The 118,727-nt window shown below is 37.5% G+C and overlaps 6 protein-coding genes across 6 annotated transcripts; 2 read left to right on the forward strand and 4 right to left on the reverse strand.

Annotated features, from left to right (window-relative positions):
* Nucleotides 1-20,827: 20,827 nt before the first annotated feature.
* txnl4a (thioredoxin-like 4A) lies at nt 20,828-26,076 on the reverse strand. Its single transcript, XM_028461395.1, has 4 exons — nt 25,936-26,076; nt 25,572-25,763; nt 23,479-23,582; nt 20,828-21,261 (listed from the first exon to the last, which is right to left on the reverse strand). Exons 2-4 carry the CDS (start codon nt 25,722-25,724, stop codon nt 21,090-21,092), a joined length of 429 nt encoding a protein of 142 aa, XP_028317196.1. The 5' UTR covers nt 25,725-25,763; nt 25,936-26,076; the 3' UTR covers nt 20,828-21,089.
* A 2,003-nt stretch (nt 26,077-28,079) lies between these two features.
* On the reverse strand, nt 28,080-34,048 carry LOC114472623 (E3 ubiquitin-protein ligase ZNRF2-like). Its single transcript, XM_028461937.1, has 4 exons — nt 33,286-34,048; nt 31,848-31,943; nt 31,508-31,613; nt 28,080-29,175 (listed from the first exon to the last, which is right to left on the reverse strand). The coding sequence occupies exons 1-4, from the start codon at nt 33,602-33,604 to the stop codon at nt 29,118-29,120; spliced, it is 579 nt and encodes a 192-aa protein (XP_028317738.1). The 5' UTR covers nt 33,605-34,048; the 3' UTR covers nt 28,080-29,117.
* Nucleotides 34,049-38,383: 4,335 nt separating this feature from the next.
* On the reverse strand, nt 38,384-48,096 carry mturn (maturin, neural progenitor differentiation regulator homolog (Xenopus)). Its single transcript, XM_028461991.1, has 3 exons — nt 47,578-48,096; nt 40,689-40,811; nt 38,384-39,715 (listed from the first exon to the last, which is right to left on the reverse strand). Exons 1-3 carry the CDS (start codon nt 47,734-47,736, stop codon nt 39,608-39,610), a joined length of 390 nt encoding a protein of 129 aa, XP_028317792.1. The 5' UTR covers nt 47,737-48,096; the 3' UTR covers nt 38,384-39,607.
* Nucleotides 48,097-51,961: 3,865 nt separating this feature from the next.
* Nucleotides 51,962-73,126, forward strand: sh3bp5a (SH3-domain binding protein 5a (BTK-associated)). Its single transcript, XM_028461997.1, has 9 exons — nt 51,962-52,272; nt 52,576-52,638; nt 58,037-58,165; nt 67,860-68,024; nt 68,169-68,299; nt 68,555-68,597; nt 69,468-69,684; nt 71,690-71,998; nt 72,858-73,126. Exons 1-9 carry the CDS (start codon nt 52,198-52,200, stop codon nt 73,028-73,030), a joined length of 1,305 nt encoding a protein of 434 aa, XP_028317798.1. The 5' UTR covers nt 51,962-52,197; the 3' UTR covers nt 73,031-73,126.
* Nucleotides 73,127-76,208: 3,082 nt separating this feature from the next.
* LOC114472350 (digestive cysteine proteinase 2) lies at nt 76,209-98,556 on the forward strand. The gene is made up of 11 exons (XM_028461577.1): nt 76,209-76,395; nt 78,448-78,507; nt 78,593-78,685; nt 83,478-83,650; nt 85,538-85,799; nt 85,895-86,090; nt 87,354-87,547; nt 87,621-87,712; nt 90,494-90,655; nt 96,673-96,862; nt 97,107-98,556. Exons 1-11 carry the CDS (start codon nt 76,350-76,352, stop codon nt 97,292-97,294), a joined length of 1,656 nt encoding a protein of 551 aa, XP_028317378.1. The 5' UTR covers nt 76,209-76,349; the 3' UTR covers nt 97,295-98,556.
* Nucleotides 98,557-99,971: 1,415 nt separating this feature from the next.
* On the reverse strand, nt 99,972-113,433 carry LOC114472411 (solute carrier family 22 member 13). The gene is made up of 10 exons (XM_028461663.1): nt 112,680-113,433; nt 110,193-110,296; nt 108,507-108,661; nt 106,434-106,602; nt 106,133-106,247; nt 102,879-102,985; nt 102,606-102,817; nt 102,395-102,503; nt 102,101-102,313; nt 99,972-100,551 (listed from the first exon to the last, which is right to left on the reverse strand). The coding sequence occupies exons 1-10, from the start codon at nt 113,022-113,024 to the stop codon at nt 100,449-100,451; spliced, it is 1,632 nt and encodes a 543-aa protein (XP_028317464.1). The 5' UTR covers nt 113,025-113,433; the 3' UTR covers nt 99,972-100,448.
* Nucleotides 113,434-118,727: the final 5,294 nt, after the last annotated feature.

A 118,727-nucleotide genomic window follows, 5' to 3' on the forward strand; every position in this document is an offset into this window, starting at 1 on the left:
TATGATATTCAGCTTCTGGATGATCCCAGTAGGGAGTCTTATACTGCAGGGTCACAGCCTGGACGAAAGGGCACAGTTCAATGAACCATGGCGAAACTGTGTGTGTGTGTGTGTGTGTGTGTGTGTGTGTGTGTGTGTGTGTGTGTGTGTGTGTGTGTGTGTGTGTGTGTGTGTGTGTGTGTGTGTGTGTGTGTGTGTGTGTGTGTGTGTGTGTGTGTGTGTTTGAATACAATGTCTATTGTCTGAGGTTGTGGGTCCAGACTAGTGTTTGTGATAGCATTTGGGTTGACGGGCGGAAAAAGTGACAAATATCTATACTTAGCAAAATGCTATGTTAGATTCACTCTAATAATGAAAATAGTTTTGGATTTATATAGCGCTTTTTTAAATTCAATTCAACTTTATTACTTTTGAAAGCGAAAACGGTTTTCGGAAGTATGTTGGTCAGTTTGTGTGTGTTTGTTTGTGTGTTTGTCTGTTTGTGTACACGATACCTTGAAAAGTTATGAACGGATGTTGATGAAATTTTCAGGAAATGTTGATAATGGGTCAAGGAACAGCTGATTACATTTTGTTTGATGTTTTGGCTCCCAAAACAAATTAAACAAATTTTTTTTCCCATCCACACTGTGGAACTCCTGTTGTTTTAGAACACTGATGATGTCATCAACAGTGATGTCATCAGTGTACGATGGTGTACATACTGTAAACAGACACACACACACACACAGACTGACCAACATTCTTCGGAAAACCATTTTCGTTTTGGAACCGTGTCTCCGTGGAGACGTACGGAACAGATTGTGCCATTTTCGAAAGTCTACGCTAAACGAGCGCGGGTTCATTTATATAGCGGCAATTACAACAATAGTCATCATGTAGCGCTTATCAAAATATTGAATTCCTTAGAAAAAAAAACAAAATTCTACATGAACATGCAATGTTCAATGAGTAGCTTTAGTTAGTATAGCAAGCTAGCTAGCTAACATTTGACCACAAGGTATTTTTACTTTATTTTTTATTACCTCCACCAAGGAGGTCATATTTTCATCTGCATTTTTTTTGTTCTGTTAACAGGATTATGTCAAATGTACCAAACAGATTTTTGACAAACTTTAAACCAAAGACAGTCTTTACACCATGGAAGATTCCATTACATTTTGGATCAATATACTAATTCTGGTTGAGTTCCCAAAATCAAACAATCCCTATCTCTCAATATTGGCGAAATTCCAACTATTCATATCTCAGTTCGTAATTGTCTAATCTTGATGAAATTTGACGTAGTTATGTCAGATTGTGTCCTCAATTATCCCACCGAGTATCATCCGGATAAAAAATTTTTAAAAATGCCCATACATTTGGACATACTGTATTGTTATTAATGGAGATAGACATTTGTTCCAAGCCTTTAAAGTGTGAATAATCATGGTACCATGATAAGGATCACTGATCTAATATCTGGCAAAGACGGTATTTGGCTATTAGGTGTGTACTCTCTGAGTGCTCTTGTTTATTTATTTTTTTGTGTCGAAACAAGCAAGAAAATCCCACTTTCTTTGAGGGAATCATTAGTTAAACAATCAAAAGTTTAGGACTGAATTAGAAAAGCGAGCGAAACAAAGTTGTTTTTTGGACTTCTGTGTATTTTCCTGCTAGAGTCATTTTCTGTTCATCATATTTCTCTACATAGGCTACTCTGTTTTTCTAAGAATCCAAACATTGGCCAGAGGTATAATCATGATACCTTGTATTAGTACGTAGCATCTAGCTATCCAGCTATTGAAATAAGTGACACTCCCTTAAAAAAAAAAAAAAAACATGTTGACGCTTCTTATTAAAAAACTGATAAAGTAAATATTTAATGCAGTTTCCACAAACAAATACATGTGTTACCAAAACAAGCTTTTTTGAGTTCAAACTACTAAGCTTGTGATTTATGTAAATAGATGCTGAATGCTGTTTTCTTATCGCTTAATAGTGTCAAGACAGGTTTCTTCTAATTAAAGAAACAAGAACAGTTCTGTTCTGACTCTCTTAGCTTCATGCGTAAGTATAAACATGTAAAGTTCAATTGTTTTTTGTTTTTTTTAAGCAAGTTTAAATATAGATTTGAATCAATTGTGTGTGTATTATGTGTATATGTATAGTAACATATAGAAGCTTGGCTGTACAGAGGACAGCTTTGAACTGGTTTACAGCAACATAATGACTAAGTTGTTAGTAAAAGGTTGATGTACACTGAGAGGAAAACTCAAATCAGAGCTTCATTATGACTAATAAAAGCACTCAGTGCATCACAGATCATTCTGCTGCTGAATCTCGTGGAGAGATCCAAAATATCCTTTGAACCTGTTTATCCTCATCAAAGGCGACAGCCTCTGGAGCATGTCCCCCTCCACAAAAGTCCATTTCAAGACTCTAACTTAGTTATCATACATTTTTAGACTGGAAAAATTCCAAGAAAACCAATGGGAGATTTAAAAACTCCCAGATAAGGGCTTGGCCAGATTTCAGTTCAGGTCTGGAGACTCTTAAATGCTGTCAAGCTCCAGTTTTACAGCTATAACAGCAGGACTCCAGCTACCTCCCAACAATGAGTCCAGACCCTAAAGGACCAGATGCTATCCTCTAAAGGAGTGAGGGCGTGAGTGAACTTTGCCTGTTGTCTGTTACTTAACAATGTCTTTGATGGGAGGCCGTCCATTGGACTCTCGTGACCATCTGAACTTTGACAATAGGAGAGGTTCATCATTGCTCACCACACTGTGAAATTCAGTTGTGTTGTATTTTGTGTGTGTGTGTGTGTGTGTGTGTGTGTGTGTGTGTGTGTGTGTGTGTGTGTGTGTGTGTGTGTGTGTGTGTGTGTGTGTGTGTGTGTGTGTGTGTGTGTGTGTGTGTGTGAGCGGGTGTGTGTGGACATCACCTGATCTCAAAAACCATGCTGGTACATTTGCACCAGCAAAGCCAGACCTCAGCTTTTAAAATGTTAATTTCAGAAGAATTCTATGTGTGATGATCACAACCATCCATTAACCCTAGAACACTATCGCTATCGCCTAATCATCGACTAATTATACCCGATCAAAAGTAATTGTAATCAAAATGTGACAATACATGACAAACCACAGTTGTGGTTTTTTTTTTTATTTTCAATTATTCTATGCCAAGCAAAATGAAATAAAAACGACCATAAAAATATTCAAATTAAAATTAAGAATGTATGAACAAAACATTCTTAGAAAATAAAAAACTAAACTCAAAACTTGGTCTATGGTCTACCCATTTCTGGGGCATTTGACGCTTTCATGGTGAAGACATAGTTTCCTTGACACATGAACCGTTGCAGGAGAGTGGAACAAAAAATTTTATTTTTTGATTGGGTAAAAATGATCACCTGACTAAAATATGAATGGATTTCCTTTGAAATCATAATATTTATTTAGAACTACTGGATTAAATAGAGATATCATGGAAATTTCAGGACAACTTTTACTTACCTGTGCATGTAGGAAAATGTGGTCTTTGGAGTAGGACCTAGGTTCCCAAAGTGGGGTACGGGTACCCCCGGGGGTACGCAAATTGTCATAGGGGGTACATGAATAGAAAATAAAAATTTGAAATTATAAAATAAATCAACCATAAGAACAATATGCACAACTATAACATCACATTTCACTCTCACCCTAAAGGGCCTATATCATGCTAAATCAACTTTTTGAGCTTATAACCTTGTTACAATGTTAATTCCTTATCAAAAACACCTCCAACATATTATTGGGCTTCATTCCTGCATCTCTGAAAAATCCTCGCTAATCCTGCTCTCTGAGCTGCTGCTCTGCCCTCTTCTGAAAAACGCTTAAATCTGAACCACAACCTCCAGCAGGAAGTGCCTGCTGCCCGTGTAAGCACAGACATAACATACGTAGACGCTGCATCGAATGTGGAGGGACGTACTTACAGCGCCTCCATCTGGTAACGGTGCTGGTGGAGGCAGCGGTACATGGACATCTACCACGACTGTCGGTACGTCCCTCCACAGTTGATGCGGTGTCTACGTATATTATGTCTATGGGTGTAAGCAGAGTAGACAGTTTGTGATGCACTTTTGAATGGTTAAACCTGTAAATAATCATATTGGATATTATTATTATTATTATTATTATTATTATTATTATTATTATTATTATTATTATTTTCAGCGTAAACCCATTAATGTGTGCATTAAAGCATGTTAGATTATTATATTATATATATATTATTATTATATACACATACATATGACGTGTACTGTATAAATATTGTAAATCAATGCAGTTATTGATGATAAATTACCAAAAATCCCAATTATGTCTCTCAGAATCAATGGATTTGTATCATCCGAGGAACTGTTGAATGAATCACATGACGGTCAAGCATTTCCAACTTCCGTTGTCGCAACTCTCTCTCTAAACAGCTCTGGGTCTAAGTACCAAATGCAAGTATATCCAGCTGCAGCCTTGGGTACAGTACAAGCGACGTCTCCTACAAACCACGCCCACGCAAGCAGTTCTTCAATGTGAGCAGTTCCATTTTTAGTATCCGTTATAATGCCTCGTATCGCCTCTGACTTGATCTGACGCGTTTGTGACACAATGCGACGCAGCGGTTGTACAAAATAAATGATTATCACCTTAAATGCACTATTGCTGTAGTTAATAGAGTTGAGGAGGAGAAGAAAGTGACTTAGCAGCTTAACACTCTGTTTGAAGCAGCAGCAGCAGCAACTGAAGCACACACACAGCCTGAAGTGCTGAGACGGACTCACAATCACAATAGCTGCTTAAATAGCTATGTGTTTTACTGTAATGTGCAGTTTTCTTTGGCTGAAAACAACAATAACAGTGTGTGGATAGCAAAAAGAAAACTGCTTTCATGACACAGTTCTCCCTCGCTAGAACAAGCCTGCGAGGCATGAAGTCAGCTTCTACAGACACGCCTACTCATGAATATGCATAAGTAGGCCCCAAAACATCCCGTTTTTGGAAAAAAAACCCTCAAATACTATGTTGTTGGGGTTCTTAGAACAAATAACGATGGGTGAAAAATAGCATAATATAGGACCTTTTAAAACAGTCAACTCTTCCCCACCCCTTTTCATTTTCAACTCTTCCCCAACACGTCTATTTTCCTACCCTGACTCCCTTTTCCCTGTTCCCTTCCCCCTCACCTAGGTGTAGCACTGCCCTCTCTTATTATTATTCTCCCTTTAATAAGATTAATGTACTGTTTTTCATTATACATCATTCCTCAACAGGATAGGACAAATTTCACACTCGGGCTGCATTTTATTTGAATCAGATTTATATTATGAAAGTGAAAGTATAGAAGACATTTGTTAAGATTGCTTTGTGTGTAGTGTTATAATTTAAAAATAAGAATAATAATGAAAAAAAAATTAAATAGATTTTTAATCAGTATTTTTTTCATTATTATAAATTGCTAGACATTTCGGGTGACCTCATTTGCATTCTAGGCGACCCCACGTGGGGCAATGATCCCATGGTTGAAAAACACGACATTACATTATTGTGTTTTTTAAGTGTGCAGCGGTAGGGGGTACATAGGGGGTACGTGGCTTCAGGTTAAATGTCTAAAGGGATATAGGGACTGTGAGAAGTTTGGGAACCACTGGAGGGGAACATCTACACCTTCTAAAACATCAGAAAAGATGCTGAAGCTACCCCCGGAACCCAAAACACTCTGACAAACACAACTTCATGAAATAATGTAAATACGTTTGCCCAGGTGAAAATCACCCACCGATAGTGTTCTAAAGTTAAATCCACATCAGCTGTAAAGAACAGAAGTTTGTTGATCCATTGCATGAGGGCGAGCCTGAAATGCAAGAAAGTGACAGGCTTGTATTTAGTTGAAATATTCATACCTCAGCTTTAATGCCAACCAGTCCTTTGGATTATTCATACAGCATCAGTTATTTTTTAGGTCATTTTTTCCCTCTTGCCAGGAAGAAAGAGCCTAAAGTTTAGCCTTTAAAAAAGGACTGATTTATGACATTTAGTGAATCACTGAAAAAATGACCAACAGCTTTTAATGTGGGCTACACTGTCACACTGTGCACTGATATAGCTCAAAGCACATGCGTTAATGCTAAAAATACAGTACGTGTGTGTGAGTGAAAAGGAATAACATTTGAAACATTCCTTAGTGAAAGGACTAATGACTATGAAGCATGAGTGGTCCTTTAGATTTACATTTACATGAGGTTCCATTACTCATCTGAGTCATATTGAGTTCATATTTTCATGGGAGGAAAATAATTATTTAAATAAAATCATACTGATTTTTAATGAGTGAAACTAGAGCAGATCAGATCATCCTGGTGCCAAAATTAGGACATGGAATAAATAAAAGTGACCCAAAATGCAAAAGAAAATGTTTGCTGTTTAAAATGAATCGTCCCATGGTTACTACGCAGTCTGTCTTCTACAGCCAAGTCCATACAGGAGCCATATGCTACACCCTTTTATTGACACTAACATTTAAATCACAGTACACGTGTTCTGAGGAAGGCCCCCCTTCCTCTTTTAGACAATAAATATGTGTGATAGTAATCCCAGGTGTGAAGCAGTATAAAGAATATGTGACGATTGTTGGTTATTGATTTCTCTGAGAGTAGACAGTCAGAGGTAAACATTGGATTAATGAGGCAAATTCAAACACAAGTGAGTCCTCAAAAAATTCCCGTTCTGTTCCTTTTTTAATTCAAATAATAAATGTGAAAAATATCTAACGTGTGCCACTGAGCACTCAGGTTTTTTTGCCCTGCGTGCACTTTTGGTCAATACATAATTTCCAATGATTATTTTCTCTTTTGGTTCATTAATTACTTGGTGCATTACAAAAATGTTTCTGTTTGACTAATTTTGTTTTTTCTTTTTACTAATACAGTTCTAAATAACTTATAGCAGAAATGCCACAGGTTATAATTATTATTATTATTATTATTTTAATCTTTTTTATGACCGTTCTGAACAGGATTCAAAACTATAGCTTTAAATCATAGACCAGTGATGTCTCCTGACTCATTTACTTTAAAATATATATGTACATTTAAACATTTGTGTTTAAACACAATTTCTCTGTATTTTTCACATTTCAATGGAAGTTGTTTTTATGAACTAAGTGAACACACTTAAAGAGTAACTAGACCCCAAACCCACTTCTTTCTGCTGAATACATACTGTATGTGTTTGGTTATTTAGTTGTGTTGTCTGACTTTTCCGAATTTATTTGTAAAATATCAGAGTGACTGCCCTCTAATGGTTGAACACCAGCTATTACAACTGAATTTTGCTATTGGCTGAGAAAGATTATTTGGACCATCGTGTATCACCGACTTTCACTGTTGGCCCCGCCCATCCTATAAAAGCTGGGGGGAGGGACTAGTTTTCCTCCTATCACAGCCCTCAGTGAGCATTGATTGCGGAACTCCGTGCGAATCTATGTTACGCTGCAGAATGTTTTTGACTCTCTGCTTCTAAAAAGAGCAGATTCTGTTCTGATCAGAGGCTATGTGTGTATGTACAGACACATTGTGTGTGTATCCCCGTCTGTCTCTGCGTGTGAACGAACGTGCATGTACTTCTCACTGCTGTGATGGAATGTGTTCTGAGGCTCATCGAGAGAGTAGAGCAGTAACTGTGAGTGATAGAGTGTCTGTGGGGCAGTGTGCTGTGTATTGTACGTAGTAGTTGAGAAGACAGCGCTCTGTCAGTGCAGCGCTGTGTACTGCCTGACTGGGCGTGTCTTACTGCTTTAGGAGTAATGCCCAGAATCAAGGCAGTTTTTTTTTTATTTCCCCCCCTAGTGGCAGGTCAGCAGAAAGCAGGAGTTTAGTTACTCTTTAAAGAAAATAAAATAATCATACCTATAGCAACTGCAATTCCATCAAAACTCTGACCAATCCCTGCCATTTGGTCCAGCTGGAAAGAACCAATCAGATTCCTTCATGTCACGTGAGCACAAATGATTCATTCGAAGGGCCTGAAAACTGATGCAGATGTTTCTGTCTTTCTGTTGGAAAGCTCACTATTGGTTTTCCTTTGGGGGATATTTGTTATTTTTATATCAGATGCATTCAAGCTTCTAGAGGTGTGGCTTTGATGGACCAAACAGGAGGGGGAGGAGCTTAAAGGAGGGCTTGCTTGCTCAAATCATGCTAGCTTTTTAAGATTGCAGACTGCACCTTTAAATCCTGTATCTTTATGTTCACATTGAGCTACATTGTTTTGTGTTTTAGACTTACTCCTTACCATTAGGAGGACTGGACTGATAAACAGTGAATGCACTGATGCTCCTCTTGTCCACGGTCATGATGTGAAGGACAGTCCTCTGCATGTGAGCTGGCTCTCACTCTCTATTGACCCACTGTAAATGCATGGAATCGGAGCGGACTAAGTTTGGCTATTGACGTGAGAGGTAAATGTTTGCGGGAAGCGTTTTGTCTTTTTATAACATCACTTCACTCCGACACACAAGCATCCTTTACTCCCTCCTCCTCCTCCTCCTCCTCCTCCACGTTCCTATTTCTGTCATCTTATTTGAGTCATTGACAGAAGTGAGGTAGCTCCACCTAGCCCCCTTTCATGCACTCTCCCTCATCCTCCACCCATCACCCTGGTCCCCCTGACATTCTCAACACCCCCGCCAAGCTCACGCGTTAGTACAGTCTGCCTGTGCTCTCGCCTTATAAGGGCAAAATACATTGACATAGGCAGGGAGAGGGAGGCTGTACCAGTACAAGCAGGCAGGTAGGGGGACACGCAGGGAAAGGATGCAGAGCAGTGATGAAACGCTGAGGGCAGAAATAGTTGCTGATATGAGACAGAAGAGGAAACGATTAAAAGCTCAATTGTTTTGTATTTGTGGCTGAGCACATTTTTTTTTTGTTTTTGGCATTTGGTAGAAATCAATGATGGTGATGATGGGAAAAAGCATTTTCAAATGTCAATTGCCTTCTGGTATTTCCTGATGCAAAGGGAATCCTATAAAGACACAGTACGAGTGACTGGATCACAATGTAATAATTCCACTAAGTTCATTTTGTCTTCTTTTTTTAAATACTGTATATGTTAAGGTTTTATTTATTCAGGTATATCACCTCTGAGGAAGACTGACAGTCAAAACATGTCACGAGATAACATTTCACGAAAAACCTAAATGAAACTTTAACATATGGAACATATTTGGCTTTGTAACAGCCTCTCTTGTAATATTTTTTCACCATAAAACCTAATTTTATCCTTTTAATCCTGCAATAAGGTTTACGTTACCAAAAAAAAAAAGAATCAGTCAACTAATCTATGTTACTTAGATTATCGATATCTATTCCTACTGTGAGGAATTGTTTCATTACCTACCTTTAAAAAACAAACTGCACCATAAAGTAAAACCAGTCACTGACGTTGGTCAGGTCGATACGCTTAGCAAAGCTTTACTTTATGTCACTGTTTTATCTTCTTTTTTTTTACCACTTCTACTGATCTATTGTTTACATGAACTCAGTCCTTTTTCTTACCATTAGACATCAGTGGTTCCCTTCCAAGGTTATCAGGGGGTGCAGCCTTAAAGGGTTTTCATCTGATCACTTGAATCACTTTTTAACTTGATGTTCTTGTTCTTACCTATAAAGGTTTTATTTTGGTATTGCCTTTCTTTCCCCTGTAATTGTTTGATGGTTTCTGGTCCCTGTATTGACATCTTTATGTTACTTTTCTCCTTCTTATTGATTTTCTTAAGCTCACAGGGTTTCATTTTTCTTTGAAATAGTATTGAAGACTATAGTCACGCTGACTGACTCCAGGGTAAAGCAGATCTACCAACAGGATCCAGGGTGCTGGATTTAGTTTTAATCCCTCCTACTTCATTTGCATTAGATCTGCTAGTACTTCTAATGAAAGTTTTGGCTTTACTGAGACTACTGCTACAAGACTAAAAACAGTTTACCAGTACTACCAGGGAGGTTTTGAGTGTATTAGTAAACCAATATTTTGTTTTACTATATGGGTTTTTGCTCACTAGTGCACGAGTACACTTACTAGTAATGCAAAATTGTCCATGAGTTGATCATTTTGTGTTCCTATTGGTACTAGTAAAGCTTTGAGCTTTTACTTTAAAGAGTAACTAAACCTGACCTGCCCACGAGGAGGAAAAATAAGAAAATGCCTTGATTATGGGCGCGGCTCCAGGAACAGTTAAGACACGCCCCGTCTATACTATAAAATCTCCAATGAACAATCTATGCTATGCTAACTAGCTACTCATTACTCAATATACCTCTCTATTCACTCTTCTCTCAATCATACCTATTCACCACAGATTGTCAAGCCCACAGGTGCTAGTTTTAATAAAAGGGGCGGGGCTAATAGTGATTGTTTGTGATGTAAGATGGTCCCAAAACGTCACACGATTTTGTTCTCAGCCAAAAGCAAAAATCAATTGTAATAGGCGGGTTTCAACCCATAGAGGGTTGACTAAAATGTTGAGAGTTGGACCAGGATCAATCAACAGGACTGATTCATACCCAAATGTTGGGGTTTAGTACCTCTGTAAAGCCCTATTCGCACGGGATTAGTTTTACCTAGGGACCACATGCGGTTTGTAATAATTGCGGAGAATGTCTGTGACGTTAATCTCGTGCGAATTGTCAGTAATTTGTAAAGTAAGAATTCCCTCACAAATTACCTACTATATTTTGCTGAACTCCGAGGTGTGGTGATAATACTAATCCAATGCCAATAGGCATCTCTGGGATTTGGTCAGAAATGGGCGGGAGCTGATACGTGATTACGTGGTGTTTTGTTTCTGGCGTCACGGCCTGTGTGTACCTCGTACTGACATCGATTGTGAGCATATGTGCGCGCATGCAACCTTTACCCTAACCTAATCCAATAAACTAATAAAACACGTGTCCGTTGACTTTGAAAACAAAAATAAACAAAACTGAATTATTATTTTACGAGGTAAACACAGACTGTGACACCGGGACGCATGTTTATTTAATGTTGGCGAAGAATGGAGAATGCATTGGAGAGTTTAGAAAACCTTTTGGGTCCCGAGCCAGCAAAACCTTATCTGCTCGTAACGTACAGCAACAAAAAGAGAAGGAGCAATATCAGAAGCAAATGGTTGATGACGTTGTGCTTTGCATTATGCAGTAAGAATCTTTTTTTAATTCTGTTTGTAGCTTTCTATTTAATACACTGTTTCACGTTTTCAGATGTCCGTAAATTTCAGCAAAATCTAAGGCTTCGGTTATCCCGAGTGAATGCGCCACATAAAAAGCAGACGTTGGGGGGGCATTTATTCGTTACATGTGGTCCCTAGGTAAAGCTAATCCCGTGCGAATAGGGCTTAAGTCTACTGGTACTACTAGTTAAATGTTTTTCTTCACTAATAAAGTGTACTAGCGCACTAGATAACCAAAAAAAATGTCTTTCTACTGTGCCTACATTACCCAAAATGCACTTTGTGAATCATGAGGCAGCAGGAGTTTCCCTCGCCCTGCGACTGGAGGCCCATGCAGGTGTCTGTGCAGACTGAACAGGTGATAATTGCACACAGATTCTTGTGAATGGAGGTCCCTGACATCATGAATGTGAAGGCCTCCTGCGATCTGGCACTTCATCATCATCATCATCACTACCACCACTACACACTGCATAAACACACGTCCACTCTGTGCACGAGTCTGTCTCCGATGAGTTAAACAGAACTCCCATTTCATCGCAGAAGAACGAGGGATGACACTCCTTGGGGGGATAGTACAGGAAGAAAGATCCAAATCATTTTAGTCACAAGTCCCTGAGCGCTGTCAACGACAGGCACTGAAGGAGGGTGGGAGTTGGAAATGAAACCAACAACACGCCCGGGTGCTAAGTGTGTCAACGTCTATAAACACACACACGAGAAGGGAGCCGATTGATGGCAGAGTGTGTGTATTTGCCTCTTTGGGTTTATTATCAGCACCAAACATCCATACCAGCAAATCTCTTGGTACCTGTGGGCAATGGTTGAGTTACTAAGAATAATCCTTCCCTGGCATCACAAACTCAAACCTAACCTAAAGCTCACACAGCTTAGAAACACTCGAAGAAAAAAAAAAAAACAGGTTCAAAGACAGTTTGTAGATAAGCTGGTGTAAAGTGTAGAATATCTGACTCTGAACTGTCCCCTCCAAACCTCTATCAAGCCTTTGGATCAACATTCCCCCACAGGAATGATCAGCTGAGAGGGAGATGAGCTCTGATAAGAGTTGGTGATATAACCCATGAAGTCAAAGTCTAATGGATGACAGTGTGACAGACTGTACACAAGGTCACAGATTCACATCCAGTCAGATTTAGTCAAAGAATGACTGAGTAAGATACGGCAAAATCCAATATCATCCGGCCAGCAGCAAAAAGGAGCGTTTTTAGATTGTAACCCCCTTCAAAAACAGAAACGCACCCTTCTTCTTATTCGCTTCTGAATTGCAACTTAACGTTCGGTCTTGATCGGTATTTCATCCGACCAGCAGCAAAAAGGGTTAAGATTCAAATTTGCAAAATAAAAATTGTTTTTATTTACAAATTCGATAAATCGATTAAATCGATTTTTTTGTCCAACCCTACCTACAAGTTAAAAGAACAGGTACAATGAAATTATTGTGCATGTCCCAGAGTTAGATTGAAAAAAATTACAAACAACAAATCAGCAAAATAATCCAAATATACAAATATAACACAGATATATATGAGTATAGTATAGTGAGCACTTTGGTTTGATCTGCTACCAGTAAAATTTGGTCTTTGCATCTTACAGCACATGAGTAAAATGTGAAGAAATATAAAGAGAGAGAGTGTGTATGTGTGTGTGTGCGTGCGTGCGTGTGTGTGCGTGTTTCTTTGGTTGTATCGGTGCCAAAAGGGGAAGCAGTGTCGGTGGGGGTTGGGTGCCCCAGAAAGTGCCGCCTTTCTCCCCTTCCCCCCATGCTGGGCATCCTCATGGATGGTGAGAAACCTGTGTGTGCGTGTCTGTGCGTGTGCGTGTGCGTGTGTGTGTGTGTGTGTGTGTGTCAATATGTCCTCCCTCTGGCACACTTGGATGATCCTAGAGCTTCTTCTACAGTCCTCATCTCACTGATCCATTCAAACACTATCAGAGTCAAACAGATCATGGTTTATTGCAGCTTTAACAGGCAGAAGTAGTCAGGGTTGGGGTCAATTACATTTTTCAATTACAATTACATTTTCAATTACCCATGTTCAATTGCAATTAAATTATGATTGCGGTGACCAGCATTATTTTTCCAATTACAATTAAATAACAATTGATTTGTGACCTCAGAAAGTCAGTTACAATTACGTTCTCAATTATTAAAATTCAACTACAATTAATCACAATCACTGAGCCTGAAATACATAACCTGATAAAAGCGAACCTTCCTCTTGTGTTAGCTTTCTGTTAGCATCTCTTATGATAACCTAAATCAGCTGTAAAATACACTAATAACAAATATTTATCATCTAATTTCTTTCTCGTCTAATGGTAACAAGTTGTAAAATAAATAAATACTCACTTTGTTCTTCTTCTTCCTGTGTACAATAGTTAATATCGCTACTCCTCTGTTATTCGTGAACGGATCGGGCTGAAATTTGGTAGCTATAATCTATGGATGTGTACGCATCGACGCTCGGAGCCAAATTTTTTGATTTGGGGCACAGGGGGGCCCTCATAAAAAAAAAAGACGGAAGTCGATTTCTCATCATTTGTGAGTCAAATATTACGATGGTTGGTGGTATTGAATCATTGGCATGTACCAATATATAAATGGGGCCCATTACCCCGTACGTCTCATGGAGGCGCCAGGGGGGACCCCGGGGGCCCCATTTTTCAAATGACTACTATTCCGTTATGTTATATACGTTCTCGTTAGATCGGAATGCAGTTTGCTCGGAGCACTTTTTATGAAATAGGGTAGGGTAGGGTTTCTGGTCATTTCCAAATTTATGGAAACATAGTCGTGTTTATTTATTGTTTCAAAGATAATTGAACGTAGATTATGATTATGCCTTGAGCAATTTGATTAGGGCCCACCCCCCTTTTTTAGACAATTTTCATTAAAGGAATTTTCTCATTTATTTGTGAGTCAAAAATTGCGACAGTTGGTGGTACCGAATCATTGACAAATACCAATATATGAATGGGGTTCATTAGTCCGTATGTGCCATGGGGGTGCCAGCGTGCTCACGGGGGCCCCATTCTTCAAATGACTACTCCTCTATTAAGTCTCGTTGAATTGGGCTGTAATTTGACATGGACATTCTATGAGCGGATGTCAAGAGCCTCTCTGAGACATTTTTGAAAAGGTTGGGGGGGACATTCTACATTTATCGGAACATCGTTGTGTGATATATCATTTCAAAGGCAACTCAACATAGATTACGATTTTACGTTGCACAATTCAATTTGTTTACCGACTCATTTCACTGAATTCTTTGAAAGGTTCCGCGGGCCCGCCCGTAGTTAATCAAAACTTGTTTCTGTCTGTATAGCGCTAGATTTAAATTTTTTTACATGGTAAAATGTAGCATATGAAATATATTTTAATAAATAAAACTGTATGTGTGTAGAACTGTACATAGAACTGTAACATAGTTCCCCCATTTTGTGCTAAATTATAATTGACAATTTTTAAAGAATTTTTATGGCAATTATAATTACGGAGTCAATTATCTGAACTTAATTACAATTTCATTACAATAACGACAGCAACAGATTTTAAAAATTCCAATTACATCATAATTGTAATTCATTATGAATTACGTGATTACAATTATATTTGAACCCTACCCTGGTAGTAGATGTTGCTTAATGGACTTATGTACAATACAACTCTACATAGACTGGAGTTTCCCATGTAACCCTTTGGTTTCCCAGACTGCTTCTTTCCCTGGAGGCTGAACTGATTAATGGTAATCGAGACCAACAATGCATGATAATGTGAATTACATATGCAGCGATGGAGGCGCCCTTTGGCCCTGTGCTCCATATGAGGACAGTAGCACAATAGTAGTGTACACACACTACAGGCCCTGCAGGGACAGGCCAGACAAAGGGCGAAGCATGCCAAAAACTGGAGGTTATTGTAATGGAACAGGACACGAGGAGGACCACTATAGTTTGTGTATCAGTTCTCAGCATGGACTGCATGTGGCCATAGTTGAGAAAATTCATTTATTTTGAACTGCAGATATTCTTCTGCTGCTACACACACACACACACACACACATTGGGGAAATGAGGTCACTGCGTAGTTGTGGCTTTTAAAAAATGAAGAGCACTCAGCCTAAAAACACATCAGCCACATTTCTGAAGCCTGAAAAGAGCATTTTTTAATTTTTATTTTTAGAAAATGATGTTTTTTTGTTAAGTGCAGTTTCAGGTTTTATGAGTAACTCTGCATCATCAGGTCCAGCAGGAGGAGTGAGGTCAAAATAGTTGATTTACCTGTAGTTTCTAACAGTTGCCACAGCGTTGGGGTCAATTCCATTTTTAAATTACAATTACGCAATCAATTATTCATGTTCAATTACAATGAATCACAATTACTGAGCCTTTAATAAATAATCCTATAAAACTTAACCTTCTTCTTGGGTCAGTTCTAACCCATGTCTTAAATTGTATTTTGATCGCGCTTTGAGATGACTATTGTTCTAATTATTGCTATATTTATAAATATAGTGGAGTTTAACTTAAATTGAATTAAATCAGCTGTAAAATACACTAAAAGATATGATCTATCATCCAATTTTTTCTCAAATCTCAAAATTTTCAGTTGGGGCGTCTGAGCCTTTTTTCCTGTGAGTATACCCCTAGATTTGTTTATTTTTTATTTTGTTTTAAAGGAGACATATCATGCTTTTAAATCCTTCCTTTTTACATATAAATCATACAGTTGTGGTCTATGTAAAGCAGAACTGCACTGCTTGGGTGTGAATTCCTCATTATTATAGCTCCACAGGCCCCTTTTCTGATGTGCTTCTGAGAGCAACTCGTTTTGGTGCTGTCTCTTTAAATGCAAATGAGACACTTCATACCCCGCCCCCTCTCCAGGTTGCAGAGGTGACACTCGGTTCAACTCCACCCTGTTCGGCCATTTTTGTAGTTTGATAGAAGAGATACGATTATTTAGCGGCGCAAAAAATGTTTATTCACACATTATTTACAAAATGTCAGCAACAGAAGACTTGTCCATCCAGCCTTACATGTTGGAGCCAGAGTCGGACCCGGTGGAGCGAGATGAAAATGATGATGAACCTGCAGAACAACGTCTTCATATGGATGCTAACAAGTGAGCTAACACAAGCGCCGAGCTAACGCTAGCGCCAAGCTAACGTCACGAAATGCATTTTAATACTGTCTTTTCGGAGACAAAAACGGCAAAATGAAATGACTAATGAAAACATTAGACTTAAATTAAATCACGTAGGCCATATCATCAAGGATCAAAAACGAGCACACAGCGCTAACATATGAAGACGGTGCAACTGCTAATGCTAACAAAACAATGACAGGGACGTCTTATCGTCACACTTTTTAGCGTTATTTACAGCTGACCGAAGTGCTCTGTTCGTCGTCTCCAAAGATAGAAGGAATTGAACCCTCAATCAGACAAAGTCTTTCAGCAAATCCTTCTTTATACTGGTGGAGGTTGCTGAAGCAGACATCCTTGAAGTGCTTCGCCCACACAAAAATGACCTTACCCACTGATGTGGGTACATTTCCGTGAAAAATAAAACTCAACCAGGCACTTTGAAAAGGTTCTGATGCTGGGAGACAGTGTAATGAAGCGTGTGGGTTACTACATCCAACAACCAAACATTTTGACTTATCCTCTCGTAACTTCGGTATCCTTGAGCTTGGACTACAAAATAAAAGCGAGAAATAAAAATGGCGGATTGCTCGAAGTGTTGGGCCTGTAGTCGATGTCCTAATTTGGCAGTTCCACTGCAAATAAAGTGACGTTATTGTTTAAAAAACATAATAGAGAATAGAAAAATCGAAACAGATTGAAAAATATGACCAAAACAGAATATAAAGATAGGAACGGAGCACCTGAAGAGACTCATTTGAACTTTTCTGTACTTCTAAACACTCTAAATATACAACAAAATGCATTTAGGGGCTAAAAAAGTGGATTTAGCAGGATATGTCCCCTTTTTCGGTAAAATGATCCTCAAAAGAACTGACAGGTAAAATGTATATGAAACATAAGTGTATGGCATAGAACTGGAACACGGTTCCCCAGTTTTTTTGTTTAATTAAATTGAAAATAACAGTTTTTATACAAAACGTTCATGCCAAATACACTTCCAAAGTCAATAATTGACCCCAACTCTGGTTGCCTTTTAACTGTGGATTAATGTATCTCATCTGATCCTTGATTGAGACGGTTTTGAAAGGAAAAATAAATTAATTCCTACAAGTTTAAAGATCTACAATGAAAACATGTAGAAGGTAAAAGGCCATGGTTGAATCAGTAGCTGTACCTCTGGCTCCCTCTTGTGGAGACTCTGGAGAAAGCTTGAGAAGCTAAAGCAATGACTTTTTGTTGAATCGTGACTTTTTTTTTTTTTTTTTTCTTTCTAGAATTAGTTTTTGACCATGTTTGTTACAAGTTACAAGTTGCACCAACTCAGATATTTTTATATTGTATTTTATTTGAACTAGATTTATATAATTAATAAAATTAAAAAGAGAAAAAGTGAAGTAAGTTTTTTAACATTGTGCGCTGTGTTGTTTTAATTTGAAAAAAGAATAATTTAAAAAAAAATGTCAAATATATTTTTAATTAGTATTTATTGATTTTTTTTTATTTTTTTTTTAATCCATTACTAGACATTTCAGTTGACCCCATATGGGGTCACGAACCCAAGGTTGAAAAACACTGTGCTAAAGTGAGGAAAACCTCTGTTCAGGACATAGAGAGTGTAATAACTTTGCATTTACTGAAGAAAAAAAAACACGTTTCTAAACAAAGTGATGGTTTATTTAAATACATGTTGGTTTGATTTTCTATATCCATTGATTGTTGGGTTTTTTCTTTCTTATTATTAATTTTATATTTTGATCAGCGCATTGAGATGACTTTGTTGTAAGTTGTGCAATACAAATAAAGTTGAATTGAATAAGATCATTTTACACAACTTTTGGGAACCTTTAATTAAAAAAAAAAAAAAAAACTATTAAATGAAGTTGGAATGTTTAGATTTTTTCTCTTTTCATTTTTGTGTTAGATTAGAATTGTTCAAATATGTTGGTAATGTGATGCCATCTGTCATAAAACTCTTGTTGAAGTTTCCCTGGAATTCCTCTAGTGTATCAATTTATGTTCATGTCAGTCAACTGTTGATATTATGTTTCATTGTATTTTAAACTGTGACAGAGTTTAAAAAAAAAAAAAGTAGTTAAAAATAAGACTGACAGGAACTCAACAGATGTCCAAACTTCCTGCTTTTCAGAGTATCTTAAGGAAAGCACACAAACAGCTTCTTTAGTTTGACTTTCTTTAGCTGAGAAGCTCCATCCAAGCAGACAACTATTCATATTTCAACATACCAAGAGATTCTGGACAATTTGATGTGTCCACATTTGTAGGATCAGTTTGGAGCCTGAACGGTGCACCAGAGCACTTCTGTAAAGACGTGACTGAGTGAGTTTAGATACTATATGTCTATGATCCTTTGGGATGAATGAGGCTTCACAAAGAACATTCCTTTAAACACAGTCCTAAAGCTTCTCAGCAGAGAAGAAGCTGTTGTAGCTCCATGGGTGGGGCTGTCATCATACAAACCTCCATAGATTAGGAATGGAACGTGACTCAAGTTCATGTGAAAACACGCAAGTGAATTCTTTTGGGAACGCAGTTTATATTACAACAGTTCAAGACTGGGAAAATGTCAGGAAACAAATGTGTTTGGACCTGGTGAGAACTTTGATTTAACTCAGTGGTTCTCAAACAGGGGTGTGTGTATCCCTAGTGGTACCGGAGCACATTGAAGGGAGTACTTGGAAAGATTTGAAAATAATTGGGAAATGTTCCTTGTTCAGGCAAATTTTTAGACAGATTCACTGTAAACAGTGCTATTGCTTAATTAGGGCCATATGAAATCCATTTTCTTTTTTTCCACTTTAATTTCTTTAAATTCCTTATTTATTTATTTTTTTTAAATATTAGTTTTTAACTCCTGTGAGGAAACAAAATAAATACTCAAAAAAAAAAAAAAATGTATGTCAAAAATAAAGTAAGAATTAAAAGGTAGATTTAAGTTGTAGTGACATGGATTATTCTGACTGCTCCTTTTTTAATTATTTATGTCATATAAAAATGTATAAGAACAGCACTAATGTAAGTGGTCCATGGTCCTCTTTTCTGATGAAAGTAAAGAGGTCCAGTGTGAAATATCCACAGCGTGCAATGTTCTGTTCTGTTCCTCACCCGTCTTCCTCCAAACCCTTGGACCTTGATTCCTGAATGAAAGACACTTTACTTTCATCAGAAAAGAGGACCATGGACCACTGGTCAACAGTCCACTCCTTCTTCTCCTCTTTTTTTCTGCAAAAACTGACAAGTAAATGGTGATTTCTTCACAGTATTCTAATTTTTCAAATTCCTGTTTTCGTGGGTTTTATGAGCTGGAAGCCCAAATGATGTAAAAATAAACAAATAAATACTTGAAATTGTTTAAATTGTGGGCCCTGAATACAATAATCTATGAAAATTTAACTTTTTTGAATGGAATTATGGAAATTAAACAACTTTTCTATGATATTCTATTTTTTTTGGAAAGGGTCTATATATGAAATTATGGAGATGGTACTAAAGATATGGAGAGGGGGTGCACATGATTTGACAAAAATGCAAAGGTTTGTCAAATAAAAGGAATCCATGGTCCGTCAAGTAACATCCAAGATTATCTTATCGTGGTTTCTCTCCTCAGGGACAGAGGTGAAAGTAATAGATTACAAGTACTCAAGTTACTGTAATTGAGTAGCTTTTATATGGGTACTTTTGAGTATATTTCTAAATCAGTCATTTTACTTGTAAGTTTTAAAAGAAATCATTTGTTACATTTCTACACCCAACCGTTACTGAGTAAATTATAAATAAAAAATAATTGGTACCTTAATCCACAGCACTGTACTGACTTTAAGTCATCAGTTTATGTAAACACATTGAACATAGTCTCGTTCTTAGTCGTGTCATTTCTGATCAAAGCACAGCCACTTTCTAAGGTTGGAGTTTATAACTTTTATGTTGTTATTCACATGGTACATTTGGTTTGACACTGTTTTAGAGTTCATAAATGTAGATATAATTAGGGCCTGAGATTTTGTATTCTTTGGTGTTATTTTTTTTAATTAAATTGTACATTTTGATAAACCTTTTATTTTATACAGATGCCTTTGTGGAAAGTAAATTAAATTCCAATTGTGCAAGATTCGGTCTCTTCCTTTTTAAGTTTATACATAAGATGTTTACTGTAACCATTGGAACCGTGGCAACATGTATTACCAAAAACAAACATGGGGGGTGAAAGTAACTAGTAACTTTTACTTTGAGTACTTTTTAATTGAGCTACTTTTTACTTGTGTTTGAATATTTTATGTATGACTTACTTGTACTTAAATACAATTGTAATCCAGTAACAGTACTTCTACTTGAGTAGAATATATCAGTACTCTCAGGGCAGATACCAACCATTGCATGATCCACAAAATGTTTTTAAAACTGCAAAAATCCTTTGATTTATTGTATTCTGGTTTGCGCATCAGATGATTCACAGAATCTCAAAAACAAAAACAAAAAAAAGACGGTTTGTAAAATTGATCCAAAAAAATAAAAATAACACAACAAAGCAAAAGAATGACCCACAATGCTGTCCTCCTCCTGAAACAATCCTCCTCAGTTTCTGATGTTAGTTTGTGAGTCTGTGTTGCGATACAAAAAAAAAAAAACACTCCAAAAATAGAAAGAAGAAAAATCAGTATCTGTATTTTGTGGAATAATCTTTGGGAGAAACCACCAGACCGCGTCCTTTCCTCGCTCCTCGATAAACCGTCTCAACAATGTCTATCATCTCCTGCTTGTCCTCCATCGTCCAGTTGATCTTGTTGTTGTTGCCGGTGCCCAAATCAATCATGATGTGTTTGTTCCTGCAAAACAGCACAATCATCATCACCATCATCAGTTGTTTTCCTTTTGTTTTGTTCGTTTGGAAACGTGTTTATTACCAACATTTGCATCATAAAAGCACAAAGTATTTCATCATATCATGGTGTGTGTTTGTTTTTATTCACTTCATTCTCAGCCTCAGCGTTTATGATCTGCATTTACAGTGTCTCGTTACCACAGAAACAGAAAAGGACGAAGTCAATTGTGTTTTTTGGCTGGGGTTGCTAGGAGACAGTGTGACGAAGCTCTCCGGTGAATATCAAACTTGGACAATGATGTAGTGACCAACTGATGACATGTAGGCGGCAGCAGCGCACCTTTGGATGCCGTGATGAGCAGAGCTCAGAGGGAGAGGAAAGGAGTTTACGAGACAGAAAATGGCGCTACGAGAGTTGATGATGAAGTTGCCATCAGCTAACAGCAGCTCACACTCGACCAGAGCATGTGTAGAACTAAGTGGAATATTGAGAGTGTGGCGATGGTGAGATAAAATGATCAAAAAAACGGGACATGCGGTGACACTCTACAAGTCCGGGAGGAAGAGGAAGTTGCGTGTGTGGAGAATGATGGGGAGAGACTTGGAGGAACGCCAAAATACAGTAAGAAATCCATTCAACTCTGACATAGATAACAAAATATTAACATTGCCATCAAAACCCCGGTCTCAGTGTTGTTTTTGTAGTTTTATGGAAGGAAACTAATGTTGAGGTGTTCCTAAAGCAAAAAATCGCTTCAAAGCCACTAATAGGTTATTTCATACAAAGCCGGTTTTCTCAGCTTTTTGTCACAAACTGGTGATTTGGGTGAAACTTGCCTCTATTCAACTGTTGATTACAGATTCAGATCGTCATAGTACAAAATATTCTGTGGGTCTTTAAAAATGAGTCAAAATGCTCTAAAACAGCTGGCACTGATTGAGTTAATCTAATTTATTCAAGGTTGGGGTAAATTATAATTGAAATGGCAAAATTTATAATTAATTACAATTATGGAGTAATTATAATTGTAATTTAAAAATCTATTGCTGTAATTATAATTGAGTTCAGATAATTGACCTTGTAATTGTAAGTGCCATGAAAATTCTACAAAAATTATGACTAATCAATTATAATTCAACGCTAAACTGAAGAACCATGTTCTATGTACAGTTCTACACATAAGTAGTTAACAATTATTAAAATATGTTTCATATCAAGCTTTCCCACATTTTACCATTTAAAAATATATAAATCTAGGGCAATACTGACACAAAAAAGGCTCAGACGCACCACACTATGAATATTAAGACCTATATTTTCATTGATTAAGAAGCCTAACATGGTAACCATTAGATAGGAAACAAATAAGACTATAGATATTCATTTTTATTGTATTTTACAGCTGATTTGGGACCAGTTATCATAAGAGATGCTAACAGAAAGCAAACACAAGAGGAGGATTAACTTTTATTAGGCTATTTATTTCAGGCTCAGTAATTGTGATTATTTGTAAGTAATTGAACTTTAGTAATTGAGAACGTAATTGGAATTGACTTTGAGGATAAAAAATAACTATAAATTACTTGTAAATGGAAAAAATGCTGGTCACTGTAATCATAATTGAATTGTAATTGAACTTGGGTTATTGAAAGCGTAATTGTAACGCAATTGTAATATGAGTCTAAAACCATTAATTTTCAGTTTTCAGTAAATATGAATAACCACATAGAAATCAGAAGCAATATTAATTAGAAAAACCAGTAATGTTATGTTATTTTGTTTCACATTAAAGGAAGTTGTATTTGTTTTGTCTTTTTAAGTAAAATACTAAAAATAGTAAATGTTATTGTTTCTTGTTAAACTTTGTGAAAATAGTTTTATTTTACCTCCATCTCTATATAAATGCACTGTTTAGTGAAACATTAGTTGTGTTTATTTAAGCAATGTTGTTTATTGCTTCCGTTTATTTGTTTTGTGCAAGAGAAAAAGCTTGAGGGAATTTTTTGGTGACGTAAATCTGTTAGTTATGGAATAAGTACACGGAGCACAAAAACTGCAAACGTGTGATTAATCCATTAAAAAATGTATATTAATCAATTACTAAAACAACTGTATACGGCAGCCTTTCACTTCACTACAAGGAGGAAAAAAAACATTTTTTTTTAATATATATTGTCTCCAAAATATCAATGTTTCCACCACAATAAGTGTAAAACTCACCTGAAAAAGAACATGACAGTGCAGGGGTCGTACAACTCGTACATTTTGTTGAAATCTGGGACTTCTGTGATGTCCACCAAATAAATGACAGCAAAATTCTTCACCTGTTCAAACACAAATAGGACTGTAGTGAAAAATAAAGCTGGTTACTGTCAATTAAAGGTGTAAGAAAAAAAATTTATCACAATATTTCATTGCACGATTATCATATCAATTCAAAAAAAAATGTCCAAATCAATTTTTTAAATAATTTTTAACAATAAAAAAAAAAACATTTAATTGTGCTAACATATGCATAGCACGTAAATGCACGTTCACTAGATGTCAGTTAAAGGAGACATATCATGCTTTTAAATCCTTCCTTTTTACATATAAATCATACAGTTGTGGTCTATATAAAGCAGAACTGCAATGCTTGGGTCTGAATTCCTCATTATTATAGCTCCACAGGCCCCTTTTCTACCCCTTTTCTGATGTGCTTCTGAGAGCAACTCGTTTTGGTGCTGTCTCTTTAAATGCAAATGAGACACTTCATACCCCGCCCCCTCTCCAGGTTGCAGAGGTGACACTCGGTTCAACTCCACCCTGTTCGGCCATTTTTGTAGTTTGATAGAAGAGATACGATTATTTAGCGGCGCAGAAAATGTTTATTCACACGTTATTTACAAAATGTCAACAACAGAAGACTTGTCCATCCAGCTTTACATGTTCGAGCCAAAGTCGGACCCGGCGGAGCGAGATGAAAATGAAGATGATGAACCTGCAGAACCCTAACAAGTAAGCTAACACAAGCACCGAGCTAACACTATCGCCGAGCTAACGTCACAAAATGCATTTTAATAGTCTTTTCGGAGACACAAACAGCAAAATGAAATGACTAATGAAAACTTTAGACTTAAATTAAATCACGTAGACCATATCATCAAAGATCTAAAACGAGCACACAGCGCTAACATATGAAGACGGTGCAACTGCTAATGCGTAGCAGCCTCCATGTGGGCTGCTGTAAGTGACACTGTGTTGTTGCTGCTGCTGAGGTGTGTGCACATAGAGAGAGAGAAGCGCTGCAGTAATATGCTTTTAACAGTTCATGTTATATTATTGTGATGTTGCTGTCGGGCTAACGTTAGCTTGTTATCTCCTCTGAGGGAGGGACTTAGGAAAGTTTGGAGATAGGGCAAGAGAGCAGCGTGGTGGGGGGGAGAGAGGGATCTGAGAGTTGCAGACTGCACCTTTAAAGATGCCTTTGCTTTGTTTTGATGAAATCGTCACACACGTGGAAAAGAGAAGAAAGACTGAAGTCCAAGATTGAAAGAAAACGTCAAGTAATTTGAGTATGCCGAGGTCAGCCCAAGTGTCCATTTTTTGGGAACTCAAACTATGGTCGCCCTAGGTCAGTGATTCTCAAACCTTTTTTGGCTCAAGTACCCCTTTTCTCTTATTTCTGAATCCATGTACCCCCTTTGTCCGACAACAACATTTTGCTTAGAAAACTATTTAAAAACAACTATAGAGCATAATGATGGAATCAATAAGTGATAACATACATTTTAAATAATCTTATTTTGTAAATAAGTGAAAATAAACAGTATTTAGTGCAGTGGTTCACAACCTTTTTTGGATCGTGACCGCAATTTAATATTAATTAATAAATTGAGAATTTCTGGCAACCCCAAAGACAATTCTTTCTAGAAATAGTTTTTCATCATGTTTGAGCTTATTTCTTCTTCTTTTTTTTTCTTTTTTTTTAATAAATGTTAGTTGAACTAGATTCACAAAGTATAATATTTTAAAAATCTATTTGAATTTTTCCGAAATTTCAGGCGACCCAGCATGGGCTCCCGACCCCAAGGTTGAAAAACAATAATTTAGTGGCTACTGAATAGATTTATTTCTATAGTTTTTAGTATTTACGGTCACCTCATGTCTGGGTTAGGACCAAGACTGACACTTAATTTGTTAATTTTCCTCTCTCTCATAAGTACCCCATGTAATGCCATCGCGGACCCCCATTTGAGAAACCCTGCCCTATGTAACTGGATGAACCAACAACAAGGCTATCTGTTGACAATCTGCTCCAGACAGTCACAAACCTTCTCAGCGATGCTGTAGAGGACTTCGTCCATCTTCATGCATGTCGGGTCCCAGTCGTGTCCGAAGCGGATGACCAGAACTCGGTCCTCCTCGGACAGGATGGCCTGGTCGACCTGCCAGCCATTGTGGAGATGTGGGAGCATATACGACATGACGCCCCGAAGTCACTGCCTCCCTCACACTGGGAAATACTAGTAAAGAAAAATTTAAACAAAGCACGTTAAATTGAGATGACGTAAAGTAAATCCACAAACATGCTGTTAGCATTGATGTTGCTAGCACTAGCCACACACACACAAAAGAAAGAACAGACAACAGATAGTCCTTACAAAGATATAGTTAACCAAAAAATATTTACGTTACCTTAAACACCAAAGTAATGTAATTTATATGGGGAAAAAACCCAGCGGTGTGTTAAAAAACAGACTTTTGACGTCTCAATGAATAGCCTGCTGTTAGTCCTTCGTTACGCGGTTGAGGTACGTTTATGCACGCACTGCGTACCACGTCCTACGTGTTGACGTCACTGTGTTGTTTACGAGTTATTTTCTAAATAAAGCCTTCAATAAATATAAATATATATATATATATATATATATATATATATATATATATATATATATATATATATTTTTTTTTTTTTTTTTTTTTTTTTTTTTAAACACGTTTCATTATCAATCTTATTAATATTATTATAATATGTATTTAATGAACCTGAGTAAAATATTGGGATTAATGAGATTATAATCCTGCGCTAAGGAAAATTACAATTTTCGAAAATAATTTTAATTCCCCTGTAATGGTATACTATACGTTTTTATGGTGATTTCACAAATCACTTATCAAATAAGGTTTTAGAATATAAAAAAGCTGAGAATTACATTACCCAAGATCACTAGAAACAGGGCATTTAACAGATATTCAGACAGTAATTAATTACGATCTTTTGGTTTTGGTGGACAAATTAGTTCTTATATTCATTGTTATATTGTTATACTTCTCAAACCGTTCCTGAGCCATTTTTACTACACAAAAATCTATGAACTCCTGCTGCAAGAGCCCATTGCCATCAAACACATGTCTACATGTGTTTAAATGGTCCACAGAAAAGCTTTAGTGGGTGTTCCAGCCACATTTCTGAGCAGAACATTGTTCAAAGCATCACATATTTTTTCTGCCAATATTGTCACAATGGCTACTGTATGTCCAATACATTGCAGAGCAATTACCCTAATTTAAAAAAAAAAAAAAAAATCAGAAACAGCATGAAGTTCCTCACTAAAATCCTTCACTTTGAACTTATTTCCAGCTGATCAGTTTCTGATCCACTTTACTTCAACTCACTTCTGCTTGAAACTCTTCTTTTTCAAAAAAAAAAAAAAAAAAAAAAAAAAATTGTTTGCATGTTTAAATTGTGGAAAAAAAACCTCATATATATATATATATATATATATATATATATATTTTTTTTTAACCAACTGTCATGGGATGGATTCCATGTGTTTGACGGCTTATATGCAATGAGCAGACACCTGGAGCGCCATGTCGCTGCATGCCCACCTTCAGGAAAACATTCTTCTCCGTTAACGGTGTCTTAGTGGGAATTTATGTTCCTGCTAATTGTGAAAGCCTTAGTTCTGTGCTAGATATTTTATTCATAAGACGCCTTAGAAAGGTAAAGTAACACAAAAACAACCCAACGACAAAACATTTATTATGTGCAATTCATTACAATAACAAAAGAGAAAAAACAAAAGTTGAAATGTTTTTTTGTTTTTTAGAAAAAGGTTCCAGTCTATTGACATAGCAGCATATTATGGCACTCCTCAGAGACAATAGAAATCAGTGTACAGATAGACCTAAATCTTTAATTCAGTCAGTAAATCACATTACAGTGTATCAGAGTGACCGATTGATTAATAAAGGTCAAGTGTTTGGTCTACGACACATGATTGCAACTAAAACAACGTACACAGCCACGTTTGCTAAAGACTTTAAAGATGCTAACTCCATGCTGCAGATATCTATGGGGTGCCAAATGTAAAAATGTGGTAACTTTTTCATAGCTGAACATTTAGCTCACTTTCCTCTCAATCATCAATCATTTTTTTTAATTATTTGAGCCAGAAATTCATGTAAATGTTAAATAAAAATGCAAATGTTAAATCTAAATCTAAATGCTAAATGTATATCTATATGTTAAATTCCATTTGACATTTACATTTAGATTAAATATTTATATTTAACATTTACATTTAGATTTAACATTTACATTAAGATTTATTTTTCATGTATATACATTTTTAACAATGATACAGAACAGTGGTTCTCAACTTTTTCAGCCCGTGACCCCCAAAATGAAGGTGCCAGAGACCGGGGACCTGCACTGTATCTGAAGGTGGTTGAACCACATTTATTTATTTATCTTCTATTCTCTTGTAGAAATAAAAATAGGTTAAAAGTGATCAAAAATGGTGGAAAAGGTGGTAAAATGGGATTTTAAAAACCACAGAAATTAGTTAAAAGTTGCAAATTACAGTGGCCAAAAACAGACAGAAAAAGTGGTAAAAAAAAGTGGTTTCAAGTGTCAATATTGGCTTATAAGTGGCAGAAAAAAGTAGGAACAGTTAGTTAATCTGGCAAATATTGGGCATAACAAATCGTGAATGTGGTTAAATTGGCAAAAATAAGAATGAAATATGGTGAAAAAAGGTTAAAAACTTGGTGGTAAGGGTTTATAAGTGCCAAAAATGTCTTGAATGTAGAAAAAATGCTGTAAAAGGAACAAAACTATGATGAAAATAAGTTAAAATATATGGCAAGTTTGGGGCAGTAGCAGAAAAATGTAAAAGAAAAAAAAAAAAAATGGGCTCATATCGTTTGTAAAATAATTCTTAGTTTCTTGAAGTTATCTGGCGACCCCCTCCCAGTGTCTCAACACCCCAGTTGAGAATCCCTGATATAGACCATGCTGTTTTACATTAATTTGTGAAAGTGAGCTAAATGTTCAAAATATGTGGGCTATGAAAGAATCATTCAGCGCCCCATGGTCATCCCTTAAAGCTGTTGAAGGCCTCTTTATTCTGTATGGCTGTTTTTCATATTGCACGTCTGCTTCCTTATCAAGTCTTCACATTTTGGCAAATCTTTCAGCCTCAAAATCTCTGCAGTCCCTTTTCCACCCTGGTGGTCTTCACAAAACCACACCTAGTCGAGGATTAACAGTTCAGTTCGGATTTCAGGGTGACGCAAACACTCTTCAGACCAGCAGGTGGCACATGGGGTCATCGATAGGAGTCATTTGGGGATAAAATGGCTCTATTGGTGGTTCTTTGAACATCAAAGGACTTTGTGAGAAACATATCCGAAGTAACTCCATCGCTGTTTTTCCACTTCTATCTGAAAAACGTGATTAAAACGCATACTGGATTCAAAATCCCTGAGGGGCCTTGATGCTCTGCTAGGAACTTGAAATGAAAGGGTGAGGTCAGGGCACGTAGTCGACCACAGCGATGGGTCGTTGGCTCAGTGTGTGCTTGTAGCTTTTAATAGGAAGGATGCTCCGGACAGGATCGATTCACCTGGAACCAATCGTCTATGCACCTGGAACAGAGACAAGGAAGTGAAGGGAAAAGCTGTAGTAAAAAACCAAGTTTACTTAAAACCACTGTCAATTCATGAACCCTTATCCACTGGTTAGAATGGTTGGAAAAAAGAGCATTTATTACTAATAATGGCTACACCCCGTAAGCATGTTGTATACATGATGTAGGTATATAGCATGGAGAGCAGGGCCGGTCTTCCTGACAGGCAACACAGGCGGCCGCGTATTATTAATATTTTTTTCGAAATATTAATTTAAAAAAGGTATAATAAACCTCACAAACACCCTTTACAATCACTGTGCATGTTTTCTGTTAATTGAAAATTAATATAAAAAAAATCTGTAACTATACCTGCTAATCACCTGTCCATATTTATATTGACTTTATTTTCATTCTATTGTGTTGTTTGCACATTGTGTTCTTTGGTTTCAAGATTTGTGTTACTGACTAATAAAACGAAGCGGGAAAAAAAGCAATTTCGCCTTGGGCACCAACAAGGCTCAGGCCGGCCCTGATGGAGAGGCAGTGAGATTCTCACACAGAGATGATTGAAATATGTTGCATGTACTTCATGTGTTTAATGTTTAACTCTCATCTTTTTATGTTGTTGAATAAAAAAAAAGAGCACATTAGTGCAGGTCCACTGATTCTCTGGAATATCTTCCATCTAAGTTTGACTCTTTTCACTGGTGCCTTTCATCAGAAAAAAATAAAATAAATAAATAAATAATCATACATAAAATGTTTCTTTCTTGTAGTTCTTGATACAGTGGTTCCCAAACTGAGGGGCTTGATGTGATGTGGGGGGGGGGGGGGGGGGGGGGGGGGTGGCTGAACATTGAGCATCACTGTTGTAAAATATGTGATTTTAATGATTTATTTGAGGAAGAAAAGCCACAATTGTTATTTTTTTTTCAATAAAAGTAAAACATTTTTGAGCCATTTTGCAGAATGTTCTTCATTTTCAAAAGAAGGCGCAACAAAAAGAAAGCCTTAATACATCCCTAAACAAATCTTTCCACATATTATCTCATTTGGGTTTTAATAAACATCATTTCTTTGCACTTCATTAATAAAGAGCTGTATCACTGTTTTACAATATGTGAATGCAAATTTTACATTTATTTCATGAGATTTGAAGAATAGTCCTAATTTTTCTTATTTTCAAAAAAAGGTCAGACTTTTTTTACGCTTTTTTTTCTTTTTCTTACTTTTTTCTTACTTTTGATGAACCTTCAGCATGAGCATGAAAATAAAAATAAAATTGTTTCTTTGCACTTTATTTAAAAAGTGCTTTACCACTATTCTACATTATGTGATTGCAAATTTAGTGAGATTTGAAGAATAGTCCAAAATGTATTTTTTTTTCCAAAAAGGTCACACTTTTTTTTTCCTTTTCACAATGGGAGGCCCTGAGAGTTTTTCGGTCTTCAAAGGAGGGCGCAACAAAAAAAGTTTGGGAACCACTGCTTTATCAGGTATTCATCCTTCCATCCATGTATAATAATAATAATAATAATAATAATAATAATAATAATAATAATAATAATATGCATCAATTTTATGGCGGTGGTGGTGTTACTGTTAATAAGGAAGTGGGCTTGTAATAGGGGGGTCACCGGTTCGAATCCAACCTGGTCCATTACTGTGGTCCCTTAATCCTAACTGCTCTTGTTGTACGCTAGAGCTGGGCAAAAAAATCGATTATCGAATTTGGAGATAAATAGTTTTTTCTCCCCACCACAGTTTTTTGGACTTTTTCACGTTCCATCCTTGTGGGTCACCGTAGCGCGATGTGAGCCAGCCCCCTCTTTGTTTACATGTGTTTACCCTTAGAGTAGGCTATATGTGTGCCACAGGCATGTTTAATGTTTTACTCGCACTATGCTGAGATGCTAAGGGAAGAGTTTATTATTATTTTAATTTCATGTTATATGTTGTAAAATATGGAGTTATCTGATTTCTTCATCAGATAATTTAAGCTACTGTGAAGGCGCTGTTGCACTTTTGCTTAAACCTAGGTTAAAGCTTGAAATTTTTGAATGACAGAGCCTCATTTACTTTTTATTTTGGGATTGTTCTATGCATTTTAACTCTTGAGGACAATCACAGCAATAAAGTTGTACTTTTGACAATATATCTGATGTCTGCAGTCATTTTTAAGTGCATTAAAAAAAAATTGTTGATTTTTTTTTTTTAGGCAAAATCACCTAGTCCTATTGTACACTGCTTTGGATCAAAACGTCTGCTAAATGAAACTATAATCTTGTAATCTTGTCGATACTGTATTTCCCAAGTCTGCCCATTCATCATTGGTGTGAGTCAGTTACCCTTTGTGGTAAATACAGAGACAAGGCAGCCTGGCGATGGTGTCTCCTTGCTCCAGCTCATTTAAACAGATGGCACATTCCCCCGAGTCTCTGGACAGGATGTCCTCTGAGGATGAAACCAGTGACAGGGAGAAAATTAGCAAATACATACCACACACACACACACCCAAACCCCTAATGAATCATTCAGTTCACGGACTTCTGCACCACCAGCTGTTTAACATTAACGGAGGAGTACGAGGATTCACGGTGCTTTGTGTAATGTTTTGATTTCAATCAAATGTAAATAAATGAACAAATAATAATGAGATTTTCTGTTCCTTTGGTCCCACAGTCTTACTGTTGTAGGTGAGGCGTGTTTTGCTGAAACACATGAGCAGGTGCTTCTCTATTTCATCCGCCGCCATAAACTTGGAACAAACAGGACAGTGGAAACCTGGAATGGAAAATGAAAATAATAAAAAAAAAAACAGATGTGGCAACATCTCTTTCACAACCTCTGATTGATGTGTATACAAACCGTGGGAGATTGTTGGATTTAGCCTGACTTTTATGACAGCCGCCTGCGTCGCTTCTAATCTTTAGCCATCTGCTTACTGTAGGCAATTGTCACAAGCCCTAACTCACTACAAACAAACTACAAATGCAGATTTTAGTCAGAATATATGTCCATCTGCAAAATGAGTCAAGTTTTGAAATGTTTTTTGACCTAAATTCATCTCAGCTGCACAAAGAATAAAAGCAGCTTGACCTGAGATTACTAAACCCTGTGTTTAACATTGTAACAACACCATCTAAAAAAGAAAAACAAACGCCTCATGCAGGCGGCAATCATCGTCATCAACATCACATTTTGTTTGTGTCATGTGCTGGTGCATCAAGTGAAAGTCTGCGGACACAGTGAAGTCACAATCCAACAAAGATCCCATGTGACGTGATCAAAGGTCGCTGATGAGATCTTTTAACCAATGGACTTCCTCATTAGGAACAATTTACTGTTCCAGTAATCAGGGATATAAGGAAGTGAATTTCAGCTTTTTGAAAGATAAGGAAACGAAGGCGAAATGAGAGGACGTGCAGTAAGAGTGTATTTAAAGACAAACCTTAGTGTGTGTTTTTTAGTGTTAAGGAACCATTACAGTGACGTGGATGTTCTATTGTTCTGGCTTGGCACCAGTTTTATTGTTGTCTGTTGAAAACCTTACCAGTTTAGAAAGTGCAAGACTTGCAGATTCAGGCAGTGTGTGTGTGTGTGTGTGTGTGTGTGTGTGTGTGTGTGTGTGTGTGTGTGTGTGTGTGTGTGTGTGTGTGTGTGTGTGCGTGTGTGTCAGCCAATGTGTAACCAGCAGGAAGCCCTTATCTGTTGACCTACATTATGCACTCTTCCCCTTCAGCCACAGTGAAAAACAGGCCTGTTGTGCAAAAACAGTGAAGAAGCAAAAAAAAAAAAAAAAAAAAGAAAAGAAAAAAGAAAAAACCCAAAAAAAGCAGAAAGACAGAGGGGAAAGGAGGGGGGCACAACCACCTGTGGTTACAATAAATGAGCACTAGCGCTAAACAATGGGCTCAGTCTTCACACTGCTGTTATCATAAACAGGTATCGCAAGTCAAACACTAAGCAAACAAGTTGAATATTAACTGTGCAGCTGATCACAAGTGAAAAAAGTGATTAAAAAATGATTGAGGAAAAAACAAATGAGAAAAATGTGCCCAGTTTGGTTTGATAATAGAAATAAAGCAAGTTATGATTATTATGATGATGTCTTTCATGCTCTTACCTCCCAGCAGCCGAGGGGACAGGTGAGCGGGTAAGGATCCAATGAGCAGCCTGTGGCCCTCAGGGGACAGATCTCCGTCCCCTTCCCCATCTGCTCCATCCAGGCTCTGGTTGAGAAGGTGAGAGCCACCGACAGGTATGCTGAGTCCAGAGCTCACAGGCCCTCCACCAGTGAACCTGATCCGGGGCCCATCGGGCCCGTTGGTGTACCGAAACCCTGCAATCCTCTGCCCGTCCGCGGGGTTCCCAGACGGGAGGTCGGAGCTGGAATAAGCCCGAGTTCTGCCGTCAAACCCAGGGCTGCTCTGTTTGGAGCCCATACTCTGTCCGGAGACGCTAGTGTGCTTCACAGTGCGCTACAAAGTTTATGTTTTTCTCTCTCCTTTTTTTTTAGACACGAAACATGATCACAGCGAGTCCCCGAGAGCAAATAATAGCAACAATGGACACAACGCCAAACACAAAACCGTCGTGGTGATACGGCATCTCCAAGTTTATGGTGCGCCCTGCGCGTAAAATGCGCACTCAATGACGCATAACTTCTTTTGTCCAAATAGTTGTCTTTTTTTTTTTTTTTTCTTGATTAAAAAAACCCGTCGCGCTTTACTACCAAGTAGAAAAACTGAAGAAAGTGTTCATCCTGCTTACTCGTTATCAGCTTAACGTTCTCCAGATGTCCAAAAAAAAAGAGCGTTTACTTTGTTTTTGTGCGTCTATGCGCGGACAAATAAAAGCAGGAGTCGCCCTCCTCCTCCTCCTCCTCCTCCTCCGGTGGGAAGGCAGTTTACCGACCAAAGTTCACATGAATTTTGAAGACTTTGATTTCAAAGTAAAAGTTGACCGTTCACTTGGTTGAAAAACAATATGGCCATTCCATAATAATTTGTAAATATCTGCATCTGTTCATGATGTAAACTACCTGCAGCTCACGTGCCTTCTTCTGTGTAGCCTAATAATACTGTGCTTTATATGTTGTCTTTATGGAGGACAGTATACGTGTAGATCTTTCAGCTTTGGGTTCAGTTATTGAGAACAGTGCTGTATCAACACTGGAGTGGCTTCAAGAAACTTTATGTAACAGTTAAATTTTTTACTAGACCCACTTAAAAGTTTAGACACACACCATCTGTACAAAGGCTCCCTATTGTGAAGGTGAACATCTTGTTGACTGAAGGAAGGAGATCTATGGTGATAGTGTGGTGGTATAATACGTATATAATATAAACACTGTATACACCTAATATAATTCGATGCTTACCTGTACCGATACGATATTGATATCGAAAATTGTTCCAATATTAGCAAAAAAAAACACACATATATATATATATACATATACAGTATATGGGAAAAGGATTATATCGGCCTGCAATTAAAATTTCCAATATAAGCACTGTCCATTTAAGACTCCGCTCCAGCACTTCTATCCTGCAGTTAACAGAATGTACTGACAATGAACTTGAGGTATTTCACCAACAAAAGATATCTCGTCTAAAAACCCATAAAAACCCATTATTATTATTTTACCTATTTTTTTAAATCGAAGTGGGTAGCCGTACATACAAAATGGCTGAACAAGCGATACACATACAAGATTCAAATCCACTTCAAAAGGTTTGGGTAAGGGTTAGTTAGTCCGTAACGTAGTTTAGGGTTAGGGTTAGTTAGTCTGTAACTTAGTTTAGGGTTAGGGTTAGTTAGTCTGTAACTTATTTTAGGGTTACGGTTTGGGTTCGTTATTCCATAACATAGTTTAGGTTAGGGTTAGTTAGTCTGTAACTTAGTTTAGGGTTACGGTTAGGGTTAGGTTAGGGTTAGTTAGTCCGTAACGTAGTTTAGGGTTACGGTTAGGGTTAGTTAGTCCGTAACATAGTTTAGGGTTAGGGTTAGTTAGTCTGTAACTTAGTTTAGGGTTACGGTTAGGGTTAGTTAGTCCGTAACATAGTTTAGGGTTAGGGTTAGTTAGTCTGTAACTTAGTTTAGGGTTACGGTTAGGGTTAGTTATTCCCGAACGTAGTTTAAGGTTAGGGTTAGTTAGTCTGTATGGAATCTATGTATTAATAGCAAACAGAAGTACAAGTACGTAGCTTCTGAATCACGTGACCTAAACTGACCAATGAGGGACGCTATGTATGGATAGAATGTCGGTACATTGATACTTGCTTAAGTGCGGATAGCCACTGCATTTTAAAATTATTATTACTTTCATAGTAGTAGTAAATGGTAAAATGGACTTGATTTTATATAGCGCTTTATCACCACACTGAAGCAGTCTCAAAGCGCTTTACATATCAGCTCATTCACCCAATCACTCTCACATTCACACACCAATGGGACAGGACTGCCATGCAAGGCGCTAGTCGACCACTGGGAGCAGCTTAGGGTTCAGTGTCTTGCCCAAGGACACTTCGACACATAGTCAGGTACTGGGATCGAACCCCCAACCTCTCGATCAGAAGATGACCCACTACCACCTGAGCCACGGCCGCCCGTGTAGTAGTAGTAGTAGTAGTAGTAGTAGTAGTACTGGTAGTAGTAGTAGTAGTAGTAGTACTGGTAGTAGTAGTAGTAGTAGTAGTAGTAGTAGTAGTAGTAGTACTGGTAGTAGTAGTAGTAGTAGTAGTACTGGTAGTAGTAGTAGTAGTAGTTATAGTAGTAGTAGTAGTAGTAGTAGTCGTAGTAGTAGTAGTAGTAGTTGTAGTAGTCGTAGTAGTCGTAGTAGTTGTAGTAGTAGTTGTAGTAGTAGTAGTAGTAGTAGTAGTCGTAGTAGTTGTAGTAGTCGTAGTAGTCGTAGTAGTTGTAGTAGTAGTTGTAGTAGTAGTAGTAGTAGTAGTCGTAGTAGTTGTAGTAGTAGTTGTAGTAGTAGTAGTAGTAGTACTGGTAGTAGCGGGCGCACAATGGCTTAGTGTGAGCCCACCTCACAGCAGGATGGACACTTCGGTCCTTTCTGTGTGGAGTTTGCATGTTCTCCCACAATCCAAAAAAATGACTGTTAAGTTGGTTGGAGTCTCTAAATTGCCCATAGGAGTGAATGTGGAGTGTGAGTAATTGTCTGTCTGAATGAATGTCACCCTGCTATGGAATGTGAGCCAGAGATCGGCACCGACAGACCCCAGTGACCCTGAAATAGGACAAAGTGGGTCTGAAAACGGATGGATAGTAGTAGTAGTAGTAGTAGTAGTAGTATATTATAAATATTATTATTATTATTATAGTAGCAGTAGTATATTATAAATGTTATTATTTTAGTAGTAGTAGTATATTTATATTGTTATTAGTAGAACTATATTGTTGTTATTATTATTATTATTAGTAGTAGTAGTAGTAGTAGTAGTAGTAGTAGTGATGATGATGGTGGTAATTTTCTTATTTGATTTATTAGTTCTCTCTCTTTTTATGCTTAGTTATTGTATGTTGTCATTTGTTGTAAAAAACTGAAATACATAAATAATAACTTTGTGCAATGATGAGTTTTTTACAGTTATTCTATTGGGTGTTTTGTTTTGTTTTTTGTTAAACATGGCAGTGGTAAAAGATCTAAAGCTGGTTTAAAAATAAACATTAATATATAAACACTCCCTCCCTCCTGATCAAATGTCATCAGCATTTGCAAACAATCTTTTTCATACTTTTAGTTTGAACCTCAAACCGTCACTTCCGGTGCATGCAATCTCGTGCTTGCTGGAGCGCCAAACCACACGTCAGGTGGCGCATGACGTTATGCACCCTCCTCCCCCTCCCCCCCCGTCACACCGCGGCCTGTTGTCTCAGCAGGTCCCCGGGACTTTGTAATGTGGACCATCGACTAGACCAGGGGTCCCCAACCTTTCTGTAACTAGTGTGAGCTTCTTCTAAGGTACTAAATAATCTAAAGGTTATATACTGTTACACTTCTTAAATACTACATTTTTATGTTTTCACTTTAATTAAAGGGTAAGATAATAAGGAAAACTCGTAGTAACTAAGGTAAGAAATGATTCAACATGCAATTATGCAATTGTTTTATTTTCATTACATTTCATAAGAAATTATGTTCCTATTAACTAGCCACTAACTAACAACCTTTTAACTACTCCTAAAACATAAAATTTTTTCATATTTTAGAAAAATCCACTTTGCATTTTTTTTTAAAAAACACATCTTATCACAATCTACAGCTTCTTTAACAAATTTGCCCTAATGTCTCAGTGAAAATAAACATTTAAAGATGGTTAATTTATTGCAAAAAAAAAAAAAAAAAATCAAGTGCAGCATGTCCTCTATTAAAGCTCTGACTACATTTGTCACCTGTATTTATATTTGTGAGTTTGAAGCCTGACAAGTAAATCAAATTTTAGACAAAGCACATTGGTTAAAGCTGCAGTATGTAATTTTTGTTTTTGTTATTTGGTCAGAAATCTATAATCATCTGTGAGCATATTGTAATATAAAGTGTTCTGAGTGGACAGTGAATCTCTTCTGCTACTCCTGTCCCTGTAAGCTTTAGAAATCCAGGAGCGTGACGCTAGACTTCAGTGAAGGTCCCTCTGTCTCGGTATGTGCGGCGGACTGCGAGCGATCCGCTTTCAGTTCATGCGCAGTCCGCCCCACAAAACGAGTCAGAGAGAGTGAGCGATAACAGACCTGATAAATAGCTTGTAAACCTAAGAGAGGCATCATCTAATGTGGAGAGAACAGATGCAATTCATTTGCAGTGTGGATGTGGAGTGTCTGTCTATCTGCTATGATCAGCTGGACTTGGCTGCAGCTGCTTGTGTGTGAGGAGTGGCTGTGAGCCTCTTACTGTCCTCACAGCAGTGAGTGATACATGCTTTAATGTCTCTAAAACATCAGAAAACTCTCCAATAACACAAAATAAAGTTCTTAAATTTGTCACTATTTCTATTGAGAAAATAGGTTGCAAAAAGTTCCAATGTGCGCGCGTCCATGCAAGCGCTCACAAGAAGACCGTTAAGTTTTGTTCAGGAGGGGAGCGTGGAGCATCTCACGATTCTACATACTGCAGCTTTAATAGTGCTCTTGTTAGAAGAGGCCTGGGGGCACCTCTTGGGCACCGTGTTGGTGACCCCTGGACGAGACGCTGTTATGAAAAAGGCCCGTTTTGGTCTCAGGGTTCACACAGTTTATTGACAATTTTCACACACATCAGAAGACAAACAAAAGTTACACTGCAGGAGAAACATTCAAACTAGCAATCAAAAGACAGGCATTTACAAGCCAAAGGAAAGAATGGGCACATTGGAGAGAAGCTGGCCTGTGGCTTTAGTAGGGTTGAAGGCAGCAGAGAGACTGAAGGTCTGAAGCATTGCAGTGCACTGGTGGTGACACAACAACACACTGAGGAAGAGGAAGCATAGGCTTACAACTGATCTCTCTTTTTTACTGCTTTAACGCTCAGGGGTTCAACCGTTTATTATTTAACGTCAGCAGACAGGTTTGGAAAGATTCAGGAAGTGTTCTCCTCAGATCGTGCCGAGAAAACGGCTTCAACGATAAAACCACCACCAACTAGGAAGACCACAAAATAAGAAGAACTAGGGCATCATATGATAGTGAAACACCCTGATAAGGTAGGCTGGAGGGGGGAAGAAAGTAGGCATCCATGCTAGCGTGAAGCTAATAACTTTTAATACATTTAGCAAAGGGGGTAAACGTCTTTAACCTGTAAGTTTACTTTGAATACATGTTGAAACGGTATAGAGTGAGAAAAGGCCCATGTCACATATACATTCCTTCTCTCAGTTTCCTCCACTTTTTTCCTTCAAATGATGGAAAAATGACACGCTCTCGAACTCTCCTCTCCCTATTTCGTTCTTTGTGCTTCATGCAGCGACAAAGCCCCAGTTTTCACCCTGTCATCTTTCGTCTCGCTGTCGTGCGTCCTCTGTGTCAACAGACACGCAGAGAAAATAGGCAATCTGCCACATTCATCTCTATGGGGAGAGGATTTGTGTGTTCAGCAGTAACGTCTGCATAACAAAGCCAGCTGAGGTCGATGTCATATTGCTGCTGGGGAACTTTTTACCTAACCAGGAGGTGAATGATTATGGTTCTTCTTGCGTCGTACGTGGTTACAGCACACGTAGCCCAAAACAGTTGTTTGTGTGTGAAAGAGAGAGGGTATGTAAATGGAGAAGGGTCATCAAAGTGCAACCACGTGCACTCTTTGGGAAGCAAAGCTACTAAGACATTCAAGAACATATTGGTGCGTTTTTTTTTAGCAGGTTGGCGTAGTAACGTATGCATGAGAGTGTGTCTGTGAGTGATTGGGCTAACGCGTGGAGGCCCCAGGCTGCAAAGCTCTTGCCCCATCTCCGGGGTCATCACTGCTGGCTGACCCCCATCTGCTGGTGGTCGGGCCCGGGTTCCCCTTCCATGTCAGCGTGGTAATGATCGAAACTGTCATCCTCTAAGTCTGGAAGTCCCAGAAGCTAGCAGAGATGGAGAAAGAATGTTGTGTATCAGACAAAACAACAAGTCACATTTTTAATCATTTCACTGAGAGCTACAACACTTTGTGTCCGACGTCTTCTGTTCCATCAACTGATGCAGCATCCACATGTTCTTGTTAAACATGGCAACAAGTATTATTATATTTCAATTTATTTCAAAACAGTTGAAAAAAGGCGAGTTTCAAAAAAACTAATTTTGGCCCTGGAGAGCCACAGTCCTGCATGTTTGGGACACACTTGAATGCCTGATAACAACCCATTCCTGCCTTAAAGTGTGGGGAAAACAAGCAGGACAGGAACTCCGTAGAAACCCTGTTCTAGAAGTTTAACTTTTTGCCCAAACCTGCCACAATTTCGATCGTTATACCACGGGCTCGGCTGTGTTCGGACGGTGAATAAATGCTCAGGGGATGTGTTTCGATTCGGTTTATTTTTACTCAAGTAAGGGAGCAACTTCTATACTTTTACTTTTACCAAAGTCATTTTTTTTTTATTCAAGTATGCATACTTTTTACTCGAATACTGAAGATTTGTACTTTTGCCACCCCTGCCAGTCTTCCACTACATTATGGCCAATTACAGTATTGAGAGATGATCTGTTAAAAGCAGAAAAATTGGCAAACGTCTAAACTTTAAATTGTAATTCTGAAGTGAAAATACAAATGTAGGCAAAGATGGGTCAGAAGAACTCTGTCTAAGCAGAGCAGGAACCACCCACTATTATCCACAGTGAACATCCTGTCGCTGATTATTTTTAGGTTGAGCTTTTTTTTTTGTTTTACTTTGAAGACACTATTCTATATTTTTACAAGGGTTCATGTTAACTCAATATAAAAGGCTGTTTAAGGATATGTCCAAATTGTTTTAGAGTCTTTGATGACATCCGTCGAACTCGTCTCATTGGTTAATTTCTCATCCCATCCCCTCCACCATTCTTTCTGTGTTTGCATACAGGCCTGAAGGACGTGAAGACCTTCTCCAGCACCTCTAGCAGAGTCTTCTTCCCACAGGAGGAGATGTAATCCTGTGCCAGCTGGAGGAAGGGAAGGCAGTCCTCGCTCTCACTCCACACATGCTGCACACACACACAGATAAACACACGTAAGATAAAGGACACCAACCTCAAACTGTGATTAGACAATTCAATCCATACACCATTTAAAACACAGGACAACATGTGATACGACACAAAAGCACAGCAAGCCGCATGATGTCATCATTGGACTCAGATAAAGCTGAGCGATGTTTGTTTTTTTAGCCGCATCAGGACGTTTAAGGGACATTAGGTCTTCCATAGGTGCTGCATATACACGTGAACATGGCAAAAACTATCTCGACACAAAATTATAGGTATTATTTTCACACAACAATAAGATAATTGTATAAATCATTAAAAAACAATACAAATGAACTAGATTACAGGAGCCATCTCTACCCTTTGGTTGTTCAATATAATTCAATTCAATTCAATTTTATTGGCTCACATCGGAAAGAGAAAAAGTCAGAAAAAATAAAATAAAAAAAAATAATATATTTTTTTTTTTTTTTAACTCAAATTTTTATCTACAAATTCGATTAATCGATTAAATCGATTTTTTTTGCCCATCCCTAGTTATCTCTTTTACTGGAAGGACTTACTGTACATGAAACATTCACTTTAAAAAAAAAAAAAATACATGTTGACGAAACAATTCTGTCGACTAAAAGTTTTCGTCATAGTTTTTTTTTATCGACAATTAATTTTAAATTGACAATAACTAGAATATGACAAAAAAAATGAATCATGTTGACGAAAACAATCAAAAATACGTGTATTATTTTTTGTTGACTAATAAAAACAAAAACTATAATTTTGTCAATCAGAAGTCATGTGAACATGATCTTACACATTGATCACATCAAATCTGTCATGTGTGTATTAAAAAAAACTAAAACAAAAACTAAACATTAATACCAGTTCTGTTTTCATAATTACTAAAAATAAAACTATAATGTTGTCACATGGGATGAAATCCGATCAGAACTCATGTCATGCTGTCAAAATGAACACTTATAGAGATTTGTAATCACACACAAAATGTTCGCTACTACTCAATAAATGGCACGTTAATGTCATGTAAGCAGTTCAGCTCTTGTTTATGGACAATCACACTTTAGTCTTTATTCTTTAACAATGTTTAGGTAAATTGGTGACATATTTTGGTCCAATCAGCAGTGATTGTTCTTTTCAACTCTTGAATGAATTTTTGGCCTCGTGATCTATTCACACAGGGATGCACAATGGCCTTTTGCAGCACCTTTCAGTTGCGTGCAATCAGATTGAATTGGCCTTCAATTGTATTTTTCCATTTGTTCACCCTTTTGTTGAGAAAATTATGAGTATAAAGTTTAGTTTATAGATGTCTTTAAAGCTTTTAAAACCTGAAATAAAACAGATTCCCAGGGTACAATATTGTGCCATTTTCTTGTAAAACAATAATAATAATAATAATAAAAGATCTGCATCTTCACTTAAACTCTAATGGTTATTGTTTTCCCTGCAAGAGCAAACCTCACTCCAGCCAAGCACCTCTTCCTGACAGATCAAGAGCGTCAAGGCCGCAATGTTTTTTAGCAGACAAAAGAAAAAGTACAGCTTGTACTCCTTGTATGACTGAAAAACGAATGAAAAATTACCACGCGTTGGAAGAAATGGTTTGCTGTAAATGTGTCTTTGTCGTTGAAGCAAAAAAAAAATTGCTTTACTTAAAAATCAGTATTTTCAATCAAAAAAGGTCTTTTCTCTCCAAAAAAACACCCTTTGAATAAAAGAAAAAAGAGCTCAAATGACTAAATAATCACAATCTAAATAATAACACTTCAATAAAAAAAAAAGGAATTTCAATCAAAGAACAAAACAAATATTCAAATAAATTTTTGGATTTCAAATATTATTTGCATTTTAACATTCTGAACAAAATATGTTTTTTAACTGAAATCAAATCAGTTTTTTTTTCATGTCAGCAACGTTTTTAATTGAATAATAAACACACAAATCTATGCCTCTATAATTCTGACCTCATGGTGCCCTCTAGCGGCAGGGCTTTGTAGTACAGTTCACGTTTTTGTTTTTTACAGTTTTTCCAGCTTTCCCTTCATTAATCTATTTTTACACAATTAAAAGTGACTCAGTCCATTCCAGGGGTAACATATGATGTCTGTTACAGTTCTCCACAGTGTGTTTGGTTAGGGACTTTCCATTAAGCAGCCCCCGATCATTCACAATTCTCACATCAGTTGGTTATTCCCCCCAGCAGCAGACATAGAAAAGCCCTGCCACTGACTCTACTGTCTGTGGGATGGTTCTAGAGGCCTGCGGACACGTCATGCTGGCACAGTCTGTGTGACATTATGTGTTGTTGAGCAAACAGACGTCCTGACTCCTGAGTTATCCCCATCTGTTCACTGCTCTGTGAGCCTTTGGCACTGAGGAAGAGGATGAGGAGGAGGAGGAGGAGAGCAGAGGGCAGACTTTCTGGACACCACTGCAGCACAGCACGCTCCTATAGAGCTGATACAATGAGCAGCTTCGGGATAGCCATGCTTCAGCAGGAAAAACACTAAACCTCAAGTAGATCTATTATTGAACAGAGGGGGGCTTGTGTTTCAGCTAGTCAGCATTCAAACTCAAACGTATATCTATCTATCTATCTATCTATCTATCTATCCATCATCTATCTATCTATCTATCTATCTATCTATCCATCCATCCATCCATCCATCCATCCATCCATCCATCCATCCATCCATCCATCCATCCATCCATCCATCCATCCATCTATCTATCTATCTATCCATCCATCCATCCATCCATCCATCCATCCATCCATCCATCTATCTATCTATCTATCTATCTATCTATCTATCTATCCATCCATCCATCCATCCATCCATCCATCCATCCATCCATCCATCTAACCTGGCTAGAGCCTGATTGATGTGTAGCCCTCCCCCTAACTTCAGTTCTCCACTTCGACCTGGGACCGTTTCGGAACCAGGGAGGGACATAAACAGAATGCTTGAAGCTGATTGGGCAAAGCGCCTGTCCACCATGATTTCTTTTAGCCAGTCACACGGTAACAAATGATGATGTCGTCAACAACAAGGCTGCGCTGGTGAAAACTTTCTTTTGGGATAGTAATGCTGCGGTCATTATGTCGTTGAGTGACTATTGCCGTTTTTGCAAAACGAATATTCGAGTTAAGGGCACGTTAACCATCCTCCTGCGTCGACATCTTTCTGTTTTGATTTGGAGCTATGCTAATAGCGGTAGCCCAGTTAGTTCTCTCCCCGCAGCTGCGCATGCGCCAGTTTTGCTTCGGCGCTTCTGCCTTCGTCATACCCGGATATCCCGCCCTAAACCACAACAATGCCTCATGATTGGTTCTGATCGGTTAGATTCGGTTTCAAAAGGCAAAGGCGGAAACACCACAAGATGGCATCTTGAATTACAATTACATTTTCAATTATCCGTGTTCAACTACAATTCAATTATGAATACAGTGAGCAGCATTTTTTTTCTCGATTATAATTACATTTAAATGATTTTTTATCGACAGAAAGTCAATTACAATTAAAGCTGCAAGCAGCGATGAACGGGCCCTCGCAACCACACGCATGTCGAGACGTGGCGCACGTTGAGGTGTGTTGCATGTCGGGGTGTAGCAGAAATTTTAAAGTGTTGAGACATAGCTGACCATTTTCAAGGATTATATTGCAAACTTTCCAGCAATGTTCTGTGCAACTATAATGCCTATGATTTCCGTTTACCAATAGGTGGCGCTATGACTATGAATGACGGTTGGGTTACGCCACAGCTCATTTTTTTGGCATACAAATGAAAGCTGCTATAATTAATTAGCATCTACTAATTATGTTCTCAATTACTAGTTCAATTACAATAATCACAATTACTGAGCCTGTAATAAATAACCTAATCAAAGTTAACCTTCCACTTGTGTTAGCTTTCTGTTAGCATCTCTTATGATAACAGATCCTAAGTCAGATGTAAAATACACTAAAAAACAAGCATCTATCATCTAATTTCTTCCAAATCAATTAAAATATTGGTTTAAATATTTTTTGCTGTGGGCATCTGAGCCTTTTTTTTTGTCAGTATACCTCTCAAATTAAATTGTTCTAAAACAGTAAAATAAGGGAAAGCTTGAAATGAAACATATTTGAATTATTTTTAACTACATGTGTTTAAAACTGTACATAGAACTGTAACATGGTTCTCCAGTTTAAATAATAATTGATAGAATTACGATAGGATTATAGAATTTTCATGGCAATTACATATACAAAGTAAATCATCAAAACTCAAATACAATTCAATTAAGATTACGACAGCAACACTTTTTTAAAAAATAAAATTACAGTAATAATTACGCCATGATTGTAATTGCACGGTTACAATTATAATTGAACCCAACCCTGCTATCTGTCTATCTTTCTATTATTTTCTACACTTGATTATCCTGTTTGGACTAGAAGCAGCACAGAGTGAGTGTGAAATCTCTCCAGGGGAGCATGAAATATACAAAATATACCTATTGAATCCAATCCAACCCCTCGCCATTGGGGGCCTGTATAGAGGCCCAGCTGATGAGTTTCATATGTGTTCTCACTCAGGCACCTGCTGAGTTTAAATCTGTCCATTCCCTCATGTTGTCATCCCAGCATTTCATTTGTCCGTCTCGTCTCCTTCCACCTGGTACAGTGCCTTGCATGATGCTCCATTTGATCAGGCGATGCGGTAGCCTGCAACATCTCAGTTTTTCCATTTTGGTAATGGGAACGAGGCTGTCCATTGGCTGCCCTGACTCAACCCCGTACATCACTATTTGTGATGTGGTTATGTCCGCTCATTACATTTAAAGGCTTTTATTTTTCTTTCTAATTCAGCTGAAACAGTCCATGCTCTGTATATGTGAAGTAAAGTTGTTACCACCAGTGAGTGGCATAGTCTAGTTTTTGTCTTGCCATAATCTGTGCTGTTCTTGGTTCTTTCCTCGAACCCTCGACTGTTACTGTGGCCCCAAGATTATTCAAGTTTGTGACTACTTTAAGGTTTTGATCTTGAATTTTAATGTTGTTGATGCAGTCATTTCATTTTGACATCAGCCAAGCCGGCACGCGTCAACTTTTCACAGCAACGCCGCCAATGCTGTGACACGGTTATTTATTTACTCGCCGTTCACGTGACTGTTTACTGTAAGCAGAGGATGGATACCTGACCAAAGGGTCGGGTCCGGTTTGAACAGATATTTAGAACTGGTGGTTGGGTTCAGTCACATAGTGTCCTTGCGCGCAGCGTTCTTTCCATTCCTACATCAGCAGCTGTAGCAGGACCATGGAGACATCCACCGTTGATACAATCCTTTTTCTGCACAAGAACATGGATTATCCCTAGTTTTCATACCTGGATTATGTAAATAAATCAACTGGGTCTCTTGCGTGCATGCCTGTTTGTGTTTGACGTTGGCTTGTTAGTACCCGTGTGCTGACCTGATGTTGACATTAACAGTTGTTTGTTATTAAAGGGGCAGTATTATGAAAAAAAATCACGCTATAATGGTTTTGCAACCGTGATATACATTCTTTTAGCCTCATTCATAGGGCGAAAGTTGAAAAAGTTGTTTCCTCCCTCCCTTGTTATTGGAGATGGGGGAAAAATAGCATAACACTGGAGCTTTAAAAGTGGGCTTATGACTAAAACAAACAACAATTTGTCATTTGTATGAGGAAAAATTTAGGTCAGTTTCGGGTCAATCTCAGATATAAATATCTGAATGCCTGTGGGGTTGGATTGGGTTTTGCTCTGTCGGGCTGGGGTCGGACTCGGGTAAAAAAAAGCGGCTTGATCCGCACTTTAACCGCAAGACCTCCACGCAACCAAACAGTAGTTCGGTCTACCGCGCTTGTCTTCTACCAGTCTCCAAGCCGTCGTCTTCTTCTTCTTCTTTTTTATTTCTGGCAGAGTGGATGCCTCTCCAAGCCATCGAGAATGCGCATCAGCGTGATTTAACGCAGGACTGTGCGTGAAATGCTGAATAGCAGTACAAAATGCATCACAGTCTGTTCAAGGTAATGGAGATATATGTGCCTGTGGGCTCATTCTTTTTGGTTTTCAACGCTTCATCACCCATGAGCATTAAAAGATTCCCCTATGCTAATTTAACTTTGAGAAACAGACAGGCTACAGTGGATTAATTTTGTATTATAATTATTTTTTTTTTTTTTTTACATATAACTTTAATAAAAACATAAAATCAAAACTGTTTCTACTACACAAATGAACGTATTGGCAGGTATAAGGTCATTATGAATGATCTCGTCAGCACACAATTGATTAGAAAATGTGAAAATAACGACAATATAATATGTTTTCAGTGTGTATCCCTAGTCACAGCCATGCATGGCCTGATGCATGTCATTCTGCTGGACACCGTTGGTTTATATCTAGTGGGGCTTTTATTTTGAAAGCTGTGGGCCTTTGTTTTGCGTGATGTTGCATTTCAGGATGGTTGTTGCAGATGATGATGATGATGATGGTGGTGGTGATGAAGGTAAAAACACAACCGATACATCACACACGGGCTACAGAGGGATGTGAAATGACATCACCCCTCTGCGCTTGGCCCCGGGCCTCCCCCCCTTCGTCCCCCCACCCCTCCTCCTCCTCCTCCTCCTCTTCCTCCATCAGTAACACAGACAGACACACAGGACCGGCCGGGACAACTCCACCTCTCCCCCTCCTCCCGGCACACCTACACAAACCCTGCCTTAAACCCACTCACGAAGTTGTCGGTGCCGCTTGGACACAGCACGTAGAAGGAGACTCCGGGCTCTGCGTAAAAGTCCAGCCGCCTCTCGTCGTCCTCCTCGGCGAAGATGAGGTCGAACGGGTTCCCGGAGCACCACTTCTCCGCCGCCTCCACCAGATGCTTGAACTCCATCCCCGTGCGATCCGCTCGGTTTCGTCCCTGGCTCCAGGAGCTTGATCTCAGGCCGGTTTGTTGGTGATGAGGATGATGAAGAAGATGATGATGATGCTGCTGCTGAAGAAGACGCAAACCGCAGCTGATCGGACAGCAGCAGCCTCCACTACTGCATTTCCTTCTGCATCCGCTGCATGGCCCGGGATTTACCGCTCACTGTGTCGGTGAATGAGAGCGAAAACAACGACCCGAGCTCAGAGCCCCATTCCCGTCCTCCTCTCCGCGTTATGAAACCAGCCCGACGGCCGCACACGTGCACACGCAGGAGGACGCTGGAAAAAACGCGATGACGAAAAGTGAAAGCGGGCAGGCGTCCGTCCGTCTGTCCGTCCGTCCGTTTGTGCATCAGACCTGCTGAGGGGGTCAAAGCATTGTTTTTATCCACCAATACTGACAAACAGGCACGAGCTAGAATCCCGTAGACAATGTGCAAATCTTTATTATTTTATTAGTAAATTATCATAAATACTAGGGTTGTCTATTGCCTGTAATCTGGCGATACGATTCGTTTTCGATACATAGGTCACGATACGATACAATACGATATATCCCAATATTAAAGTATAAGGCGATTATTGCAATATTTTTTTTATAAATATGTGACTTAAGAAACAACTAATCTGTAAATGTGTACACCTTCATAGGAACATTATGTAATAAATATATTTTATTGGCATATTTTACACTCAAAACATTGGCTTTAACGTGCCATGTGCCAATAACTTAAAATGAAAAAAAATAAATAAAATACAATCTCCCTGTGGCTTTTAAACCAACATGACTTTAGTGCAACTTAACTGAGGTATATGCTTAGAACAGCAAATAAATGCAAAAAGTTAGTTCTTTCTTTTTAGATTTTATTGAAAAAACACAAGCTGGTCAACATGCGCACTTATTTGTGCAGTTACAATGTCTCCTGCAGTGGAAAAGACTTTCCTGGTAAAATAAAGCTTAATAAAAACTATTATTATTATTATTATTATTGTTATTATTATTATTTAAATCTGTATGGATGCATTTAGAATTGATCCGAGAATCTAGTTTTGACATTTGGGATAAGATCTATTGGGTTTGCATAACCTTTGATACGTCGATCCCACGTTGATCATCATCAGATCAGTTTTAGGTATAACCACACCCTCTATTCACGGCCACCATTGTTATAGTTAAACTGGGTGCTACACCCGCTTCAATTTCTCTACACTTGTCACCAGACATGGCTGAACTGATTACACAACTCAATATGCACAATTATAATATCACATTACACTCCCACCTTAAAATAGTTGACTGTTCCGCATCCCTTTCACCGTCCCACCCTTCCCCCTTACCTGTTAATAAAGTGTTTCTTACCCTTCCGTAGGGAGGACTGGTGATGGTCACAATTATGCAATAAAATAAATTCATTTTATTTAATTGCAATAATAAAACATGCATCTTCGACAGCATGTGCAGGAAATTTTGCAAGTTTGTATCATGTTTTATTTCACACCATTTTCCATTTACATCACGTCTTAAATTATCCATGTTCAATTACAATTCAATTACAAATACGGTGACCAGCATTATATCCAATTACAAATAAAATGCCAATTATAATTCATTAATTACAATTACTGAGCCTTAAAAAAAAAAGCTTTCTGTTAGCATCTCTAGCTGTAAAATACACATAATAATTACTATTAGAATTATGTCATAGTGGTAATGATTTATCAATTATGCAATTACAATTATAATTTCACATTCAATAATATATTCAATTATACACATTCAATTACAACTCAATTACGATTACAGTGACCGCTATTTTTGCCAATTACAATTAAAATTACAATTATTATTTTTCCTCTGAAAGTCAGTTACAAGTAAGTTCTCCATTACTAAAGTTCAACAATTATTTGTTTGAAAAACATAGCCCCATAAAACTGAAGCTTCCTCTTGACCCATGACTTAAATCAGCTGTAAAATACACTAAAACATATTTTTCATCATACAATTTATTTAATCTCTTGGTTATCTTGTTAGGCTTTCTAATCAGGCTAACAGTGCTTATTTGTGACGCAAGATGGTCCCAAAACGTCACATGATCTTGTTCTCAGCCAATAGCAAAAATCCATTGTAATAGCCTAGTTTCAACCCATAGAGGTCAGTCAGTCTGATATTTTACAAAAAAAAAAAAAAAATACACCAAATTGAAATACTTTGACTAAAATGTTGAGAGTCGGACCACGATCAATCAACAACTTGCTCAAAGGCCTACGTTAGTAGTTATCAAAGAAGTCTCAGATGGTGCTCAATTAATCCAGTAGCTGTTGTACCAATGCTCCCGGTTAGCTGGCGTCAATATTGATGAGCTCCAAGAACATGTGGTGAACTAGTCATGGGCAACAAGTTCACTGATGCACGATGTGGAGAACAAAAGCTGCAGCCCAACAGGTGGGTGACTGCAGCTCAAATGGCTGCAAAGCAATACTGCTGCTGTCAGAATCTACAGCTGTTGACAATTCAAAGTGTCCTTAGCAACAGGAGTATCTACTGCTGACAGCGCGCTCAGTCAGCATCAAACCTGGATCAATGCAGCAATACTAGAACGTAGGAAATATTTTTTGAATTAAAGTTACAATAAAGATGTGGATTTCCGTGATCATGATTCTTCAACACATGTTACTGGAAGTTCAAAAACTTGGATTTTCTTTAATCTAAGGCAGTTTTGGTTTTCAACCTTGGGGTCGTGACATCATATGGGGGTCACCTGGATTTCAAATTAGGTCGCCTGAAATGTCTATAGTAATTGATTTAATAAGGAGAAGAAAAATATTTGAAATATCATTGTTTCTCAAATTCTAACAGAACAAACAATCTTTAACAACTGTGTTCTATACTTTCACTTTTTCAAGTATAAATCGAGGTCAAATAAAATGCAGGGTAAAAAATACCTCAGCTGGCACATGTTGTTGCATTAATCCTAGCTACTCTTTATTTGTAACAACAAACATTATCAAAAACAAATTCTGGAAACAAAAAAATGTCTTTGGGTTTGACAGAATTTGTGCTGTCAAAATGTGGTCACGGCCCATTAAAGGTTGGGAACCAGTGATCTAAGGCCTGTAATGGTCTCAAAACGTTTTTCTATATTAGGAGCCTGAAATGAAACGAGTGTAAGTATTGTGGGAACCAGTTTACAACATAAACACTGATGTCAGTGTTCACAGGAACCCATCATCCATGCAGCTTGACCTCCCCTGTCCCCAGTGTTCCCACCAGCAGAGGGCAGGACAAACCGTCTGTTCAACCAGACCTGCTGGAGTAGTTAAGTTATGGAAACGGTTCATGTACATTTCCGTGCGTTGTGGACAGTAGAAAATCCTTTACAGTTCATAAAATATATTTTTGTTTTGTAGATTTAAAATGTCAACTGTCCATGAATCTAAGTTTTAAACCAGCTGAGCCTGTTTAGAGACATTGGTGTTTATTATTAATAATAATAATAATAATAATAATAATAATAATAATAATAATAATAATGATAGTTTACAAAACGATTAACACATCTGCTATGCACTGTTACAGTCTCTGATATCTTGTCTTCAAAAGTGAAGTCCAGTGGTTCACGGCGGTGTTAATTGTATTCACTACAACCTTTTTTTTTTTTTTTTTTTTTTTTTTTAAAGTGACAAAAACTATAGACTGACAAAAAATAAAATAAATTGAAAAAAAACCCCATGTCAACTGAAAATATATAAAAAAAATATAGTTTTATATTTTAATTGACAAATAAAAACTAAACTATAATTTTGTCATTCAGAACAAGCTGGTCTTATATATTAATCATATCAAATCCATTGTGTATATTTTTTTTTAATTAAAAAATAAATAAATAAAAAACATTATTATCATCCCATATCAGGTTGATAAACGGTCATTGAATCTTAAAAAAAATGCTTTTATTTTTGTTTTGTTTTTTTACTTTTGTCTAAAATTAAGTTGCATTTTTAGTAAAAGAAAAAAAAAGTATTATTATAATATAGCTGTAATTTATATTAGCTTTTTATTATGTCATTGTAAAGAGAAATTATAAACATCCGAAAACAAAAACTGATTAACAGATCTTTTATTTTGAAATGCATGCCATCCTGTTTCAGTTTATTCATTTTGTCCAACTTGATATTTTCTTCTCCGATAGTTGGTGCTCTGTGTTCGGACAGACGGAGCTTCTTCTTCTTTAGTAGGGTGTGCGGTGCGGTGCGGTGCTGTGGATGTTCGTGCGTCAGGACGCACGCGTCTCTGCAGCCGCATTTTGACGCACGGATTCCTCCTGCATGCAGTGCGCTGTGCGTAAAGGTTAGAGAGAGGTTGGATCTGCGCTCCTGGGTCACACTCTGTTGGCACTAAGGAGGACCCTAGTTTATTTTCCTGGCTATGGAGCAAAATGGGAAGGATTGTGAGGATGACTCGCAGTTTGCCATGGAAGAAGAAGTGGATCCAAGAATCCAGGTGAGACACTGGGAGTACTACTGTTTTTTTCTTTCTCTTACCACACATGTTTCCGATTAGATTCTGAAACTGATCAAGCCCATTAAGCTGTCAGGTTTAATGAAATACTGATGGAACTGGCTTACAAGAGGAACCAAAGTAGGAAAAATACCTCTAAGCTCCTGCTTTTGCTCCTATATCTTATTTAGGTTTGTTTGTTTGGTAATTTTCTCAAACAAGAGCCTGTTTTTGATATGATCCCACTTTTCTCTCCCTCCCTCCCCTCTGTCTTGCCTTCTTCTCTGCCATGTTTGCTATAAACAGGGAGAACTGGAAAAGTTGAACCAGTCCACGGATGACATAAACAGCTGGGAAAGCGAGCTGGAGGTAACGCAAAACACGAACTTTTTGCACAACAGAGGTTCTCAACTTGTGGGTCGGGACCTGAAAGTGGCTTGTTTCCTGCAAAATATAGATAAAACAAAACCAACATAGAATATTTCAGTGCCAAAAAATTCACCAGCAAAAATATTCCACAGTAACATACAGGCAACATAGGGAAAATAATAACAATATATTGAATTGGAATTTATGTATTTTTTTTTTTTTTTTTTAATTAGAAGTCAAATTCAAACTCTGATGGCACAGATTTACTTCCATAGGCCTGGGCAATATATCGAGATTCAACATATATGCAGATTTCTCTTTTGGCGATATAGCAAATTACAATATAGCCAATGACAAAATGTTGTTATTTTGTCACTTTTTTTGCGTTAAAAGAGTCATTTTAGGAGTCGGTGCTTTTGCATTTTCTCAGAATAACATGAGAACCACAGTTAGATGGATTTCTGAGTGCAGAATTCACTCACACGTGCTGTCCCTTATAGGAGAAAAAGCCAAAAGTGTCACAAATGTGCCTGTGTGGAATTTTTGCATCAACAAATTTAACCCAGAACTGCCTTTCTCGTAAAACTTTATTGAGTTAGAAATACCAAGATTTATATTGTATATTGACATTTTGAGTAAAGACATGAGTTTTAGTCCATATCGCCCAGCCCTAGTGGATGACACTTTTATTTTTTCTCCTTGCTGGGGTAACTTTAGGTCCTTTATCAAAGCTATGATACTAAGCTACGTCTTACACTATAAAAACCATTTAGTTGAAAAAGGTTTCAAGGATGCTATAAAAAAAAACTACTCTCTATAGTGAAGTATTTTTAATTATATAATAAATGTGTAATAATTTACACACCATGGTCCATCCGAGGGCTAAAACATAGACACAATTCACTCCTACACTCAATTCAATATGTTTAGGTTTCATTTATTCAATATGGAAGCCCGTTTCCACCACTTAAAAAAAAACTAAAAATCACTATGTCAAGTCATAATTATAAGTTAGTAAAGTCATAATTATGAGAAAGAAAGTCCTAATTATGAGCAAATTATTTTTAATGTACATTTGCAAAGAAAAATACAAAAATGTGACAGTATCATTTTGCAATAAAGACTTATTTATGTACTTCTATTATTTTCGACACTATGCACCATGTGTTGAATAAACAGCCAAAAAATGAGTTTTTAATAAATCATTATTCACTTTACTAACTCATGATTGTGATTTGTCGTTAGGGCTGGACAATTTTGTCAAAAAAAAAAATCTCAGATTTTTAAAAAAAAAATTCAAGTTTTGATTCCATTTTATATATATATATATATATATATATATAAAAAAAATTTCAATACACTTAAAAATGACTGCAGACATCAGATATATTGTCAAAAGTGCAACTTTATTGCTGTGATTCTCCTCAAGAGTTAAAATACATAGAATAATCCCAAAATAAAAAGTAAATGATTCTCTGTCATTCAACTATTTCAAGCTTTAACCCAGGTTTACGCAAAAGTGCAACAGCGCCTTCACAGTAGCTTCAATTTTCTGATTAAGAAATCAGATAACTACATATTTTATTAGATATAACATTACAATAAAAAAAATAATAAACTCTTCCCTTAGCATCTCAGCATAGCATGAATAAAACATTAAACATGCCTGTGGCACACATATAGCCTACTCAAAGGGTAAACACATGTAAACAAAGAGGGGGCTAGCTCACATCATGCTATGGTAACCCATAAGGATGGAACGCAAAAAAATGTCCCAAAAAAAAAGTATTTCATTTTTTATTTTTTTTTTAACTCCAATTTGCAAAATAAAAATCGTTTTTATTTACAAATTTAATAAATCAATTAAATCATTTTTTTTTGCCCAGCCCTACTTGCCGTGGTGATTTTCATTTTTATTTTTAAGTGGCGGAAAGGGGCTTTAGACACATTTTTTTCAGGAAATTTACTTTGATCTCAAAAACATTTTAAAGTAAATTTCCGGATATAAAAATTGTCTGAATAAATGAAACCTTAACATATTATTTCCGAAAACGAAGACAAAATGAACTTGCCGGAATTGGGTTGAATCATGGCGGAGACAGTCAATTCTAAAACAACATTGCATTGCACCAAAACTGTTGTCTTCAGACTCCAGAAAGTATTTCTCTGATCGGAAAGTTTAATCATTGAATGCCACAAATTGATTTTACAAGTACTCTGACGTCTGTTGTGCAGCTGTTGACCAACCAAGCCATTTTTATTGAAAGGAAGCTACAAAACAAAGATCCTGCTGTTAGAATAGTTGGGCTCGGGGGTGATGTTTAATGTTTTGATCGTCAGTGACTAAGTTAAAGTGAATAACATTCCCAACTGATGCCATAGTTTTTCTTTTCCTGACTAAATAATAGCTCTGATCTGTTTCTCATTAAACCTACACTCCCATCCTTTACTCTGGGATTCCAAACTGGGATATACTGTATATGCCAGAAATACATGGCAAAAGAACAGGATTCTGGTGCTGGTGGTGAGCTGCAGGCTGTTTTCCAGTCTGGAGGATATACAGTACTGTATATTAATTCAAACACTGAGGGTAAATCCACGCTCATCCTGCGTTCTTCCCTGTGCCAACACCATGCTTAATCCCTCACATGCCTGGCAGAGATACAGGATGGCCTTTTTTTGTGAGTAATGTTAAAAAAAAAAAAAAAAGAAGCCTCAAATCATCTAATGTGTGTTTCGTCCACTTTCAAAACACACCTGCAGCAGACCAGGACCAGGGTTACCTTCTTGGTTATTTATTGTGTGGCGTCACAATCTCTCTACAGGAAGTCAGGAAGTGTTACCATGTAACGGGAAGTGGGCTTCCTGTAGCACCCTCTCCCCTTTCTCTCTTAAACCTCTCTTCGATGTGTGGATCAGGGATTTGACCAGGATGCAGGTGCTGCTGGAAAGTCCAGGAGAAGTTCGGCACATGCGGACACACTAAACGCAACAAACGTGTATAAATACACAAACCTTTGTGCTCAAGTCTTGATAGTTTATTGATTGAACGCTCACACAAAGGAGTTTGGTGCAAACACAAAGCGTACATAAATATTATAGTTTAGTTCAGGGGGAGCAGAGCAAAGTTGTTTAAAAAATAAATAAAATACTCCGTCACGTGTAGTCACGGCTTTTAAAAGCAGGGGCTGATGCTCATGTTGTTGTGCCTTTTATCTATAACCTGATCTAAACATGAACCTAATTTAGCTCCTAAGCGGTCAGTGCTTTGAAAACGTCTTCAAATTAATCACGTCTTCACTTTCTAGGTACACCACATGCACTTAAATTCCTTCCAATTGATTTTAACTGCATTAAATTACCCTTGAGTTTACTTTAACCTGGTGGTTTCCAATTTAGTAAGTTAACTATTACATGGTTTCCAACATATTTCAGTCCTAGAGCAGAAACTACGTGACTAAAACATAAAAACACAACAGAAAAGAAACATTTGATTATTTTAGCCATATTAAACAATGATCCACACTAGCACTCTATAGTTTGTAATGACTGACCGCAGATTAACTAGGACTTGAACCATAGAACTGTAAGAGAAAATAAAAATGTCAAGTCCCGGACAAGCCCCCAATATACAATCCTGGTTTGAAAGGCCACAACGCAGTAAGGCGACAACAACAAAAGGGAAGAGTAAGGCGAATGATTATATAGCTGAAAAAGAGGAGCACAAAAGAAAAAGCGAGGAGGCGTGAAAGGCCACACCTGTAGATAATCAGGTAATCAGGGCCTCACAGACCTGCAAAGAGAGGAACTAAATGAGAACTCAGGGCGGCTTCAACCCATCACAGTTAAAGCAGAACTAAGCAGCTTGCGCTTAACGCTCCCCCTAAAGGTCCCTTTTGGTTATGTCACTGTCGTAAACACTCTGCACCCCCCACTGCCTGCCCCACCACACAGCTACATGCTCACCTTTGCTCTCCCAAGACGGTAGCAACTATCACTGAAAAATCCTAATACAACAGTGACAGTAAGGGTGCTTTCACACGTATAGTCCCATGTGACCATGTGAACAGTATGAGGAAGAGAGACAAGTAAAATAAAATGAATGATGTGGAGATAATACAAGGGAGTGTGGAAATGTGTGTGATGTGTTTGTTTGTGTGCTGACAAAGCAGATCTGAAAATGGATAGATCGATAGGTAGATAGATAGATGGATATTTGTGTGTGTGCTGCCTGATGGAGCTCTGGTTTGTGAGTGTGTGTGCGTGCCTGTTGCCGTGACGACAGTGTGAGTAATTGCTGTTGTGTTGCTGCTGAGCTGTCAATGCATGGAGTTGCTCCGTTTCTCAGACAAAGGTCTTCTTTCCCTTCTTTTTGCTTCCCCACGCCATGATATAAATTTGAGAAAAGTGAATTTGTAGACAACCGTGTGCAGCCACGGGCCTGGTCGTAATCTAGCATTAGTTTGTATTGGGCTTTCGGCGAAGCAGTACGTCTTGCCACAGGGTCGGAGGCAGGTGAAGTTGCAAGTGCAATTTTCTGGCCAGAGACAACAGGGGGAGATAAAAGACCCCCCCCAATCACCCCATAAACACTGGTTTTACCCTCACAGGGACTACGAGAAGCTTTTATTAAGGTGAAAAAGTTACTTAGTCCTGCTTTAAAAAAGTGCTGAGAAAAAGTACTCAAAATATATTTGGATTCAGAGAATACATTTACAAAATTGCTTTCAAGTTGACTTGACAGTACAAAGGAAGTCAATCTGTGACCCAGTTTGAGTCAGGACTGATTAATGCGTATCTGCCTTACCCTATAATTAAAATTGTATTGTTGAGACATTTTTCAAACGTCTTTTTGGATTGTCTACGTATTGAACACATCTGCATTTGCCCGCAAAGCATTCAAAATGTTAATGGAGTGTCCTCACTGAAGTCATTTTACTTCTTTTTAACTGTTATGAAACCTCCGCTGCCTCACAGCTTTACACACACACACACACACACACACACACACACACACACACACACACACACACACACACACACACACACACACACACACACACACACACACACACACACACACACAGTTGCTCAACATTGAGCTGAGAGCAAAATAATCCATTTGGAGAGAACCAGTCTGTCTAAGCCAGGCATTGCACAGTTGTGTTTTTCCCTTTTTTTGTCATATCTGGGGATGAGCAATGACAGGTAGATGTAAAAATGTTAGGGTCATTAGAGAATAAAAACAGATTTAGGTTGGTTCCATAGGTAACACACAATGTGCTGGAGCTTAATGCTAAAAGCAAAAACACATATTGCATCCAGTTGAGTTTAATGTGTGTGTGTGTGTGCAGTGATGGGTTAATAAGCTCATTAATAAGTGTGTGTATGTATGCAGGACTATCGTCAGCGCTTTCGAGCCGTGTTGGTGGAAGCAACTGTGAAGCTGGATGAGCAGGTAAAGAGGATCGGAAGAGCCGTGGATGAATCCAAACCCTACTGGGAAGCCCGGAAAGTTGCAAGACAGGTAAACACACACACACACACAGAGCGTCGCTGAAGTCGGCAATCAGTGCAGTGTGTGTGTGTGTGTGTGGGATCAGGCTTACTGAGGATTAGTTGAGAGAACTTGAAGAGCTCTGCTTATATCTACTTAAAGGGAGCATGTCATGTGATGTCTATTTTTAAATGCAGTCACACCTCTGCCTCTTTATGCAGTGTCTTGCACACACACACGCACACACACACACACACTTGGCTATACTCTGTGTGGGGAATCAACTCACAAGGAGGAAAAGGTGTTTGTGATCTGACTTGTTTTTGAAATATTAACCTTCAACTTAAAGTAGCAGTATGTAAGGGTTTTTTTGGCATCATTTGGCGGGTAACATTGTAGGGTTACTAGACTGAAACAAATACCACTGCTTGTCTGTTTGAAATGATGCAACAAGTCATTGTTACCAGATTGGGCTGTTTTCCACCAAGAAATTTGAGGGTTTGTGTGTGTGTTTAATGTGTATCTGGCAACGCTGCTTGTTGTACTAATCCTACATTTCCCATGAACACTATGTTGTGATGTGTCATACAACAATTGGCTACGTGCTTATGTTAGCGTGATTGTTATGGTTTGGTATCGGAGAAGACAAACGGAACGGCACAAAACAAACAATAGGAGCTGAAATTAAGTTGTAATATTAGTTAGGAAAAAAAAAACAAACATGATGAGATATTTATCGGGTGTTGAAAAACCTGAACTGCAAAAAATGAAGGCTGCTGCTGAACAGGGGAAATGAAGATGAAAGAGGATCTGAAAAGTCGAAGAAATTGAGGAGTTTTATTACTAAATGGATGTCGGGTCATGAGTGGCTGGTATTTGATCATTTTTTCACCTTTAAAATGTGCACTTTACAGTTTGTGGGGAGTGGGATTTGTTTACATTTGAAGAGCATGCATGTTAGTAAAACATGTTTTCTCTACAGTACATGTAATTCTTAGTACTGATTACTTCTATTCTTTCTAACTTCAAACAGTGTTCCAGGGATTCAATTTTTATCTGAGTTAATTTTGTTTATTAAGTAATGAGAATATACTTTATAAAATGTTCACTTCTCCGACACACCCAAAGTTTCATATCACACCTTTTAGGCATTGTTACAACATTGTTTTTAAATTCAATGTTAATATTTTTACCATTTTAATGTACTTCTGCAATCAACTAAAATAAAAGAAAAACTATTTAAAGAAACATGAACGTTCTATTCTGTGGCACTCATAATGTAGTTAATTTCACTGGAAAAAAATTGGCTGGTGGAAAATCTGGTTGGCTGGTATCTTTAAGAATCTACTAGCCATGCTGGCTGGTAATCTAAAAAGTTAATTTAAAGCCCTGATTGTAACCCAAAGTGTTCGGACCTCTGCTCCTTTTCTTTGCTCTGTATTCAAGTTTTAGAAAACAAAGGTCATGATGCTCTTTTACAGCCAATCAGAGGACTGTTTACAAACAATGTGCATCTCTAAAACATCAGAAAACTCTCCAATAACACAAGAAGCAGTCGCTAGATTTGTCGATAGACGTCATTGTGTAAATAGTTGTGAAGAAGAGTTGGGAAGTCGCGAGATTTAGTAGTTGTGCGCGTCCACGAGGATGCCGGTGGATTTGAAACAGGAAGGGGTGGTGGGGAGCGTGGTTGTTTTCATTCCAATCTCACGATTCTACAGACTGCAGCTTTAAAGCTGCTGTAGACACGTTTCTTTTAATCGAATAAATACGTAGCATAGGCCTCATAGATCAATAATCCAAAGATCAATTGCTAAAAAAAAAAGATGTAAAAGGTTGATATTGACGCTTGAAAGTTTGCTTCACTGTGATGGACTGGTGCCCTGTCCAGGGTGTACTATCAGCAGACCATGAAAAGGAGCTGGCGGCTGTGCAAATGGAAGAATGGATGGAAGCTTGTTTTAATCTCCACTGTAAACACTCCGTATGCTAACAATGTCTGAAAAGTTATGACGCATTGTATTGTTGGATGTGGAGTTGGATGCGTAGAAGTGTTTTTAGTTCCTTCTAATTGTGATTTCCCAATACATTTCTGGTGTTATCATGGCCTGAAAGTTGTAGCAAATCAAGGGCAGATGTTTATTTTCAGGGTTTGATATTACGGGAAGAAACTAGAACAAAAACAGTGTCAAGCAAATAACTGTCCTCCTTGTCTGGTGAAGAAACACAAGAAATCACGGTAAGAATAAAGTAAAAACACTTCTATACATCTGTTTATGGGACTGCACATCCCACAATGCAATGAAGGAAACTGTACCCACATGGTAACAGGGGAGATGAAAGCAATTTTTCAAGCATTCATTTTACTCATTTTATTTCAGGGGCCAAATACGGAGCAGTTTATTTTAAGTGGGATAGCAGATTTTAGGCAAGAAAATGAGTAATTTAATCATTATTGTGCTCTTGTTTGCTCTTCCACATATAAATAAATGATCAAATATGTACGGCAATAAGTGACATATTTCAGTCCCTGTAGGATGTTTACTTTCAATTTATTTTTTTTTTAAAATTTTGTGGCCATTTTTTTTGTGTAATTTGGGGAAATGTGGAATAAATTGAAGAAAGATGTAGGATTTTGGAAACGTTGAGAGTTCTTTTAACAATTTGAGATGAAAAATTGCTTCCGTCATGTGATATACTGTAAGCATGGGGGAAATGTGAACCTTGCTAATATTGTGGAGTTTCATTAAATTTGTGTATTATTTTGGAGATATATCTAGATAAGATATGTACAACAATTAGTTTAATTTGCACAAAGATTTATGGTTACTCTGAATTTTTTGCGTTCTGCTGCAGGCCGAATTGGATGCTCCAAAGGGCCGGCTTTGGCCCCCGGTCCTTGAGTTTGACACGTGTGATTTGATTTAAACCTTCAAATATTATTTCCGAGCAAATGCTTTTTCATTTATTGATCTATGTGATCTACACGTCTTCATCTGATTAAAATACTTTGTCTCCAGCAGGTTTTACTTTGCTCTTCCCTCTCAAACCACTTATGTATAAGTTTTTATCTACCTCGGACACAACCAAATAAATAACCTGCAAATAGACTTTAACAGCCCCCCCCCCGCACACACACACATACATACCCACAGTGTGTAAGCCAAAAGGAGGAGCTTATGTGTCATCCATCAGAAGGTTGACATATGTGTGTCAGAGCTGAGCTGCCAAACTGAAATAGACTGAGTATTTATTTGAGCGTTTGTCCTTCCTCATCTCTTCTGCAACGTGACAATGTGTTTGCCATGACCTCCGTGTCTGAGGGCAGCACATAAAGCTGGGGGATTGATGACAGGTTTTGAATCTTGGTATGACCTGCATTGACGTGAACAGCCTATAAGAAAGTAATTAAGTAAACGATATTTATAGAGCACTTTTTACAGACAGAGGTCACAAAATGAAGCAAAAAAACAACAACAAAGAAACAACAATGTTAAAATAGTTAATTTACTTCATCCATAAGCCTGTCTGAACATGTATGTTTTTAAATGTTTTTTAAAACTAAAATTAGATCGCTCTCTACTAAATTGTGTGTGTTTGTGGGACAATGATTGGTGGGTGGGGGTGGGGGGTGGGGATGGGGTTTAAAGGGAGCAAAGCTGCTATGATACGATACAGGCCTAAGGCTAAACTGTATCGTCTGGTTATGATTTATGAATGAATACTTCAAATTTTATACATGACCTATATTGTGCGGTTTCAGATACTTCACCCTCATTGACCATTCTGCACTCAATAACACCCCCACCCCCACCCTAAAGCCTGTGTGTCTCCCCAGCCCCCCATGTTTTCTCCTTACATTCCATCAGACTGTGTGCGTGAGTGTGTGTGTAGCAGTTTGTGTGTACTGTCCTACCCTTTGTTCCTTTCACCCAGCTTTCTCTACTACATCACTAACTGTCTGTCAGACTAGATTTTCAATATAACACTTTAAAAAAAAAAAAAAATAAATAAAGGAAATTCTATAAAAGTATTAAAAGGTCATCAGAGAGGGTGACACTATGATGTCGTGCGTTAATTCTGGTTTCAGGGAAAAAACAAACAACAACAACAACAACAACAACAACAAACATGCTATGGATGGTTTTCCTTTGCATTTTGTGGAGTGTAATGACCAGAGGTGAAAGTAACAGATTACAAGTACTCACATAAATGAGTTGCTTTTATGGGCACTTGTACTATTTTGAGTATGTTTCCAAATCAGCAATTTTATTTGCACTTAAGTACATTTTAAAAGACGTAAAGTAGTTAGTTACATTTCTACACTCAAAAGTTACTGAGTAAATTATTATTTTTTGTTTTTAAATGATCAATGGACATCATGAAACTACAACAATCAAATGCATCACATCATAGCCGACCAATCAGATTAAACGTAATGCATGCACCAAAACAGACCCAGTTCATATGTCGCTATACTTAGAGCCTGAGAATTTTATTATTTAGAATTGAATTCATTGGTGATATTTTATTTTTAAAAGAATTGTACATTTTGACAAACCTTTTATTTTATACAAATGCTTTTGTGGAAAATTTGTTCAGTTCCAATTGTGCAAGATTTGGTCACTTCCTTTTTAAGTTTTTACATGAGAAGTTGACTGTATGCAAGGGAACCGTGGCAACATTTATTGCTAAAAATAAATGTGGGAGGTGAAAGTAATTAGAGACATTTACTTTGAGTACTATTTATTGAGCTACTTTTTACTTATGTTTGAGTATTTTCCTAATGACATACTTGTACTTGAGCAAAATTTCAATCAAGTAACAGGACTTGAGTAGGATATATCAGTACTCGTTACACCTGTGGTATTGACATAATATAATAACAAAGCTCATCATTACTGTGATAATCTTATTAGACGTATGTGTTATAAAGGTGTTTATGCTGGAAAAATACAAACAATCTTTACCTACTTACTACACTTTAGATGGTTTCGTGAAAGTGGTTCAAACCTCCTTAAACAGTAACTAAACCCCAAGGTTTTGGCTGATGTGCTTCTTGGGTAGAAGTTCAAAAAAATGCTTTTATTATGGGCGGGGCTTCAGGGCCAGTTAAGACTTGTCCAGTCTATACCATAAACATCTCCAAAGAATGATCTATGCTATGCTAACTACGGTAGCAACTTAATACTCACTATACCTTTCTATGTGCAAATCAATCTGATTTTTATAGAAGGGGCGGGGCCAACAGTGGTGGCCCGTGATGAAAGCTGCCTTCACAACGTCACAAACCATTCCCAGCCAATAACAATATTTTATTGTAATAGCAGGGTTTCAACCCATAGAGGGCAGTCACTGACATTTTTACCACAAAATACACCGACTTGAAATACTTTCACTAAAATGTCAAGAGTTGGATGAGAATCAATCAACAAGACGGTTTCAGACATAATTACATTTGTTTTCAGCGGTATAAAACGCTTTTAAAGATACTCCTTAATATCCCTTATGTAATTAACCTCCCTCTATTCTCTCTACTACACCATCTCCTCTCACAGCCCAGGAAATGTGTCATGATTCATGATTAAGGCTGGGTATTGCCAGGTACCTCGCGATACGATATATCACGATATTTTTCCCCACGATAACAATATTGTCGCGATTCTGCGATAATCAATATATCACGGTAAATTTCATCCACGTTACATTACGATGTCTGTGTCACTGAAGAAACTCTGAATTTCACTGCACTGAATCAATTTCACAGGAATTACACACACACACTGTCTTATTGTACAGTGTATCTCTGTGTGTCATGTGTAAATATATATATATAGTATATATTGTTTTCATCATGTCTTGTATGTTGCAATGCAATAAATAAATAAAAATAAATCTATATTTGACGCCAGTGAATCGATAACATATCGCGAGACGAAACCTCACGATATATCGTCGTATCGATATTTTGGCACATCCCTCGTCATGATGAAACAAAGAACTTCAATCGCCAGTTTCACCACCTAATGAATTGCGTGTGTACTACTCAGTGAGGCATAGAATATTGACTCCACCTCTCAGCTAGAAAACCATGGGTTAAATGTGTTTACAAGATTCTTTCTACCATTGAGTAAATAGGCAAACAACGATTGTCTGTTCCTGTGCATTAGTCCTGCAATTACAAACATAATTGTTTGCATGCCTTCGTGTCCACTAAATTTGCCAAAAGAGGCACTCTTGTAATCCTGCCTGCAAGATGGATTCTCCTGGTGTTCACAATCACCAGAATCCATGTTGTGCTGTTCCCGACTTTGCCTTTCAAATATGAACCGAAACGGTTAGAACCAATCATGAGGCAGTGTTGTGGTTTAGGGCGGGGTATCCGGGTGTGACGAAGGCAGAAGCGATGAAGCAAAACTGGCACATGCACAGTTGCGGGGAGAGGAACTAGCTTGGCTACCGCTATTAGCATAGCTCCGAATCAAAATAGAAAGATGTTGATGCAGGAGGATGGTGAACGTGCCCAACAGAAGTCACTCAACCACATAATGACCGCAGCATTACGATCCCAAAAGAACGTTTTCACCAGCGGAGCCTTGTTGTTGTTGTAGCAGCGTCTCTGTGGCGCATGCCGATGATGACATCATCATTTGTTACTATGTGATTGGCTAAAGCAAAGCATGGTGGACAGGCCCTTCGCCCAATCAGCTTCAAGCATTTTGTTCATGTCCCTCCCTGGTTCCGAAAGGATTCGCTAGACACAGACCCAGATTGATGTGGAGAACTAGAGTTAGAGGGAGGGGCTACACATCAATCTGGCTCTTGCCAGGTTTACACTTTTGGCCCTTGACCCATATCATGATAGGACAATGAATCAGGGGGTTCATATTGTAAAAAATATGTTACCATCTGTGTTATTTCTAACCGCCTGTGTAGCCCTGACTACAGTACACATCAAACATTTCTAACGTCAGCGTCGTAGAACCACTAAAACAGATTGAACCCTTCATTGTTGGATGTGAGAAATGGCAGACCTGCACCCCTCACCTCTGCCTACGTCACTGCTGGAGCTTATCTCTAACATGACTGACAGAGGCAGAGGTTATGTCAGAGGGCTTCATGTTAAGACTATACCATGAAATACTGTGAGAAAAAAAGCACACAGGCTCAGTGAACTCAACCATTACCCTTTAGAAACCTTTTTTAAAGCTAACATGTGTTTGGCTAACCTTTTTATTCTGCTGCCACATAATTCGGCCACTCCTGTTTGAACACAAAGGATTGGTTTAATGCAGTGTATGTATGTTATATCAATATTTAGTGTAGGTAATTCAACAAGGACACAATGATGCTAACGTCTGTGAGCAATAGCTGGATGGTGCTAAGCTAAAATTAGTGACGCTAATCGCCCTGCTATCCTTTCTTGTTACTATTCAGTGTGTAAATTATCTTCAATTAAAATATCTGTTAAATTGTCTTTATCATATGATTTAAAAATACTCTATACACTTTGTATATGTAGCCTACAGTAATTTGATATTCATTTAAATTAACATCCCAATAAAATGCAGATGTCGTTATTTTGGCATGCAATGCAGAGTGAAAAAAAAACACAACAAGAGGCATGGACAGTTGATGGCCCATTTTCTTGTTTTCTGCCAGCATTTATAGAAACTTTATATTCCTGGATTTTTGCTGTTGTTTTTTGGGCTTTCCACTCAGCTTCTCTTCACTTTCAGATCAACAAACAAAAGAAGTGAATTTTTTGTCTTTTACTTTTTAAATGAAATGGGTTAATGTTTACATTAATTAACATACCAATATTTTGAAATAATTTAAGGTAGGGCTGGGCAATGTGAACCAAAACTCATATCTGGATTTTTTTCTCAAAATGGCGATATACAATATTAATCTCCATATTTTTAACTCAGTAAAGTCTTACTAGAAGGACAATTCTGGGTAAAATTTTCTGATGAAAAATGCAACACAGGCACATTTATTAAAAAATCAGCTGCACAATGTGTGCTACTTTTGCACAAAGCAGCGACTCCTAAAACGACTATTTTAATACGAAATAAACTAGAAAATATAAATCTATGATATATATATAAATTGTAAAGAAGGACACTGCTTGGCTATATCAAAGAATAATATTAAATACTTTTATGATGTTATTTGTACTGTGTGATTAAAAACAAGTTAACAAAAAAAAGATACATCTCGATATAGACGATATTGTCTTTTTCTATATTGCTAAAATAGAAAACTCGATATATTGCCCAGCTCTAATGTTACGGTTCTGCAGTGAAAAGGGGCTTTTATTGGTAAAATAAACTAAATATGGAAATGATGTAAAACAAGGCATTAGTTAAGTATTGTATGTACAATTTATTTGAAATGTTGTATTTAATTTTTGATTCATCGCCTGATACATACTTACAGTCTGAAACATAGACATCTAATCAAGCAGGTTTCCCCAGTATGTAGGCTATGGGGTTAATGGTTTTCTCAATTATATATTCTTAGAGGCAGTCCAAAAAATAAACTGTTTTTAAAAAGAACAAATAATATTTACTCTCTCATGAACAAGATTTACAGAAAAATGTCAGATAACTATTTAAAAACTACTCATTAGGTTTAATTTAAATTCCAATTCTCTCCTACACGCAGGGGTGGACTGACCATCTGGCATATAGGGCACTGTCCTGGTGGGCCGTCGACCCAAAGTGGGCCGATCCAGTCTGCTACGTATTTTTTTTTTTGACGAGCAAGTGAAGGCAGACATGGTAATAGGTGGCCAAAAATGGTTCAAAAGTGTGAAAAACGTGGCAAGAAAAGAGTGAAAAGTGACTAAAATGGGCCAAAAGCAGTCATGAGTGGCCAAAAAATGGGCAAATAAAGAGGAATCAGGTGGTATGCAATGGCAAAGGGTAGCTTTAATGGGCAAAATGTGGAAAACAATGGTGAAAAATGCAAAAATGTGGAACAAAAATAGATCAAATGTAGGGAAAAAGCAAAGTAGTTGTGTTTATTGGGCAAAAAATGGCTTACTTAGATGAAACGTGGCCAAAAAAATTAAAAAAAGGACAAAAATTTTATAAAAGTGGCAAAATGAACATGGAAAATCTGACAAAAAATAGGAAAAAAGGGGTATTTATTGGCAAAAAGAAGCTAAATTCTGAAAGGTGTCATTTTGAAAAGGGGAAAAAATGGGACAAAGGAAATCGGTCAAAAGGGGTTAAAAGTTTCCACGTTTTAAGGTTTTCTACGTACTGTTTGCTGATAATGTAGGGGACTGGTCTGGATGGAAAATTTTTGTACACTCATTCATGTTTACATTTATTTCCTGATGTTCGTTTAAAATATCCAATTGCAGCAACTGTCACTGTTTCAGTGACTCGGTCTTCTGAGTCATGGCTTTGGGTGCGTAAAGTGTTGGGTAAGAGTATACACCCAGTGGGATGAGAATAATCCTGCTATTGACTGTGGCTGTGGGCACATAGAACCCACAGATAATGTGTCAGATTTACTCAGTAACAAAGCTTGTGTTTGTCCTTCAATCAAGCAGTGGTTGTCTTTCTGTGCTAGTCAGAACACAAAGGCAGATCTCTGTGCAAATGTTTGGGTTCAAGGAGGTTCAAGCTTTTGTTTTTCCACTTACGGTAATAGAATTCAAATTATTGAAAATCTTTTGCCTCTTTATTTCTATTTTTTAAAACTCCAGGCTCAGGTTGAATCTCAGAAGGCCACTCAGGAATTACAGCGTGCCGTGGAGTTCCTGCGTGCAGCCAAGGAAACCATCGCCCTGGCTGAGGAGAGGCTGCTGGAGGAGGACAGCCGCCAGTTTGACTCAGCCTGGCAGGAAATGCTCAACCACGCTACACAGAGGGTAACACACATAATGAGAGAGGGCTAAGAATCACCAACAAGCTCCTTCTTGATTAGAGGGTTCATGTTTAAAACTGTCGAGAAAACAGTGAGAGTTCTCTGTGTTTATGCAGGCAAAATAAACCGTTTTTTCCTCCCGTTTTAGGTGATGGAAGCCGAGCAGGAAAGGATGAGGAGCGAAGCAGAACACAGAAAAACAACAGCAAACTACAACTCCTGTATTAGCCATATGAAGCAGCTGGAGAAGAAACTCAAACGCTCCATTAACAAATCGAGGTCCGTACTTTTTCCTCAGTTGTCCCCCATTTTTGGCCTCTTTCTAAAGTGAGTGTGATTGGGTTTGAGAAAACTGGATGCTCTGTCCTCTGATTCAATCCAGATGTTCCTTGTGTTAGGGTGTACTCGCTCTGTAAGAGCCAAAGAATGTGGCTGCTCGCTAAGGATTGTTATTCCTCCAACAGTTTCTACAGTGAAGACTGAGAGGTTCTCCCTCCCTTTGTCTTACTTTTTTCTGTTCTTCTCTTTCTGCAGACCCTATTTTGAATTGAAAGCCAAGTATTACCTCCAGCTCGAGGTATGCACACTAGCACTCAGCATTTTCCTTTGTTGCATAACCAGTGCATTGTAGTTGGAATTAGAGCAACAAAATCTCATGGGGAAACGTGACACTGTCACAAAAAGAAGTGATGAACATTTAATTTAGGGTTGGGCATTATGTTAGGACAGTGGTTCCCCAAACTTCCTGTTGCACTCCCCTTAAAGAAGAAAAGATTTTCAGGGTCCCCCCCATTGCAACAAAATGGGTGAAAAAATGGCAAAATTATGATTTTTTTTTTTACTTCAAACCTCATAAAAATAACATAACATGTGCAATCACAAACTTTAAACCAGTAATAGTAAAGTTCTATGAGTGAAAAGAATTCAATCGTTTTTTTACCTTTTTTATGCTCAAAAACCCCTGCCCCCCCTCGTGACCTCCAGTTTGGGAACCACTGTGTTAAGGAAATAGAAAAAAAGTACAGGCAGCAGGAAACATCCCCTTATCATTTTAGGCACTCTTTGAAGTTATAATAAAACATTTAAAAGAATAAAAATCTAATATACAACAGGTTAAGAATGATCCTAAGCACACATTATGTAAGCAAAGGTCTGCCATTCTAGCATAACCCTGCTTGCTTAGCCTCTCTAATTCTAATCTGGATAGGCTCGGTCTGTTTTGGTATTTTTGGGGAGCCTCTATATGGTTTGGCTGATAAATCCCATTGACATACATTGTTTGCTATTCGTTCCCAGCAGCTCCTCACACATTTGTGTCCTGCAGCATGAACAATATGAGGAAATCGTGTTGCCAAACACAAATAATTACATAAAGTCATTTTCGTGTCAGTTTCACAAACTCTATAAGGTGTGTTCACTGAGAGAACCCAATTGCTTCTTCACACAGCAACTGAAGCGTCACGTGGACGAGCGTCAGGCCAAACTTGTGGTGGCGAAAGCCGAGTATCGCACGGCGTTACGCAATTTAGAGAGCATCTCCGAGGAAATCCACGCCCAGCGACGCTCCCTCGCTGTGGGAACCAGAGAACGAGGCGTTGGAGCAGAGGGAGACGGAGGAAACGAGGACATCGCAAACTTTAAGATGGAATCGGACGGTTTGTCAAGTGAGTGCAATCGATGTAACTGTTGGCAGACATTGGCAATCCGTGTACCATTCGTTCTTAGGTTATTCCATTTTAAAACTGTGTTTTTGTGATTTACTGACTTAAAACCAAAACAGAATTACAGAAACCACAGAAACCAGACAAGAAGCATTTAATTACATTTTCTGTTTGTGTGATATTTGGATATTCACAGGAAAACTAGGACCAGAGTTTCATGTTTTAATCTCACCACACAAAGAGGACCCACAGACGGGGGCGGACTTTCACTCCGGGACAAAAAAGGAGCAACGCATAGGTCACATTACTGATGAACTGGTGAATTGAAACGTTATTGATACATGAATAAATCAAAACAAAAAAAGGATGTTACGTAAAACACACACATGATATGTGATTAAAGGAGCCAGAGGTGAAGCAATGAATCTACTGGTGATCCTTGTTTCTTTGATTAAATTCAGTCTGTGTTGACGGCTGCCGTTAGTGGCTAGCGGTATTATAAGACGTAAAATAAATATTTTTACTGCCCTCAAAAATGCTTTAAATATTTTTGCAAAAGTGTAAAATCATAGAGGTTCTTACATCTATTGTTCCTCACACCAGCCTCACAGTTGATAGTCAGTCACCAGTTTATTTGGATACTTTTTGGACCGTAATGCTGCGTTCACATCGAACGCTTTTGGGGCGTCAAAATCTCCCCTCACGCCCCCAGTGAGACGCTTTTGCGCATTGAATCAGACGCTTGTCTAAACAAGTTGGGAAGAGAGCGCGTTGAGCATTTTGGGGAGGGGCTTCTCTGTTATTAGGGCTATTTACCAATGTGAAAAGTTTAAATAACTTACCCGAGTCACAAACCTTAATTTTCCAGTAGTGCGCAGGCGCTTATATGTGTATATACAATCTCAGGACGATGCAATCCCAGTTGGCCACAGTGGTCCTACAGTCCTGTCGCGAAATGCTTCACTACGTCAGGTCAACGCGTCACTGCGTCACTACGTCACTATATCACTACGTCAATGCGTCACTACGTCACTATATCACTACGTCAATGCGTCACTACATCACTATATCACTACATCAATGCGTCACTACATCACTACGTCACGTCAACGCGTCACTTCGTTTACTACGTCACTAAATCACTACGTCAATGCGTCACTACATCACTATATCACAACATCAATGCGTCACTACATCACTACGCCACGTCAACGCGTCACTACGTCACTATATCACTACGTCAAGGCGTCACTACATCACTACGCCACGTCAATGCATCACTACGTTGCGATTGGAGAAAGCTCCTGATTGGTCAACGCGCCACAAAAGTTCAACACTCCCAATTCTAGCATCGGCCGCGTGGGAGGCACGAGACACATGTCAGCTTGAAATCTCAAAACGCAAGACGTCCGCCGTGCGTAAAATGCACGGGAAGGGCAGCGGGACCTCTCGACGCTCCTAGAAGAGCGTCCGCCATATATTGTGTATGTACACCGGATGCTTTTGACGCGTTTGGTGTGAACGTGCCATAACACTGTTCGGTAAAGTTGGCACCATATTCACAGGTTCGGACTTCAAGAATCAATAACTCTTTAACGAAACGTCATCGACAAATTACGCCTCTTTGCCATCGGTGTGAGGTGGACGAAAAGATAATTTTATCGATCGTAGCGGAGTAAAAGTCCGCCCCCGCCTGTGGGTCCTTTCTGTGTGGTGAGCTTGAGACTTGAAAATCCTGTCCATAGTTTTCACGTAAATATCTAAATATCACACAAACAGAACAAGATTTTTTTTTCTGTATTTCTGTTTTGGTTTTAAGTTAAATTAAAACCAGTTAAATTAACCACATATTTGTTATTTTCATTTGGTTTTGAAACGGAATAACCAAAGAATGAAGGGTACACGGATTATTAATCATCCTTTGCGTTTTTTGAGTTGTCTGTTTTTCCCCCCTTTTTTTGTGTCTGCATGTTTCATTCACACGTGTGTGTGGTTCTGTGTGTTCTAGTGGTGTCCATTGATGACGAGGGCAGCCACAGTAGTAGCAGCTCAGAGGAGGAGCTCGACACCCACTCCACCTCCTCACCAAAAGCCATCCCCTCCTCCCCCCCCCCCCCCCCCCCCTCTCCCCCCTCCTCTCCCAACATGCACTTCTCCTGCATCGCCTCACCCTCCGTCCTGTCCTCATCGTGTCCCCTTGGCCTGGAGATAGCGAGCACCTGTAACTCCCACTGTTCCTCAGCACATGACTCACCTCTCCTGGGCCCTCGCAGCCAGTGTAGTGGTGCTTCCTCCCCGGACTGTGACCAGGAGAGAGGTGTGTGTGTGTGTGTGTGTGTGTGTGTCAGACTGGTCACGGACTCAGGAATTGAAACATCATCACATGTTGGAAATTATTTATTGTTGTCATGAACATTAACACCTGAAAAAGTAGAAGTAAAATCATGTTTGAGTTCATCACAAGGCTTACATCATAACATAAAGAGCTCTAGAGTTGTGTTACTGTAAAAAATCGCTTAAAATAAACCAAATGATGGCAGCAAATGATGATAAAGAAATTAATAAATAAACTCTTAAGACTTGTATCTTTTGAGTTTAGCAAGATAAATCAACTGTTTTATTTGACTTTTACAAACAGCAGCACATCAGTATCATCAGTAATAATAGATATATACTGTATACTGTATGCTCTTTTTTATTGCTTTTTGCTTCTTTTTTTTCACCTCTTGTTAAAAACTTAATCATTTGAACAATGAAACAATTTTCTAATCAATTTTTATTTTTTCAAACCTTTGAAAATAAGGAAAAACATTTCGATTTTTTTTTTATAAATATTGGATTTTGTCATATTTTAGATAACCGTAATCTTCAGATTAAGATTATTGGTGTGCAGGAAATCAAAATTAATCATGTTTGAGGATAAAACTGTAATTATTTTTCTAATATAGTGGAGTTATTTGTCAGTTACCATAACCAAAAAACTACATTAAGGTGAACACACTGACTACTTCTTGATTAGTGTACACACTATAGTTATCAATTAATAATTTCTACACCTTTCTACCTCTATAACACAATATATTGGCCTATATTTATTTTTTTAAATATGCATTATCACTAACTTGTTCAGGTTTCAGGTATGTTTAACACATTTCTCTCTCCATTGTGTTTTCCAGGTGACAGAGCTGAGGGAGCGGAGTCGACTTTAGAAACCAGTCTGAACAAACTAACCTTGACTGTTGCACAAAACCAAGTGGGGGACTCTGAGGAGGAACCCGACCCCCCTTATCTTAGCCTTGAGATGTCCTCTCCTGGCCCCGCAGCCATCCTGTTTCTCAATAGTGTCTAACGAACCCTAAACACTAAGCAGCAGACTCTGGTTTGAGACGTGTCACATTGAACTCAATAAAGAAGCCATAAGGGCGTGTGGAAGTTTGTTCATTAATGTGTTGCCAAATGCATTTTGTTTTAAAGAACCGATGGATATCATATTTAGTACTAGCATTAATAATCAGATAACCTAACCTTTCACTTCAGGGGTGGACTGGGACAAAAATGAATGTCCGAACCAGCCCACTACATTACATTATCACCACATACTGTAGAAGTCATTATTAAATCAGTGATACTCAATATGTGGCTTTTTATGTCTTCATTTTTATTATATTTCCCTAGAAAACCTTAAAACTTGGAAGCTTTTTAACACCTTTTTAGCTTTTTTCTTTGGCCATTTTGCAACTTCCTCTGTCCCATTTTTGCCCCTTTTCAGAAAGTTCTGACACTTTTTTCAGATTTTAGCTCCTTTTGCCAGTAAACACCCCTTTTTTTTTGTCCACTTTTGAAAGATCATTTTGACACTTTTATCCAATTTTTGTCCATTCTTGAATTTTTTGGCCACTATTCATCCAAATAAGCTAACTTTTGCCCAATAAATCCCACTTGTTTCCTTTTTTCCTACATTTTGCTCCACATTTTGCCCTTTTTCACTATTATTTGCCACATTTTGCCCATTTAAGCTACCCTTTGCCATTATATACCATCTGGTTTCTCTTTATTTGCCTATTTTTTGACTCCTATTCTTGACTGCTTTTAGCCCATTTATGTCACTTTTTACTCTTTTCTTGCCACATTTTGCCACTTTTGGACCATTTTGGTCCACCTGTTACCATGTCTACCTTCACTCACTCGTCAAAAAAAAAAGAAAAAAAAACCTAGCAGACCAGCCCAGGACAATGCCCGGTATGCCAGATGACCATCCCACCCCTGTTTCACTCCAAAGATCCTCTTGCTCCAGATTTCTCCTTTGTTTAGCGTTTTACCAAAATAAGACAATGTTTGTGTGTTTTTGTGCCATGAATTGTATCTGTGTGTTAAAGCGTGGGATCTGGTCCACATTATTAGTGATATGTCTATAACTATGCAGTGATTCCTTGAGTCTTGATTGTTTTCTACCGTTGGCATCAACATGAATTCATTTTCTTATTAATAGGAACAGCACATGTATTTGTTCCACTTGCAGACAAGTCACTCTCAGTGCACTCGTAGAGAAAAGGTTTTAGTTTTTCACTTTGGATTTCTGAATGAATGAGTGACTGCTTTTGAGCTCAAAGTACAAACCACATCCTGAGGTGGTGAATGATTATTTGTTACAATAGTGTTATTTGACATTATGTTCTATATTTATATACATATGTGCATCTTGTGTATAGCCTAAAACTCTGTGAATACTGTTCTGCCTGTTTAACTCTGAATAATCAATAAACAGCTCCGTGAGCAATAACTGAGGATTATCATTAGTTCTTAAGGTGCAAACGTGTATGTATATATATATATATATATATATATATATATATATATATGTGTGTGTGTGTGTGTGCTTTGGCTTTGGTAAAGGGGATATGTTACACAACAGTGTGACCTACCATCTGACTAAACACTGACAGCTGCCTTGCCTTGACACTTTCGGAGCACTAAAAGTTCTCTAATAACAGAACCACTGTAATCACTGTGCAAAAGCTATCATTTGTATGTTGAACATGTATTTACAGTGCATCATAAAAGCAGATCATGTCCATGAATGTGATGCAGCATTAATCTGCATGCAATTGACCTGAAAAGGAACGTTCAGACAGAAATGCTGACTTCCTTCCATATGTTTTCTGCTGACAGGGCACCTTTCATTCAGCTGTTGTTGCTCTGGAGTGTTTTTTTTTTTTTTTTTTTAATGTATGCACAATGACCTAGTTATACTGGACACCTTCTCAGCTGTTTCACTGTTATCCCATGACTTCATTTAGACATTTACTGTGTCACAGACAGAGTGTCTCCAGTCTTCCTTCCAATTACGTTGCATCTTGTGATTTTAATGTATGTCCCAGATTTAACCTGAGTCCTAATGTGAGATAGTGGAAGAATGTTTTGTCTGACACTGACATCTAGTGGTGAGAAAGGGTTTTAAACGAACCTGATTGTATTGAAAAACACATAATAATCTATACCAGTGGTTCCCAAATGTCCCACAGTCTTGCACCCCTTCACACATTTAACCTGAATCCTGCACTATTAAAGAACATAATAATGTAATGTCATATACAATGTAGCAGGGTTGAGGTCAATTATAATTGTAATTGCGTAATTGATAATTAGTTACAATTATGGTGTAATTGGAATTGTGATTTTAAAAACGTTGCTGTCATAATCGTAATCAGATTGTAATTGAGTTCAGATAGTTGATTTTGTATTTGTAATTGCCATGAAAACCCCATAAATATTGTCAATGATAATTTAACACAAAACTGGGGAACCTTGTTACGGTTCTATGTTCGGTTCTACACATACTGTATGTAGTTAATTATTAAAATATGCTTCATATCAAGCTTTCCATTAAATAAATAAATAAATAAAATAAAATAATAATAATAATCAATGGATATACTGACACAAAAAGGCTCAGATTTTTTTTTTTTTTTTTTTTTTTTTAAATCGTTTAATACATTGTAAATTATATACATTTGTTTAAAAAAAAAAAAAAAAATCTGTAATTCAGGTGAGCTCTCATTGATTTCTTCCTACTAAATTGCTAAAAATCTATTTCGTTTTTGGGGTTTTTCTTCATTTTAAAAGGATATTACACTGGTATAACATGTAATAACAAATAAATGGTAAAAACAAAACAAAACTGCCAATCATTTGAAGTCTAAAGTGTAGTGGAAAACAGGATAAAAGCATTTTCTCATAGGACATTTAATGATCATTTTATAGACAAAATATGCAACAACAACAACAAAAAAAATCCTTAAGCTTGATTTACTTTATTTTTTTTACTTTATTCCTTGACATTTCTATACGTACTTTACAAAAATGCATTTTGTGACGCGTTTATTATCTTCAATCATTGACTCACTCTTTGACCGCTTCAGCTCAGTCATATGACACAAATCACGTGATTTTTCGGCATTGAAGCCCACTTCCTGTTTTATTGGAGGACGGTGCTGCATGGAGCAATGTGATTGGTTAAAACAGACGTCGCTCTTTGTGGAGGTGCTGCTGCTGCTGTGTGTGTTTTTAGGGATGTTGAGTAAGCTGTGCTGCACAGTCAAGTGTGTACATGTTTGTGTGTAGTAGTGTGGCTGTTTGTTGTGCTGTTTGTGACCTGAAGAAGAGTTAAAATGCAGTATTTCTTTGTTGTAGTTGTTCTGCTGTGGGCCGCACACGGTAAGAGTTTATAACACGTCACTAGTGTAATTGTCTGTTTGTTAATAACCAAATGCTTTAACAAATTACACCAGTAGCCCATTAAATATCCGGGAATGGTTTCAGTTTGTGTTAAAACTATATATAACATTGTAGTAGATATTTTCGATTCAAACTCTTCAGTTTCCGGGTTAAATAAAGAATTACTGACACTTCAGTGCTTTATTACAGTGTTTCTTAAATGGTGGTACGTGTACCCCAAGGGGTACGTGATGGCACTACAGACGGTACGTTAGAGAGTGATTGGAAAATTAACGAATTAAAAATATGGGGTTTCATAATGTTCATTTTTTTTTTTTTTTTTTTTTTTTTTTTGCTTCTATCTGATATCTATGTTGAAAAATATATATATATATATTTATATATTACGATAATCGATACATGGCAAGAAAATTGCATTACATTGTAATATCTGTCTCAAAGATAAGACGTTTAGGACGATTTAGGGTCAATTTCACAGAATTTAACACCGACTAAGAACCAAAAGTGTATAGAAAGTTTTAGAGCTCTTTAAAAGTCAGACAAACAATCAGTGCTTTCTGTGTTATCTAAAAATGTATTTGTACTGTCATAGAATATAGATATATTCAAATTTTTGCCAGAAAAAAACCCTCTACTTTAGATGTCACTTTATGTTGTGACAACCAAAAAAACGACAAAGAAGGAAAATCAATATTTCACGATTATTTCCATATCCATTGTTTTTAGTTCCACCCCTAGTTCAGAATGTACATCACCACACGCCTAATAAAATGTATTTTTATTATTATAATGTGAGCAAGGATAGTTATTCATCAGACTCCTGCAACTCTACACAGGATTACGCTCGTACAGGTGAAAAAAGATTAAACATGCTGTAGTTGGAAAACCCAATGTTCTCGCGTTGACTACTTTAGAATAGTTTTATATAGTTTGTTTTAACAGTGGAAGCTACTCCCAACTTTACAAATTAATTACAAATCCTCCAGTTTTACAGATGCTTTGACCCTGTGCATTAGTTTTGAAAATGCACTCTAAAACATTTATTGTGAGCCAAGCGCCCCCTCACCAACACAAGAATTTTTCGTTGAAAAAAAATAATCTTTTTTTTTTTCTGGTTTGTTTTTTTAAATTTAAATATACTATTCAGCTATATATATATATATTTTTTTTTTTTGGTTAACTTGTCATTAGTGGTCCATGTCATAGATGCTCATATCACTCCATTGTTACATCGGCTTCCATATTGATATTTATTATAAGGACAATAAATTAGGGATGTAACGATTAATCGTAAGGCAGTTAAAAATCGATTCATAGATATCACGATTCACATCGATACTGTGAAAATTGAATCGCAGTACTTTTTTTAAGAAGTGTTGGCGGCGGGCGGAATCCGCTAATACTTTCTTTCTGGCCGCCTTCTATTGTTAAGCATGTTCATAAATGATTCCTTACCCCTTTAGCACAAAAAAAATATCTGTAATATTACGTGAATATCTGTAAAAGTCACGTTTTTCTATTACCTCTGTTTGCTAGCATAGCATCTCTTCTTCACTGCAAGATGTCTGCATGCCAACTGACCACTGGGTTACCAGCGCTCTCTGCGGATCCAAAAAAATATCTGACCTAAATACAGTGAAATTACTGTTTTTGTTTTTTTTTTTTAAGTCCAATTGTTAAGGCACAAAATATATTTTCAGTTGCACTTTTAAAAAGAAAAAGAACTGTTATGCAGTTTTGCATTGTTTACTATAGAACCAGAATTTAAATTAATAGGCTTCTTCTTCATTTGTATTATTCCTTTATTTATTTCATTCAAGATTTAGTTTTAGTTAAATTGCATTGTTTTGAATAGTTTATCAAGGGATTCTTTTAACAAAAAAATAAAGGAATATTTTTCAGTAATCATTTGTCTACAATCCCATTTTGTAAAATAAATCGTGAGAGAATCGTATCGTGAACCCAGTATTGTTACATCCCCAGTATTGTTACATGAGGTCTAATTATCCACTTACTCTTTCTTTTCCTCAGGCACTGAAGGAAAAGCAGTCCCTTCCACTCCTGACTTTGGTAAAAGCTACCATCTTAAAGGTAAACACACAGATATACATATTCCAGGCTGTGTCGTCTTTTAGTTTCAGTGTTAGCTGCAGGGCTGATTCTCCTTTATTTACAGGAGTGATATCTCTGCCCTACGCTGAGATCAAAGAGCCGTTTGAGAGCTGGTTTGATCTGAAATCAAAGTCCAGTCGAGTTGACTACTACCATGGTAAGAAACCAGCAGAGCCGTGACCCGTGATTCCTATAAACCTGATGCAGTTGCTTTTTAGCTTTTTGTATGATTAAACAAGCAGTAAAAAAAAATGCTGATACATCTGCAACGTCATCACATTCAAAGGAGAAGTGAGAGCAACTTTGGAGAACTGAACTGCTGACTCATGTTAGGAACTGGTTTGCTTTAGTGATATTTTCAGTTTCCTGAAGGCACTCTTTGTAAAAGACACAGTAAAACACCCAGAAGGAAGGGAAATCTGCTAGAATGTCTAATGACTGTAGCCTCTTCATCAATCACTTATTTATTACATTTATTTATTTATTATCCCCTTTCATGACGATGCAAACCAACATAGATCATTACATCAAATAATATGACAGTCCAAATTGAACATTTTCATGATTGGAAAGGAGCACTAAAAAGAATACAATTCTTATGTTTCTGCCACTTAACTTAATAAATACATAAAACATATTGACAGATTTTTTTTTTGCCCTATACATTTTTTTAATGGACAGATATTTGTAGAAATCTTCAAAACATTTTGTTGAGCATTCCACATAATAAGGCTGCAACAGATGAGCACATTAGTCTTAAAGTAGTATGAGGTGCTTGGTGTTTAAAATAAAATTTCCTCCTGTGATCATCATCATTCTCAGACACACTAATAATAATAATAAAAATAATAATAATAATAATAATAATAATAATAATAATAATAATAATAATAATAATAACCGTGGTTTGATAAATAAAGAATTTATAAGATCTTTGTAAATCATTGTCATAATTTTTTTTTGTAACAAAATCAATGGTAAAGTATTGCTAGTATATGTGTTAATCCACACTTCAACACAATGAGTGAAATATGGCAAGATAAAACATACTTAGCTTTGTTCAAAATAAATAAATACTTTTTACATACTCGTACAGTGCCCGTCGGAAATATGTATTCATATACTGGGAGCTTAAAGGTATAGTCCGCAACTCTCAGATCCCTCTCTACCCCTCCCTCCTCGCTGCTCTCTTGTCCTGCCTCCAAACTTTCCAAAGTCCCTCCCTCAGAGGAGCTAACAAGCTAATGTTAGTCCGACAATAACATCACAGTAATATAACATGCACTGTTGAAAGCATATTACTGCAGCGCTTCTCTCTCTCTCAATGTGCACACACCTCAGCAGCAGCAGCAACACAGTGTCACTTACAGCAGCCCACATGGAGCCTGTTGTGTGCGCTCACAAACACATGCACCACAGAGTTCTAGTGTAACAATTACAAACGAAACATAATGTAAATCAAGCAGCAGTAATTATCTTTCAAGCAGAAAAATCACCAATTCCATCTACTACTCCTCCAGACCATACATTGTAAAAAAGACGGCGCTCTAGCTTCAGGAAAGGGGCGGGGACTGTGAGCAACAACTGTCAGACAGCCCATCCAACACAATCCTGGCTCTGATTGGTTCTTTTTACTCGGTGGCGGTGCATTCTGGCAATCTTCCAAAGGCTGCAGGAGTAGCAGGGGGGACTCAATGAGCCTGTTTTTTTCACACAAACTACTAGTTTGATGTAAAACTGTCCTTACATAGTGACAGCTTTAGCAAATATGACAAAAAGTCACTTTTATAAGAGTTGCAGACTGCACCTTTAAATAGAGTTGTCAAAGTTATTTATTGTAGGTGTTAAGGTGCTGTTAAAACCTTTCGTCTTTGTGGTTGGGGGGGACACGGGAGATCTGTACTGTCGGCCGGAGGCTGCTTCTCCTCCGGGGTTAACTCCCGTACACCTCACGCTGTTTAAAGATGGTACTGCGTAGAAATATGCATGTGTCTCAAGCCCAATGCGTGAGACTTGAGAGCTTTGCTAGTATATCAGTGTAAGTGCGGCTCAGACGCCCCTTCCCCCTCTCCGGTCTAACCCACGTTGTTGATTTCAAAATAAAATGAAAATAAACATTTCAAACATAAACAAGTCCAAAATAATGGATGCACACACTCGGACTATGTGCAAGCTTTTCAAAAAGTTTCAGGTCGATCAGACACCGTGTCAGGGAGAAATGTGTTCCGCACACAGACACGCACACACACACACACACATACAGACGTTCCTTGATTTATAGATAGATGATATATGAGCTTTCCATATCACATGGTTATAGTGTTGATACTGCAAGGACTGATATTTCCTGAATACTAATTATTGGTTTACTCATATCCATAGGATTAAATGGAATGTTTGTAATTTTATTGTTTGTTCTTCAATGGAGCTAATGAAAAATGTACTAAAAGTATTTGCACTTATCTAAATTGTCAGTTAGCATACCATTTATTTGAAGCTGTAGCTTTTTTTTAATGATCTTTTTGTTATCCTAATAGCTTTTTTATATGTTTCCATACCAGTTTACCATTTCCATTGGCACTTTTAATTGAGTCAATAAAACATTAGCTTTAGCTTTACGCATTTGTTTAACAACCTTGTTTCTAAGTGATCACTAGAATCTTTTCTTTAAGGATTTCTTTAAAGCGCCGTCCCTTTCTTTCATTCATTTCCTGATGTTATTATTAATCCTTGGAAGGTTTTCTCTTGGTTGTTATTCAGTGTATACCTTTGACGGTTACGTCGAGTTTCTGTCAATTAAATGCTGTTTAAAAATATTTATTAACTTGTCTCAATTTAGTCATTTTCTTAAATTAGGATTACATTAAAATCAAGTCAACAGTTCAGAAAATGTTTTCAAGAACTTTCTCTTGATACATGTTTGAGAAATTTAACAGATTGTGAATCAAATTTTCCCAACTTACATGTGCGAAAAACAGTAGGAAGAAGTGTAAACTTATTTAATTCTATACCCTTTATTCAATACTGATTTGTTTTTGTGTTTTTAACTACAACTAACAAATACAATGAATTACCCATATACCATCATACAATCACTACATATTCACTAATAGTCCATAACCAATTAGTATTACTCACAACAGAAAACAACAACTAATGATTATTAAAGCCCTTCTTCATTCCTGTACCTTGAGAAAGTAATTTATTTATACCTGTTTTTAAACTGAATTGCCTGTATGTTTGAACACTGATTCTGTTCCATAGATTTACTCCACAAATTGACAAAAAAAAACTTTTCTATGTTGTTTGAAGACTTACAATCTTTAAATTTAACCTTCCCCTTAATTTGTAACCCCCCCCCCCTTTTTTTTTTTGAAGAACATGACTTAGATTTTTTCTGCCAATAGATTATTTCTTGCTCGATATAAAATCTGTGCAGTTTTAAATTCTACAAGGTCACAGAATGTCGAAGTTTCAGACTATAGAAAGAAGGAATTTGCGTGTTCCCGAAAACCAACATTATGAGTTATTCTGATGGCTGTGTTTCCCTAAACCTCTGAACAGTCATTTAAAGAGTAACTAAACCCCAATCCAACTTTTTTTCTGCTGAATATATGTGTATTTGGGTATTAAGTAGTGCTATTGATTGATCCTAGTCCCACTCTTCACATTTTAGTAAAAGTATTTACATTTTGCGTATTTAGCTGTAAAATGTCTGGTATACTGGCCACTAAGGGTTGAATGTTGGCTATTACAACTGAGTTTTGCTATTGATTGAACGGTAAGCTCTTGAAACCCCTGCGTCATCACTTTAACTGTTGGCCCCGCCTCTCCTATAAAACCCCGCCTCCTTGCAAACTGTGGCGCGTAGGTTGGATTGACATGTGTAGCTCGTTAGCTAGCAGTGGTGATGGGTTTTGATTCTGTGTGTGTGGACGGAGGGGAGGGGGCAGATACTGAAAGTAGCTGGGCGTGTCTTACCGCTACAGCGGAAACGCCCATAATCAAGGCTTTTTTTTAATTTCCCTCCTAGTGGCAGTTCAGCAGAAGGCAGGGGTTTACTTACCCTTTAAGTATGGTATCACTCGTGAACAATAGAGATTGTGGAGTGAATTGTGATCCAGAATAAGGCTGAACGATGAATTGCATTTGCGATATTATCGCAATATCATAAAACGCGATTTTCTAATTGCAAAGGTTGCATTTTTTTTCATTTTTTTAAGTAATAATTTATTTTAAGTTCGTTGGGAGTTTGATTTACCTAAAAAACTTCCAATTGGTTAAAGCAGATATTAGTTCTCCTTACTTTTCCTGCACTTTAGTATGTGTGACTGATGTTACTGACTGAATATTAGTAAGCTTTATTATATTTTTTTTATATTCGTTTATTTTTTTTTTTTTTTATTCGTTTGTTTTATTTATTTATAGACTGTCCTGTCTGTGTTTAAGACGTGCAGTCCACGTGTTTACACGTTTCATGAAACATGAAGTGAGTTAAATGTATTGAAGAGCTAAAGCTACAGATTTGTTTTCTTTATTGTTGTAATCTGTGCTTTAAAATTAAATCTTTTGTATTTATTTAGAGTTTAAATAAATCTGAAATTGTTTATTATGTAACAGATTGATTCATTGCTTGTGTTCTTTGAAAAATACATGACAAGAGGCCCTTGAAAAAATAATTGCATTTTAAATTAGATTATTTTCCAAAATCGTTCAGCCCTAATCCAGAATGTTTTTTGCTCTGGCGAAGACTGAAATGCTTCTAGACAGTTTGGTTATGTGAGACTTCCAGCAGATTTTGTCTTCAATTATCACACAGAGAAATGTATTTTCATTCATCCTTTCTATGTTGGCGCCATCTATCTGTGTCAGAACAAACAGGCAGGTGCAAATACACCCTGAGACCAAATTAGGCTGTAACTTTTTCTAATCTTTGTGGTTATCCACAGGCCAGGTTTCCACGTACCAGCTGGGCTCGGACAAAGACTTTGGCACGTCCTATAAGATCAGTCCAGAGACGACGGAGGCGGAGCTTAACGTGATGAAGTGCTTTCAGGTTAATGGAACCAAGGAGGAAGCAGTCACAACACAATCAACCCTACCTGATGTGCAGGGCTTCCAGGTGTGTGCGTGTGTGTGCAATCAGAATTAAAACAGAAGACGATCAGTGTGTACAGTGAAAGTGAATGAGCAGCTACTGGAGCTAAGAGCAAAAACATCCAAACAAAGCTTCCTGTCTGTTCACTCGGATCAACCCAGGTTAAGTCTTTCCTTTTTGGACACATAATAAAAGTGCTTTAAACCATCTTTGCAACCTAATGACTAGGGGTGTCCCGATATTGGATATCGGTCCGAAAACAAATATCGGATTTTGTCGGACTGCATCTAAAATCTCTGATATATATAATATATTATATTTATTCAATTGTAGAATACTGTAGATATTATGTTGAAGGTTAAAATATATGTAACCAATTGTCCAGTTTTTCTCATACTTACTGGTGCTGACTATTGTTCTCTGTTTGAGTGACATCACTTGATCAATCCTTTTCTAACATTCCACACTACAAAATAAGTAATAAAAGTATGTATGATTCATGCTGATATCGGATTGGTTCGATATCGGTATTGGCCAATATGCAAGGCTGCAATATCGGTATCGTATCGGAAGTGAAAAAGAATAAAATAAATAATTTAAATTAATAAAACCAAACACACACACAAAAAAATACATACATCAAGCAAAAATAACAATAATAATAACAAAAATCAAATAATAAACATCTATATAAAATAGGAGTCTAGGGTCATTTTAGCAAAATGGTTTCCCAAATTTTCCTAACTTCAATTGTAGTCTTGCTGTAACTGTTTCCACGGTGTATATGTGTATGAATCACTGTCTCCATTATATTATACTGGGGGGTTGTGGATTCATCCATGAAGCTGTAATTCTACCAAAAACTTCACTCTCAGTAAGTAGCTGCAGTCTTTATCGAACATATTCTCCTGCAGAATGCCTAACACACGAAGAGCTGGAACAAAGGAAGGTTTAATAGTAACTAGTTTATTTTTTTTCATTTCCAGAACTCTACTTGCCTCATTCCTCTGTTTTGCAGACGTTGGGCGCTAATCTTTAAAGCAGTGTTTCTCAAATGAGGGTTGGGGTACGCGATGGCACTTTAGAGAGACAGAGTGGGGAACATTCTAAATGAAAGCATTAAAAATATGGGGTTTTATAATGTACATTTTTAGTTAAAAATTATAATAATGCTAAATATTACCAGCAACTCACAAAACAACAATAAAAACACACAAATTAAGAGAAATATATACTGAATAATAAAGAGAACAGACAAACAACCGCAAAATACACTACGAGAGAAAAATACTATTACCAGCAACACACAAATTGACAACAAACTAAATAAGAGAAAAATACATTAGATCACTACAAAATACACAAAAATAACAGAGAAACATACGAAAAGACATAAGAAACAACAAAAACACACACACACTGAGAGAGAATAATTTAAATAATACTAACAACACACAAAAACACACAAAAAAAGAAAAATATACTGAAAATTAAAAATAAACGACAAACAACAACAAAATGACACAAAAACACAGAAAACGATAAAAGAAATTATTTTGATTAGAACATGAACTGAATTCAAGCTAGTCTTGGTCCCACATTAGGAGGGAAATGACCGTAAATGAAAGAAACTTTAGAAATAAATCTATTCAGGAGCCAGTTTCCTTCCTCTTATTTAGACAATGATATTCTTTAAAATGTGCATTATCACTCATTCATCCATCATTATGCTCTATAGTTGTTGTTTTTCATAGTAATTCTGAGCAAAATGTTGTAGTCAGACATAAGGGGGTACTTGGATTCAAAAGTAAGAGAAAGGGAGACCTGAGCCAAAAAAGTTAGAGAACTTCCGTTTTAAGCATGCAGCTCCTCACTGTGTCTAAAACGTAATCTTTTCGTGTCTCTTCCTAGTTCCTGAGGATGGAGTATTATGGTGGGTCGTTGTGTGAAGTGTGGCAGAACGTGACCACTGTGGGTAACAAGAAGAACACGTACACACTGTGGGTGGCACACCCAGAAGGAGCTGCTGGCATCAAAGACGGAACCGCAACACCTGTCCATTATGAGATGATGGGGTACAACACACTACTGGGGTCGCACTATGACAAGTACCTGGTTGACTACAACGAGTTCAGCACCCAGGTGGACCCTAAGGTTTTCTCACTGCCTGATGGTTAGTCTGCATGCTGCTGCTGTTTTTCACCTATCATTATTACTATAATTCAAATATTTGAAATATGGTTTTATATTCAAATGTATTTTCCGTAGGCATGACTTGTGAGGGATTTCCTGGTCCGGGTGTGGAGCATCACATGTTGGTTAATCCAATGAAAGACTTCATTCATACGACGTCAGTGGGCCATGCTGAGAAAATGTTCCACCACTTTAAGGAGAAGTTTGAGCGTCAGTACAGTGATGAGAGGGAGCATGCAAAGAGGGAGCACGCATTTGTCCACAATCTGAGGTAACTAGAAACATTCCTCAGAGAAAGAACCAAGACCTGTATAATTGTACACATAAATGTGATAAATGCTATTTATGTATACTTTTTAAACAGTCTAAATTCAATTTTATTATAATATGTATTTTGATTATACGTTTCTTTTTTGGGTTTGGACAGTTTTTTAACGTTTCTATTCTCAGGTGGCGTTAAATGCAAAATGTAGATTTTGTTCTTTTAACCTCTTCAACCCCAACAGACCCGCCAGCGGGGGTAGCTCCAGCTTCTGTGACTCTCGCAGGTCTTACAGGTTTTAATGTTGTAAATAATGAATTATATCACACATTCTATACCTCTCTGTAATCCTAAGAAACTCACCTACAACTGTAGCCAACCCGAATCAATTTGACTGACATATTACAGTTACAAACTTGTTTTCAATACTTTGGCACAGTTGATGTTCATTCATTAGGTACATTATTTCTGCTTTTATAGCCTTCGTTAATGAGAATTGGCTTTATATTTGATGTAAATCTTTAGTTTTTTTTAGGGCGGACTACAGATTTCTGTATCATATATTTCCAAAATTTCACAATTATCATTAGGTTTTCTATTTCCTATTAAAATCATCTTGTTTTATCATGCCACTAGGACTTTAAATGTATTTCTTTATTGACAATAAAGATCATTAACACAAAACTAAACAACTACACACAAAGGTAGCAATAATGAGAAGCCTAAAAATGTAGTAGAAAATTAAAAGAGCATTAAATTATTGACTCAACTCAACTGTATTTATATAGCGCAAATTACAACAAGGTTATCTCAGCGCGTTTAACAAAACATGTGGTTCATAGTAACAAATTATATGGTCCAAATATATGGTTCATTAGACTGCTAACTAAGGTTAAAAAATAATGATTTATATCAGCATATACTTTCAATAGCTGAATTAAAAGATTCCTTTTTGGTTTTCTTAAGCTTTTTGTCACAGATTGCAAACAATGTTTTATTTTTTCCTGTATTTTTGACTACTGCACTTTTACATTTATTTTTTATGCAGGTGATTAGTTTAATTTATTATGAAATTTGATGTTACTTGTTGCCTCTCCGTTCAATACATTTGAAAATGTGTTATATGTCAGGATGATTTTGCGGGCAATGGGTGCAGGCGGTGCTTGAAAGTTCACCGTTCAAAGTGGGGAACATGCAAAAAGTTTCAGAACCACTATTTTAAAAGGTACTGTACGAGAAATATCTGTATTTTCTGCTTTCTTCCTGCTTCAGGTATGTCCACTCCAAGAACAGAGCCGGCTTGTCTTTCTCTCTGGCCCTGAACTCTTTGTCAGATCGCACCATGTCAGAGCTGGCAACCATGAGAGGAAGGAAGCGAGGAAAGACCCCCAACAGAGGCCTCCCATTCCCCTCTATGCTTTACGCAGGGGTGACCGTTCCTGAGTCGCTGGACTGGAGGCTTTATGGTGAGCCCCAGTCTGTGTTTACTCATCCTAAAGCACGTTGTTTGGGTTTATTTTACCTGTTTTTGTCTCACAGGTGCTGTAACTCCAGTGAAAGACCAAGCGATTTGTGGCTCCTGCTGGAGCTTTGCTACCACAGGAGCAGTAGAGGGCGCACTCTTTCTAAAGGTGAATCAAAAGGCATTTTTGTTTACAGCAGGGGTTCTCAACCTTGGAGTCGAGAGACACTGGGAGAGGGTCGCCAGATGCCTTCAAGAAACAGAATATTTTTTAAACAATTTGAGCCCACGGGCGCACGGTGGATTAGTGGTTAGCACGTCCACCTCACAGCACGAAGGTCCAGGGTTCAAGCCCTGGGGTGGACACTTGGGTCCTTTCTTTGTGGAGTTTGCATGTTCTGCCCGTGCTGCGTGGGTTTCCTCCGGGTACTCCGGCTTCCTCCCACAATCCAAAAACATGACTGTATGGTTGATTGGAGTCTCTAAATTGCCCATAGGAGTGAATGAGTGAGTGGTTGTCTGTCTGTGTTTCCCTGTGATGGACTGGCGCCCTATGAGAGCCAGAGATTGGCACCGGCAGACCCCCGCGACCCTGATAAACGGGAATAAGCGGGTATGAAGATGGATGGATTGATGGCAATTTGAGCCCTTTTTTGCTTATTTTTACCCTTTCTCTCCAACTACACCAAAGATGCCATATTTTCATCACTTTTTTTTGCCACATTTTCTCTCCTTTTAATGTATTTTTGCTAAATTACTCCCATTTCTGCCACTTCTCCATCACATTTCAATGCCTTTTCTGCACATTTATTTCCATTTTCAAGACATTTTCAAGACATTAAACCCTCTTTACCACCTTTCCCGCCCAATGTCCCACATGTTGACCCATTATTGTCACTTTTAACCTCTTTTCATTCTCATTCTTTTTATTTTTGATTAAATCAAGGATTGAAGTCTTTAAGATGACCATATATTATGTCACAAATAGTGATACACTTCATGGATAACAGTGGATATTATTTAGATAAATAATGAAATAAATAAATGTGGTTATCACAGGTTATCCATTGGACAATGGACCATCATTTTACAGGTACAGTGGGGGTCCCCGGTCTCTGGTACCTTTATTTTGGGGGTCGCAGGCTGAAAAGGTTGAGAACCACTGCTTTACAGTACACTGGTGGGTCTGTATACTGCTGTATATGCTCTTTGAAGCCACAAGTGCGTACAGAAAATTCTGGTGAAATTTTTTCAGTCCTATTATGAATAGTATCCGTGTAGAAACTGCATAAAATATCTGATAGAAAACAACCCAAACAACAACAATGTATTTTTTTAAATTATATTTCCAACATTATTCCACATTCTTTGTTTTTTAGAGAGAGAAAATGTAGCTTTTCCCAGCCTACAGAGGGCGTTATACACACATACAGTATATCCACACATTCACCCTATAAGATCAATTTAGTCACTCCATTCATCCTTACATTCTCTAATTTGTTATTGTAGTGTTTGGGGGGGAATCATAGCATTTTGGTTTCGTCATCTAACACTAAATAAGAACATGCGGCAAACTCAACCCCCAAGTTTTGACCCCTTTTATTTTTTGTCTTTGAGGCATCGTTGCTTACCTTCATTTTATCAATTGTTCTCTTGAGACATTTGCATCCCACAATGCAATGTGTGGAAATGTCAACAAATGGAGTGTTTACAGTGGAGATGAGTAAAAGATTAAATAAACCTTGTACTGTATGTTATGTAGAGGATGGATCCATTTAATTTGGCCCCTCAGTGAAAAGACTTGACAGTCGGCGAGGACGAATCAAAGTGACTGAATGTCAGCTTGGACCTGCCTCTCTCCTGAAAAACACCACGCTCAAAGGCATTCTTCCTCCATTGTTGCCTAGCAACCTGATTCAACATTACACCAGTTTATTATAGGATTTAATGGTGCCTCTTGGCCATGACGCCATTCAGACCAAACACAATAACACGCTTCCACTTTTGGCCATGTTTGTCAGTTTCTCTTGAGCTGGATTTCCTTTAGCGCACGGTATGAAAAAACAAAAAACAAGCACAATAACATTTATTTGAAAGTTTACTGCTCATCATGCAAAATGACAGCAATGTAAATTATCGTCAAAGTTTTAGATAAAGTAGGTGTAAGAAATGCTGTAAATCAATAATACTTTTTAAGAGCCAACAAGTGATTATTACAATCATTTTAAGCTCGAAACTCTTATTAACTCATTACTGTGACTGATATAAAATAAGATAAACACAAGATTTTAAAAGGAGTAGGGATAAAGAAAAGTGTATAACTTTGCTCTACTCCTTTTTTAAACTTGCTTAAATGTTTTTTTTAGATTTGTTTTTTATTATTTTTAAAATATTTTTCAAAATAAAGTTCATTTATTCATTCATACTCTGCTTTCAAATCAGCCTTGCTTCAGGAGCACAAAAGTCAAAGCATGAATTTTCGGGGTGTAAAGATTAATCAATCTAGATTGATTAATCAATTGTTTGATCAATGATTTAGTCAAATCGATCTAAAGTATAAACATCGATATCCATTGCCATTTTGCCTTCCGCTTTGTTAGAACATCAAACGTTAGTTGGTGAGAAAAAAGCAGTGGCGTTCCAAATCGAGACTACCAATGTCAACACTTGTGACATTTCATATGTTTCTGCTGGCAAGTGTTCATTCAATTCAATTAAACTTTAATTGTATAGCGCAATTCACAACAAAGTCATCTCAATGCGCTTATCAAAATATAAAATTCATAATAACTTGCACTGGACGCATTATGGCATTAAAAAGTCTTAAAAAGTCTTGAATTGAATTTGACTGAAGCTGTAGGAACTTTGTGGTCAAGCAGTGAGCAATTTTATACCGACTCAGATTCCCGCAGGATGTAAACGTGTACTCTCTTTTCCTCTGGCCTCTCAGACCGGCTCCCTGCAGGTCCTCTCGCAGCAGATGCTGGTGGATTGTTCCTGGGGTTTCGGCAACAACGGCTGCGATGGAGGCGAGGAGTGGAGAGCGTACGAGTGGATCATGAAGCACGGAGGCATCGCCACCACGGAAACCTACGGAGCCTACATGGGAATGGTTAGACCACCTCACCACAATGACTCATTGATACACATTTGACCTTAACAAAAGGAAAATACTCTTAAGAGGTTTAATGTAATTACAGTTTGGGTTATGTTGAAAGTATTTCACGTGTTCAGACACACATTGTGCCTTTAGTTCAGAGGAAGACTATGTTTAAAATGGCACACTCCTCCGTACTATGCACTACAAACTCAATGAGTATACAATGTCTACCAGGGTTGGGGTCGATTACATTTTTCAGTTACAATTACATCTTCAATTATCAATGTTCAGTTAAAATTACAGTGACCAGCATTCTTTCCAATTAAAAATCAAATGACAAGTATATTTTTATCCTTAGAAAGCTAATTACAATTACATTTTCAGTTAGTAAATTTGAATTACAATTAATCACAATTACTGATCCTGAAATAAATAACCTAATAAAAGTTAACCATCCTCTTGTGTTAGCTTTCTGTTAGCATCTCTTATAATAATGAGTCCTAAATCAGCTGTAAAATACACTAAAAACACATATCTATATCTATCATTTAATTTATGTATTGTCTATTGGTTTCCTTGTTAGGCTTCATAATCAATGAAAATATAGATTTTAATCATTTTGATGTGGACATCTGAGCCTTTTTTGTGTCAGTATAGCCCTAGAATTCATTTTTTTAAATGGTAAAATGTGGGAAAGCTTTATATGAAACATATTTAAATAATTGTTTACGACAAACTGTATATAGAACTGTAACATGGTTCCCCAGTTTTGCGTTAAATTATAATTGACAGTTTTTATAGAATTTTCATGACAATTACAAAGTCAATAATCTAAACTCAATTACAATTTAATTACAGTTACAGCAACAACACACATTTTCAATTACATTTACAGTTATAATTACAGTTAATTAATGAACTACCAATTACGCGATTACGATTATAATTGACCCCACCGTGCTGTCTACTATATTAAGTGTGATTAGGATGATGATCGTTCCCACTGAATTATACTTCCAAGTTTCCCAAGATGCATTTCAAACCTTCAACAACAAAACCCTGAAGCACACTGAGACTAAATATCTCTGTTGATTCTCCTCTTTTGAAATTTCTTAAAGTATTTTAAGTGAGAAAGTGACCAAGTAGAATATCAACATGTGGTCATTTGAATCATAAAACTCATGGTTTTGTGCAACTGACTAAACTTTCTGTTAACTTCAAAACAAGAGACCTATCTACAAAAGCATTTAAAAACTAATGGAAGAGAAGAAAAGATGCTTTTGTTTTGAAAAGAGGATGTTTGATTTTTAGTTCGATGCCGGTCCCAGGACGATTTTACGTTGCGCTCGCAATGCATCGTGGGACGGTTGAGTATGACTAGTGCGCCAATCGTGCATACTTCAAAAATGTCCAGATATAGTATACATCTGGGTATTTCTTGTGTACTCGATCTTATCATACTATCTAATGTGAACTCCACTACATACTCATTTTGACGTCAGACTTAGTATGTTAGTGTGAGTAGTATGTCAGTGTGAGTACTATGTTAGTGTGAGTACTATGTTAGTGTGAGTACTATGTTAGTGTGAGTACTATGTTAGTGTGAGTACTATGTTAGTGTGAGTACTATGTTAGTGTGAGTGCTATGTTTGTGTGAGTAGTATGTTAGTGTGAGTAGTATGTTAGTGTGAGTAGTATATTAGTGTGAGTAGTATGTTAGTGTGAGTACTATGTTAGTGTGAGTAGTATGTTAGTGTGAGTACTATGTTAGTGTGAGTACTATGTTAGTGTGAGTAGTATGTTAGTGTGAGTAGTATGTTAGTGTGAGTAGTATGTTAGTGTGAGTAGTATGTTAGTGTGAGTAGTATGTTAGTGTGAGTAGTATGTTAGTGTGAGTACTATGTTAGTGTGAGTACTATGTTAGTGTGAGTAGTATGTTTGTGTGAGAACTATGTTTGTGTGAGTACTATGTTAGTGTGAGTACTATGTTAGTGTGAGTAGTATGTTTGTGTGAGTAGTATGTTTGTGTGAGTAGTATGTTTGTGTGAGTAGTATGTTAGTGTGAGTAGTATGTTAGTGTGAGTACTATGTTAGTGTGAGTACTATGTTAGTGTGAGTACTATGTTAGTGTGAGTAGTATGTTAGTGTGAGTACTATGTTAGTGTGAGTAGTATGTTAGTGTGAGTACTATGTTAGTGTGAGTAGTATGTTAGTGTGAGTAGTATGTTAGTGTGAGTAGTATGTTAGTGTGAGTAGTATGTTAGTGTGAGTAGTATAGAATGTTAGTGTGAGTAGTATGTTAGTGTGAGTAGTATGTTAGTGTGAGTACTATGTTAGTGTGAGTAGTATGTTAGTGTGAGAACTATGTTTGTGTGAGAACTATGTTTGTGTGAGTAGTGTGTTAGTATGAGTAGTATGTTAGTATGAGTAGTATAGAATGTTAGTATGAGTAGTATGTTAGTATGTTTGTATGAGTAGTGTGTTAGTATTAGTATAGAATGTTAGTATGTGTTAGTATGAGTAGTATGTTAGTATGAGTAGTATAGAATGTTAGTATGAGTCGTATGTTAGTATGTCAGTATGAGAGTGTGTTAGTGTGAGTAGTGTGTTAGTGTGAGTAGTGTGTTAGTGTGAGTAGTGTGTTAGTGTGAGTAGTATGTTAGTGTGAGTAGTATGTCAGTGTGAGTAGTATGTTAGTGTGAGTAGTATGTTAGTGTGAGTAGTATGTTAGTGTGAGTAGTATGTTAGTGTGAGTACTATGTTAGTGTGAGTAGTATGTTAGTGTGAGAACTATGTTTGTGTGAGTACTATGTTAGTGTGAGTACTATGTTAGTGTGAGTACTATGTTAGTGTGAGTAGTATGTTTGTGTGAGAACTATGTTTGTGTGAGTAGTATGTTAGTGTGAGTACTATGTTAGTGTGAGTAGTATGTTAGTGTGAGTAGTATGTTAGTGTGAGTACTATGTTAGTGTGAGTACTATGTTAGTGTGAGTACTATGTTAGTGTGAGTAGTATGTTAGTGTGAGTACTATGTTAGTGTGAGTAGTATGTTAGTGTGAGTACTATGTTAGTGTGAGTAGTATGTTAGTGTGAGTAGTATGTTAGTGTGAGTAGTATGTTAGTGTGAGTAGTATGTTAGTGTGAGTAGTATGTTAGTGTGAGTAGTATGTTAGTGTGAGTAGTATGTTAGTGTGAGTAGTATGTTAGTGTGAGTAGTATGTTAGTGTGAGTACTATGTTAGTGTGAGTAGTATGTTAGTGTGAGAACTATGTTTGTGTGAGTAGTGTGTTAGTATGAGTAGTATGTTAGTATGAGTAGTATAGAATGTTAGTATGAGTAGTATGTTAGTATGTTTGTATGAGTAGTGTGTTAGTATTAGTATAGAATGTTAGTATGTGTAGTATGAGTAGTATGTTAGTATGAGTAGTATAGAATGTTAGTATGAGTCGTATGTTAGTATGTCAGTATGAGAGTGTGTTAGTGTGAGTAGTGTGTTAGTGTGAGTAGTGTGTTAGTGTGAGTAGTGTGTTAGTGTGAGTAGTATGTTAGTGTGAGTAGTATGTCAGTGTAGTATGTCAGTACTGCCTACTTCTCCAGTTGGCACAGCAGCAGCACTGTTCCTTACAGTTTCCTCACTAATCTTCAGTCTCTTCATGAAGATTTAATATTCATTCATTAAAGATTTAAGAACTAAACTAAAGCTGAAGATAATGCAGAGTATGTATAAAATCTTGTGGAAATTTGAATAAAGAGCTTAAGAAAAGAATTGCAGTGTAGTTTCAAGAAAATCCTCCCATTTGTGTAAAATATAAGCAGATACCAAGAATATTTAACATATTATTTATTTATTTTTTTTAACTTTGTCTGCACATGCTGTCAAAGGTCAACACTACAAGAAGTGCAACCTTTTTAAAGACAGCAATGCATGTTTTGTATTTATTTTATTGCATAATTGTGACCATCACCAGCACTCCCTAAGAAAGGTTAAGAAACACTTTATTAAAGGGAGGATATAAAAAGAGAGGGCAGTGTTACACCTGGGTGAGGGCGAAGGGAATATTATATATTTAACATATTCTGAAGGAAAATAAATCCAACCAGGAAATGCTTATCATAAGCCTTATCATGAAAGATGATTATTAAAGGTGGACTGTGGACAGCTGTACATGACGGGGGCAGTTAGGAGGAATAAAAGCCAGAGGATGGTAAAGATTAAACCGAGAAGCTAAAATGCCATCAAGAGGGTTACCCACAATGGTTTTACACACGTGTTAAAGAAAGAAAAACCTACAATGGTCCCTGAAATAACCTGAATCTGACTAAAGTAATAATAGATAAAACATTTTCACAAGCTTAACAAATGTAAAGTAAACATTGCTTTCTAATTGAATTTGAAAAAAAAAAAAATGAAACTGGCCTGGACAAAAATGATGGTATAACTTTAACTTAATATTATGTTGCACAACCTTTTAAGGCTGTCACTGTCTCAATGAGACGTTTGTACCTGTCGACAGGTATTCTGTTCCACTCCTCGTGAGCAAACTGCTCCAACTGTCTCAGATTTGAAGGGTATTTTCTCCAGACTGCACGTTTCAGCTCCTATCACAACTGTTCAATAGAATTCAGGTCAGCACTTCAGAATAGTTGTTTTGTTTTTATGTGCTTTTAGCTGTGTGTTTTGGGTCCTTATCTTGTTGGTGGACCCATGACCTGTGACTGAGACCAAACTTTCTGACACTGGGCAACACATTTAGCTCCAGATTACCTTGATGGTCTTGAGATTTCATTGTACCCTGAACAGATTCAAGACACTCTGTGCCTGTGCCAGATGCAGCAAAACAGCCCCAGAGTTTGACTCTTTTACTGAGAAACATAAAATGAGAAAATACACCAGAAACGAGTGTCATTTATTTTAAGAGTCTGCCCCCCACAATCACACTGAGGGGCAGATTCACTAAAGGTTTAGTGGTATTAAAACGTGAGCAAACGTTACTTCACGCGCTAATAAGGAGTACAAACCTTAGGGAATTAGGAGTACACTGCTGCTGCGCTTCCCAATGCGTTTCCCTTTGATGAATATGCATAGTCGGCGGATCTCACAGGGGGAGCAAAAATATGGGAGGAGGAAATGCAAATAAATGAATGCAGGGGACGCAATGTGATTCATGAATTTTGGAACTGTTTTTGGTGATTGTTTTAGTACTAGAAAATAGTACGACTGACAAACAGGAGCAAACACACACGCAGTTGACAGAAAACAGCGGAGATGAAAAAAATTCTCCAGTTCAGGGTCGATGTAGCTTTGGGCGCTCTGCTCCCGTCTGTGTTTTTTTCACTATGTTTTGACCATCAAAGTCTCGTGTCGTGTTGATGTCAGGCCAGAATCAGTGGATCAGATGCGTAATTTACGCAGTGGTGATCACTGATGGCACGATGTTGACATATTAGAGTGTGCGTGACACAGCGCTGCTCAGACCTACTGGATGATGGCCAGTAGATCATCTTCAAATAATTCAGACTGATTGACAGACTTGCTGCATTAACTCAGATCAGTGGTAGAGCAATAGGACGGTTTCTGTCCAAATCTGCCTATTTTTCATGGACTGATCAGAGCAAAGTTACAGGTCCTGACGAAGCACCCACATTAAATTAGGGGGAAAAAATATCAATAGGTTTTAAAGTTGTTTAAAAAAAAACTTTATATTTGTTTATTTAGTTTTCTACATTATTAAATGTTTGTGCCGCAGACAGAGAAATTTAATTTCCTGAAATGTCACTGTGCTTGTGCGCACTGACGTCTCCATATTAAACGAGTAAAACACTCATTTAAATAGGGGCGGTCGGCACCAGTTCTGCTCGTGCACTAGTCATTGCTGAAATCATAGTGAATTCTGCGCAGCAGGTGAGGAAACTCCATCACTAAAGGATTTAGGGAAGCAACTGAAAAACCACCCTTTATTTCAGATCTGAGTGAATCCTTCCCTGAATGTTTGTCTTACTGAGTCGTACATATCTTGTCTTTCCCACAGAACGGTTTCTGCCAGCTGAATTCCTCTCAGCTCACCGCACGTATCCAGAGCTACACAAACGTCACATCGGGAGACGCCAATGCCCTTAAGTTGGCTCTGTTCAAAAACGGGCCTGTTGCAGTCAGCATCGATGCAGCACACCGATCGTTTGTCTTCTATAGCCACGGGGTCTACTATGAACCAGCATGTGGTAGGTGGACCTCTGTGGCAGTGGTTCTCAACTTTTTCAGCCTGTAACCCCCCCCCCAAAAAAAGGTGCCCGAGAGCGGGGACCCACACTGTACCTGAATATGGTTGAACACAGACATGAACATTGAACAGTGATGTGGAAACAGGGCCAAATGGGCTCCTTAACCAAAAATTGAGAACCCCTGCCCTATTAAATACCATTCCCCTGTCCTCGCAGCACAAATAATGCTGTTTTTGTTTGTCAGGTAACACTCCCAAGGACTTGGACCACGCTGTGCTTGCAGTGGGATATGGAACATTAAACGGGGAGCCTTACTGGTTAATAAAGAATTCATGGTCCACCTACTGGGGCAATGACGGCTACATCCTCATGTCTATGATGGATAACAACTGTGGTGTCACCACTGATGCTACATATGTCACACTGGCATAGACGGCAGTCGTCTCCACTCTGCATATCCATTCTTTTCTGCTTGTTGATCTGTACTTATGTACAAATATTTTGATTTTAAAACTACCATAATTTCCGGACTATAAGCCGCTACTTTTTTCCTCACACTTTGAACCCTGCGACTTAAACAATGACGCGGTTAAATTGTGGATTTTTCTCAGTTTCACAAGCTTCATGCCGCCACAAAATTGAGGTCCGTCACATTAGAACAGGTGGAACAATGAAATTGTTAGCATTAAATCGTTTTTGCTCGCACTGAATCATTCTCATCACTCATTTTGTCATGATGCACACAGCCTCGTCATAGCAACGATGCGGAGAAATGTTGTCAGAGAGAGAGAGCCTGCTGCAGCAGCAGCAGTAGCAACGTGGATGAAGTAAAAGTCAGCCAGTTTGTAATACTATCATAACAGCATGAAGTTGCCAAATCACCACGTTGGATTTGTTCAGAATCGATCGCATCCGTATTCTGACTCAGAGTCCGACTCGCAGTGATCGCTCCGCTGTAGTTCATGGTAAGAAGAGCGGATGAAGCGGTGTATCAGTCTGGTTCCAGTAAAAAGTGACCATAAAAAGCTGTAAATGGACTGATGTGTAGACGTGGGGCAGTGAGGAGGAGACTTCATGTAGTAAAGGAAACTTATCTGTTTAAAAACGAACATTTCTCTGCAACGTAACTTGAGTACAGCAGCCCGCCTACCTGCCCGTTCTGATTGGCCAAGTTGTCTGAAGGGCTCCCTCATCAGCCAATAGGGTGCGGCCTATGTTAACATCCGACATTTGTGTTTTCTTAGAAAATTGCTAAATTATTATAAAACTGCGCTTTATAGCCAAGTAATGACTGTACATAGAAGGAAAACTTACACCCGTGAGCTGCTTTTAGACGATGAATGTTTTACGATGTAGATTTTTGCAGTTAATTGAGCTGCTCGATGAGAATAAATAATGTGCTTGTTGTCAATGATTGGAGCTTAAAAATGCCAGGTGAAATTTTGCAAACACGTTTATTGCGTAAGAGGCACAAGGCTTACACAGTACAGACACATTTTACACTTGATCAGCACAGAATTGTTGGGGAAAAAACCCTTTAGGTGCGAAACTTCTCATTTTATTAAATGGTCGGACATTAACTCAGTGTAATTCGATGTTCCTTTTAAATAATTACATCCAAATGCCTTAAAGTGTTGCAGGCCAATGCACAGAGAAAGAAATACTTGTTTCAATAAAATCACATTCCCTCCCTGTGATGTTTTCTGTGGTCTGTCCATCATTACATCATTGTTTTTGTTGGGCATTTTAATAAAATCAAATGAATTTAATAAATGATTTATAAGTTTGTCAAATTTAAGGCATATGTTGTTGAAAAAAGCTAAAGGATATGTGTCCAGTCCAGTGATGAGTGACATAAAATAAATCAGGTATCTCTATAACCATCTGCATAGAGAATGACCATTGCTTGTAATGCATGCCACCAGTTCATATGCACCATTATAGCCCTTAAACAACTTGTACCTTTTTCTACATCAAAGTACTCACCATCATCAATGCTACAATCAACTAATTCTGAGTATAATTCAATACATGAAAAATAGTTTAAAAAAAATCAAGTATCTCTTCACATGCCATTACATTCACATTCCATAATAGCCAGTAATAAACTACCTGGGGTTAGCTACGGTCATCTAACAAAGCCACATTAGGCATAACAAAGCTAGTGACTATAGTGCATGCAAATATCTTGGCTCAAGATGAGGAGATGAGGCAGCTGCTTTCATAAAACACGAACATGTTTCAAAGACAGTTCAGAGATATCACACGTTTATATGACAACATCATGGAAGTGCTTTATAAAATCCATGAAAGATGATCAGTCAGAAAAGGCTAACATTGTGTATTGTAGGAAATCTACACAAAAAACAGCTGCTAAACAAGACAACCAGGATAATTTTTTCAGGAAATTTTCTTTGATCTCCTGACATGTTTCAACTGTCAACTGCCAGTCTTCTTCAGAGGTGTCTGCTGATTGCTTTGATGTGTCCTTGACTTCCGCATAGTAATTCCAGCAAGTTCGATTTGTCTTCCTTTTGAATAATATGCTAAGGTTTCATTTATTATTCAACTTTTTTTTTTCCAAGAAATTTACTTTGATCTCCCGACATGTTTCAACTGTCAACTGCCAGTCTTCTTCAGAGGCGTCTGTCTTTTCAAAAAGAAGACAAACTGAAGTTGCTGGAATTACTACGCGGAACTCAAGGACACATCATAGCGATCGGCAGACTGTAGAAGACTGGCAGTTGACAGTCGAAACATGTCAGAAGATCAAGGTAAATTACTTGAAAAAAAGTCAACTGCCAGTCTTCGTCAGAGGCGTCTGCTGATCGCTTCAATGTGTTTTTGACTTCCACATAAAAATTCCAGCAAGTTTATTTTGTCTTCTTTTTTAATAATATGTTAAGGTTTCATTTATTGTTTAACTTCTTTTTCCCAGCTAATTTACTTTGATCTCCTGACATGTTTTGACTGTCAACCACCAGTCTTCTTCAGAGGCGTCTGTCTTTTCAAAAAGAAGACAAAATAAACTTGCTGGAATTACTACGCGGAAGTCAAGGGCACATCAAAGCGATCGGCAGACTGTAGAAGACTGGCAGTTGACAGTCGAAACATCAAGATTAAAGTAAATTTCCTGAAAAAAACAGTTGTCTGAATAAATGCAACATTAACATATTATTCAAAAAGAAGACAAAATTAACTTGCTGGAATTAAGACTACCAGGACTTGTCCTTGTCTAACTCAGTCCTGTGTTTGGTTTACAGACATAAAACCGTATACGAACCATTCAGTCTAAGCATCTGTAAACTCCTGTCTAACCAAATGTACCAAAACTTTTTAAAACCTGAGACAAATGTGTAAACTTCTGACTGAACAAGCTGTTTGTAAACTGCAAGTTCACTGGCTACTTTTGCTTGGTTTGTGCTTGAACACTGTGTGCTTGCTTTGTTGTGCGGACCATGATTTGGTTTCTTGCATAGAGCTTTTAGTAATTACACCCTGACATGCAGTACCTGCTTACTTTGTATAAAGGTTTAGGCTGTATAAAACTGTAAATTATTGAACAAGTGCAAAGTTATGAACATCATTAAGTCTGAGTGGCTAGAGATTGAAGCTCTTGTTTCTCTTCTGTATTTGAAGACTGGCTCTTATCTTCACATTTGTGCTGATTCTCTTTAGAACACGGTGGCCTGCGTGGAAAGACAAAGATAAAGTCAGCCACCAATAAACAAAGAAGTACCTGTATGTATATCACAAGGACATGGATGGGAAGCTTCCATGGCTTGTTCAAGTAACGTTATGAGGGTGATATACTGTAGCTGGTGCACACTAATGTGTAAATGTTTAACTCATTTTGTACATTTAAGTTGCAGACTCATGATTCAAGAAACAAAGAATTTGTAGGTGTGTGTTGTTTCCTGGTTCAAACCAGGCTGACCCTGTCACTATCTTTGGCTGTTTGGACGATGTTAATGTTTTTGTACCAGTGGTAATTTTGTTTACTAAAAACAAAAAATAGTTTTCGTCCAAGTACATTTTTTTAAAGTGACAATAACTAGTTTATCAAAATATCCTAATATTTTTGTCAAGTAATAAAAACTCAACTTTAACTTCATCACATGGGACAAAATCCGATCATTACACATGTGATCATGTGGTCTTATGCATTGATCAAGTCAAATCTGTCTGTGTGTATTTACAAACATTAATAGTAAAAAAAAATGCATACACTTTTGTGCTTCATTTTTCAGTAAACTATATCTGTAACAGATTTACTACATTTTGACTAAAACTAAATCAAAATTTGCTGTCAAATTCACAGTTTTTTTGGACGTGGTGTATGCATTAAAGTTATCTGGATATTGATATTGGTTGTATTGGGTTTTTTGGTTGAGATGTGTGGGCTCAGTTATTCTCTCCTAGTTTTGTTTGGTACAAGGTTGAGGAACAGATAAGCAGGGGTGGACCCATGGGTCGTCGACCCGAAGTGGGTCGGTTCGGCCCGCTACGTTTTTTTGTTGTGATTTTTTGATGAGCGAATAACATGGTGGCCAAGAATGGTCCAAAAGGGCCAAAAAAAGAGTGAGAAGTGACTAAAATAATCCAAAAGCAGAAGAATGGCCAAAAAATTGGCAAATAAAGAGGAACTGGGTGCTATGTAATGGCAAAAGGTAGCTTTAATGAGCAACATGTGGCCAACAATAGTGAAAACGGGCAAAATTGTGGCACAAAAAGAGGCAAAATGTAGGGGAAAAGGAAACTTGTGGTATTTATTGGGCAAAAGTTAGCTTATTTTGATGAAAAGTGGAAAAAAAAATTAAAGGACAAAAATTGGATAAAAGTGGCAAAAAGAACTTGCAAAAATTGACAAAAAGTAGGAAAAGGGGTATTTATTAGCAAAAGGAAGCAAAAAATCTGAAAAATGTGTCAGAACTTTTTGAAAAGGGAGAAAAATGGGTCAAAGGGAATCGGTAAAAAAGTTTCCACTTTTTAGGGTTTTCGAGGGGAATAATAATAAAAATCAATACTTTTTGTTTCAGTCCTCCCCTGCATATAAGTGTGACCCAGACAGTGTCGACACATGTAAGCAGCTGTACATTTGAAACCAAGACAGTTTTCATTTGTGTCTGAATTGAAAATCCTATCTTGGGGATTACGCAATTGTTAATCTGAACCTTAATATCTGCAAATCATTCCATTGTGTTGTTAAATTGTGTTAAAACATTTCCTATTAAGTACCTAATGTCCCAGTTTTCAACATCTTCCACAGTGTCTGGAAGAGATCGACCAGCAGTTTCTGGCAGAGCCATGGCGAGGGCAGCACCAATCAGAGGACAGGTGCCAAAGATGACGAGCGGTGTGGCCGGGCTATGGTTTTGCAGCATGTTAATAACCGGGGCTAAGACACCCCCCACTCTTGCAAACATGCTGGTTACCCCTATTCCTGTTTGCCTGAAAGCACAAAAACAGCATGATTTGTTTTTTTTCAGGTATACAGTTGGAAAACTTTGCAGATGAAGTCAAATGTCTTACCTTAAAACAGTGGGAAATATCTCAGCGGTGTATACATAAATAGTAGCAAAAGATGCAGTTATACCAAACTTCCCTGCCATGGCTAGACCAGTCAAGACTTTTGGATGATCTACAAAAACAAAAATAAATGGTAATTTTTAGCCCTCTAAGTTGTCTCAAGAAGATTTTTAAGATTTGGGTAACTTTTGTAACCACTGTGTGTCCATTTTACCAGCAGGAATGGCCAACATTAGTAAACAAGCGAGCCCACCAACAGCCAGGAAGCCACAAAGGGAGAACCGACGGCTGAAGGGTAAGAAGATGAGGACTACAGAACGAGCCGGGATCTCAATTAATCCAAACACAAACTGGGTGAAGTAGACGTTCGTCCCAAGTCTTGAAACGCCTAGCGAGAGGCCATAATACACCAGGACATTCACAAACCTGGAAAAGAGAGTTAAGGGGGTTGCGTTTAAACTCATACTGATAACATAAAGTTACGCACCAGATGTAGAACAAGATGAAAGATCTCTTCCTCATCTGGGCTGTCCGGACAAGATCGATTGCTGAGTGTCTTTGCGTCCCTCCAGTTGCAAACTCACACTTTTCAACCTGATGTGCACATGGACAAACGTTTAGTGTTTCTACATCACACAAATATCCAAACCACCAAACCATCAGTTCATATATCTTCTAGTACCTCTGGTTTGAGCCATGACTATTTCGGCAAAGGCAGGGCACGAGAAATTTATTTGTGTAGCGCATTTCATACACAAGGCAACTCAACTGTTCTTTACATGATCAAAAAGTGCAACAAAATACATTCAACAGCAAGATTAAAATCAGTAGCAAAAACATTTAAAATCATCAGTAACAACATTTACCAGGGGTCCCCAATCCTGGTCCTCAAGAGCCCCTATTCAAATGATTAACTCACCATCAAGCTCTGCAGAAGCCTGATAACGATCCTGGTCATTTTAATCAGGTGTGTTGGAAGAGGGAAACATCTAAAACATGCTGGATAGTGGCCCTTGAAGACCAGGATTAAACCTTTCACTCTGGTGGTGTTCTTTAGGTGGTAGAAGATACTCGCTGACAGCAGTCCTCTTTTCCTTGTTACCAAAGACAATCACCTCCATCTTGTCATGATTTATTGAAGGAAGTTTTCACTCATCCAGCAGTTTAATATTTCTAAACAGTCACACAACACCTCATTTGGACCATAGTCATCTGGGTTCAGTGATAGATATAGTTGTGTGTCATCTGCGTAGCTCTGATAATCAACCTTACAGTTCTGTAGAATTTGTCCTAAAGGAAACACATAAAGGCTAAACAGAAGGGGTCCAAGAACAGAGCCCTGAGGAACCCCACAGGACATTGATATTCTGTGCAACAAAATTGTATGGTCCACAGTGTCAAACGCAGCACTTAGATCCAACAGAATGAGAACAGATACTTTTCTGGAATCAGTGTTTAACCTTATGTCATTAATCACTTTGATCAGAGCAGTTTCTGTGCTGTGATGAGAACGAAAGCCTGACTGAAACGTATCAAATATTTTGTTGAAGGATAAGAATTGACTCAGTTAGTTGAAAACCACCTTCTCAATGATCTTGGCCATGAATGGAAGGTTGCTGATTGGTCTATAGTTAGCCAGTATAGAGGCATCCAGTGTTCTCTTTTTTAACAGAGGTTTCACAGCAGCTACTTTCAGGGATGTTGATACGGTGCCTGACTGGAATGAGCAGTTAAGTATCTGACACAAATCAGTGACATTTGACTTTACAACAGTTTTAAAGAAGTTTGAGGGTATTGTGTCAAGGCAACACGTTCATGGATTCAGCTGCTGAACAGTCTCCTCTATTGTTTTTGGATTCACTGTAATAAACTCTAACATTGTAGTTTACTCATCCCTCAGTGGTTGAAGCTGTTCAAGCTTTTTTGTTATTTTGCTGGTTTGTTCTCATGTTTGACTTTATTGCCAAGGTAAGGCACACCCTGGACAGGTCATCTCACCAATCATCAACAGCTAACATTCAGTGAAAGACAATTATAGTGGTACAAATATTCACTTGGGCAGTTGAGTTGGAGACTTGATTTCACACATGTGAAAGGCATCCTTGTACATAAAGGCGTCTGTTGAAATGATTATAAAGCAACATTTTTAGTGCTTTGTCAAGAGGCCAAAATTCAAAGAGTAGATTTGGATTTCTTTAAGATTCTGATTTGAACACTTTTCAGTAATTTATCTTCAATCGCTAACCTATTATGCTACAATACCAACAATTAGCTCTATGTTAGCCTATAGCAAAATAACGACTCGTAGCTGGCTTTTTTTTAAAGAAGTGTAAGGTTTTCTCTCCCTTCTTCTGGATCTTTTAATTGAACAGCTCCAAGGACAGATGACAAGAGCACTACTATTTCTCAGTTGTGTTCTAATTAGTCACAAGTAAAAATTAATAGGCCTCCTGCAAACAGCTCTCATGCAGGTGAGAACCAGAAGCAAGAGTGTGTGTGTGTACAGAGATTTTTGGGCTCTGGGAAGGGGTGCGGACAATGGGGGAGGATGGCGCAAACATTTTTGACTGATATATCACCATGATCCAGTCTAGCATACTACACATGACCTGGGGGTTATGTGAACATTGTACAAAGTGTGTCTGTTGGAAACCAAGCGTATAGCTAAAGCAACAGATTGTCAGAGCTTACAAGAGACTAACATTGAAAAAGACAGAAATAAAAGAAATATCTCTCAGGAGCCTCTACCAAAACATGTTTTCTGCACTCATGTTACTGAGCTTAAAGAAAAATTAATTTTATAAGGGCTTTGCTACAGTGATATACATTTCTTTAGCCTCATTCAGAGGGTCAAAGTTGAAAATTTTTTGTTTCCTACCTCACTTGTTATTACACATTTTGTAAATAGTGAGCTCCAAAAGGGTGAGTTGGATTTCTCCATGCGCCATTATAGGGAAACTCCTCCTCCTGACAATCCTTGCCCCTCCTACACTATAAGAATGTGAACTCCTCCCTCTCAAACTACCTCACTGGTAAAACAAACTTGGCAAAGGCAGATTAATATCACAGTTAATATCTTTATGTTGAGTATATAAATAATCCAAAGTGCAGAATGAGTGCTCACAATCAGTTTCACTTTTAGCAGCCGTATACCGCCTCGTATTGCCTTTGACATGATCTGATGTTTTTGTGACCCAATGCAAAACAATGGACTATAACCTTAAATGGACTGTTTCTGTGGTAAGAAGAGGTGAGGAGGACAAGAATGTGACATAGCAGCTCTGGTGAGTGTTTGACTCAGCTGAGAGTTTACTTCCCTGCTCACAATCCGTTTCACTTTTAGTAACCGTTATCGCCTTTATGGGATGATCTGACGTGTTTGTGACCCAATGTGACGCAGCAGTAGGACACAACAATGGACTATCATCTTAAATGGACTATTTCTGAGGTTAGTAGAGGTAAGGAGAAGAAGGAAGTAAATGTTAATGATTTACTATCCTGCTGCTGCTGCTGTGATAAACACACACCCTGAAGCAGCGTTTGTCAGACTCACAACCACAATAGCTGCTTGTGTCTACAGACACGCATACTCTTGCATATGCATGACTTTTCAGAGGCTAAATCTCTGGAAAACAGGCGAGTTTAGGAAAATAAACCTCAAATACTATGTTATTGGGGTTGGGGAACAATTGGGGATGGGTAAAAAATAGCATAATACTGGACCTTTTAAGCTTAACACACCTGAACAGTAGGCGGCAAGACACGGCCATTAACGAGTGCTGCTTTGCGGAGGAGTGCTATAGCTTCTTCTCGCCTGTCGTTAGCCAGCAGCCACCTCGCAGACTGGGGGAGGACCCTGTTAAAGGACAGGAAGAGCATGCAACAAACATGGCAATAGAGTTTAAATAAGGCACAGAGGAAAAAAAAGAGGCAAGAAAAAGTGAACGATTAGGACGAAGGAGGAAGAGGCAAGACAAAGAAGGCATTCACATGTATGAATAGACAGTGAATCTAATGTCCAGGTGCAAGTGGAATTTCTCACCATATATAGAAGAAGAGCAGGAAGCCAGGGGCTGATATAGCTAGTTGTAGCTTTCTCCAGTCGCGTATCAAATACGCTATTCCTGCAAGCAGCATATAACCCAGTCCGAAGGCGTAGTCTGTGGTGATGCCAGCCAACATGCGTCTTTTAGTGCATGTCCACTCGGTGCCTTTAGGGAAAAGAGAGGAGAGGGGAAACCACGGGGTTCTGGGTTCAATAAAGGTCATGGTTTGGAACTTTGAGGTAGAGGAAAAAAGTGGTAAGGATTTCACAGACACTGTATTATTGTGGTGTACATCAGGGTTGAGGTTAATTGTATTTGACAATTCAAAATTGCCAAATACATTGTAATCGTAGGAGTTCTTAATATTTTTCTTCCGCAACTCCTTCGTTTCATAACTCCCCCTAGGCTATTAATGAGCACTAATGACATGTATGTCATCTCATAGGGACAATGTCAAGGATGATTTGTCGACCTTATTCGGAGCCAAAATGTCAAGGTCAAGGACGCGGCAAATGTCAAAAACCTTATTTTTCCATATCTTTTTGAATAATTATCATACAAGTTTAATGCTTACATTTATGAAAAGCTCATCTCAAGTGGAGTATTTTATTTAATTAGACCAAAGGTGTAAAACCTACCAGTAAAAAGATCAGTAGGGGTCAAAGTTCATGACGTCACAAAAAAATAACTTGGCCACAAATTGAGATACAGTGCTCAGACTGGTACCATTGAACAACATTTCCTTTCAATGTGTGACCCTGACCTTTGCGCAAGGTAAAAACAAAACAAAAAAAAGCCAGTAAAAAGATCGGTAGGGGTCAAAGTTTATGTCGTCACAAAAAATAAATAAATAAATAAATATTGTGAATATTATGTTTCCCTATAACTTGGCTACAAATTGAGACAGCAATCAGACAGGTACCATTGAACAACATTTCCTTTCAATGTGTGACCATGACCTTTGCTCAAGGTCATATTTAAGGTCAAGGTCAGCCTTCTGTTTTTCCTGCATTGTATAACTTGCCAACAAATCCAGATACAGTATATACCAATTTTCAATTGCCAAATACATATTCGCCTTGCAAGTATAGGTCTTGCCTAGTTATAAATAAGTATATAAAACAATATGTTGCTGTTTTAATCGTAATTGACTTCAGATAAAGGACTTTGTAATTGTAAATGGCATGGAAACTATAAAAACTGTCAATTACAATTCAATTAAACATGATAGAGTGTTATGGCTTACACACATACGTAGTTAACAATCAATAACATTTGTTTTATATAAAGTCAGTTCTGTTGAGGATCATGTAACCATTTAATAAAAATATAATAATAACTGAAATCGAGGGTATATTGACATAAAAAAAAGGCTTAGACACCCACACCAAAAGTATTAATACCAATATTTTCATGGATAAGGATGCCTCACAAAGTAACCAAAAGACGGAAAAAAAAATGGACAATAGATAATATTTTTAGTATATTTTACAGCTGATTTAAGACGAATTAAAACCAACCCGTTATCATTAGAGATGCTAGCAGAAAGCTCACACAAGAGGAAGGTTAAGTCTTAAGGGGTTATTTATTTCAGGCGCGATAATTGTGATTAATTGTAATTGAACTTTAGACATTCGGAATGTAATTGCAATTTACTTTCAGGGGAAAAATAATAATTGCAATTTTAATTGGAATTGGAAAAAAATGCCAGTCACTGTAGTCATAATTGAGTTGATGTTAAACATAGATAGTTGGTTGATGTAATTGTAATTGAAAAATGTAATTTACCCAAATCCTGGTGTACATTGACACCTGATACAGTATAAATCTTTACTTTTCATCACCCAATAGTTAAAAAAAATAAACGTTTGTTTTATATAATCTTAATTAGCACACTAGTCAACTTTAAATGCGTACATTCTCAAATAATAAACCTCTGACTGACAAAAAAAAATGCTCAAAATAAAAGGCCGGTTAGGTTAGCTTAGCACAAAAGAGGAAGGTAGCTTAGCTCATGTAGATTGTTAGAAGGTTAGGAATTGTGTGCATGCGTGCGTGGTGGTCAGTACCAAGTACAAAGGCGTTGATGATAATTCCAGATATAGTTGTGCCGACAATAAAACGAAGAATCACATAGACTGTAAAGTTTGGAGCGAAAGCTACAGTGACTCCGAAGATGGTCTGGAGTGCGATGGACAACAGCAGGACGAAACGCCGACCATACCTTATACAAACATAAGAGAGACAATTATTCATTTTGTCATCTGCAGACGTCTGCAAAAACCTTCCTTCCTATTTTTCTAAGCAGATACAATGAGGGGCACATACTGTACCCTACATCAGGGGTTTATTTTTCCCCTTTTTCCACAACTACACCAAACTTGTCATCTTTGAACTTATTTTCATCACTTTTTCTTGCCATATTTTTGCTCCTTTTAATGCTTTTTTCCTACATAACTCCCATTTTTGCCACTTCTCCATTGAAATTTCAATGCCTTTTCTGCACGTTTTTTTTAACTTTCAAGACATTTTCAGCACTTAGAAACCCTTTCCATTACTTTCCCCATCTACTGTCACATATGTTGACCCATTATTCTCACTTTTAACATCTTTTCACCATATTTTATGCTTATTTTTGCCAATTTAACCAGATTTTGTCATGCCCATTATTTGCCAGTTCAAACTACGGAAATTGTTCCTACTTTTTAAATTACATTACCCTTAATTTGACACTTTTAACCAATTTCTGTGGTTTTTTGAAATCCCATTTCACCACTGTTTTTCACCATTTTCGGTCACTTTTAACCCATTTTATTTCTGATTGAAACAAGGAATTACACCTTTAAGATGACTATTTACTATGGCACAAATAACAATAAACTTCCTGGATAACAGTGGATATTATTCAGATAAATAAATAAATGTGGTTATCACAGATTCATAGAACAATGGATGATCATTTTTCTGACTTTAAGGATAGGCTCTTGATTTTTACATTTTATTTAATTCATCTTCCAAACCACCTATTCCTGTTCAGGGTTGCATGGGTCTGCTGGTGCTTATACAAACATTTTTGTATTCATCAATATTCATATTTCTTGTTTATCTAAAGAAGAAGAGCCTCACACTAGCTGGTTACCCACCTCACATTTCCTGCTCATCAAAATAAATGAATTCACATTGAATAGGTGGAACAGACTCATGGTGGAGTACTAAGTGATTTTAAGTCCAGGATAGCAAAATAATTTCATTTCATTTTCAGATTTGCTTTTGGAAGAAAAAGTACTGTATCTATTGCAATGAAATAACATTTTTAAAAAACAACCATGATAACAATTTAACACCCATTTCACAGAATGTGTATCTTTTCATGACTTTTCTTTTCTTATTCATTTAATAGCATAATATTGACCCTTAGAAATGCAGAGGTACAAAAGAGCCATAAGATCTTAAAAATTCTACATCGCAAATGGTTGATGACATATGAAGTAGGTCATTATCACACAGGAGGAAAAATGTGGGTACATTTCCTGAAAAGACAATAAACTGTTTTTATCCAACTGATGTGTATCTTCTTCTCTGAATCTGCACTGCCACCATTTGCCTATTGCCCTACTTACATACTGTACATCAAAGGCTCCAGTTGGTGTCCTGCAGACATGCTTTGATGCTGAGCATCTGGATGTGCGCTAAAGTCACAAGTTTGTGGCTGATGAATGCTCAAAGGCTCAAAGGCAGCTCTGTGAAGATCCTACCTGTCAGCCATTGATCCAAATATCAGCGACCCCACCAACAGACCCAACATGTAGATGGATGATCCCAGGCTGTTCAGTCCAGCTTTGTTGCACACGAGGTCCCACTGTTGAACCCACAACTTTACAGTAAGAGGCACAGTTTATTTTTTTTAATTTTTAGTGATTGTATATATATCCAGACATTATGGGGCGCCGATTGTAAAGTTGTGCATGCTAAAATAAACAGCAACTTTTCTCAAAATTTAGCAACAAACCACGTTTAAAAATTTGTGTTGAACGTTAAAACTAAATATTAAATGTTATATCTCAATGTGACATTTAAATCTAAATGCTAAATCTTAAATGTAAATGTTAAATGTTGAATATACATCTATTTCGTCTATTGTTCCTTCAATGAGCTTTTATTTCTGTACTTCTGGTGAATTTGCATATTAGCTAAATATTTAGTTTCATCCGTTACATTTAACATTTAGATTTAACTTTTAGCTTTTATATTTATATTTAACATGTATATTTAAATGTAACATTTATCATTTATATTTAAGTGTAACATTTATCATTTATATTTAAATGTAACATTTAACATTTAGATTTAGATTTAACATTTAGATTTAGATTTAACATTTAAGATTTACATTTCACATTTAAGATTTACATTTCACATTTAAATTTAACATTTATAATTAATATTTAACATTTACAATTAATATTTAACATTTACAATTAATATTTAACATTTACAATTAATATTTAACATTTAGATTGAAATTTTACATCAACATTATATTTTTACGAGAAAAGTAAATATCACAAATTTCACAAATATTGCTGTAAAAATTGGTCAAAAGTAACACACGGGTTTTTTAATCGTGGTTTGTTGCTAAATGTTGCAAAAAGTTGCTTTTTATTTTAGCATGCGCAACTTTAAAATCGGCGCCCCATACGCTATTTGACATATTGTGACGTATTGTGTGAACACCCACCTCAACACCTTTTTTTGAGTTCTGCTGGTATAGGTCTATGGTGCTGTATGAGGACCTTTGATTCAATTCTAATGTCCAAAACACCATTATTAAAAGTCTGTGTTTTATATGATCTAAATTAATCTTTCTTTTTTCTGTCTATAAATTGAGGGAATGCCCACACCTTACAACACACAGAACACCACAAAGCCATTATAGCATCTACCTCATCCCACTCTATAATGCACTTATGCACTTGTAGGGTGTGGAAAAGCTCTCCAAGAGAAGAGCTTGACTGTTGTAGACATTGACACCATTTGTATCTGTCTTCTTATGTCTTTTTTTTTTCTATACCCAAATTGAAAGTGATCATTGGAAAAATACAAAAACTGAAATTAGCAGACAACAATCAAATGCATCACATCACAGCCAACCAATCAGATTAAACGTAATGCACCGTGCCAAAACAGCATTGGATGCTGGGTATTTTCTCAGTTTTAGAGTTCATAAATATAGCAAAACTAATTAGAGCCTGAGAATTGCTTTATTTTGAATTTCATTAGTTGGTGTTATTTTTATTTTGAAAAGAATTGTACACATGAACAAACCTTTTGTTTTATACAGATTAGGGCTGGGCATTATATCGAGATTCAAGAAAAGTTTAGCATTTTGGCGATAAATATACGTATATATATATATATATATATATATATATATATATATATATATATATATATATATATATATATATATTAAAAAATTGTATAGCTTATTTTGTATCAAAATACCTGTTTTAGGAATCAATGCTTTCTCTACTTCTCAGAAAAGGATGAAAAGCTTAGTTAGATTGATTGCTGATTGTGTCCTAAACAAGCCACACTATGGAACTCACTCAAACGTGCTTGGAGCCCGATTTTCGATTTGGGGCCCAGCTAGGCCCCAACAAGCCCCAAAAAAAGAAAAAAACGAAGTCAATTTCTCATTTATTCGCGAGTCAAATATTATGATGGTTGTTGGTACAGAATCATTGACAGATACCAATATATAAATGGGGCCAATTACTCCGTATGTGCCACGGGGGCGCCACTGGGCCCCTGGGGGCCCCATTTCTTCAAATGACCAATCCTCCGTTAATGCTCGTTGAATCAGGCGGTAATTTGACATGGACATTCAATGAGCGGATGTCAAGAGCTTCTCGGAAACTTTTTTGAAAGGGGGCCCCACCCCCTTTTGCGGTAATTTCTAATTTTATCGGAACATGGTTGTGTGATATATCGTTTCAAAGGCAATTCAGCGTAAATTACGATTTTATGTCCCACAATTTCATTTGTTTTACTCGATGAAACCGAGTCATTTGACTGAATTCTCGGTAACGTAGTACATGATATTCTGCAGGCCCGGCCGTACTTCATCAGAACTTGTTACTTGTACTTGAGCATTTTATGTATGACGTACTTATATTTGAGTACAATTTCAATCAAGTAACAGTACTTGCACTTGAGTAGGATATATCAGTGGCCTTTACCTCAGTGACTGTGGTGCTTTCAAAGGTCTCCTGGCTGTAGATCCATCCGTGGCTACAGGGGACCCGCTGGGTCCTGTTGCCCTGCAGCAGCAGCAGCTCATCCACAGAGAAGCAAGATGTGTTGACCAGGCTGAAGTTCAACGCCATGCTCTCTGCCATCATGGAGCTCCTGGTCCTGTTCCACGTGGAACGCTCCCTGCACTGATGGGGCGGTGTGGCTCCAGTGAAAACACTCACCATCATGTGGAAGGCGAGGAGAACCTGAGGTAAACATATCCACACGTACAGAATTTTTTGGTATTTGCCAAACCCTCCAATGGCGGAGAGGATTTGGTCGAAATTCATTGTTTTGGTTTATTTTTTCTTCTCTTTTCTTTAAATAGAAAAGTAGGACAAAGCTGCTCAGTCAGTGAACATCGCGTCCACAGACTTTAGTCCTGAAGTGTCCTGGGAAAGAAGAAAAACAACCAGGCTGAACTGATATCAAATCACAACAGACGCACTCCCACCTCTGCGCGTGCACCGAGCACATATATTGTCTCCTAACGAGGGCGCGCACCGGATGTACTGTGAGAAATTCCTCCAAAAAAACAAACAAAACAAAAACAAAAGAAAAGATCGTCTCCAAACATAACACGAGAACCAGAAGCAGAGGTTTACATGGATGATCCCGCTGGATGCGATGATCAGCAGCAGCACCGGAGCGCCTCACTGTGTTGTTGTTGTTGTGGTTCATTCACGTTTTAACGCTGCGTGGAGGATCTGGAGACGCACGCACACGTTGTGGCACTTGGGAGCGCGATTAGCAGCTATAGGCAACTGGTGGCCCGAGGGCCACATGGGGCCTTGGTCTATTTTTGTGCGCCCCCCAAAAGAAATCCCCCAAAAATTGCATTTCAAGAAGTTGAAAGAAATATAAAGCCTAATGTAATACACAAAATAACTCACAAAACACACAAATCGAAATCAAAATGCACAAAGTACACAAAATCACACACTTCAACAAACTAAATGACTACAAAAACACAAAGGAACAACAACACATTACAGAATAGCTTCAAAAACACACAAACTGTCAACAAAATTACACAAAATGACCGGAAAATACAGAAAACAACAACCAAAATGCAGAAAGTGACCCCAGAAATGCACAAATCGACAACATAAATGGAGAAAATTACAGAAAAATACATACAATTACAACAAGAACTTAGAAAACCACAAAACCATAGACATTATTAATGCTCAGATCAGTCATTATTCTAAATACTGACATAAATGTTGATAACGTGGCCCTCAGATCTGATGCTATCACATTTTGTGGCCCATGCTGTGATAGTGTTGCCCATCTCTGGCATATAGGTGGATGAATATGTTATTCAGAGCGCAGGGCCACATTACACACACACACACACACACACACTTAATAAAATACTATATTTTCTTGTACCTATGCTGTAGAGGCTTACAATAACATTACATTTTACAATGGAGACTGTATTTACTTATTATTGAAATAATCAAGTTGCATGGGATATGTATATATATATATAGTTTATGAAGGTACATTGAACATAATCCATATGTTCTTAGTCATGCCATTTCTGATGGAAGTCAAAGTCTAGCAACTTTCTATGGTTCAGGTTGTGGTCTCTACCTATTATGTTGTTACCCATATGGCACATTTGGCATGGTACTGTTTTAAAGTTCATAAATGTAGATATACAGTACAGACAGAACCTGAGAATTTAAATTTTTTAAAAATTGTATTAATTGGTGTTATTTTATTTTTTAAATAATTGTAATTAAACCATTAATTTTATACAGATGTATAAAACATATATACACACATATATATATATACATACATATATAATTTTTATTTTTTTTAAACTCTGAACCTCTTTTGTCTGTCAAAGCCGTGTAAAAAAATAAAAATAATAATAGAAAAAAGTGTAGCTAGAAATAATAACTGGATCAAACGCCCTATAATAAGATGTGACGTCACCGACGGGTATGGTGACAGACGGCATCAAGGACCGGAAACTGTCATTTCAAACTAAGATTTTCAGCGTACAGGGAGAAAATTGGTTCACTTAAAATAGTAAATGTCTGATGTAAACACCACAGTGCACCAGAGAAAAACGGGATGTTTGTGGGTTTAAGAATATGTCATTAAACAATAAATAATCTGACTTTAAAAAAAAAAGAAGAAAAGAAAATCTATAATTCTGCATCTCCAGTGCTGTTTGCCATATACAGATTCTTACGTATATTTCACCATTTGTCACCGTTACTGATCATTACAAAGGTGACAATGATCATTCTTTTTTTACTTAAGAATTGTATATTTTGATAGCGCTCCGTGACGACTATTGTTGTAATTTGCGCTATATCAATAAAGTTGAATTGAATTGAATTAATGTTCATTTCCGTTCCGCGTTATAAAAGGGTGCTTTTATTTTGAAGGCGGTGGTTAGGATTGTCTTTATTGTGCTGTTGGTGTTGGTGGTGGTGTTGGTGGTGGTGGTGGGGGTCCATGCAGACACAGAGGAGACAGCAGAGGGTCAGGGGGACATGGATGAAGAAAAGGACTGACATATTAAAGCATCCTGTGACCTTCATCATCCTCATTATCCTCATCTTCCTCCACCTGCGCACATCACGGTCACTGCACGAGCTGCTGCTGCTGCTGCTGCCTCCACCTTTGGATCATCCACTGTGCGCGTGAGTCCGTCATAAGGTCAGATCACTGTAGGTGTCGGAGACTATTTAAGAAGAACAGTGTAGTGATGATGATGATGATGATGATGCAGAATAAGCCACGCCCACAGTATTTAGATAACAGTAATTTTTCCACGTCGTGTGTGTGTGTGTGTGTGTGTGTGTGTGTGTGTGTGTGTGTGTGTGTGTGTGTGTGTGTGTGTGTGTGTGTGTGTGTGTGTGTGTGTGTGAGAGAGAAAAGGCCTTTCACAAGGTCATAAAGTGTGTTTAAGGGACATTTTTCTTCATTGTGTTTAGTCAGACACAGAGATGGACTGGGACCACTACATTATCAGAGACACCATGTAGAAGCTGTTATTAAGTCAGTGATTCTCAACATGTGGCTCTTTACGTCTTCATTTTAGTTATCGTTCCCCCAGAAAACCTTAAAAGGGGAAACTTTTAACTAGGGATGTCCCGATACAACTTTTTCATTTCCGATATGATACCGATATTGCAGCCTTGCATATCGGCCGATACCGATATTGATCCGATATCAGCATCAATCATACATACTTTTTTTTTCCTTTAATAAAAAAATAATTATGACTTACTTTGTAGTGTGGAAGGTTATAAAAGACTTGATCAAGTGATGTCACTCAAACAGAGAACAATAGTCAGTAACAGTAGGTATGAGGAAAAAAAGGGCTTATTTATTATTAACCAATTGGTTACATAAACTTTAACCTTAAACATAATATCTACAGTATTCTACAATTGAATGAAAAATTAACAGAAAAAAAAAATCCGAAATTTGAATCCGATATTTGTTTTCAGGCTGATATCGGACCGATATCAAATCGGGACGCCCCTAACTTTAACCCCTATTTACCTTTATCCCATTTTTGCCCCTTTTCAAAACTTTTTCAGATTTTCGCTACCGTTTGCCAAAAATATAATTTTCTCCCTATTTTTTGGTCAATTTTTTCAAGTTATTTTTGACACTTTTATCCAATGTTTGCCCTTTCTTACATTTTTTGTCTACTTTTCATCCCAAGAAGCTAACTTTTGCCCAATAAATACCACTTGTTTCCTTTTCCTCTACATTTAGCCTCTTTTTGTTACACATTTTTGCCTTTTTTTCACTATTGTTTGCCACATTTTGCCCATTAAAGCTCCCCTTTGCCATTACATACCACCTGGTTGCTCTTTTTTGCCCATTTTTTGGCCACTCTTGACTGCTTTTGACCCATTTTAGTCACTTTTCACTCTTTTTTTTTTTTTTTTTTTGCCACGTTTTTGCCACTTTTGGACCATTTTTGGCCACCTGATACCATGTCTGTCTTCACTCGCTCGTCAAACCCCCCCCCCCAAAAAAACCGTAGCAGACCCAACCGTCTCACTTTGGGTCGAAGGCCCACCGGGACATGCCCGATAGACCAGATGACCAGTCCACCTCTGGTCAGACGAGAAAACTAATACTTACAGCAGGGGTGTCAAACTTGTTTTAGTTCAGGTGCCAAATTTGGAGCAGTTCATTTTAAGTGAGCCACAGATTTTAGGCAGGAAAATTAGTAATGTGAACATTATTGCGCTCTAGTTCGCACTGCCACGTATAAATAAACAGATATGTAAACAGTACTAATATATCCTACTCAAGTAGAAGTACTGTTACTTGTTAACACCAATGAATTCAATTAAAAATAAAATAAAAAAATTCAGGCTCTAAGTATAGCTAAATTTATGAACTCTAAAAGTGAGAAAATAACCTCCATTTAATGCTGTTTTGGCACAGTGCATTACATTTAATCTGATTGGGTGGCTATGATCATGATCATGCATTTGATTGTTGTCTATTCATTTCATTTTTTGTAGTTTCACAATGTACGTTAATAATTTTAAAACAAAGAATAATAATTTACTCAGTTGGGTGTAGAAATGTAATGAATTACTTTACTTCTTTTAAAACATAATTGAGCACAAGCAAAAATATTGATTTAAAAGCAACTCAATTACAGTAATGTGAGTACTTGTAATCCATTACTTTCACCTCTGTCTTCTTGTTTTTGATGTCCGTATTAGCATTGAATCAGTAAAAATCCACAGATTATGTCGATGTGGAAGCTGCAAGTTAAAGTAAAACATTTTCTACGTGTGTACGTTCTCTATTTAAACTGATGCCATAGGAAAAACCTAACTCCTGAGGTTGCAGCAGCAGAGAGGACATTTTGTGCTAAACTACCTCACCTCTGTATTGGTGTGGTCATACAGATGTATCACCTCTGTATTGGTGTGGTCATACAGATGTATCACCTCTGTATTGGTGTGGTCATACAGATGTATCACACAAACAAACTCATGCGTATGCACAGGGCCTGTTTTTGTCTCTATTTATATCTTTAAAAACAAGCCGCAGCAGCAGCAGCAGCACTGCTGTTTGATGTGACATGGGTGGGTGGGTTTTCAGATCCCAGCCTTGAAGGTGCTGACTAATCACATCCTGTTTTACTGTAGTCGTGTTATATCACCTGCTGATTTCAGACACGGTTACGTGTGCGTTGAGATCAGAGTCGAGAGTTTGACTGAGGTTGCCAGGTTGGTTGGTTTGTAGTCAAGCTATGCAGCAGTACGGTGTACGTTTTAGGGTTAGGGTTCTCAAACTTTTTTAGCTCAAGTACCCAATTTCTCTTATTTCTGAATCCAAGTACCCCACATTTTGCTTAGAAAACTATTTAAAAACAACTATAGAGCATAATGATGGAATGAATGAGTGATAACACACATTTTAAAGAATGTCATATTATGAATTAGTAGAATGAAACAGTATTTAGTGCAGTGGTTCCCAACCGTTTTTGGATCGTGACCCCCTTTTGGCGACCCCAAAGACATTTTTTTCATGTTGGAGCTCAGATATATATTTTTATTTTACTGCATTTTAGATCAGCTACATTTATTTATCTGCATTTACTTTATTTAACAAAGTGAACATATAGAAATACAAGATTATGTGTCGTTTTAATAAAAAAAAAGAATAATAATGAAAAAATTTCAAAAATGTATTTTTTTCCCTCAAAATTTCAGGGGACCCCACATGGTGTCCCGACCCCAAGGTTGAAAATCACTGATTTAGTGGCACCTGAATAGATTTATTTCTATAGTTTTTATCTCTTCCAGGTCACTTTATTTGTTAATTTTTCACTCTCACTCTCTCTCTCTCTCTCTCTCTCGTACCCCCTGTAGTGTCATTGCGTACCCCCATTTGAGAAACACTGTTTCAGGACATCCTCAGGTCTTAGAGTGACGTATCAGGAAAACCTCTGTCATTTATCAGACCAAACGGACTCA

The sequence above is a fragment of the Gouania willdenowi genome, chromosome 11 (assembly GCF_900634775.1).
Source record: "Gouania willdenowi chromosome 11, fGouWil2.1, whole genome shotgun sequence".
NCBI lineage: Eukaryota > Metazoa > Chordata > Actinopteri > Blenniiformes > Gobiesocidae > Gouania > Gouania willdenowi.

What these genes read in the sequence shown, in the direction of transcription:
- LOC114472411 (XM_028461663.1), bottom strand. Translation starts at nt 113,024, where the DNA reads ATGAATTTCGACCAAATCCTCTCCGCCATTGGAGGGTTTGGCAAATAC. An exon ending in AAAGCACCACAGTCACTGAG is followed by an intron (nt 110,297 to 112,679) that starts GTAAAGGCCACT and finishes TGGGTTCAACAG; the next exon opens with TGGGACCTCGTGTGCAACAA. An exon ending in TTCATCTTGTTCTACATCTG is followed by an intron (nt 102,818 to 102,878) that starts GTGCGTAACTTT and finishes TCTCTTTTCCAG; the next exon opens with GTTTGTGAATGTCCTGGTGT.
- sh3bp5a (XM_028461997.1), top strand. Translation starts at nt 52,198, where the DNA reads ATGGAGCAAAATGGGAAGGATTGTGAGGATGACTCGCAGTTTGCCATG. An exon ending in GCTGGGAAAGCGAGCTGGAG is followed by an intron (nt 52,639 to 58,036) that starts GTAACGCAAAAC and finishes GTATGTATGCAG; the next exon opens with GACTATCGTCAGCGCTTTCG. An exon ending in GGACTGTGACCAGGAGAGAG is followed by an intron (nt 71,999 to 72,857) that starts GTGTGTGTGTGT and finishes TGTGTTTTCCAG; the next exon opens with GTGACAGAGCTGAGGGAGCG.
- txnl4a (XM_028461395.1), bottom strand. Translation starts at nt 25,724, where the DNA reads ATGTCGTATATGCTCCCACATCTCCACAATGGCTGGCAGGTCGACCAG. An exon ending in TCTACAGCATCGCTGAGAAG is followed by an intron (nt 23,583 to 25,571) that starts GTTTGTGACTGT and finishes GTGTTTGAACAG; the next exon opens with GTGAAGAATTTTGCTGTCAT. An exon ending in ACTGTCATGTTCTTTTTCAG is followed by an intron (nt 21,262 to 23,478) that starts GTGAGTTTTACA and finishes GCTGTTTTGCAG; the next exon opens with GAACAAACACATCATGATTG.
- LOC114472350 (XM_028461577.1), top strand. Translation starts at nt 76,350, where the DNA reads ATGCAGTATTTCTTTGTTGTAGTTGTTCTGCTGTGGGCCGCACACG. An exon ending in GGTTTTCTCACTGCCTGATG is followed by an intron (nt 85,800 to 85,894) that starts GTTAGTCTGCAT and finishes TATTTTCCGTAG; the next exon opens with GCATGACTTGTGAGGGATTT. An exon ending in CTACTATGAACCAGCATGTG is followed by an intron (nt 96,863 to 97,106) that starts GTAGGTGGACCT and finishes TTTGTTTGTCAG; the next exon opens with GTAACACTCCCAAGGACTTG.
- mturn (XM_028461991.1), bottom strand. Translation starts at nt 47,736, where the DNA reads ATGGAGTTCAAGCATCTGGTGGAGGCGGCGGAGAAGTGGTGCTCCGGG. An exon ending in CAAGCGGCACCGACAACTTC is followed by an intron (nt 40,812 to 47,577) that starts GTGAGTGGGTTT and finishes GTGTGTGTGCAG; the next exon opens with CATGTGTGGAGTGAGAGCGA. An exon ending in TCTTCACGTCCTTCAGGCCT is followed by an intron (nt 39,716 to 40,688) that starts GTATGCAAACAC and finishes CATCTCTGCTAG; the next exon opens with CTTCTGGGACTTCCAGACTT.
- LOC114472623 (XM_028461937.1), bottom strand. Translation starts at nt 33,604, where the DNA reads ATGGGCTCCAAACAGAGCAGCCCTGGGTTTGACGGCAGAACTCGGGCT. An exon ending in GTCCCCTCGGCTGCTGGGAG is followed by an intron (nt 31,944 to 33,285) that starts GTAAGAGCATGA and finishes TTTCCATTCCAG; the next exon opens with GTTTCCACTGTCCTGTTTGT. An exon ending in CTCTGTATTTACCACAAAGG is followed by an intron (nt 29,176 to 31,507) that starts GTAACTGACTCA and finishes TCTCTGTTCCAG; the next exon opens with GTGCATAGACGATTGGTTCC.